This window comes from Leptodactylus fuscus, chromosome 2 (genome assembly GCF_031893055.1).
Source record: "Leptodactylus fuscus isolate aLepFus1 chromosome 2, aLepFus1.hap2, whole genome shotgun sequence".
Lineage (NCBI taxonomy): Eukaryota > Metazoa > Chordata > Amphibia > Anura > Leptodactylidae > Leptodactylus > Leptodactylus fuscus.
In genome coordinates this window covers 253,133,030-253,277,208 of record NC_134266.1, presented here as the reverse complement: position 1 = coordinate 253,277,208, position 144,179 = coordinate 253,133,030, and the positions used below count along the sequence as shown (strand labels likewise).

General features: G+C 42.7%; 2 protein-coding genes across 9 annotated transcripts in view; one reads left to right on the top strand and one right to left on the bottom strand.

Moving 5' to 3' along the window:
- PSPC1 (paraspeckle component 1) overlaps nt 1-17,836 on the bottom strand; it is a 65,976-nt gene extending 48,140 nt beyond the window's left edge. For all 5 annotated transcript variants that reach the window (XR_012715117.1, XR_012715118.1, XM_075266066.1 and 2 more), the window contains exons 1-6: nt 17,368-17,836; nt 15,479-15,780; nt 11,531-11,626; nt 10,105-10,301; nt 9,032-9,116; nt 6,945-7,047 (exon numbers count right to left, since the gene is read on the bottom strand). Coding sequence is in view for 3 of the 5 variants with exons in the window: in XM_075266066.1 (XP_075122167.1) it covers nt 6,945-7,047; nt 9,032-9,116; nt 10,105-10,301; nt 11,531-11,626; nt 15,479-15,780; nt 17,368-17,751 (1,167 nt within the window). In the remaining 2 variants the exon portion in view is untranslated. The remainder of the gene's footprint in view (nt 1-6,944; nt 7,048-9,031; nt 9,117-10,104; nt 10,302-11,530; nt 11,627-15,478; nt 15,781-17,367) is intronic.
- Nucleotides 17,837-53,522: 35,686 nt separating this feature from the next.
- On the top strand, nt 53,523-115,111 carry ZMYM2 (zinc finger MYM-type containing 2). Of its 4 annotated transcripts, none has more exons than XM_075266055.1 (23): nt 53,523-53,630; nt 74,034-74,868; nt 78,194-78,476; nt 80,380-80,542; nt 82,435-82,647; nt 92,130-92,325; nt 92,828-92,943; nt 93,901-94,014; nt 99,043-99,193; nt 100,430-100,602; nt 102,394-102,559; nt 103,761-103,795; nt 103,903-104,032; nt 104,410-104,528; nt 106,226-106,664; nt 106,776-106,883; nt 107,778-107,872; nt 108,827-108,965; nt 109,811-109,962; nt 110,916-111,030; nt 111,314-111,565; nt 112,834-112,954; nt 114,216-115,111. In XM_075266055.1, the coding sequence occupies exons 2-23, from the start codon at nt 74,109-74,111 to the stop codon at nt 114,403-114,405; spliced, it is 4,230 nt and encodes a 1,409-aa protein (XP_075122156.1). In that variant the 5' UTR covers nt 53,523-53,630; nt 74,034-74,108; the 3' UTR covers nt 114,406-115,111. The 4 variants fall into 4 exon arrangements, with proteins under 4 accessions (XP_075122156.1, XP_075122155.1, XP_075122153.1 ...); XM_075266054.1 differs by having other exon boundaries at nt 106,773-106,883; XM_075266052.1 differs by having other exon boundaries at nt 106,764-106,883.
- Nucleotides 115,112-144,179: the final 29,068 nt, after the last annotated feature.

The window sequence follows — 144,179 nt, the reverse complement described above, 5'->3', positions numbered from 1 at the left end:
TTACACTTTTTGCCATTTTGTAGAAGGAATTACTCTGTAAAATCCTTTTTTAAAAAGAAAAAAAAAGTTGCACTGGCCACTATTGCTTTTTTTTTTTTTTTTGCAGGTTTTATCTTATGCAGCACAATGCGATCCAATGGAACATGATAGGTGTGAGGTCCAAAAGCCAGTTCTACACACACAACATACAAAAAGGCACAACTGCTCAATTACCATTTTGCCTGCACCCTACAGGACATTGTTAGTATTGTGAAATTGACCTCAAAGCTCACAAAATTAAACCCCTCCAGGTATTCGGACACACCTAGGAATTAGGTATGCAGTATGGGCAAAGCGAACATAATAAATGTAATATATAAATTCTGGGTGCGCCACAATCCCAATATCTGGATGGCACTTACTGGAATTCTACTCCAAAGAGTCTAAGGCTAGGTTCACGTCTGCACTCGTGTTTTCATTCGGAAGGTCCACTTGGGGACCCACCTGAAAAGAAAACTAATCCGCATTAAAAAAAAAGCAGTTACCTTAGGAAACCCGCGGACTCCATAGACTATAATGGGGTCCGCGTAGTTTCTGTTCGGTGAGAAAATGCGGGGAAAAGGGAACGAAATCCCTGAACGGAGAGCCAAGCCAAGATGTGAACCAAGCCTTAGAACAAAAAATCAGGCCTGTGTTGAAGAGTCGGGACCAATTTTGAAAAAAAGAGGTTGGAAATAAAGTTACTGACCCCAAATTCAAAATAAAATGTTAAGTCCTTTTAATTATACAAAATTCTATCAATTTTATAATTATAAATATAGTTTATTACATATTTACTTTCACAGGAAACCCATAACTTGCTTTTTAATGAATTAAAAAGTTTTAATGCTGACTGACTATTTATGAAGGAGTCTGAGTAGGAGCAGTACACAGAATCTGAGAAGGGCTGTGGAAAAATAGGAACCAGGGGTTTGTCCTACAGACTGCATCCGTGAATGAAATCATGCCCAAAAAAAAAAAAAAAAAAGCAACAAGTTTGCTCCAAATGATTCTTTTGCACATCTTTTGCTAGCCCCTAGATGTTAGAGATATACCCAAAGGGCTGCTCGAAAACAAGTCATAGAATGCCCAATAAAGGTTTGGCCTATAGGAGAGGATTTCTGCCAATCGCTAACCTTAGAAATGGAGCACCTCTTTTCCTAAAACATGTGTACCTTTCGTGGACAGTGAAAGCTAAAAGCTTTACAACACTGCTAGATACTGTACATGAGAATTGATGAGAACCTTTGTGGAGAAGTGAAGGTGCAGCCAGATCCCGATCACAGCCTATAATCCTGCTAGCTTGCTTTCCTATTCCTCCTCGCTCTACCATACTGGCGAGAGCCTGCCAAGCTGAATCAGTGGCCGCGCTGCTGTGTACACAGGACTTAAACGCTAACACACTTTCTTTAAGTTATTCCATGTTTAGTTAATATAAAACATTACGTCGACTAAAGAAACTCAAGTCTCATCCAAATGACACATACTAAATGAATGGCGTGTGCAGCCTGTACATGAAGCATAATGAATCATGATTTACATAAGAAACTTGAATTTACACACAGAGGGGGTTTTTTTGGAAGATCACTAGAAGTACATGCCAAGTACTAAGCTAAAACAGTATTTTTCAAGGATTTAACAAAAATGGTATGGGAACAAATACAAATTAATCATATTTTTCAATTTGTACGCATTGACTTTAAACACCACTGTAGTTCGTCTATTTTCTAAGGCATCAAAAGAATTAAAAGTTCAGACAATTCCGATGAGGAATTATTTATAAAAAGTTGGAAGGAAACGCTCAAAGATAAATGCATAAAATATGAAAGTTGTAGCGTGATGCTACATAAGCACCAATGTAACAAGAACATTATGAACCCCGGCTTAATATACCCAAATTTACAGCATTAAATATATTCAAGGAACCCTAAAAAGACTCCCCCCGTACAAATAACAGAAGGTCAACATGTTCATACCTGAAATCAGAAAGTAGATTAGGACTGAAAACATCTGACACACACTCACATCCATCTTTCCCAACAGACCTTACTTTTCTTGGTTCAAAAATAGGCAGAGTATATGCAGAATTGCATGAAGGGTTATTTAGGTGTTAGGCCTTAAAGTCCTGCAGATGAGTGGGAGTTAAAATGCTGGGAGATATGGAAAAGGGTGTATTAACCTCCATTAATATAATTCTGAATTTAGTTATTACATTAGTCTAATGATCTAGAAAGAAGATATACATCATCTACATTTTACAAACTCATTGGGATAGTTACAATCTGATCAAGCTACTGAAATAAATATCTAAAAAAAATTCAAATTCACATTTTCAGTTTCCATGTGTAAAGTCACTGGACAAATCTTCAGCTATGTTAACAACAATGTTATTTCACACTTATGACAGATGAACATGGTTACCTGTCCTACCTTTTGTGAAAACCTGCACATGCAGACTAAATCAAGAGCTAAACATATTTCATTGAGATTACAGAGAACACTAATTCAAGGGTGTACACTGGTACTAAGTGACCCCCTTTCCACAAGAGAGAGAATTGCTAGATCAGTGGGCGCCTCAGTCATGGACAAGAAAGGAGTCACACAAGAGCTCCATTTGCTGTAGATGGGACTGGCTGAGATACAATGTCAATCATTGAAAGCAGTGGTACTGCACCACCAATCTACAGAAGCTCCAGACCCTGTCTGAGGACCACCATTCTCATGATTCTGGAGCATGGTCCAGGGGATAGATCCCCACCAAATTAGTAGTTTCCTAGTAGTTAGTTTGTTTACTTTTTTAAAGGAGAGGCATGGTTCTCAACACGGTCATAAATAGGCAGGTAGCAGTCACAAGAAGATGGAGCTAGAGCTTTAATCAGCCCTCTTCTCACAGACACAACCAAACGAAATTACAACAGATCCCACTGACACTGGGTTTGCCTAAGTTAGATTTTTTTTTCCCCTCCCAGTAAGAAGCGTGCGGTGAAGTCAAAGAGAAATATAGATCCCCTGAGGATGAAGCAAATAATGGCAACTGTGAGCACAGCCTTAACGTGTCTAAATATATTTAGTGCAATTACTTTTTCGGAAGAAACCACAATCATAACTTGCAATTTGTATCACATATCCCAGTTGCCCAGGAAGGAGAATCAGAGAGCTAAGACTCATAATAAAGCCATTATAAAAGCAGTGTAAGCCATGAAGGGTCTGTACACCATATTCAGAAGGTTCCTTGGGAGAGTAATCAAATGTATGAAGTAATGGTGTGTTACAGAATATGCTCAGAGACACAAATGGAAAATCCAGCACTTAAACATAATTGCAATAACTCAATAATTCAATTTCATCACGTTGCAGATATTAATTTTTTTTGTTTGTTGACTATTTAAATTTTTCAATTATATTACAAAAAACTCAGATCTAACAGAGATGTCCCATGAAAGGGAAGCAGAGTCCCCACAAAGTGAGGAAGGAAGGGGAGGGGTTAACAGTGCCAAAACAACAATTCATATTAAAACAAACATGTTACATATTAATGGATGACATAAATAGTATAAGTTTAATATATAGTATCAGTCTTGTTTAACTTGGTCTCTTTAATTCCTGTCCACTCTGTAGATGATGTCCAGTCAGCAGCTAAATAGGATATGCAAGATACATCCTATATATGGAGTTTAGATTCCTGAGAGCTGTGATCTGGGAATACAATATGGCTACAGTACCTGGAGAGAAAGGGAGTTAGGCCCCATACACATGACCATGTGCACAGTCACATTTGCTGGCCGTGTTTTTCAGAGCTAGCACACTGGTCCATTATATTCTATGTCCCCTGGCCTCATACATACGCCCATCTATGAAGCAATGAGTCAGGGGTAAAGATTAGGACAGGTCCCATTCCTGTCGATTTTGTGGCTCAGGCTCACTTAAAGTAAATTAAGTGGTCTGTAGAGGAACAGGCAGCCCACAGATATTCATGTGACGTTCAAACACGGACCCATGAATGTAACCTTAATCTCAGAGACACCTCTCTCATCATTGGTTCAGGTTTCTGCTCTCTTGCACCTCCTCAGACTGGCTGTTGTATATGAACACTAACCCATACTTACACCAGAGACAGCGGATTAATATTATGGCATGGACAGAATGATTATAAAGCCACAGATTACTAATACAAGAGTGAGAAAATAGTGGTTAAATCAGGTTTTATATTACAAAAAAGCAAAATTTAAAAAAAAAAAAAAAATAAAATAAAAAAAAAAACGCACAAAATACACTTCATGTGCCAGAAACGTATCCTCCTCCACCTTACGCTGGGTGCACATCTGCGCTCGGTCTCCGTTCTGCAGGTTTCCGTTTCCTGCACGAAACAGGACATGAGACGGAAACCTGCAGACATTTTTCAAACCCATTCATTTGAATGGGCTTGGAAACTGCCGGCTGTGAGCGCCGGGGAGCGTTTTGTGCTCTCCGCAGCGAAACCAGTTTTTTTTTTTTTTTAACTAGACACAGAGTCGGACATGCAGGATTTTGTGTCCAGTTAAAAAAAAAAAAAAAAAAAAAAAAAAAAAACACGTTTCGCCGAGGAGAGCACAAAACGCTCCCCGGCACTCACAGCCAGACACGGTCTGTCGGGTTTCCATCTTCTGTCTGCAGAAGACGGAAACCCGACAGACGGAGATTGGGTGCAGATGTGAATGAGCCCTTAGGAGTCGGCATAGATTTGATGTAAAATTTACATTTGAACTTGTCCCTCTACACCAAAAGAAAACATTTCATCTTTCTGTCTCATCCAACTAAAGATTCCTACAAGGATTGAAGGAAGCGAAGGCTATAACATGACTTAATAGGAAAATATTCAGATATAGCTAAGGAAACACTCACAGAATTATATACATTTTTGGGAAATGCATACATAAATTGTTGAAGAAAAAAAACAAAACAAAAAAAAGAAGGAACTTCTTGAAATTATCTTTCATTTCTGCGCAACCTAGAGATGTCTAACATTGCATTAGGCAAGGTGCCAATTACTGAGAACACCCCCTGCTTACTATAACAAAGGGGCACAAGCACCTTCCACTCACACTGGCCACCCTTGACAATAAGGAGAAGCCAGGTTAAAAGCTTGTATAAATGACCTGAACGCCGAGATAAAACAATGGAAGATGGCTGGCATTAAAAAGCAAACTCATCTGCTGGTCCTAAAAAATTACACAAAGCTATAAAGCCACCCACAATTTATATTGTATTTCATGAAATGATAACTGTGTATCATATAAGCGCATAAACAATAACATTTCCAGAACAAACTGATGCACAAGTTTAGCAGCTAGGGAATACAATTATTTCAGAGAAATCTGTTACTGTGAGATACCTAAGTCAAACTTGGTCGACTTTACAATACACAAGTGTGAAAATCTGTATCAAAAAGAGAATTCCAATAATAATATTGAGCTTATTAGGATTCTCAGCATATGTGTGTCTACGTCTGTAATATATTACTGTGTATTATCCTGTACCTGTATTACTATGCTGCTGTAACACACTGAAATTTCCCCAGTGTGGGACTATTAAAGAATTATCTTATCTCTTATTTTATTAATTCCTTAAACATGACAATTCTTGCCTAAGCTTATGCTTAAAGAAGTTGTCCAGGCAAATATTTTATATTTTAAATAGGATAGGGGGACGGGGAATTATTTATCTGTCTACATATATCTATTATGATACTCTTTCTGTGCTCCGGGGTTCTCCCAGCATGGTTCGGGCCCTCTTTTGGGCTGTCTTCTCAAACTGAAACTGCCAGTGACATCTGGGACTCCTTCCGCTAAAGCCAATCGGCGTCCTCAGGAAGACGACATTACATGCCTGATCTGTCTCAGTTGTCTCATGGGGTGGGGACTCCCACCGCAAAGTAATGGACGTGGAGGAACGGACCATGCTGGGAGGGAGGCATCATAGCATGGATAGCATCAATTCCCTCCCAACCTCTCCCCCCCCCCCTCCCAACAGCCCCAGCCAATTTACAAAATAATATATTGGTCCATTATTGCGTGGACAACCCCTTTATGCTACATGCTTGTGCATACATAAACACACACTCACATATACACAGAGCGTATGAATGTAGGTGTAGTGTGTGTGTTATATAACACACATTCCTGCAGGAGCATCAGGACCTGTTGAACGACGTGAACAATGTTACCGACTAATATCATACAATTATAGATATTAAATGCAGATGCAATCACTGGCTTCTTTCCTGAATTAAAGGATTTTATTCTTTACCTCTTTTGTCTGTCCTTGGCTATTAGCCATTTATTTTAAAACATTGAGCCCAATTGTAAGTGTAAGTCCTTTCATTTAAAAAATTTTCAGCAAATTAATTTAACATATCAGTAAATGGATGGCTGAAAGATCTGAACCAACCTTACACCATCTATTATAAAATGACAAGACATTTTCCCTAGGGTAAGGTAAAGTAATTAAATTCATAAACTATTACATTTACATCTTTTAGAAACAGACACTATACTTGCTTTGCTTTCACAAAAATAAAAATTGTTTGAGTAATAAGTCATTACACTTATCCCCTATTCCCATAATCACAGCCACTGGAAGCCCGAGTTGGCAAGAAAAAAGATTTTAAGTTCATTTGCCTATTCAATAAATAAGGTTTTGTGAAAGGCTGGAGAAGGTTATTCTTTATCTTGGTTTTGGCACCTGCTTACACAGGGATTGCAGTGAGGTGTGAAAAAAAATATATGTATAGAAAAAGAACAAACAAAAACAATACAGCAAGTTTACAAAATAAAGTGATGCCTAGAAGCACAAGGACAATTACAACAATTAGCAGGATGAGGACGATCATTTTACATAGTGTAGACTTGTTCTGTGAAAAGTGTATTGAATTTGGAAACAGTACTTACAGTGTCCATGTAATTCGGCTTGAAACCTTCCTGACGTCTTAGATCATCTTGCTCCCTCTGACGAATCATCTCTTCCTCACGCCGTCTCTGCTCTTCTTCATGTCTATAATAAATGTCATTTAAAGACAATTAGACAAACGGTATAGATAAGGAGGAGTTGCAACAGAAGGAGGGACCAAAACAGCCCTTCCAAAATCTGTGTAATTGAATGATTCCTCTCAGCAAGTAACAAAAGGGTTATTTAGTAGTATTGATGGCAGGAACCATATCAGCTTATCCAGTCAGATCATCAACCAGCTGGAAAAGAAAGCTGACAGTGTGCTCAACTTTGCCGGTAAGCATCCAGCAACGATATCCCTCCACTATCAGGAGGGCAGGCACTACAACCTAGCGTCACTGTGAGGAACAAACAACCCCTCTAGAAAAATGGCACAATGAGTTATAAAACACAAATTTTTTTTTATTATTATTTATTTTTAGGAGGGGGGGGGGGGGTCTATGACCAGCCACAATATTAATGTATAGAATCTCCCATAAAATAGTGCAAAAAAAATAAATAAATAAAATTAAAGTTCTAAATCCCTCCTTTCCCTAGAATACATACAAAAGTAGAAAATTACTGGGAAACACATTAGGTATCCTGTTGTCTGAAAGTGCCCGGTCAGCCAGACTGAATTCCAAGTGGGGGAAGAAAAAGAACAGTCCTCAAAGCTCAGGGAAGGGGCAGACAGACAACCAAAACACCCCCTCCCCTTCCCCAGCATCTACTGCACCCAAAAACGTCGACCATTTTAATTTTTGAAATTTTCCAGTAGCTGCTGCATTTCCCCCCTAGGCTTATACTCAAGTCAATAAGTTTTCCCAGTTTTTTTGTGGAAAAATTAGGGGCCTCGGCTTATATTCGGGTCAGCTTGTACTCTAGTATATACGGTACTTTAGTGACTCCCAAAAGGGACAGATTCACAAATTTTATTTTCATTAATTAAACTTAATCATGTGGGGGAAAAAAAATGTATATATTATAAAAAACTATAAAATAAATATAATTTATAAAGAGAACCTTTCACCAATTTAGCCAAATCCAACCGCTTGCATCATTCAACAGGCACTGCTGCACCGATTCTGGCAGAGATAGAATTGAAGTGCTGTTGGTGCCTCATGTGCTATTTAGGCTCTGTACAGACAGGTGGGAGGAGCACGCTATGGGGTGCAATTCTGAGCTCTCCCCTTGCCTGCTCCTTCCTGACACTGCACACCTGGCTATACACATTACATTTTAGACTGCCATTGCTCCTCTAAAACGGTGGTTGGTTGGTCATAAAGCCACATGAACAGCCACAACCCTTTCAACAAGCCTTCAACCATTTCAGACACTCATAAAATTTAAAGATAAAAGTCACTCAATGCTAATGAAGTGCTGAAAACAGGAAATGAGGGGAACTTTGTAGGTGTATGTTAGTAGTACAAATACTTGCCTGTAATAAAAATAAATAAAAAAAATATATATAAATCTCCCACAGGTCAGCCTATACACAACAGATCATAGACAGACAACAGATAAAAAGTATATATCAGATTTTAGCTTTGACCAACTTGAAATGATGGTTGGCCGCATGGCACAGTCATAGGTTTATGTACAACCAAACAAACAGTCCAAAATGTGCCACTTCAGCAGTCTAAAATCTAATGTGTGTTGCCGGCTTACACAGCACAGAAGAGAACAAAACCAACTGCCGGGACAATGTGGGAGATAGAAAAAAAAATTCCTGGAATCAGTGAAGCAGCCTCTATAAAAATGGTTTCCTCCGCAAAATCAAATTTTCATATTTGGGGCTTATCCACAGATCTGTTGGGCTTTGCTAATTTAGTGGTCTGTCTGTTTTTGTGGTCCTCCAACGGACCGGAACAATGGACACTCCAACGTTAGAGTGAAGGTGCAAATGCAAATCCTCTTCTAGTGTGCTCTTGAATGCAGCTCAATGAAGGAAAGTAACTGACTTGTGAGGGGCTGCATTCTCTTTTTACAAGTTTATACACTGAACAAGTCATTCGAGAAAAAAAAAAAAAAAAAAAGTCTAAAAAGTTACCTCATATGAAACTGCTTTCTCTTTTGAAGCTCCTGATTCCTTAGCTCCTCTAGCCTTCGCAGCTCCTCCTGGCGTCGCATTAGATCTGTGCAAATATATCAAGTTATTTTATTTATTTTACTATTAAGTAAACCCGATGATCCAAAAGCCTGAACCCAAGCACTGGTGCTACATGGTAGCAAAACTCACATTTAGTACATCCTAGTCTTATCCTTGTCATCTCTGGGCATTAAGAAACACCCCCTCAGACAGTACAAGGCTATGTTAGAGTACAGTTGGAGGGTGGGGGCTTCCTCACAGCACAGTGATGACGCTGAGCTGTAAGGCCTGCCCTTAGCTTTGAAATGCGCAGGATTTTGTAAGTAAGAACTTCAGGATGAATTTTATCTCAGGAATAAATGTTATATTTATTAAAGACATTTTATTTTTTGAGTGGTGCTAGATTTTATATTTTTTTGGATTATAATTAGCAGAGGCCCACGTGAGATGAGCAAACTCACACAACGTTACTTGCCTGCCCTGTCTTCTTCAGGCCTCCTGAATGACGTCAAGGACTGCGGAGGTCTATGATTGGCCCTCAGTTCACATGACATTGCGATGCTTGCGCCTTGTGTGACATCACCATGTGATCACTGAGGCTCAAAAAAAAAAAAAAAAAAAAAAAAAAAAAAAAAAAGCCTAAGCAGAACACTGTGTGACTCAGTAGGCCTGAAGAGGATGAAGACAAGCGCTGGAGCCCAGGAGATGCGAGTTTGCTCACCTACCATGGACCTTTGCAATTTATACTTCAGTGTGTATAGAAACCCCAGAGTATTAAAGCAGTCCTCGTTCGGATGATTAATTACAGGATTATTAATGCTGTATACGTTGTGGTTTACTGTATTGAATGGTATAGTAATACCATTCAAGTTGTCGATTTTCACAATACATGGAAGAAAATTACCCCCCCCCCCAACAAAAAAAAAAAAAAAAAAAAAACAACGTATTATATGTGTATGTACAGTCTTTAATAAAGCACTTATAAATCTCAAAGATGAGGATAAAAAATTTTTAAAAAAATTGGGAATTCTTACCTTGTCTCATAAGCATCAGCTGATGCTCATGGCGAGCTGCTTCCATTTCTGCCTCTAATTTTTCCTTAGCTTCTCTTATGTTCCTGTCCACTTGCTCTCTCTGTTGTTTCTCCATTTCATACAGAGCTTTCCATCTAGAAGAGTATTCAAACTCAAATGTTCCCGGCTGAGCAAACCTTGGGGGCTCCTCCCTTTCCCTGAAAGCAAACAGTTAAATTTTATTTATTTTGGTAATATAAATCAATTTTGTAATTTAAAAAAAAAAAAAAAAAAGTTATACAAGGTTCGCCTGGCGGTTTCATTCTGACTGAACAGAAACTACTATTATTGTACTGTAGTGTCCCTTTAGACCCCAGAGTATAAGCAGTGGAGGGTCAGGGGAGGTGAAGAAATAAAAACAAACTACACCTTACCTCTCCTGCCCTCTAGTGTGATCCCTCAGGGACCCTCCACTTATTATACTCTGGGATCTAGGGGAACCCACAGTATAATAGCAGTTTCGGCTGGGCCTAAACGAAACAGCAAATATCATAACAGCTGAACAAAAATTAATGAACATGAACAACATCACGTCAGTTTACCCAGGTTGACAAAGTTTCAGTTATTTTTCGATTATTCGCCCAGACCTATTACGCACGCACACAAATATTACATAAGAAAGTCATTTTACAAATTGCGCTATTTTCCAGCTGTACACCCTTCACCAAATATTGCTGCTATGAGTCAGAAAATAATATATACAGCACTCCATGTATACAGCACTCCATACAATGAACTCCATTTAATGCTCATAAACCATTTTCCAGAAGGTCTGGTGTGGGACTGGTGATGTTTTTTTGCCACACATTCTACTGACTGGCCAAACAGAATTATGTGGCTTTATTAACAGTAATTTAGTTTATACTTTGTAGTGGATGGTAAAAGCTTCAGCTGGCTTGTTCTTCCAACATCCAGTAAGATATAAAATAGTATGTTACACAATGCCTATTGCCATACATATTTTAAGACCCATTACACGCCACCATATGGTAAATGCTAATAATACCGTTGTATCAGATTCTAGCGAATCAAAACGTCATCAAATGAGCAAACCGAATGACGCCACAGGCTCCATCCAGACCCTGCACAGATCAGCTACTCTAGCAGCCTCCAGGTGCTAGAAGTAATAGGAGCCGTGGCACAGATCACAGGAATCACCACTATACAGTGGATGGGGCTGCCATGCCACTTCTATTACTATGTGTCACCCGTCCACTACAAGTTTCCAGAGCACAGAGGCTGCTACAACAGAACTATGCAGGGTCCAGGCGACGACCTAAAGAGAAAGTGATATTAAGGATGGAGAAATTGTCAACCTTAGAAACACAACACTTCACCATAAGGTCTGTAACAACCTTATCTGTAATGATACAATGCATTAACTTACTTGAGATACTGCTGAGTCTTCTGCATAAATTTTTCTGGCAAGCCATCTTCATCATCAAATTGTTCCATTGGTTCTACAATAACTGGTCGAGGTGTCCTAAAAATAATCGATACAGAACAACTGAGATAATAATTCTGCATCAGACCCTAAATAGTCTTGTTTGGCTACAAACTAGACCCGAATATTGAGCTTGCAGTCAGCTGCTAAGGCAAATTATAAACAGAAAAATATGACACTCGCTGTATCACTATTCTGCTGCTTCCATTCAGACACTGCTGGGCTCTTTACTTCTTACTTTGACAGCGACATGTGACTTTGCAGCCATGGTTATTATAGAGGGTCACCACTGTGATCAGTGACTGGTTACAGCAATCACATGGCCGTGTTGGTACATCAAAGGGATGTGCAAAGACTGTCACAAGAATTGATGGATCAATAAGAAGAGGAGGTCTTTGGCTTGCTTTGTAATTTTATAATCTATAAAGTGTTGCCAATATATAAATTTGTGCCAATGGAGTAATCAAAAAAACTCCAGTAAAACTGAACCTATAGCGCTGCATATGATTCACAAAACCAATTCAAAAAAAGTTGGGACACTATAATATGTAAAGAAAACAAAAATACAATGATTTAGAAATCTCATCTACACATTTTATTAACAATAGAACATAGGAGTTAGACATTTTACAATTTCATTTGAAAAAAAATCATTTAAAAAAAAAAAAACATTCTAATACAACATATTGAAAAAGTTGGGCAGGGTCATGTCTACCACTGTGTAGCATCATCCCTCCTCTTTTGACAAGAGACTGCAAACATCTAGCAAGTCAGGAGACCAATGGCTGAAGTTCTGGAAGAGCAAAGGTTGTCCCATACTTGTACTATATGATACTATATACAGTGCTAACTGGGCAACAGCACTGGGTCTTTACTGGATTTTTCATTTCATAAAGCGTTTTCTGCTGGTGAAAGGTCTGGACTGGCAGTTCAGCACCAAGACTCTTATTCTGTGAAGCCATATTGGTGCAATGGATATAGCATGTCATTAAATGTTGAAATATGCAAGACCTTCCCAGAAAAATATCTGTGAACAGGAGCAAATGTTGTTCTATGGTCAAGGGAACAACTATTCGTACTCCATCAAAGATGCCACCAGGACCATTTGTAATTTCATCATTTTCTATTGTACTGTTCTTTGTGATCTCCTCTGGCTTGGTAGACATGTTGTGTTTCTTTATTGTTACAAATTTTCATAAATAAACAATTTAAAAAAAAAAGATGCCACCAGGAGGAGGGCAGACAGAGCACAGGAGTGGAGGGGCGGTATTAAAGGTATGTCGTAGGGGTGCTCTGAGGCCTTGGGGAACGCCCAGTTAGCTCCATGGGGTTAATTAGCATAAAGAAAGTGGTTTCAAAAGTAACGGTGGGACAACAAAAAAAGAAGTAAAGGTAGTAGTAGAATCGCCTTTTTAAAGGCTATTCAGACGTGTTTAGCTCAAAAGCACTTTTTGCAATGATAGACTCCCTTTAAGCATAACCCTGAGGAAGCGGGCACAAAGCCTAGGAGTTATCAGTTAGGTCTGTTAGATGCTGGAAACAACAGTAGTTTAGTCTTTGAGATATTCAGTTACAGATAAAAAGACAACATAATATTTGAGACACAAGAGAGGCAGTCATCAGCATAAAGATGGTACTGGTAGCAAAATCTGGTGATTGTTTGTCCAAAAGGGGCCGTATAGAAGAGAAAGGGGCCTAAGACCGAGTGGTATCCATGAGGCCAACACAGCGGAGCACAGTGAGGAGGAGTTCGTGGTCTACAGCGTCAAATGCTGCTGAGAGATCCAGATGAATAAGAGGAGAATAATCACCATTAGATTTGGTCCTCAGGAAATCATTGGAGACGTTTGTGAGGGCCATTTCAGATGAGTGCAGAGTGCGGAAGCCAGATTGTAAGGGGTCAGGAAGAGAGCAGAAATAAAGATTAAACAAGAATAGACCAAGGGTTCCAAGATTTTAGAGGGGGAAGAGGAGATTAGATACTGGTCGATAGTTAGCAGCACAGGACAGGTCAAGGGAGGATTTCTTCTTCAACTATTACAGCATATTTGAAAGAGGAGAGAAAGATTCCAGAAGAAAGACAGGGGTCAAATATTTTAGTAAGTTAAATAGTGATGGCAGGCGACAGAGACTGGAGAATGTGTGAGGCAAACGGGTCATTATTGCAGGTCGTAGAGTGAGAAGAAGAAAGGAGCTGGGAGATTCCTCTTTAGTAACTGGTTCAAAAGAGGAGAATGAATAAGATGAAGTACGGTAGGTGAGAGGATCAATACTGGCCGGGGATTGGGTAGCTACTCCCTGACAGATCTTTTCAAGTTTGCCCTGGAAATAAGTGGAAAGGTCTTCTGCAGTGAAAAGTTTCAAAGGGTCTTTTAGAGTTACTGGAGAGAGAAAAGAGATGAGAGCAGTGAAATCCGCTTGTTTGGAGGGGTGAAGGACAGAGCTATAGGTAATCAGCATAAACTTGTAGTGGAGGAAGTCTGCAGGTGTACACGGTTTTCTCCACAAATGTTCGGCACACCAAGAGCACCGCTAAAGAACACAAGTCTGAAGCATTTGCCAGGGTTGCTGATTCCTGTGTCGAAATTTTTTTTTTTAATCAGATAATTTTTATTAAAAAAAAATTTCTTTACATGAAATCAAACAATCAATAAAACAACAGCAACACAACAATTCAAAGTAAATATGGAGACACAATCCGACATATAAAGAGGGGGGGGGGAATCCATTAGGACCCCCCCCCCCCCCCCGCTAAATCTCCCGAACCTCCTTTGATTTCCATGTAAAGAATAGCACTCAGTGGATCAAGGAAACAGAGAAAGTTGAAGTGAGAGATCTGTTCCTAATCAGAGACGGGGAGGGAAGGCCAGGTGTGTCCAACCATGCTCCCCAAATTTTTTTAAATTTAGTTTGGGCCTTTCTCTGTATATATACGCCCCTCTCCAACCTAATAGTATTATTAACTCTAGAGATCAATTCCACTAGAGAAGGAGGGCTCGGGTCCAACCAATGATAAGCAATCAATTTTCTTGCCTGGTATAATACCCTAGACAACCCTATAAAATCCGGGCTTTCCGTGTCCACACCCTCCCCCAAAAGACCTAGGAGGCAAACTAATGGTGATCGCAGAAGTGCAATAGAGTACACCCGGCCAAGCAAGGACAGTACCTGACTCCAGTAATTGGCTAACTCCTGACACTCCCACATCATATGCAGGAGATGTGCGGGTTCCATACTACAGCGGGGGCATTTGGCATCAGAACGGATATGCATACGGAACAGTCTCTGTGGAGTCCTATAGACCCTATGCAAGAGATAAATATGAGACAGTCTCTGTGCTTCACTAGGGGACAGTGTTGGGGTTAGGGCTAACATCTCCCCAGGTTTCCTCGTGTCGAAATTTTTGAGTTGAGAGGGGAGCCGCTTCATCCAGGGTACTATTAAGAGTTTCATCATAGTGACTGGTGGCCATATTGGCACAGGAGAGTGAAGAGATGGGGGGGATAGTGAGGACTGTAGAGCATCTGAGAGGTGTTGGGTGTTAATAAGTAAATTCCTATATGTATGATAGGTAGGTGTGTACTGTGAAAGAGAGAAAGTACTGATGGTGAGACACAGAAGGTTATGATCAGAGAGGGGCAGAGAAAGATTAGTAAATTTAGAAACTGCACGGAGCCAAAGGAAGACCAATTCTGTTACTATCTTCGTGTGTGGCGGAAGATGAAAGTTATGGAAGATCAAAAGAAGTAGTTAAGTAAATTACAAAAATGTTCCAACACAATACCAAAAAAACATAAAGGACTATCACTTTACACTCAATCCCAAACAAGTAGACAATCATACATAAGAATAAAAAAACTTCAAGTCCAGAATTAGATTAAAACCACTTACGTTGTCAGTATGAAGGCTCCCTCGGTGCACCTCTCAAGAGCTTTTCGTGCTGGGGGCTTTGCTGCAAATTCCACAAATCCCTTTCCTGTTGCTCTGCCACGATCATCCACAATGACTACTGCTCTCTCAACTGGGCCAAACATGGAGAAGGCTTCTTCAAGGAGCTCATTTGAAACCACAGGAGACAAGTTTTTAACAGTCAATGCTGCGCCATGAGTTGCAAAACGGATACGCAGCGGTCGGTTTTTGAGCACCATGCCATCGAGTTCTGCTTTTGCTATTTCAGCAAGCGTTCTGGATTCCTAAAAATAAAATAAAATAAATAAAATTATGTGGTGTCCGCATATTTAATAACCATTTAAAGAGGACCTTTCACGTCCTTGGGCACATGTGGTGTAATACACCGCTAGAAAGCCGACCGTGCACTGAATTCAGCGCACTATCGACTTTCCCGTTTCCATGCCCCCGCTGAAGAACCATCAGTGCCGGTACTGTAGCTCTTCAGTGTTAGAAGGGTGTTTCTCACAGTCTATCAGGAACACCCCTCCTCAAAAGTAGCATCTATTGCTCTGTACTGAGAGAGGGAGTTCCTTAAACCTGCTTGTGGCGTTGCCTGGCAGCACTGTCTACCACATGCACTGCCTACAACAGGCTATACTCTTCTTGTAAGTCCACCTTTGGTTGATGAAGAAGAGACAGATGGGATCCCATTGATTTCAATGGGCAGTCTCTTTGTATACAATTGTTATACAACAGTGTATCTATGAAGTCACAGAGTATTAATGCTCAAACCACCCAGTGTCATTAAACAGTTAATGCCACAGAAGTGATGCAGGTGACTAATAAGTCTCCCCCAGTCTATAGAAAACAGCTGACATAGAAACAGCAGGAATATCCTGGAATACACAAAAAAATAGCCACCATAACTAAGTATATTATTGCTTTAGGCTAGGTTTACCACCAGGTAAGCCAAGTGATGGAGAACCAGTCTGCAAAAACAGCGGTTACATGCTGACACCATAGACTATAACGGGGTCTGTCAAGTTTATGCAGTTCTTATACCAAAACTGGCGGAGAGAAAAATTCACCGTGCAGCACTTTTCTCTTTGCCAATTTTCACTGGATTTTGCGGTGGAGTCTCCGATACAGATGTGCGCCAGCCTTAAGCTATGTTCACACTACTGTTATTAGAGTCTGTTGCTCTCATCTGTCATAAGGTTGATGTGTCCAATCCCACTGACACTTATGTAAACACGACTAATGTTTTCTTCCATCAGAAAAGCAATACAGCATGACTGAACATTGAATGAATGTAGACGGACACCTGAAGAAGTAAACCTAGATGTAGATTCATACTAACGTTGCATAAAATAGTGGCCTGATGGACCCAGTGACGGTAACACGGTGCATCGTTTTAAAACAAACAATAAAGGAAAAATTCCCCATGCAAGACTTTATCCTCTGCCGATTTTCAGAAAGACACTGCGAAGGAGTCAACTTCAGCACACATGTGAACATAGCCTTAAAACATGCTTGTGGCGTTGCCCGGTAACACTGTCTACCACATGCACTGCCTGCTCTGACCACAACAGGCTATACTCTTCTTGTAAGTCCACCTTTTGTTGATGAAGAAGAGACAGATGGGATCCCATTGATTTCAATGGGCAGTCTCTTTGTATACAATTATTTACAGTGTATCTATCCTCATTGCGATGACAGGTTATAAGTAACAAACACTGCATGGAAGAAGTTACATTTTGATACACTGTCAATAGGACCAGAGAAACCTAAGCAGCTATAAATCATCTGACTGACTTGTATGTAATTTGCAGCCTGCTCTCCCTGTACTAGCAGCACACTACAGGCATGGCGCACACAGAAATACATACCAGGCGGATGAAGCCGAAGCCCCGGTCCCGGTTGATGAACACCTCGCTGGGTTCTCCATACTTCTCGAAGAGCTTCTTGAAATCCTCCTCGGTGATGTCGGTCGGCAGGTTGCCCACGAATAAGCGGCACCGCTGGGTATAGCTCTTCTCCCCCGGCTTCAGAAAGCTCTTGATGTCAATGGTCACCCCCCGTTCTTCTTCCCCTTCTTCCATCTTAGGAGGCATTAGCGCCGGGTCCCCCTCAGACAGGTCCAGGCTGCGTTTGTTATTCTTCCCCGGCGGTACCATTTGCTGCTGTGGAGGGGAGACCATTTCATTGCTGTTGCTTCCGTTGTTATTCTTCTCAATGCGCACCTGCTTCAGGTTTCTGTTCGCCATTGCCATCTTATAACAGAGGCGACTATGGGGAATCTACCGTGAAGAGCTATCAAACACGCAGGTCCGAGCAGTAGCTCCAAAATGGCGCCGTGAAAATTTCCAGCGGGTCATGACGTCACGCATCCAGACTCCTTTCCCTGCCTTTACTATTACAAGAGGCCACACGATTATGAAAGCCGTTGTCTCCACCCAGGGACACAATAGTGGACGAGGCGTCGGCCATTTTTTAGTAGACCAAAACCTATTTTCCCCCTTTTAAAGGTCTCAGGTAAGATGACTCAGGGGGGACGACACATGAAAAATACTGACTCCAACCTAACGAAAGGGAGACGGCGTGCTGTCCTATTACATAAGAGCCGTACTGCAGTAACCAGCGTCCTATTATTGGATTGTGTGTTGCTAGGGCACGTGCAATGCTATCGAATAACGTGCGGTGTTCTCAGTACTGTACACTACAGTGTATGAAGACTAGAGCAGGGTACAAAGCTCCACAGCAACACTCCAACAGTAATGCATGGGACACACTGTGTATTACTGAGGGGGATTTATTAACCCTGGTGTTCCCTATGCCAGTCTTAGGCTAAGGCCCCATGTAGAAGCGGCATCGCATAGTGTTTTTTTTTCCACAGAGTTTTTCCCCTGGCTTCAGTTTTTGAAATCACATCTTATCCCCTGCAGATTTTTTTGTGCAATATGTGGATGGGATTGGTCAGAAACCTATACACTTTGCAGGTTCTGTAAAACATTTATTGCAGCGGCACAATGATGGTTCTACGCTACATGGGGCCCAGCCTTAAAGGAATTATCCAGGATGTTTAAAGGGGCTCTATCAGCAAAATCATGCTGATAGAGCCCCACATATGCGTGAATAGGCTATTCAGGCACCGTAAAATTTATATTAAACTACCCCCCCCCCCCCCCATTTTAAAATAAAACCCTAAAAAATAATGTTATTTACTTACGGATCGTGCACGCTGGGCGGGCATTCAGGGTGAGCCGTCTTCTTCATCCGACGTCCTCCGGTCCTGTCCTCCTCCAGCGCTCACGAGCGGACACTGATATAAAAAAAATGGCCTGGGTGCATGCGCAGTAGCATGCAGCTGCTACTTCGGCTACTGCGTAGGCGCCCAGAACATTTTTTTTTTATCAGCGTTAGTTCGTGAGCACCGGAGGAAGAAGAGGCGTGGATGAAGAAGACGGCTCACCCTGAATGCCCGCCCAGCGTGCACGATCCGTAAGTAAATAACATTATTTTTTAGGGCTTTATTTTAAAATGGGGGGGGTAGTTTAATATAAATTTTACGGTGCCTGAATAGCCGTTTTAAAGGCTATTCATGCATATGTGGGGCTCTATCAGCATGATTTTGCTGATAGAGCCCCTTTAAGTATGGTGGCAGGACAAAAAAACACCCTAAAAATACTCATCTGTCCCCAGTGCTCCAGGGTCCCATGCTGCTGTCCAATCCCACACACCCCCTCCCCCAGGGCTTTTCTGGTGGACGTTTCCTCCGTACGTGACCACCGAGGCCAATCAGCAGCCTAAGTAAAGGATAAAGGACATCACTCACAGACATCATGGGGAAGGCGTTGTGTATTCCCTCTGGGGGGAGTCTGCATGAGGACCCCCCGATTGGAATACCGAACGCAACTGCATGCGCTGTGCAGTCAAAGCACATGGACTCCATAGACTATAATGGGGTCCGTGTGCTTGCCGCCAGATCTCCGCAGGGATCATGCGGACAGGAAAGTTGTTCACAATCTACTTTCCTCTTCCCATAGTCTATGGGGTCCATGTGCTTTTACTGCACACCGCTTGCAGTTGCGTTCGGTATTCCACTTGGGGGGGGGGTCCCCATATGGACTTCCCAAACGGAATACCGAACGCAGATATGAACGAAGGGTTACACTCTTCTGTGTTATGGTTTGTGGTATATGGCTTTAGTACCGGGTCGTCAGTCTTAGGGTGCATTCAGACTACGTAACGCCGGGCGTGTATGAGAGCCGTACACGCCGGCATTACAGCAGACTGCCGAACACTTCCCATTCACTTCAATGGGAGCGCTCGTAAACGCCGCTGTTACGAGCGCTCCCATTGAAGTGAATGGGAAGTGTTCGGCAGTCTGCCGTAATGCCGGCGTGTACGGCTCTCATACACGCCCGGCGTTACGTAGTCTGAATGCACCCTTAGGGTGAGTTCACACAGAAGTTTTTTGGTCAGGATTTTGATGCAGAATCCACATCAACAATCTGCTCAAAAAAACCGCCTCCCATTCACTTCGATGGGAGCTGGTCATTTCCTTTTTCCGTGAGCGTTTTTTTCCCGCTCACGGACAAAGAATCAACATGCCCTTTCTTCAGGCTGATTATGCCTCGCAACACTACCTCCCAACTAGGCCCATTGGGCCTAATCCGGAGCGGAATGCCGCGACTGGATGCCAGTGCACTGTATGCACTGTACCGGCATCCAGTTGCGGCTAGCCATTTTTGGACCAGATTATCCGGTCCAACAAACTCCTGTGTGAACCCGGCCTTACAATTATTGTCGGCACTCAAAGTATCTCATCTTTGATTTTTTAATTTAAATCAGTATTCTGTACAAAAAAGCTACAACCAAACCTGCTATATAGTGTGTAAAGACACAAGAACACAAGTGGTTAAAGATTTTATAGCCAGCAAAGTACTAAACCGGGAGATGGATGGAAGATAATTCTGGTCAAATGGAGTATAGAGTAATTTGTGTTCCTTAATGTATATTGTTACCTTTAATTAAAGGGATTGTATAATCACTTACACAAAATCACTTGCAGTGTGTGTTTTGCATGTAGATTGTGTTAACGGTTTTGTTGTTTGTGATTAGCGACTAGTTAAGGCTGAAGCCCCATGTTGTGGAAACGCAGTGTTTGGGAGCATTCACACGGCGTAACGTCCCGCGAGATTTGGCACGTGTACGCCGCGTGACCCTTTGCGTGCCGTACACGCTCCCATTCATTTCAATGGGAGCGGGGAGCATATGCGCCGCGCTAGTTTGCGGCCGTGAATAAATGCACGGCCGCAAACTAGCGCGGCGCATACGCTCCCCGCTCCCATTGAAATGAATGGGAGCGTGTACGGCACGCAAAGGGTCACGCGGCGTACACGTGCCAAATCTCGCGGGACATTACGCCGTGTGAATGCTCCCTTTGGGGGTTTTTTTCAGAGAAAACACAGCATTTAACAATATCAGCAACGTGATGAGATTCTGGTTAATTCCATCCACACACGGCAGAAAAAAACACTGCGGAAAAGCTGCGTATTCAGAAATGTTTGCCATAAAACAAATGTTGTGCAATGTAGCCAGTGACGGGGTCACAGCATTCGTATAAACACAGCTGCCAATTCAGACAGCAGATTATTTTTATCGATGATCTAACCTGATGATGACTGCACCATTCCTCACCATTTTTCTGTCCTGTACTGTACATAGTACAGGCAGGGAGTCCAGGCACCATAAATCACGATGATACTTGGATTCTTGGTATCTGGACCAAATTAGGTCCAGGAAATGTGGCCATTATACAGTCTGGATTTTTAAGATTAAAATTGATCACTCGCCTTAGGCTTTGTTGATATCACATTTTTCCTACATGTTTGGAATATACACCCAGGGCCGCTTTTTAACTTTAGGGCAAACAGTGCATTGTTGCAGGGCCCCCAGGTCTAGGCATCAGATTTTCTGCCCGGTATAGCTCTACTTACAAAGGAACACTAATACAGTTGAAGCCTATGACAGAGCAGGGAGCTGAAAAGTCCTTGCTCTACCATAGAAGACTAAGGGCTCGTTCACACGTGAACAAAGGGGCGGATTTTGACAGCGGATTTCGCTTCAAAATCCGCCCCTTTACAATGGTGGTCTATGCAGACCGCCGGGTTTCTTTTTTCCACTAGCGGCGGGCTGCTGCTAGCAGAGAAAAGAAGCAACATGTCCTTTCTTCAGGCGGAAGCTGTGGCGTGCTGGACCGCGGCTTCCGCCTAGCGGCAGCACCCTCCTATGTCGGCTCATTCATTTGAGCCAACAAAGTAGGGGAAAGCCACGACTGCGATGGTCGCGGCAGGCGGGTTTTGACCTAGAGAGAGACGCGGCTCGCCGCGTCTCTCTCTGTGTCAAAACCCGCGCGGGCGCCCCACATGTGAACTAGCCCTTACAGTGATGTGCAGGATGTCCTGGTACAGGTCATTACATCACTGAATCTCACGTCACTTACGCCGCACCTGAGTGCTTCAACAGGAGAAGGTGTATAGAGAAGAATTGATGAAAGGCAATTCACTTTGAATTTTGTTCATTGTTCATTGACAAAAAAATAAACTATTAATCCTTCTATTTCTAACAGCATTCTTACTTTACAACATTTTTTTCTCACCTGCCTTAAACCTGTTTTCAGTACTGTATACATTAGTAACTACACATATCTGCACATACATTAATGTGCCCAATAGTGGGAGGATAACCTTAACGTCACTTCATAGTTCATATATGGATATAATCTACATACATAGTCGGTCCACATTGTAACTATTACAGTACTTACTCCTGCCCGGAGCCGCATCCACCACTCTGCAGGTTGCTGCTGGAAGCAGTAAGCAAGCTTGTCTTCAGACAGGCTTCCATCAGTTCAGCTGAGCTCCTAGAATATTATGCTATAGTTAGTATTCTTATTTCTACAGTGTCTAGTGCAACAAGGACACTTCCTAATAGGCAGACACCAAAAGACGCTAAATATAGTTTACAGTCCTATGAAAAAGTTTGGGCACCCCTATTAATCTTAATCATTTTTTGTTCTAAATATTTTGGTGTTTGCAACAGCCATTTCAGTTTGATATATCTAATAACTGATGGACACAGTAATATTTCAGGATTGAAATGAGGTTTATTGTACTAACAGAAAATGTGCAATATGCATTAAACCAAAATTTGACCGGTGCAAAAGTATGGGTACCCTTATCATTTTATTGATTTGAATTCCCCTAACTACTTTTTACTGACTTACTGAAGCACAAAATTGGTTTTGTAACCTCAGTGAGCTTTGAACTTCATAGCCAGATGTATCCAATCATAAGAAAAGGTATTTAAGGTGGCCAATTGCAAGTTGATCTCCTATTTGAATCTCCTCTGAAGAGTGGCATCATGGGCTACTCAAAACAACTCTCAAATGATCTGAAAACAAAGATTGTTCAACATAGTTGTTCAGGGGAAGGATACAAAAAGTTGTCTCAGAGATTTAACCTGTCAGTTTCCACTGTGAGGAACATAGTAAGGAAATGGAAGACCACAGGGACAGTTCTTGTTAAGCCCAGAAGTGGCAGGCCAAGAAAAATATCAGAAAGGCAGAGAAGAAGAATGGTGAGAACAGTCAAGGACAATCCACAGACCACCTCCAAAGAGCTGCAGCATCATCTTGCTGCAGATGGTGTCACTGTGCATCGGTCAACTATACAGTGCACTTTGCACAAATAGAAGCTGTATGGGAGAGTGATGAGAAAGAAGCCGTTTCTGCACGTACACCACAAATAGAGTTGCCTGAGGTATGAAAAAGCACATTTGGACAAGGCAGCTTCATTTTGGAAACAAAAATTGAGTTGTTTGGTTATAAAAAAAAGGCGTTATGCATGGCGTCCAAAAAGAAACAGCATTCCAAGAAAAACACATGCTACCCACTGTAAAATTTGGTGGAGGTTCCATCATGCTTTGGGGCTGTGTGGCCAATGCCGGCATCGGGAATCTTGTTAAAGTTGAGAGTCGCATGGATTCCACTCAGTATCAGCAGATTCTTGAGAATAATGTTCAAGAATCAGTGACGAAGTTGAAGTTACGCCGGGGATGGATATTTCAGCAAGACAATGATCCAAAACACCGCTCCAAATCCTCAGGCATTCATGCAGAGGAACAATTACAATGTTCTGGAATGGCCATCCCAGTCCCCAGACCTGAATATCATTGAACATCTGTGGGATGATTTGAAGCGGGCTGTCCATGCTCGGCGACCATCAAACTTAACTGAACTTGAATTGTTTGTCCAAAATACCTTTATCCAGGATCCAGGAACTGATTAAAAGCTACAGGAAGCGACTAGAGGCTGTTATCTTTGCAAAAGGAGGATCTACTAAATATTAATGTCACTTTTCTGTTGAGGTGCCCATACTTTTGCATCGGTCAAATTTTGGTTTAATGCATATTGCACATTTTCTGTTAGTACAATAAACCTCATTTCAATCCTGAAATATTACTGTGTCCATCAGTTATTAGATATATCAAACTGAAATGGCTGTTATAAACACCAAAATGTTTAGAACTAAAAATGATTAAGATTAATAGGGGTGCCCAAACTTTTTCATAGGACTGTATGTTGTTGTTTTTTTCCAACAAAAAAACAAACAAACAGGAATTAATTCTATTGTAATCTATAAAGAAAAATAACGTTTTTTCTCTTTTGGATCTATAATATAACAATATTTTTGGTTAATATTTCTTTATGTTGCATACATCGAACTTCTCAAAACATTGTCAATCTCTTTTACAGGACCTTTTGGCCTAAGTAAAAACTTAAATCCTATTAATATTATAAATGTGAAAGTTTGTGAGTTTGGATGTTTGTGGGTTTGTGTGTTCGGATGTTTGTTAGTCAATCACACAAAACCTGCTCGACCGATTTGGCTGAAATTTTCCACAAACATAGTCACTACACTGCATTGCGCAATAGGCTACTTTTCGTCACAATAGCGCACATACGTTTGTGCCAGGAACCCCACAAACCCCAAACTCACATCACCATCTCTGCAATCTCACACACTTTGGACCATAGCAAGCCACAAAATTCATATTACCCTCTTCAGCCTCGCCCCTCACCCCACACAATCACATATACATATACTTTACCACTTTGCCCCTCACCTTAGCGATACTCCAGGAGGCTCTCTTTAACGCTCCGGAGCAGCCATGTTTGCCGACCCCCACCACTCTGACAATCCGCGACACCACCCACCCATGTCAATACCCCTAGGAGGTCTAATAAATGCAAAAAAAAAAAGTTTAAAAAAAAAGTAAAAAAAATATAAAAACAAATAAAAAGGATTACAAATTCAAATCACCCCCCTTTCCCTAGAACACATATAAAAGTAGTTAAAAACTGTGAAACACATACATGTTAGATATCCCCGCGTCCGAAATCGCCCGCTCTACAAAGCTATACAAATATTTTTCCTGTTCGCTAAACGCCGTAGCTAGAAAAATGGTCAAAAGTGCCAAACCGCCGTTTTTTCACTGTTTTGATTCAGATAAAAATTTGAATAAAAAGTGATCAAAGCAATAACATTTCCCAAAAATGGTAGAGCTAAAAAGTACACCCGGTCCCGCAAAAAAAGACGCCCTATACATCCCCGTACACAGACGTATAAAAAAGTTACGGCTGTCAGAATATGGCGACTTTTCAAAAAAAAAATTTTTAACACAGTTTCGGATTTTTTTAAGGGGTCAAAATGTAAATAAAACCATATTAATTTGGTATCCCCGGAATCGTAACGAAACACAGAATACAGGGGACATGTCATTTTGGTTGCACAGTGAACGCCGTAAAACCAAAGCCCGTAAGAAAGTCGCAGAAATGCATTTTTTTCTTCAAATCCAACCCATTCTGAATTTGTTCCCTGCTTCCCAGTACATTATATAGAATAATTAATGGTGCCATCATGAAGAAAAATTTGCCCCAGGAAAAATTAAGACCTCATATGGCTCTGGGAGCGGAGAAATAAAAAAGTTATGGGGCTTAGAAGGAGGGGAGTCAAAAACGAAAATCAAAAAATGCCATCGGCAGGAAAGGGTTAACTTTAAATACTTCTGTCCCAAAGTCACGATGTAAAGTTTCTCACAACACCGTATAGCAGCTCAAATACAAAGTAACTTCAACACAAACGTCTCACGTATTCTCTGAATTATAGCAAAAACAAGATACAAACTTACATTTCATATCCCATACCTTATACACACTACGAAAACCTTACCCGCGCCTGTATATACCCACTTCTACAATCACCGCAGACGAAGTCGCGGGTACCAGCTAGTGGTCCTATAAAATTACACCTAAAATGTATCAGCTATGGAGTTTATGATCTGACAGAAAATATACTTGAACTAAAGCTCTCCCTTGTGGATAGTGAAGGTATTGCATCCAATATCATTAGTTCTACAGGTCCACAAGTTGCTCTTGGTTATCTAACCATATTAAAAAGTGAAAAACGTAAACCTTGCACTTTAAATGCTTCCAGTAAGCCAATAAACTAGAACATGTTAATGACAAACTTTTAATTACTATTTGCACCTCCAGTTCACCCCAATTTAGAGGGGGTTTGGTGAGAAATCTTATAGATGATACATCAGAATCAGATTGATGTTGGTCAGACACCCATCACCTCCACTGATCAGTTTTCTCAGCAGCTGATACACAAAGAATGGGGCAGGAAGCAGACAGCTGCATTCCCTCCCATTTAAAGGGTTTTCACCTCAACCCCACTGTGTGAATTGACTAGTTCTCTGTAATGGATCTTTTTGTCTGTATTTTAACTCTACAAATTGTAAAGTGCTGTGGAATATCTTGGCGCTATATAAATGAAAGATATTATTATTTAGCAATCATGCAGATAAACCATTTCCACAGTAGATGCCCATGTCCGCCATGATTCTGCCTCCCTTTGTATTGAGTGGGTGGCAGAGATTGGAGCAGGGAGTTGTAGAGAGTCTGCGGCTAGTGACATCTGCTTCATTTGACTGGTGGACTAATGTGCAGAAGAAATGTATTGGGAGCTCAATGAAAACTTTGTTCTGGTCCTAGAAATAGAGGTGTAAGGGGGTGGGTAATGCTGGCAGCCTCCTTCCTCTCCACTAGTTCTAGGCTATTCTCTTAGGGTGTGCACCAACCCATCTAGCCAATACACATCGGTCAAAGCAAACCACAGGCAGGCCTCCTCTTTATATCCTTGATTCTCTCCTTTGTCCTGCCTGAGCAAAGGTTTCAAGTCTGTTAGTGTCCTGCCCAAGGTGCTCTTGTTATTGCTGATCCATTACCTTTGTACTGACCCCAGCTTGTTATCTAAAGGGTGCATTCACACTGAGTAAACGCTAGCTTATTCTGAACGTAAAACACGTTCAGAATAAGCGGCGTCTAAAGCAGCTCCATTCATTTCTATGGGAGCGGGGATACGAGCGCTGCCCATAGAAATGAATGGGCTGCTTCTTTCACTCCGTGCAGTCCCATTGAAGTGAATGGGGAGTGCCGGCGTGTACGCTCCGGCATGAGCAGAGCTTGCCGTATACGCCGGCACTCCCCATTCACTTCAATGGGACTGCACGGAGTGAAAGAAGCAGCCCATTCATTTCTATGGGGAGCGCTCGTATCCCCGCTCCCATAGAAATGAATGGAGCTGCTTTAGACGCCGCTTATTCTGAACGTGTTTTACGTTCAGAATAAGCTAGCGTTTACTCAGTGTGAATGCACCCTTAAGGGTGCATTCACACAATGTAATGCGGCGTTGATTCTGACACATTAACTCATTTAAAGGGATTCTACCACTAAAACACATTTTTTTCTAGTTACCACGTCGGAATAGCCTTTAAAAAGGCTATTCGTCTCTTACCTGTGGAAGTGCTCTCCGCCGCGCCGTTCGTTCAAAATACCGGTTTGTACCGGTATGCTAATTAGTTCTCTCGCAGCGATGGGGGCGTCCCCATCGCAGGAGCAGCGATGGGGGCGTCCCCATTGCAGCTCGAAAACCGACCGCAGCGCCGCCTCTCTGGTCTTCGGTGTCCTCCCCTTGCTTCTTCAGAGTACTGTCGGACGCCTGCGCAGTACGCTCTGTTCGGCGAAGATTGCCGAACGTACTGCGCATGCGCGAAATTGCGGTCCCAGCCATAGTGCGGGCACCGCAATTTCGCGCATGCGCAGTACGTTCGGCAATCTTCGCCGAACAGAGCATACTGCGCAGGCGTCCGACAGACGCTGAAGAAGCAAGGGGAGGACACCGAAGACCAGAGAGGCGGCGCTGCGGTCGGTTTTCAAGCTGCAATGGGGACGCCCCCATCGCTGCGAGAGAACTAATTAGCATACGGGTACAAACCGGTATTTTGAACGAACGGCGCGGCGGAGAGCACTTCCACAGGTAAGAGACAAATAGCCTTTTTAAAGGCTATTCCGACGTGGTAACTAGAAAAAAATGTGTTTTAGTGGTAGAATCCCTTTAAGATTCAGCACTGCAAAACAGAATCCCATTGACTTCAATGGATTCCATTTAGCGCGCGTGACAAATTGAAATCAATGGGTTAAAAAGCCTCCCATTGATTTCAATGTCTTAAGCGTGCTAAACGGAACCCATTGAAGTCAATGGGATTCTGTTTTGCAGCGCTGATTCTGACATGAGTTAATTGTGTCAGAATGAACACTGCGTTACATCGTGTGAATGCCCTCTAACTTTGCTCCTACTACCTTACACAATCTCTGCCCACCCTAACCTTTGATCTTATCCCTGGTGCATCACTCTAGCATCACTTATGCGGTGTGAAACCATTTCTTTTGCATGGACACAAAATCAGACATGCTGGACTTTGTGTCCGTGTAAAAAGAAAAATGGTTTCATGGCGGAGAGTCTGCATACGGACACATACAGATTTGATTTAAAAACCGTCTCCATGCAGTTTTTCTAGGGATTTAGGCAGAATCATGGCAGACAGGTCAAGGCACAAGTGTGAACACCACGTGGCCTGCTTGGCCAAATGCCACTAACATTGGGACCACTCCAGGAGGTAACAACCTGTTGGTTTCCTTCAAGCGAAGTCCAAATTCCTGTACAGAAGTTAAAGCATGAATACTGGGGAGGTTAGTTAGACAACACCCTTAGGAGTGGCCCAAAGTCAAACTGGTTTGGTAGCATAGTGGGTTCACATCCACTGGCTCTTAGACATACTTACCTACTCCACATTTCCGTGGCAACCTCAGAAGGAAATTAAGATGTTAACATCTGCTAATGATGTATTCACCTGTTCGTTTTACGCACTGCACAATCCTGTGTATGAATAATCTACTATATACATATTGGGCTGGATTCACATGTGCGCTATAGAGTCTTCGTTGGAGACTCTGTCACTGTAACCGTTAAAAAGTGGCAGAGAGAAAAGTTCTGCATGGTTTCAGTTATGAAATGGCAGACACCCAACTGACCCCATTATAGTCAATGGAGTCCGCTGATGTCTGTGTGTAACCACTGAAACAGAACTCCGGCTCTCTTGTGTGAAACTAGTCTTAACTCTATCTGAATTAAAGGCAGTGTGGTCCTGGATCCTACAGCAGACAGTCGCCAGGTCAGAGACAGGTTTGTGAGAAGGAAAGGTGGGTATGTGTAGACGACCTCTGGGAAACCTCCAGGAGGATTTTTTATATATCTCTTACTGATTTATTTGCAACTAGTCTGTCCAGATGTTGTCTTTACAAAAATGCAAAAGGAACAATAAGGGCTCGTTCACACGTAAATTATGTGTGGCTTAATTTGGTCCTGAAAAAAAACACTTCCTAATTAGGAAGCGGTTTTTGGACCTTGACGCGTTTTCTGGAGCAGTTTTTGGTAAAAAAACAAAACGCTTCAGAAAACGCTAGATGGTTTTCACCTCCCCTAAAGTGAATGGACCGTAAAAAAACGCGTTGCGTTTTTGGCAAAGAAAAGTGCCAAAATGTGATGTATTTTTTTGCAAAAAAAAAAAACGTGACACATTTTCTGCTTGCCATTCACTTCTATTGCTTTCCTCAGGCAGATTCCGCCTGAAGAAAGGTCATGTCGCTTCTTTTTTCCACTAGAAGTAAAAGACTGCTAGCGGAAAAACAAACGCTAGCATAGACGTAGTCCACCATTGTCTGGAGGCGGATTTTGAGGCAAAATCCGCAGTCAAAATCCGCCTCATTGCCCTTGTGTAAACTAGTCCTAAAGACTATTAAATGGTGTTTAGGTTACAGTTTTAACATAAAAGAGTATGGGAATACTTTGATCTTCCTGTAATCTTGGTGGTATTTATCCCAAATTTAGTGATTTTTGGTACATGTAAGCATGAAGATAAATCCAATGATAGCAAATAATAATAGGTTCAGACATAAGAATGATGAAATCAGTGGTGAACAAGCATTGGTGTAGGGCAGGCATTTTCTGTATATAACTGTGAGGCTGGATAGGATCAGGACTTTAATATCAATGGCCTGTTTAATCAGTAACAATCTATCCTCCTGGACCCCTACTAATCAGCGCAATGGCCCAGACTTACTATTGTGGATATGACTAAACATTGACGTCAACATGGCATCTGTGGTGCATCTAGTTTGGACCAGAATTTTTCAACACGCTAGACATCGGTGTGGATTGTTAAAAAAAAGGGGACATGGCTTAAATGTACTACAATGCTTCAAAATGTGCCAAAATAGTGTAAAAAAAATCTGGTACAAAGTAAGCCAAATAAAGGTGATATAAATGCAGACTAGATATTCTGACGATATGGCAGCTGTATCATCCAGCATCAGTCACTGTGATGAATCTGCTGTATTTTTATTGTCTATGTTCGTTACCTATATCTGGGTCAATGAGGTTCTTTTCATTCTACAGTTGGTCATCTGTTGTTCTTACCTGTTAGAGGATCAGAACAATGGACATTCAAATTTGAACAATTTACAAATACTAACAGAAGATTTTCCCTTTGTATCTGTCATGATTGACTTCAATAATACAAAAACAGAAGGCCTATTTTGCTGGCTTTCTGTTTTCTTTATAGATGGAAGAAAGTGTCACATGCTGAGATTTTTTTTTGGAAAAAAAAAAAAAAAAAAGGAAAACTGACAGAAGTGACTCTTTTGCTTGTAATTGTAGATCTAGCGTCTATTATTCTGACTCTCTGATGGATCAGAACAACAGTTGAACAACCAAAGAGTGAACCTATTCAGAATTAGTCATGCCTCCATCCCTGTTTACATCTGAATGTGATGAGTTAAAAGAACAAGACAAATCACTTGTACAATAAGTCACAAGGTCCTAGAGTTTAGATAGACTAATGTAAAAGTTCTTGAGATTCTCCTTTAACTCAAGAATAAACTCCCTGGAATCATTTCTGGTTCCAGAATTCACATTTACATATATCTGCAAATATTACAATTTTTTTTTTCTTTTTTGCAGTTTGAACATGTGTAGAGAAATGTGCCTACAAGTTTAGGCACGTGTGGTATTTATGACTTCTGTACAGCTTATTTTTGTATCAAGCTAACATTTCAGATAAACTTAAAGTATAACTCCCATTTTATTTTTTTCTTCTCTTGGGTAAAGGGGTGTTTGGTGACCATTAGAGATGAGTGAGTACTAATCGAAACAACCGTTTCGAATAGCTCGCACCCATAGGAATGAATGGAAGCGGCCGGCATGCAGACTTTGCCGGCGGCTGGCCGCTTAACCCCCTGCGTGCTGGCTGCGTCCATTCATTCCTATGGGTGCGTGCTATTCGAAACGGGAGTTTCAAATAGTACTTGCTCATCTCTAGTGACCATCTTGAATGTCAAGTGAATATGCAGAGCTGAAGCATTTACCAAAGTGGGGATGAGGGTCCATCTTCACTCCATAGGGAGAGACTACCATATAGGTGTGTGGAGTCTTATTAAGCCAGGAGCGCTCGACTGCAAAGGAACATGGGAAGAATATGCAAATCTGACTTCCATGATGTAATTAGGATGCCAGTGCCTCAAGTATGCACACCAATAGAGGGCGCTGACTGAGAATGTGCAAGTCTGTCTTCCATGATGTAATTAGGAAGACAGAGTCTCAGTCAAGCAAAACCTATAGAGGGAATGGTCACTTCAACAGCTGTATCTCTGGTTTTATGCAACCTAGAAAAATGGTTCTCAACATTAAAAATGGTTCTTAGCTTTCATATGCTGCCAAGATTAAAAAGCACAGTCAGGAATTTGACCTTAATATGTAGCAGTTCTTGCTGCATAGAAAATCACATTCCCGATTGTGTTTTTAGCTGGTGATATCTGTAATTCTGTTATAATTAGTAAAAATGTTGCTTTCTTGAGATACCAGAACCATTTTTCTAGGTGGTATAAAACTGGAGAAACAGCTATTTAAACTGATCATCCCCCTGTTTGGTAAATGTTTTACTTCTACATGCTGCATTGAGAACATAAGTATAGACAGAGTCTTCCTGGCTATGCCTAGTTACAGCATTGCTACAGAATTTTACAGCCTGTTTGCTTTTAAAATTAAGTTTGGTAGGTTAATAAAGTATATTACAAACATGTTCACCACACACCCCTGATAAAATAGAAAATAAAATAAAATGGGAGTAACACTTTAACATTATAAATTTTTAAAGATGTGCAAGGGTTTATAAAAATACAGGGATATAGCTATATAAGCTGGTTAGATTCCTGGGCCCTGGTGCTCAAGAAGGGCCTAAAGAATCCTCTGCCACAAAGGATGACACCAAAATCATAAATGTCACAAACAAGAGAGAGACAGTAGGATGGTAGAACGTACTGGATGCTGACTCTGGTGTGTGGAGTAAAAGACTAATAATCTAAGGGCTAGTTCACACGTGAACTGCCCGCGCGGGTTTTGACACAGAGAGAGACGCGGCGAGTCGCGTCTCTCTCTTGTCAAAACCCGCCCGCCGCGACCATCGCTGTCGCGGCTTAACCCTCTGCTGTCGGCTCAAATGAATGAGCCGACATAGGAAGGAGCTGCTGGGGGCGGAAGCTGTGCGGCTTCCGCCTGAAGAAAGGACATGTCCTTTCTTTTCTCCGCTAGCAGCAGCTCGCCGCTAGCGGAGAACAGAAGCCCGGCGGTCTCCATAGACCACCATTATAAGGGGAGGTTTTGGACGCGAAATCCGCTGTCAAAAACCTCCCCTTATACTCACGTGTGAACTAGCCCTAAGTTATAAACTATAGGTCAGTCAGAAACAAAAATGGTATCTGATGGTGGAAATATATACCGTATATACTCGAGTATAAGCCGAGTTTCTCAGCACAGTTTTTGTGCTGATAAATCCCCCCTCGGCTTTTACTTGAGTCAATAAGTTTTCCCAGTTTTTTGTGGTAAAATTAGGGGCCTCGGCTTATATTCGGGTCAGCTTATACTCGAGTATATACAGTAATCTCAAATTTAGTATTCAAGGGTTATTCCCATCTTTTCAAATTGTTGCTGAGATTGGAATAAATTCTCTCCGTCCCATCTCCTAGAGCAAGACTTACAGGAACAACCAAGCAGCGCTGCACTACACTTTTTCAGCTTCTCAAAAAACAAAAAAAAAGTTTTAAAAAAGTTGTATATCACTCCAAATAGTACCAATAAAAGCTATATATATATACACACCCAAAAAAATTTGTTAAAGGGGTTGTCCGTGATTAAATACAAATTCCTACACTAATCTAAACACCCTCCTCCACCTACTTTCTAAATTACATAATTCAGCAAAAATGTATAGTTACCTGTATCCCTGGAATGGCCACGTGCCTGCCCCAGGGACAGTTTCTGATTATTTTCTGGGCTTCTCAATCCCTCACCTTACTTCAATTACTGCACACACAAGAAAGAGAGTTAATGCAAAATTTGGAGTCCCAAGTCACCTCTGCAGCAGTCCTCCATCTAACAAACTCCACCAAACCTCTCTTCCTCTTCTCCCTCTTCTTCTATGGTTGTGTTGCAGTCCTCTTAAAGAAAGAGCTAAGAGAAAGGCTTTATCTGGTGGTTTCTTTTGAAAGGCTTGCTCTCCCATGGAGAAGAATCACAAATCTGAGCACTATGGGCCAGATTTACTAATACTGCCAAAAAGCTAGACAGTGCAAAGTCAGACTAGACAATCTTAAACTGTACCAGATTTATTAAAGTGTTTGATGCTGTTTGATAAATCTGATGTATTCTGAACTCTAAGTTTGCAATTATTGATTTACTATTGATTTAAACCTTTTTGGAGCATTTTTGCTGCACAGGGAGGTGCAAGTTAGGCCGTGTCCCTTTCTGCTAAAAATCTCCCCTTTCCATGAGGCCACACGTCCCTTTTTGAGAAATAAAAAAAAAAAAAAAACCTACAAAGTGTCTAAAACACTTGATGAATGTAACACACGGTATGCTTGACAGTATATGAAGCAATATACACTAGAATTCTGGAACATTTTGCTTAATACGTCAACCTCTATGAGCTACTGGCTATTAAACTGGCCTTGGACAAGTGGAGACACCTGTTTGAAGGAGCTCATCCTGTGACTATCCACAGAAACTACAAAAAAAACTTTAGCCCACTTCAGTATTGTTTCCCCTAATTCTACAGATAGGGGGTCATTCCTGCAAACTTGCTGGTCAGCTGGGGTGCAGTATGCTTTAGCCATTAGCACAATTAAACTAAAATATCTAACTCGTACACAGTGTAAAATTAGACAGTCTTAAACTGCACCAGATTTTCTGAGGTGTCTAATGCTGTTTGAAAATCTGGCTCACTTTTAGATTATCTTGTCTAACGTTATACCATTTAATAGTTAGCTTAGTTTATAACAGAACTAGCTGGTACCCGCGACTTCGTCTGCGGTGATTGTAGCAGTGGGTATATACAGGCGCGGGTAAGGTTTTCGTACTGTGTATAAGGGACGGGATATGAAATGTAACTTTGTATCTTGTTGTTGCTGTAATTCAGAGAATACGTGAGACTTTTGTGTTGAAGTTACTTTGTATTTGAGCTGCTATATGGTGTTGTGAGAAACTTTACATAGTGACTTTGGGACAGAAGTATTTGAAGTTAACCCTTTCCCGCTGATGGCACTTTTTGATTTTCGTTTTTGACTCCTCTCCTTCTAAACCCCATAACTTTTTTATTTCTCCGCTCCCAGAGCCATATGAGGTCTTAATTTTTCCTGGGAGAAATTTTTCTTCATGATGCCACCATTAATTATTCTATATAATGTACTGGGAAGCAGGGAAAAAATTCAGAATGGGGTGGATTTGAAGAAAAAATTCATTTCTGCGACTTTCTTACGGGCTTTGGTTTTACGGCGTTCACTGTGCAACCAAAATGACATGTCCCCTGTATTCTGTGCTTCGTTACGATTCCGGGGATACCAAATTTATATGGTTTTATTTACATTTTGACCCCTTAAAAAAAATCCCAAACTGTGTTAAAAAATTATTTTTTGAAAAGTCGCCATATTCTGACAGCCGTAACTTTTTTATACGTGCGTGTACGGGGATGTATAGGGCGTCTTTTTTTTGCGGGGTCGGGTATACTTTGTAGTTCTACCATTTTCGGGAGATGTTATTGCTTTGATCACTTTTTATTCAAATTTTTATCAGAATCAAAACAGTGAAAAAATGGCGGTTTGGCACTTTTGATCATTTTTCCCGCTACGGCGTTTACCGAACAGGAAAAATATTTGTATATCTTTGTAGAGCGGGCGATTTTGGACGTGGGGATACCTAACATGTATGTGTTTCACAGTTTTTAACTACTTTTATATGTGTTCTAGGAAAAGGGGGGTGATTTGAATTTTTAATCCTTTTTATTTTTGTTTTTATATTTTTTTAACTTTTTTAAAACTTTTTTTCTGCATTTATTAGACCGCCTAGGGGTATTGACATGGGTGGGCGGTGTCGCAGATTGTCAGAGTGGTGGGGGTCGGCAAACATGGCTGCTCCGGAGCGTTAAAGAGCGCCTCCTGGAGTATCGTTAAGGTGAGGGGCAAAGTGGTAACGTATATGTATATGTGATTGTGTGGGGTTAGGGGCGAGGCTGTAGAGGGCAATATGAATTTTGTGGCTTGCTATGGTCCAAAGTGTGTGAGATTGCAGTGAGTGAGTGAGTGAGGTGGTGTGAGTTTGGGTTTTGTGGGGGTCCTGGCACAAACGTATGTGCGCTATTGTGACGAAACGTAGCCTATTGTTTAATCGGGTGTATTAACTATGTTTGTGGAAAATTTCAGCCAAATCGGTCGAGCGGTTTTTGCGTGATTGAGGAACAAACATCCGAACATGCAAACATCCAAACACACAAACCCACAAACTTTCACATTTATAATATTAATAGGATTTTGGTGCAATGTCTAAAATTCTGGCCCAACTTCTTACATTTTTGGCCCAAATTCTGGCTTACAAATTAGCATATCTAAGCAGTCTAAGTAAGACCTTAAAAGTCAAAGTAAATATACCTTTTTTTTTTTTTGCAGATTTTGATTCTATGGCTGAATATTACTGATACTTAATCCTAGTCACTTATGTACATTTTAACCCTTTAGCGATTTAACACACTTTAGCCTTAAACCAGTAACATTTTATCCCTCTCTGCATTCCCACTTTCATAACTTTATGTATTTTATTTCAATGTACGTTTACTAGACATCATATTTTGCTGGGTACATAAGACTTTTTGATCAGCTTTTATTACTTTTTGTGTTTGAGAGGTGAGAGGAACAGAAAACATAAATTCTGACACCTTATTTTTAAGGACTGTGTCATTTATCATGTAGAATAAAAACTATAATACCGGTAATTTTATTTTAGGGGTTGTTACAGATGTGGTGATACCAATTCTGCGGGCCCCCTCCCCCCCAGAAAACAACTTATGTGCGATATCTAAGGGGTTAAATGGCAAGTATTTTTTCTGATTGATAATGGGGGGGGGGGGGTTATATCATGAACCCATGCTTGAGTTCTCCTACACAATGGTTAAAGTGAAAGCTGCACGTATGTGCAGCCCTGCTTTAACCAGTGGTATTACAAAATCTAGGTGGGTTAAAAACATGATCTTGGTCTTATTTTATAGCCCCTGCGACTCCGAAGTTAGAGCAGTTTAAAGTGACATCACACTCTTTTTTTTCTTCAACAAGCTCCCCCTTGTTGTATGAGGTGCACAAACTGTTAGAAAGTTTCTAATACATATAGAAAAATTAGGGTTATGTACATCAGTTTTTCAGTGCAAATTACACGAGATTTCCTGTGCATATTTATGAGCTTATCTGCCCCATTATCTACAACTGTTACCTGCTTTAGATGTTTAGAACTTTAGAAAGACAACCTATCATTGCTGTACCCATAAATATGGCCCACACCAGCATACGAATTACCACCGTTACCAGTTCCAGACTGTCCATGGACTAGCTATCTGACTTACCAAGTTTCTGAACCAGGAGGAGCTCTTTAGATTGATACATAGTTTTATAGGAAAATATTCATTAGTACTTGTTTGTCAAGTGATTGGTCTTCCTTGAGCAATCCTACAGATATACAGTGTTGGCCAAAAGTATTGACACCCCTGCAATTCTGTCAGATGCTTCTCTAATTTGTGTAATTAACAGCACCTGTTACTTACCTGAGGCACCTAACAGGTGGTGGCAATAACTAAATCACACTTGCAGCCAGTTGAAATGGATTAAAGTTGACTCAACCGCTGTCCTGTGTCCTTGTGTGTACCACATTGAACATGGAGAAAAGAAAGAAGACCAAAGAACTGTCTGAGGACTTGAGAAGAAAAATTGTGAGGAAGCATGAGCAATCTCAAGGCTACAAGTCCATCTCCAAAGACATGAATGTTCCTGTGTCTACCGTGCGCAGTGTCATCAAGAACTTTAAAGCCCATGGCACTGTGGCTAACCTCCCTAGATGTGGACGGAAAAGAAAAATTGACGAGAGATTTCAACGCAAGATTGTGCGGATGGTGGATAAAGAACCTCGACTAACATCCAAACAAGTTCAAGCTGCCCTGCAGTCCGAGGGTACAACAGTGTCACCCCGTACTATCCGTCAGCATCTGAATGAAAAGGGACTGTATGGTAGAATACCCAGGAAGACCCCACTTCTTACCCAGAGACATAAAAAAGCCAGGCTGGAGTTTGCCAAAACTTACCTGAGAAAGACAAAAAATGTTTTGGAAGAATGTTCTCTGGTCAGATGAGACAAAAGTAGAGCTTTTTGGGAAAAGGCATCAACATAGAGTTTACAGGAAAAAAAAAAAAAAAAAAAGAGGCCTTCAAAGAAAATAACACGGTCCCTACAGTCAGACATGGCGGAGGTTCCCTGATGTTTTGGGGTTGCTTTGCTGCCTCTGGCATTGGACTGTTTGACCATGTGCATGGCATTATGAATTCTGAAGACGACCAACACATTGTGCAGCATAATGTAGGGCCCAGTGTGAGAAAGCTGGGTCTCCCTCAGAGGTCATGGGTTTTCCAGCAGGACAATGACCCAAAATACACTTCAGGTCAGCACTAGAAAATGGTTTGAGAGAAAGCACTGGAGACTTGTAGAGTGGCAGCAATGATTCCAGACCTGAATCCCATAGAACACCTGTGGGGGGAGAGATCTCTTGGTGGCAGTTTGGAGAAGGCCCCCTTCACATCTCAGGGACCTGGAGCAGTTTGCCAAAGAAGAATGGTCTAAAATTCCAGCAGAGCATTGTAAGAAACTCATTGATGGTTACCGGAAGCGGTTGTTCGCAGTTATTTTGTCTAAAGGTTGTGCTACCAAGTATTAAGCTGAGGGTGCCAATACTTTTGTCTGGCCCATTTTTGGAGTTTTGTGTAAAATGATCAATGATTTGGCTTTTTTTCATTCTCTTTTGTGTTTTTTCATTGCAAGCAAAATAAATGAAGATATTAATACCAAAGAGTTTGTGCTTGCAATCATTTTCTGGATGAAACTGAGTATTATCTGACAGAATTGCAGGGGTGCTAATACTTTTGGCCAACACTGTACCTGCAATTACTGAATCGGACTGACAATTTGACAACCAAATTCAGAAGGAGCAGAGATGTAAAGAGTAACTATTATTTAATGTTCTTGTAAATGGATAGTTCAAGTAAATATATGAAATGCTGCAATACCTTATCACAGGAAAATGCTTTTAACTATTTACTTCCCTGCCTGCTAAACTGCTTTAGTGAAGAAAGACTGCAGATCATAGAGTTTTTTTTGGGAGGGGGTTGAAACGAGTAGCAAAGAGAAAAACTTTTTGGAGTAGATTACAGTAGGGGTATATTCACAAGGAGGAATTTGCAGCTGTAATCAGGCAGACTTTTTTCCACTTGCTGATTTTTCAACTAGAAAAAAAGCATCCTGCTCCTTCTTTAGCTGGATTCGGCCTGAAACTCCCATTGAACTGAATGAAAGACATATTTTAGAACAGTTTCTTGAAGTACCGTAGATTTTGGAGTAGATTTTCAGAAAACGGATCAAAATTAGCTTCCAAAATTCCTGAATTCCATCTTTCAAGTTACTGAAACATATTTGTTGCTTGATCATATTGCTCTCTACATAAAAACTTTAATATTTCCACTTTACTGACACTTCAGGGGCTCTGTAGAAGCAGCATGCCATCCAAAACCCAGTCTAAATCTCTGCTCCAAAAGACAAGTAGCGCTCCTTCCCTTATGACTACATATATGGAGATAAAAATTTGACCATGGTCATGTGATTTAGGAGGCGTTCACAGTACGGTTGGTGTCCGCGGCTATTGTCCATACAAGAATTTAGCAACGGACACTAGCTGGTCTGTTTGCAATTTCCATTCATTACAAAGATGTCTGACTTTTCAAGTGGACAGCAAAACCCGACATGTAGGTTTTTGCTGTCCGCTTAAAAAGTCGGACATCTTTGGGAATGGACACTTAAGGACAGACACAGACTGTAAAAGAACGCACCAGATGTCCATTTAAATTAATGCAAAATGTAACGGACAAAGCCAGTGTCCGCTGCTAATGTCCGCACAAGATTATGCACGGACATTAGCAGTGGACACTCGCTGTCGGACACCGACACTAGTGTAAACGCTGCCTTAGCGTCAGTTAATGTCGTTTTTTTTTCTTTTAAACGGACACCTTCATAATGGAATCCAATGGTAGTGTGAACCTTGCCTTATCGTCCATGGTCATGTGATGAGCACACAGGTGCACAGCTGATTACCAGGCAGATACCTGATTACTGTGCTGTGACTATAATGAGCGGCATCTGTGTACATCACTTGATAATGGGCCGTAAATCACATGACCATGGTCAGAGTTTTATCCACTAGAAGTAACAGAATGAATGACAACAAGCAGAGATCTAGGAAACCGTGAGGAATAGATACAGAAAGTATATTGGAAAATTGTACAACGTTTTATTATACAAATCATAACATTTGTCTTTCAATATTGGTCTGAAAGTGGCCAACCCCTTTAAGGTAGAACTTATACTTCTCCCTTCTGCTAAGTCCACTCTTGGCTTTAGCTCAAAAACCTGTAACAAAATATGTAAGGTTTTTTTGACAAGGAAGAAATCCGCATCAGGGATTAAGAAAGTTTTTTTTATCCTCCAGCACAGTGTATGGACCTTTTAAAAACTGCTAGTAGTTTTTCCATGCGGTTTATGCCAATTCCAAGTGGATTTTCCGCCTCCCATTGACTGTGTTGGTTTTTGCAGGTGGAATCCGCCTGAAGGAAGCTTTTTTTTCCACTACCGGAAAAAAAAGCTAGCAGAACTCATAGAATTCTATGGGGAGGCGTTTTTTTCCCATGAGGATTCTGACACGGATTCAGCGCCAAAATCCTTGCCAAAAAATTCAGTGTGAATGGACCCTAACAGAAAAAACACTGCATGTCTCCAGTCTCCATCCATGTTGTCTCTAGGTACTCTCGGTAACTGTCCTGTCATGATCTAAAATGCTTGCTTCATGCCTTTGACCACATGACACTGGTTAACCTACAACCAGCACAGACATGTTTTTCAAGGAGATCCGCATTTGCAGACAAACTTGTGAAAACTTATGGCATATGACCATCAAAATAAACTGATCACAACGGCTACTGTGGGCCAAATTTGCTCACAATCACATATCAGCATCCTCTTCCTTGTGTATTGCAACCTCAGTGTCAGCAGTCAGGAGTACAGCTAGGAATTTTCAGGACTTCCAGAAAGAACTCCATAGTAAATCATGTCTCTGAGCTACTAATAGACAAAAAAAGTGCTGGCAGGCATTGACGCCCTAGACTCTTATGTTCTGGGGATAAAGATTTGTTCTCCATATGAAATATTAAAGTACCATCCCATGAACAGCACTCACAACCCATTTACTTAATCAAATCATGTTACCTATCATCTCAAGTTGTCTCCTCTTCAATTTTTTACATTTCTCTTCTCTGAACCTTAGTAATCAATGACACTTCTCCACTCTCAAATGCTCTGATGACTTTGACTTCAAGCAGATTATTGACTGCCAGAAGACATTGCTACTTAAAGAGGAACTTTCCCCACCTCCACCAATTCAAATTCTTAGCATCTGTTATTAGGTGCTGGGTTACTGATTCCTGCACAGTTAGATTTTTACTCTATGACCCACGATTCCTGAGCAACAAGTACAGTTGGTTTTGTTGCCAAATGTGCTATATAAGCTCTGTAATGTCAGGTGGGCGGTGTCAGGCAGGGGGTGTGATACAGAGCTCCAATCAGAGGCAGCCAGTGTCAGAGCTCAGAATCACACTCCATTGTCTGATCCTGCCTGACACTGCTCTTCTGACAGTACAGAGTCTAAATAGTATATCAGGAACAGCGGCAGCTAGAGAAAAAAACTCCAGCTGTGCCAGAACCAGTGGAGCAGCAGCTATTAATTTATGTAAAGTGCTGGACTTGTTGGAGGTAGTGAAATATCCTCTATAAAAGAGGTATATCCATTACATTTACTTAGAAGTGTCTAATTCAAGACTCAAGTCCCAGCTCTAGAACCCACACCTATACCTGGATTGTGGTTTGGTTTCGCTGTTTCAGTAATCCTTATTGCAATGAAGTAAGAGCAACACATACATGTGCAACCACCACATACATGCAGAATTCACTTGGATTTGGTGGTCAACTCACCAGGCAGGGCAGCTTTCAGAGAACCTCTATTATACACACTGATGTGAATCCTTCACGTGTGACTAATATCTATTAGATTTTTATGGCATATCCTGTAGAAAAAAAAATGCCTTTAGTCTATGTCAGTGCAATAAGGTGATACCATGACATATCACGTAGAAACAACATTCATTTTTTCTATATGTCCGTACAATATATTGCTATGAAATATATGTAATTTTTTTCAGATTTCTGCACATTAAATGCATGTTAAAAAATAGATTTTTGTGTTACTGACAATTATTTTCTGTCAATATACCTGTACGCGACCTTGCTTTTGCTTGCTTGTATTTTCAGATAATATTTGGAAGCTGGATAACCTCTGTAAGTTTTAATAATTTTCTTTTAGAAGGGTCAATGAAAAAAAAAATTGTTTGTTGAATTTTTTGGCATTCACTGAATATTTAAATAACATGTTGAGGCCAGGGCCCTAGGGACGCTGCAGGAAAAATCACGGCGTTGTACAGTGCAGGCAAAGTGGATGGCATTCATGCAAATCCCATCCACACTTTGCGGAAAAGATCGCAGTGCGGACACGCTGCAATTTACAAAGCCTTTGCAGCTTTGCAAATCGCAGCATGTCAATTATATCTACAGAAACGCTGGCGGCTTTCCCATAGATATAATGTTAAGAGAAAGTCTGCAGAGGAAAACTCTGTGAACGTTCTCTTAAAAGCGCTGCAGAAAGAACTGCAATGGGTTCATGCAGCGGTTCTTCCCACAGTTGCTTTAGTGCTGCGGATACGGCCCGTGGGGCCTTAGCCTAACTTTGGATAGTTGAGTTGTTGTTACATTTTACATTTTTATAATTTAACACATTAACTAACACTACTTTTCATGTGAAATCTTTTTTTTTTTTTTTTTTTTTTTTTTTATTAACTTTATTTCACTTTTACTTTTTCTTAGTCCCACTAGGGGATATCACCTTGTGATCGTTTGATATAATACTTTGGTATACTGAGTATACTAAAGACTTAGGCAGATTTAACACAACCATTATTAGGCATGGAAACAAACTAAAGTGTGTATGGCCCTATTCAGCTGAATGGATCCTTATGCAGAAACTGAACTCGGTCATTGCACAAAAGCTGAGAGAATGTTCTATTCTGGTGCATTTTCCTAGACCAGAATAGCACATTTCAATGTGTTGTCTATGATCTTTTTTTTTTTCTTTTCATTTTTATTTCCTGTGGTTTCTGGAAGCACTGCATAGGATCAAAACCATTGGCTGTGTGAATGTGGCTTGAGGCCATCCATATTCAGATGGTTGTTGTCTGTGAAACGTGGACTGTGGCTCAACTCAACCAAACTCACTGCATCATAGTGATCTATGATGCTAGGAGCTCCACTACAGCTGTGAGTCCACTGGCCCATACTCACATGATGATCCTAGATCACTATGATGCAGTGAGTTTGGTTCAGCAGAGCTACTGTTGGTCCAGGAAGTGACAATGCCTCTGGTGGCTTGTGGCACATCAGGCTTGTGTTTACCCCCCAACTGTCCTGAGAAACCTTGTGATCACATAAGTTCTGATGGAACAACAGAAGATATCTCTACCTCTTCACGCTTCTCAGACACCTTGGTCATCATTGACAGTGGTATCTAAGAGGTTAAATGATGTTATCATAATCTCTGCTATTATAATATATTCATGGCTGTCCACACAGCTTTTAATTTGCATAGAATAAAGAAATAAGTATTTTAAGAGGTACCGGTGACTGCTGCCCATTTTTTTGTTTTATTTTCATGGATCCTTTGAGCCCATGTGTTCCCTGTAATGAGGCTATATGTAAGGATGTTCAAATTACTGCTACACACTACATCTGAATATACTGTTACATTAAGGTGCAGGAAGGGGTTTTACCATCTCAGGGTTTCACCTATCTCCTTGTCTCCTCTCCGCTCTACTTCCTAGTTATCAGCTCAGGACATTAGTGTGCTCTGCGCTTGTTCCAAGTTGCACTTTTATCTCTGGATTTACATCCAGAATTAACAAAGGTACTAATTGAGACATTATTAGGGCTTGTTCACACAGAGTTTTTCGGCAGCGGATTTTGACGCGGAATCCGCCTCAAAATCCGCTGCCAAAAACGGCTCCCATTGACTTCAATGTAAGCCGTTCACTTCCGTAGTAGCGGAAAAAAGAAGCGACATGTCCCTTCTTCCATGGCGCGAAGCTCCCTCCTTATTAGGCCCATTCATTCGGGCCTAATCCGGAGAGGAATGCTGCGATTGGATACTGGTGCACTGCATCGGCATTCCGTTGCGGCTAGCCGCATGGTATGTTCACACCTGGAATCCATTTTCCGCCATGTGAACATACCCTTACAGGGCTTAGCTGCTGAAAGGACTTTGCAAAAAAAAAGAGAAGGGAATATAAGTGGCCGAGAACAGGGACCGAGTCATTGGCCTGAGCAAAGAGGTGGCCTGAAACCTAGACATTCAAGTTAACTCCCAGTGTGCATTACTATGGAGTGCTGTGTTGGTTACACCATTTTTTAGACTGTAACTTATTATACTAAAATAAGAAAGTATGTAAGCAGAATTTTAAATACATGTATGCTAGAAAACAGAATGATTTCCTAGTATATGAATAAATTTAAACCATACAAACTAAGCAAGTGTTTTAAAGCTTAAGAAATGGGAGATCCCTTAAACTTACTAAGAGGGTAAAGAGAAGTTTTGAATTGTAATGCTCCGTTCCCACAGAGTAACGCGCCGCTCATTTAGACATGTAAACACGTGTCAGAGCAAGGTGCTTCAAAACAGATCCCATTGACTTGAATGGGTGCCAGCTTATGCGCGCTACACATTGAAATCAAAGCCTAAGCCTAATCAATCAAAGCCTAAGCCTAAGAAACAATACACCCCCAACCCAAACCAGCAGCAATTCCAAGTCAAGGAAGAGGTGCAAATCTTTCAATTATAGCTTTTCTCTGTGTTTCTTCCTAGATTTGTGTTTTTTTTTTTTTTTAAATCATTTATACCATTATCAGTAAACCAAATCAAGGTACGGTATTTTTAGAACCCCTTTAATTATTGGTCATTTGTAGGGTGTCCATAGGTCAGCTATTTAGTCACTCACTAACTACAATTAATCAGCAGACGTATTTTACATATTTTAAGCTTTAATATTATATAGATGGCTTGTTGTTTGCTTTCCCAAATAATTTAGATTTTATCAGTCCTGTAGGTGTCCAATATATATCTTTGAGAAGTCTCACCCCTGCTGTTTCTTCATCTTTGTGAGCAGACGCTTTTGTGCTGTTGACGTGTGGTATATACACACTTTGCACACCTGAAGGGAACCTACTTACTGTCAGCTGATTGTTAAGTATACATATACAGGGCAATGTTCGGGAATGTGTACTTGTAGGAACCTTTGTAGAGCTGATTACTGACCTGTGTAAAAGTCCTTTATGAGTTCAAAGATCCAGAGTCGGTCTAATGAGGGGTTGAAGTATCTCTATTTAAGGGATTCCGGGTTGGAAAATCCAGTCCATACATCGGCAAGATTTCCCAGCTGAAACCCAAACAGAAGACAGGAACTTCTTGCAACATAGTGATCTACAATACTTTGAATCCTTGCCTGCAGCTTGGATGTCTTGTATTGTATATAGTAAGGACAGTGGAGCCCTAAGGGTCTGTTTACACTAAGGGTTTTTTGCCAGAGAATTTTGATGCAGAATCCGTCTCATAATCTTCCTGCAAAAATGCCTCTCATTAATTTCAATGGGAGCTGCTAGCTTTTTTTTTCCGCTAGCTTTTTTTTTAGCTAGTGGAAAAAAAGCAACATGACCTATCTTCAGGCAGATTCCGCCTGGAAATCCCATTGAAGTCAATGGAAGGTGGAAAAACCGTGATGTGGTTTTGTGGCGCGGTTTTTTCAAAAACTGCTAGTATTTTTCAAAGAGAAGCTTCCAGGTCCATACACATTACTGGAGCAAAAAAAAAAAAAAAAACCCAAAAAATAAAAACGCCTCAAAAAACACCTTATGTAAAAAAAAAAAAAAAAAACACATCAAAAAAACATTTCCTAATTCCTCAAGCAGATTTTTTCCACTGCCAAAAAACTCTGTATGAACATACCCTAAAGCAGCAAGGACTCCTAGCATCATAGGTCCCTAGTGAGGGCTAGCAATAGCAAATCCAGCGGAAGTATGGACCAGATTTTCTGAGCCACATTCCATTCCATTACCATACTGTTGACATGCATGGTAACATGTGCTACTCTTTGTTGCAAGTAAAAAAAACACATGTATGTCTTCCATCAAAAAAGTGCAGTATAAACCCAAGCTTGAGGCTGGATTTACACATTGCGTTTTTGCTGAAGAAAACTGCGTCCAGTTTTTAACTGCAGTAATGAGTAGCACATTGAAAAGGGTTGTTTAGGATATAAAGTTTTCTGCAGGGAGGCCAGGGAAGGTGTAAAGTAAAAAAAAAACCAAAACAACCCCAAAACATACTGACCTGTTATCAGTAATCTAGTGCCCCCCACTGCTGTCCAGTCCAGTGACGCCCAGATGTTTCTCCTCAGGGTGCAGCTGGGAACACTGACCTTTGCCTCCATAAGCCTTAGGAAGCCACTGTTCAGCAGCACTATAAAAACACTGTGCTGCCATAAAAACACTGTGCTACAGCAATCATGAAGGAGGTATTTATCAGTTTAAAGTTCTTTGCTTGTAGAAGGGCCAATCCAAAGACTCCAACTCTCTATGTGACATACCAACTCTGACTTCTGCACAAATGACAGCCATGGTTAGTGAGAAGCCATGAAAAATCCAGTGGTTGATTCTTAAGAAAGTAAATATCTAAAAAAAAAAACCTATACATCTAAGAAATTATACAATATTAAGAGTTAATAACATTCACTTCATTAAAAATAATTATTCATTTTATCGTCAACCAGGAGTTAGGTCATATTTTTACAACTCCGACTTCAGCCAAACTTGGTCAGACTCCAACTCCACAGCCCTGGCTTTTAGTCAGGGAATAGAAGAAGCTGAAAACTCACTGTGATATTTTGCTACTCAAACAGATGCCTTATTGCAGAATAACTTAATATCTGTACTGGATCATCCTGTGTTTCTCTCTGGAGGACCTAACCTTTTCTGATAGGATCGGGTGGCAGGTGAAGGTGGGTTTCCAACCACAGGATATAGAGGTTTCCATTCAGTAATAGCGAAGATGATTATGAAAAAAAAAATCAGGAAGGAAAATGAACACAAAATTATATTTAGACGTTTACAGAACATTTCATTATATAATTTTATTTACAAATTTCGAGACCAAACAACCCTTTAAGCTAAAGGAAACTGAATTTTGATGTTCATTCACATCTGCTTTTTTAGTTCCACATGAGCAGAACAACAAAAATAACAGCAGTAACATCATATGATGGACACCATCAGACTGACCCCACTGATTATACTGGGGCCGATTGGGATAACATCACGGTGTCTTGCTCAGTACTATTTTGTGCACAATTTCTTTACAGAATATTCTTCAATCAAAACCTGCATGTTGTAATCACAATAAAAAAACACAATGTGAAGCCAAGCTAAGTGATGTCATGGCGGAACATATTGGCTCCATATTTCAGTCTCCGCATCCTGGACCACCAGTGAATCTACTAACCGGAACTTAGAGCATGATACTGATCTATGAAGCTCTAGGTCTGAGTCAGTAGACCCACGGACAGCCTGGACTACAAAGACACTCTGTATGGCAGTTTCAAAAGGGTTTATGCCATGAAAAATATTTATCCTCCATCCATATGATGAAGGATAAATACCTGATTGGTGGGATCTGACAAATTTTGGTGAATTGCTGTGCACTGCAATGGATATCTAATTCATTAAGGAGATGGAATAGATTTCCTATATAACTTGCACCAGTATGACGCTGGGTTCACACCAGCATCTGGACTCCGTTATCAGGTTTCCGTCTTCTGCATGCACCCCCTATTCACGTGTGAACTAAGCCTTACATTACCACTGGGTGTCCGTTCCTTTGGTCTGCTGGAGAACCAGAAGAATGGTCAAACAGACCGCTAATAGCGGACACCAAGGGAGCTGAGGGACCCTAATGACTATAAGGAGCTCAGTCTGGTATCTGTTCTTTTTAATGGAAAACACCAGACAAAAAAGTTAGGTTTGCAGATTATTTGAAAAAGAAAATTGTCCACATTAATTCCACTAATTCCCTTGGAGAATGACTGTTTTGTATTTTAATCATTTATGTGCAGCAAACCATATAACTAAACAAAGATCACCACATAATAGGGGGAATTTGTTAAGACTGGCATTTCCTGTACCAGTCTAAAAGGGAGTCTGTCATCAGGGTGAAGCATTGTGAACCAGCAACACAGTTATCAGGGTAAGTTCACATGGGTTTTTTTGGTCAGGGTTTTGAGGTCGTATCCGCTCAGGTCTTTTTTCTGGGAGCCGTTTCTTCCGGCTCCCGGAAAAAAAAAGCAAGATGCTCATTCTTCAGGCCGAGTCACCTCGCGATTCAGCCTGAAGACCCTCCCTCCTCCAGACTAGGCCCATTCATTGGTCCTAATCCGGAGCGGAGTGTGCAGCTACCTGGTTTTTGGATCGGAACCTGAGGCGACCTCCTCCTCAGGTTCCGAACTGAAGAAACTTTGTGTGAGATTACCCTTATATAGGTCAGGCTCATCTGAATATAACGCTATAATACACACCCCGATCTTTTAGTGACAGGACTAGGAAGCTGAGCTGTAATCTCGGCTGACTCTTTGCTCACATTCACCGAGGCATATTAGAGCAGTGTGGGGCAATAGAGCTGCCTGCTAATGTAAATTATTATCTCGACAACGGAGGCACAAATTCACAGGGGTAAAGGTGTTACATTTAGGTGAAAGCACCAACTAAGTATCAATGTATAAATAACACAAAAAAATTCTTTTGATTTTAAATCTAAATTTATTGTTACAAAAATGTTTTTAATTGTAAAAAATTTTGGTATCAGGAAAACAAACACATAAAAACATTTAAAAACACACAACAAGAGTGGAGGTCGCACTGGACTGAGCAGCTCCAGCAGGTGTATAATCTGCTAGTGGTGTAGGGGATGAGAACAGCCACAATAAAGGTGTGTATAGAGAGGCCCAGTACCGTATTTTGCGGACTATAAGGCGCACCGGACTATAAGGCGCATTACCCATGAGCGCCTTATAGTCCTGCCTAGGTCCATATATAAGGCGCACCGGACTACAAGGCGCAGCGCTGTCCGGTGCGCCTTATATGATTGAAAGCGGCGGCCGGCAGACTTTGCCGGCGGCCGCTTCTATTCATTTCAATGGTACGCTTCCATTGAAATGAATGGAAGCGCTCGGCACACGAGGAGTTAAAGAACTTCCTTCTTGATCACGTCGGAATAATCTCCTTACCTTTTTACCATAGCCAGCGCCGCCTTCTTCCGCAGCTCCGTCTCTGTCTTCTTTGGGCCTCATGGATGACGCATGCGCAGTCGGCTCTAACAGGCTCTCGCAGCCAGAGCCGACTGCGCATGCGTCATCCATGAGGCCCAAAGAAGACGACACAGAAGGCGCGAACACAGCTCAGGGAGAAGGCGGCGCTGGCTATGGGAAAGGTAAGAGACGAATAGTCTTTTAAGGCTATTCCGACGTGGTTAGGGGGAAGAGGTTCTTTTAATGGTAGAATCTAGAGTTGAGCGAGTACTGTTCGGATCGGCTGATCCGAACAGTACTCGCTCATCTCTAGTAGAATCTCTTTAAGCAGCGGCCGCCGGCAAAGTCTGCATGCCGCTTCCATACATTACAATGAGAGCGCGCTATTCAAATAGTTAGAGATGAACGAATACTATTTGAATAGCGCGCTCCCATTGCAATGTATGGAAGCGGCATGCAGACTTTGTCGGCGGCCGCCGCTTAACTCCTCGCGTGCCGCCGCTTAACTCCTCGCGTGCCGCCGCTTCAAGCCTTATATAAGGCGCACCGGACTATAAGGCGCACTTTCGATTTCTGAGGAAATCGAAGTATTTTATGTGCGCCTTATAGTCCGGAAAATACGGTATTTTGTATATATAAATGTAAATAGGCTCCTATTGCCCACAATATCACAAGATTAGGGCACTTAATTGAAAAATATCTGTAGCATTGCAAAGATCATACCCCCATCACCACTATATAGTAAAAGCATATCAGGTAACAGAACCAATGTAAAGTTACACACACATGCCAGTATTACATAAGCCAACCTACATAGGACAAAATGTGAAGCATATATATATAAACCACTGCTCACCAGCTGCGACCTCCACTCTGAGCCCCGACGGACCGTTTCGCCCCTGAAGAAGCAGGGGCGAAACGGTCCGTCGGGGCTCAGAGTGGAGGTCGCAGCTGGTGAGCAGTGATTTATGTATATGCTTCACATTTTGTCCTATGTAGGTTGGATATGTAATACTGGCATGTGTGTGTAACTTTACATTGGTTCTGTTACCTGATATGCTTTTACTATATAGTGGTGATGGGGGTATGATCTTTGCAATGCTACAGATATTTTTCAATTAAGTGCCCTAATCTTGTGATATTGTGGGCAATAGGAGCCTATTTACATTTATATATACAAAATACTGGGCCTCTCTATACACACCTTTATTGTGGCTGTTCTCATCCCCTACACCACTAGCAGATTATACACCTGCTGGAGCTGCTCAGTCCAGTGCGACCTCCACTCTTGTTGTGTGTTTTTAAATGTTTTTATGTGTTTGTTTTCCTGATACCAATATTTTTTACAATTAAAAACATTTTTGTAACAATAAATTTAGATTTAAAATCAAAAGAATTTTTTTGTGTTATTTATACATTGATACTTAGTTGGTGCTTTGAGTTTTTTGCAGGTATCTTTGTTTTTTATCTAGTATTGAGATTGCTTTGGGTTACATTTAGGTGAGCCTGACCTACCTACCTGATTTAGGCTAAGGCCTCACGTTGCGGAAACGCAGCTTTTTTTGTTGCAGATTTTGCTGTGGTTTTTTGAGCCAAAGCCAGGAGTGGATTGAGCAGAAGTATAAGAACTTCCTATATATTTCCCATTCCTTTTGTAGCCAATCTTGGCTTTGGCTCAAAAATCCGCAGCAAAATCTGCGACAAAAGAAGCTGTGTTTTCGCAACGTGGGGCCTCAGCCTTAATATGTTTTAACCTGGTAACAGACTCTTTTTAAGGCTGAGGCCACAAGTTACTGAAACGCAGGTTGTTTTTTTTTTTTTTAAGCCAAAGCTAAGAACAGCTACATAAGGAATGGGAACTATATATAGGAAGTTCTACTTTCTGTTCAATTCACTCCTGGCTTTGGTTAAAAAAAAAAAAAAAAACGTAGCAAAATCTGCAACAAAAAAACCTGCATTTCCGCAACGTGGGGCCTCAGCCTAATGAAGTTCTTGACTGGTGAAAGGCGTGTCTGAATTATTAAAGGGCTCCAGCCCATTCCATGCGCCTAAATTGAAATGTACGCCAGTCAGGAACTTGAATAAATTTTAGGTATATCTCATGCCAGTTTTCTGTCGTGTGCTATAGTAAATTTGTCAGGCTGGCCATTTTCACAAAAAGTGGTGAACGGGATGCAGAACGAACAAGGTGGCATATCTCTGCTGGAAAAAATGGCCGAGAGCCAAGATGTGCCACAAAACTTGTACTGATGGGCTACTAAATTATACCTATTATTTATAATATAACTCCAAAAAAGCAGGCGGCACACCAAAAATAGTGAAAAAAAAAAGTGAAGGAGGTTTATTGCCTCATACTACGACGTTTCGGCTCAAACAGCCTGTTTCAAGGAAACGTTGCAGTATGAGGCAATAAACCTTCACTTTTTTGCACTATGTTTGGTGTGGCGCCTGCTTTTTTGGGAGTCTTCACATGGAGTAAACGCGCATGTATTTTTGCACGTGTAAAAATAAGACTCCCATTGACTTCAATTACATTTTACAGGCGTATTTTTACACGTGTAAAAAATTATCATTGAAGTCAATGGGAGTCTTATTTTTACACGTGCAAAAATACACGCGCGTTTACTCCATGTGAAGGCTCCCTTTGGGGTTATAGTGAACGAGACAAATCCTTTTCCCATTGGTGAGCACCCTATCTAATATTTGTAATGTATGTGTGTGTGTGTGTGTGTGTGTGTATATATATATATATATATATATATATATATATATACCCCCACAACCAAAAATTAGGTGGCACTCCAAAAGTAGTGAAAATGTGTGGGTAGTATATTCACCCAAATAAAGAACCTACACTTTTCATTACTTTCTGTATGTTATTGGGACTAAGGTCATTACCCTAAGGCTGGTACCTGATATTTGATACCTTGTGTGATATTTACTTGAGTATATACAATTTTTTTTCCACACAATATATAAGTAAAATTTTATATATATACATATATATATATATATATATATATATATATATATATATATATATATATACATAGCTATCTAGAAAAAAAAATCTTGTATCAGCACAGTATATTATCTATATTGCCTAGCCAAGCCACCAAAGTACATGTTCTCCTCACGGTTTTCAAGAAATCGTCAAATGAAGTTCCCTATGTTGTAGCTGCGAGGCTGAGACGTGGAGCCCGCGCGCCCGCCATTTTGTTTCTGTCAGAGCCCGCTCTCTCCCTCTCCCCGTCCTTCCCTGTCAGACACGGCTTAGATTATTACACGGCTCCTCAGCTAGCACTTGTCTGCTGACGGAAGATACGCCCAAACGTGACTGAAATAACTGGCATAGTTCTCTGTGAGTGGAGGTAACACGTACATCACGTCGTGTGGTGACTCCCCAGTGACAAAATGGTGGACGGCACCGCATTGACACAGCCAAGGACGGGACGTGGTGGAGACCACTAATGGGAGTGGGGGGAGGGGAGAGTCACTGAACGTGTCATTTACACCAGGCTTGTGATTAGTGCGCTACGTATACGAGCAGGGAGCAGGAGAATACGCTTGTGTCGCACCAAGAGGTGAAGCGTGGCCGCTGGGGGAGGGGTGGGACGAGTAGTCCTCTGCCTGAGAGACTTGTGTGCGCCACTGCAGCCGCCATACAGCGCGCCTACATTAGCCCTGCCGCACGACTTGCATTAAAACCACACTTTCACGATGCGTTTAGCTAGAAAGCCGCCATAACGCAGCCTCCGTGTCCACTATTTACATTGGGCGCTTTGAGCCCGCAGCGTTCTCATTTCAGTCAGAGAATAATTAGTGGCGCCGCTTCCCTGCACTCCCTCAGATACGTAATGTGCGTAATTGCAGCGTTATAATTGTTACTGCGCAGCGGAGAAATACAACGCTGCACGCTGCTTATTCTGCCGGCACCGAAAGGGTGTGTGAGGCTATATGGCGAGACGGAGCAGCCTCGCCATAAACATAGCGCAGCTTGCAGCATAGCTCTGTGACACGCCCATCCCCAGGCGAAGCTCCTCCCCCGTATACTGCCGTCAATATGGGATGGAAACAGCCACTTCGCCAGTACAGCGCCAGGCTAATAACTGGTCCGATTCCACATCTAACCCTCCCCCCACCTTCATAGACTAACTGCAACGCATGGGCGGTGCTTCGCCTTCATCAAGTTTCTCAGGGACCGCCCTTCTCCCTCACACTAGAGCGGGAGGCGGGAAAACCTGTGGATGATTGACGGCTCTCTCTACCAATCAGCTCCGCCCTCCATTGCTCTGGTGCTGAACGGCTCAGCCAATCGGAGAGGTTGAGGGGGCGGGACATTTGGTAGCACAGGCCTCGCCTTCTCCACTTTGCTGCTTTTGACTCCGCCCCCCTTATGCTCCGGGACTGGACGGGAGAGTTGGGTTACGGGGGGAAGGATCGCTGTGAGGGGAAACTGCGGCTGGGGCCTGTTCTCGCCATCATCTCCCGCTACCGGTAAGTGAACGGGCGATGAGGGGAGGATAGAACGGCGGCCAGCTTCTATATTATTCGTCCTGCCCCTCATTTACCCCGCTCCCTTCACGTGTGGTGGCGCTCTCTGACGCCACCTGGCGGGGGTATCTATTATTTACCCCCTGTCTTGTCTATGGCGGTTATTTCTCGGGGTCTGTCACCGGGTTGCTCGGGAATGGCGCTGCCTCCGTTTACCTCACACCGTGTTGTGAGGGGAGAAGATGCAGAATGTGCCCGCCGGGTGTTATTGTGTTACCCGGAGGGGGGTTCGTGCCGTGCTCGGGTCACCTCGGGGTGTGCCGGGGCTGCCTGCTCGGTATTGTTCGCCTGCTCGCTAATGGCGGACGGGAGGCAGCGCCACCGGCAGAGCAGAGTGGGAGTAACAGCGCTGGGGTAGAATAATTCCCACAGGGCAATAACCCCCCCCCCAGCGTTAACCCTTTGTATCGTGTGTCCCGCCATACAAAGACCCCGGCATGAGGGGGCTATAGCGCTGCCGGGGCCCTGGGGACAGAGGAGAGGCACGGGCACTGTATACATAGTACGATATATGTGCAGCTGCACTGCTCCTCTCCTGCCCCCAGGGGTAACAGATTCACTGCGTGTGCTGCTATATAGGGAGGGGGGCGCACAATGAGGCCTCTCCGCAGTAGTGCAGCCGCTCTATTCACTAGGCCCGGCTCACATTTGCAGCCTGTTGTATTGTGTGAGGCAGAGGGAAATCCTTGTCTGCTCAGTGAGTGTGGCGATTGGAACATGATGGCAGTGAGGCTGCTGGTGGGAGGGAGGAGGGGGCAGCCTGCACTATCCGCTCCTGCCGCTAGGTGTCTCCGTGCCGAGTGTTGTCACAATGCAGCGCAAGGGGCAGAATGCAAATGTTATTTATTACAGCTCCATCTGCCACATGATCGTGGTCTCTTTTATTCCTGAACTGTATTGTGGAGGTTATCGCTGTGGATATGAAATTGAAACCATGTCAGCCTGATTTAACCATAGCATTACCGCTCCCCTTCCACTTTAACCCCTTCCGCCCCACAAGCCATTCAATTTAGGTTGGTTTTATGCTTTGTGAGATGTTTGATGGCTTTGGCTACAAAGTGCCAACCTATCAGAAGATACAGCTTATGGCTAGAAAGTCCGTTTGCACGCTACCTAACGGTTGCACGGTTCAGCCTAACCGTGTTCCGATTTTTATAGGAAGTTGCGTTGATGATTAGGCGAGTGACTTCCATCTTATATTGATTTCATTGGGTGGTTCCGATCAGTTTTTACCGATCTGGATAGGATATGCTTTTGGAACGGAGCATAAGAACCCCCCCTCGGATTGCAAACTTGACCGGGTGTATGAAGCCTTATATTATAAACGGGGTCCAAATGAATATACTATGCTATATACAAGAGGGATCCAAAGCACCGACCAATGTATTTTTTGCATTTTGGACACGTTATCTATTTTCTAGTATTGATGGCTATGCTGCTCAGTTGCCATACAACCTCTAGTGGCGAGTGTAGGTACTGCAGCCCTGTCCCATTGAAGTCTATGGGATAGGCCATCGATGATGCAAACTGGATAACCGCCCCCATCCCCCACTAGGTTGCAATCCAACTCCATTTACTCTCATTAGTGAAGGAGTGACCAGGCAACAGCAAAAGTCACTGTTTCTAAGGCCCAGTTCACATCTGCATTTGGGCCATTCCGTTCACCTATCTGTATGAAATATGCAGAGAGAAAAGTCATGCAAGCGGCACTTTCTCTCTCTGCATTTTTCTTATGGAAACTGAGCGGACCCCATTATAGTCTATGGGGTCTCAGGGTTTCAGATAGTCATCACAATCAGGCATGTCTAACGCTACCATATTAGTGATAATCATCATTCCTTTATGTAGTCCCTTTTCAGTAGATTTGGAAGCAGCTCATAAATCTTATAAAAATGAGGCAGTTGGTGCACTGGGGGCGGGCCTTCAGCTCGTTGGAGCACTGCCCTTGCCATTCAATTTCCTGCCATCTCCTGCCTGCACCAGCACATACAGTGGGAATTGATCTTTTCATCACTCCTCTTAGGCCCGGTTCAGATTTCTGTTTGGAGAGTCTGCTTAGGAACCCCCTGAACAGAAACCTAATCTTCATAAAAAAAGCGGTTACCTTAGAAAACCGGCGGACCCCATAGACTGCAATGGGGTCATGTGGTTTCCGCACGAGAAATGCAGAGAGAAAAGCGCTACTTGCAGGACTTTACTCTCAGCATTTTTCATGTGGAGAGGGAACAGAATGGTCCAAACACAGATGTGAACCAGACCTGACTTGAGAAGCAAGAGCATTGCTCCAGGCAGCTGATGGCGCTTCATTTGCACTTTAAAGGGAATCTATCCCCTCCCTGAGCATGCTCAACAACTTTGAAGGGAACCGGTCAGGGTTGTTTGGGACTCTTAACACTAAACCATCCACCCATGAGTTCGAGTTTTGGGGGCCATTCACACAACGGAAAATGAAGAGCAATTTGGGCACAGCACGGTGGCTCAGTGGTTAGCACAGCAGCCTTGGAGTACTGGGTTCGAATACTGCCAAGGACAACATCTGCAAGGAGTTTGTGTCTGCGTGGATTTCCTCCCACACTCCAAAGATATATCGATAGGGAAAAATGTAGATTGTGAGCTCTATATGGGCTTGCAATCTTAAAAAATAAAATAAAAATAAAGAACAATTCCTCTTCATTTTCTGTCTGTTTTGCATTGGCACTCCATTGGGGGAGTCTCAAACCATGGACTCTGTGAGAAGATCGAGCAGACCGCTTATTTTTTCAGCATCTAGCTATCATCTCTGCCTCCCATTGAAGACTATGGGAGGTAGAATCTGGTGCTGACTTGGGGGCAAAATCCACTCCCAAATCATCGTCAAATTCTCTCGTGTTAACATCACCTAAGTGTATCAAATAGGATTACAATCCATGTTTAAAAAAATATAAAAATTAGTAATCCCCTTTGTGTTGACGTGGCTCCTGTATTAGTGGTACCTGCACAGTGGTTCACTTTAGTGCAGTGAAACCAAAGCATACTTGACTGATCTTTGCAGGTGCTGGGAGCACCATAGATGAGGCTATTTGGATTCATCTCCGAACAAGAATAAATAATATATTTATTTTCCATAATGGCCACAGACAAACTTAGGTCAGGGTTGTTAAAGGGATCCTATCTTTTAAACACAATTTTTTTCTCCCTAACATGTTGGAATAGCCTTAAGAAAGGCTATTTGTCTCCTACCTTTCCTATTGTTCTCTGCACCGCTGTTCGCCTGCAATCCCGGGTTTTTCTTGGTATGCAAATGAGCTCCCTTGCTGCACTGGGGGCGGGCCCCAGCGCTTAAACAGTACTGGGGACGTCCCCAATGCTGCCAGAGATCTCTCCAGCGCCGCCTCCATCATCTTCTGCGACGATCTCTTCACCACGTCTTCTTCCGGTGGTGTCTTCTTACTTCTAGGCCTAGGGCAAGCCGACTGAGCATGCCCACAGCCACAAGAAAAATGGCCGCTTCCACAGTATTGTAAGCAGCCATTTTCCCGAGGCCTAGAAGTAAGAAGACGCCGCCGGAAGAAGACGTAGTGAAGACCTCATCGCAGAAGAAGATGGAGGCGGCGCTGGAGAGCTCTCTGGCAGCATTGGGGACGTCCCCAGTGCTATTTGAGCACTGGGGCCCGCCCCCAGTGCTGTGACAGAGCTAATTTGCATACCAAGAAAAACTGGGATTGCAGCCGTATGGCGGTGAGGAGAACAAAAGGAAAGGCAGGAGACAAATAGCCTTTCTTAAGGCTATTCCGAAGTGTTAGGGGAAAAAAATTGTGTTTAAAAGATAGGATCCCTTTAAAGATAAATCACTGTTCCGTTAGGACTTGTGTCTCAAATAAACTTGATAGATTCCCTTTAAGGTGAAACCGACCCCAAGTTAGCATGACTCGGCCTCACCTGGTGCACAATATACTTGGATAGCTGCACTGTAAATAGAGCATTTGGCCTCCCCACACAGTGAAAGCTCTCCAATAGACGAAATCTTGAAGACCACCTCCTTACCCAGACCACATCTTCTGTGATGGATTTTTCACTTTTCTACACTAGCCATATTCTTTGAGAAGACCCACCTCCTACAAGACCTCTTTATCATTCAGTTTTGGGTGGTTGTTTCAAAGAGGCTTCAATGTATAAATTGTCAAATTGTTGCATGTAAATGGTTTTCTACCTGTATTGGCAGTAGGAGCAGAATACAGCTCTGAGACTCTTAGGGCTAGTTCACATGGAGTTTTTGTAGGCAGATTTTGAAGCGGAGTCCACCTCAGAATGTGCCTGTAAAAAAGGCTCCAATTGACTTCAGTGGGAGCCGCTTGCCTTTTTTTTTTTTCTGCTTGCGGAAAAAAGAAGCGACATGCCCTATCTTGCCGTGAATTCTGCGGATGAGTCGGCCACGGCGTCCGCAGCTTGAGACACGCTCATGTTTAGGCCCAAGATGCCTGGGTGCATCGGCATCCCGTTGCAGCTAGCCGTGCCAAAAAAACACACTTCTGCATGGTTATTTCTGTTATAGGAACAGAATATCAGAAATAACAGTATAGTAAGATCATTCATATGATAAATGCCAGTGGTGCCAGATTTCCATTATGGAGTCCATCATTTTACTGGATAAATTAGCACAACATGCTGTACTATTTACTGTTACGGTTTTTTTTGTATTGGGATCTGTAATAAGACTCTGATGTTAATGTGAACCTTACAACATTACAACTATCAGACATATCAGGTAAATGTTAAAGAGGACCTTTCATGGTTTGGGGCAAAGGCAGTTCTATATACTGCTGGAAAGCCAACAGTGCGCTGAATTCAGCGCACTGTCGGTTTTCTCGATCTGTGCCCCGGGTGAAGAGCTTTCGGTCCCGGTACCGTAGCGCTTTACAGTCAGTCAGGAACGTCCTTCTCCACAGCAGAGCCAATAGCACTGTACAGTGTGAGCGGGGAGGAACGCCCCCCTCCCTCTGCTCACAGTGCTTGTCCATAGACAAGTATTATCAGGAGGGGAGGGGGCGTTCCTTCCCGCTCACACTGTACAGCGCTATAGGCGCTGCTGTGGAGAAGAACGTTCCTGACTGACTCTCAGAAACGCCCTTCTGACTGTAAAGAGCTACGTTACAGTCACCGCTAGTTCTTCACCCGGGGCACAGACCGGGAAAGCTGACAGTGCACTGAATTCAGCACACTGTCGGCTTTCCAGCAGTATATAGAACTGCCTGTGCCCAAACTATGAAAGGTCCTCTTTAACGTTTGTGAACATATAAATTACCATTTACGCTAGGTTCACACCTGCGTTCAGCCTTCCGTTCTGTGCTTTCCGTCTTCTGCATGCCAGAAGACGCAAAGCACAGACCGGGTCCGGCGGTGAGCGTTTTATGCTCTCCGCCGCGAAACCGGATTTTTTAATCCGGACACAGAGTACTGCATGTCCGACTCAGTGTCCGGATTATAAAACCCGGTTTCGCGGCGGAGAGCGCAAAACGCTCACGGCCAGACACCTTTCTCACCCATTCAAATGAATGGATGAGACAGAATCCTGCAGGTTTCCGTATCCTGCTCTGTTTTATGCAGGAAACGGAAACCTGCACAACGGAGAGGGCAATGCAGATGTGAACGAGCCCTTAGGCTGTGTTCACATGGAGGAATTTGCCACGGATTTGGCCCTGGAATCCACCTCTCATTGTTTTCTATGGGAGGCAGAGATCGCAGCTGGAAGTGGGGAAAAAAGTGTCCTGCTCTATCTTGCCCCAGACACCGCGGCTGGAGACTCCCTGCAGATTAGGCCCGTTCACCTGGCCCTAGTCAGTAGCCGGATGTGCATTGTATCAGCGTACCATCGTGGCTAGACCACAGTGAAAATGCCAGGGGCAGTAAATGAAGAGAATTCCTCTTTGTTTTCTACCATGTGAACATACCCTATCAGTTTAATATGTTTAGTCAACTCTTCAAATTTCTGGAATACTTAACATAAATACTCTGTGCTGCAGTAAGGATAAGATGATTGATCTATGCTTTGTGCACTCATGGGCTAGTTTGTTTACTAGTTGTGGCCATTTTGCTTTGTACTCCGCCTCCTTTCTGGAGATACCGACCTCTTTAGATCAGAAAATGTATGGTATTGCGGAAATTACTTTACTCATATTATATTATATATATATATATATATATATAATATAAATATAATATATATGTATTTATTTATTTGTATACCAGTTAAAGGGGGTTTTCTGGCCCCAACAGGTTTTTTTTTTCCCTCTATCAGTATGTCTTTGTATTGTGGGAGGAAAGCAAACATGGGGAGAACATACAGACTCCTTGCAGATGTTGTCCTTGGCAGGATTGGAACCCAGGACTCCAGCACTGCAAGGCTTCAGTGCTAACCACTGAACCACCGTGCTGCCCCCAACAGATTTTTTTTTTTTCCTCATACATATGACCTATCCACAGAATAGACCATTGGTAGGGTGTGAGAACCAGTAAGTGGACCTCCTCAGCCAGCTGGTCTGGCTCCCGGAAGCTACTGATGTGTTCAAAGCTTGACCTGTGTATAGGATATTGGTATGAAAATTCTATTTGGAAATCCCTTTAGGCTAAAGCCCTATGTAGCGAGCCACTGTGGAAATACATAGATGAATCTGTTATTCCAGAGTTTGGCAGATCTTCATTGGTGGCCCCCTCGCTGCTGGATAATAGTGGGCTACTCACCCCTGACAGCCTATTGGAAGAAGATGGCTTACTGAGACATAAGAGCCTTTTTGTTTTCTGGCTCCTACTAGAGGATACGGCAACTTTCTGGGGTTAAATCCACTTCTTGGGCACTTGCAGCTGTTTATGGCTGCCAATAACTAACTTGCATGTACAATGTGGCGGACTATGCACATGGCAGCTGTATGATATTGTACGTATGTGTTCATCTATAGGATCAAGGAAGCGTTAACATGATTTAGCCATTTACCCACTACATTAAATACACTTGGTCATAATATACCGTATTTTTCGGACTATTTCGGAGGAAAATGAGAGTGCGTCTTATAGTCCGAATGTGGGGGGAGGAGCGGATTTGCAGCATGGCCGCGCTACTGCCACCGCTGGTTTTCTGCAGCGGCAGGAGCGTGACAATACTGCAGGCCCCGGCAGCTAAGACAGTCCCCGGCATCCGCCGGTCTATTACAGCAGATGCCGGGGAGTGTCTTAGCTGCCGGGGCCTGCAGATTGCCACGCTCCTGCCGCTGAAGAAAACCAGCGGTGGCATGCTGTAAATCCGCTCCTCCTCCGCAGGTCCCGGCAGTTAGTTAGCCCCGGGGCCGGTCCCCACCGGCCCCATACCTTTAGTGATGCAGGCCGGCTCCTGCACGGCGAGGCCGCAGGAGCCAACCTGTTCCGATGACAGCTGGGAGCCTAATGAAGGCTCCCAGGCTTGTCATAGATATATATTACTATCGCGGCTGGTCTATGACACTCCGCGATAGTAATGTATAGAATCTCCCATAGACGGCAATACACTTGTATTGCCGTCTATGGGACTTGCAATCAAATGATTGCAGGTTCAAGCCCCCTAGGCGGGGGATAATAAAATAGTAAAAAAAAAAAAAAAACACTTAAAAAAAAATTATAATAAAAAATAAAATAAATAAAAGTTCACCTCCTTTCCCTAGAATACATATAAAAGTATAACATTACTGTGAAGCATACACATTAGGTCTACCTGTGTCTGAAAATGCCCGGTCTACTAATAGTTTTATGTACAGTGAACGTCAAAATCAAAAGTGCTAAACCGCTGGGTTTTTCTCTCTGTTTTGCCTCTGAATTAAATAATAGGTGATCTAAGCAATAAACATTTCCCAAAATGGTATAACTAAAAAGTACACCTGGCCTCACAAAAAAAAACGCCCTATACATCCCCGTACAGCTGCAGGGTCACCTGTCAATGTGGCCTTGCAGCTGTTCCAAAACTACAACTCCCATACATTAAATATTTTACCATTTTTTGCCTCTAAAACCTGGGTGCGTCTTATAGTCCGTACGGTAACTGCCCTAGAAATGAGAAAAAAAAAGTAAACCAAGAAAACTCAACACATATGATGTTTGGCAACTTTTAACCAATGATGTTTAACCAATAGATATTTTTCATCAGGGTAAAAAACACCCTTCTTCAAATTTTGAGTTCCATGCTCACCCATAGTCTGGTACCTCCTGGAGCGATGGATCGGTGCAGGTGTTGGACCTGTTCACTTGAATGGTGCAGTATTGGTATCCAGCCGCTAGCCAGGGAACATAGCCAACTGCTTCCGGTCCTATGTTGTGTATAGTACAAGTGAGCACTGAAGGCGGCTCCGTACATCTGATCTGTGTTCGCTCCCCTCCAATGATATTTATGGCCTATAGTAAGTATAGGCTGTGAGTACCAAATTTTTGGACAACTCCTTTAATCCTCAGGCACAACAGGAAGTACCTTAACGTCTTGTTGGATGTGACTAAGCAGAAGCAGAGTGGGCGCAGTAGACCCCGGTTCTTTGTCGTTTTGCAAAGCAGAGACCCAGCAGCAGTGCCAGTGATCAGAGATTCCTCCAATCACAGACATTTAACCACTCAGATGCCGTGGTCAAATATGATCACGGCATCAGGGTGGTTGCTTTCACTTTCCCTTTTACAATTGACAACAGGGCACCTTTCTCACGGTGCAATTGCAAGAGCTGCCCTGATACTATAGAAGCCTGGAGCCTTGTGATGGCACCCAGGCCTGTCATAGTAATGTAGCAGGTATCAATAATTATATAGGGAATACCCTGACTATCTATTGCACAAGAGATCTTAACATCGCATGTTCAAGTCCACGGGGAACTAAAAAAAGGTAAAAGCATAAAAAGTTTTCAAAAATATATACAAACCTAAAAGTTCTATTCAACCCTCGTTCCCTAAATTTAAAGGTTAATTACGTTTTTATTAATTTTTTTGTGAAAGAATTTAAAAAATGGAAAATAACTATATAAGGACCGGTTCCCATCTGCGTTCTGCAAGCCACACTTTTCTCTCCACATGTTTCGTGCGGAAACCACACGGACCCCATGGGGTCTATGGAGTCTGTGTGGTTTCTTAGCTAACCGCTTTTTAATATGTATAGTTTTCCGTTTTTGGGGATTTCTGAACGGAATACTGAACGCAAATGATCGTACCTCCCTTTAGAATAAATGTAATTTTTACTACATGGGGGAATCCTATGAAAAAGGGTAGGAAGAAAAAAAAAACAAAACTGAAAAACGGCTGACCTGTAGTGGGTTAGAGGCACACATTTTGCCTCCATGAATAGCACATTAAAAGAAATTTTGTAATGTTATGAGAGAGAAATGTTTTTCTGATCTTATCAAGCTTAAACTGACTTTCACTCTGCAATCTCTGCTATACCCATCTTGAGATGTATTACAGGTGGAATTGGCTTTTACCATGTCTAGAGAAGTCTGTAGAGGAGGAGGGAGCATGAAGTGAAGGAGATAAGAAAAGAAAAGCAAGATCAGTGATGGTTATTGAGCAGATTCTCCTCCAGTTACTGAGTGCAGTGTATAGAAGCTAATGTCCACCCACCAGCTCAGAGAGAAATGAAAGCTACAAATACAGCATTTAGAGGAGAAACTGTTAAAACCTGCAGAATATAAGTGCTAGAATAACCAATGATGGCTCTACCCCTCATGTACACGCACATAACCGCTTATCCTGAAAAGACAGGTACGCTTTAATATATCCATATAGATAGATATTATATTCAGATGATCGGTATAAAGTTAGAAGACCCTTCACCACCTCCACTATTTCTAGTTCTTAGTATCTTTTATTAGTTGTTGCTCCACTTATTCTAGTACAGACATTTTCTCTCTAGCCCTCACTTTTCCTAAGCAACAAGTGCAGTTATTTTTGGTGCCTGATGTGCCGTGTCATATGGGCGGTGTCAGGCAAGGGTGGGGATTCAGAGCTCCAATCAGAGGCAGCCAGTGTCTACATTAGGGAGGTGGGGAGGAGCGGCATTTTTTTCTTGATACCTTTTCCAGGCCTCATGCTGGGCATCTTTGATGCATGCCAGTCATAGGAGCCAATGCTTACTGGACATTTTCTGACCTGATATCCTATAGAACCCTCTCCAGCAGCCCTATATACTATAACTTATTATGTACTTGTTATAATGTATATACTGCACTAAAAGGGCTATTAAAACACAGTCCGCCTCATGCAGGAATAGGATTGCAGAGCGTGAAGGAGCCTCTGCTGGTGTCAGTGATGCCGATAGAGGAGTTACTGCAACCTCTGGTACTAAAAATCCCAATAGACTCCATACTGCAGTCTGCGTTGTATTATTTCCCTGGTACCTGATTCTGCAGTCACACAAAAAAGCTCAATTGTTCATGCTGAGAGGTGCGTCTGTTATTCCCAGGATACCAATATTTTTGTGCTGTTCAGCAAGTCCAAAAGCACCTGACATTATGGCAATTTCTGGCATTTGACATCATGTTCATCAGTCACATGGCCTGCTTGCAGTTCAGTCTCATTCAAATGAATGGGCCGGGCTGTAATATCAAGCACAGTATCTATGCAATGTATGGTACTGTGCTTGGTTTGCAGTAAAGAGGTCACAGTGCCAGGACCCCAGCTTACTTCAGTTTGAAGACCTGTCCTCAGTTCATAAGCCTAGAAAACCCTTTTAGGCTAAGGCCCCAGGTTGCAGAAACACACCCCTATAGGGCCACGTGTTAAAAAACTGCTTTTTTGCAGGGTTTTTTGAGCCAAAGCCAAGAGTGGATGCAATAGGAATGGGAAATAATATACTGTATAGGAAGCTTTTATGCTTCTCCCTTCTGCTCAGTCCACGCCTGGCTTTAGCTCAAAAGACCACAGCAAAATCTGCAGCAAAAAAGCTGTGGTTCTGCAACGTGGGGCCTCAGTCTTAAGGGTAGGAACACAAAGGACTGAACCTGCAGCAAATGCTGTAAACCTTCCTCAGATTTCCATGGAAATCCTCAGTGAAAGCCTAAATTAAGATGCTTCAGATTTTATATCGGTACCTCAGGTCAGTTTTTGCTGTGAATTTTTTTTCCGCGCGTTTGTAGCTGGGAGTTACTAAAATTTCATCCACTTTGCACAGACCATAAAATGCTTTTTTGTTTGTTGTGTTTAATGCCGCAAGCGTTTGTGACATCCAGAAGTTCAGCATTTTTGCGGTGTCTCCCTGGCCTTATGCCACATGTTGCAGAAATGCAGCAATAAAAATGGCTGTTTTACATTTCTTGCAAAGTGAAGGAGACTTTGTGGAAGCTCATCTACATGTTGTGGGGAAAAAAAAACCACTGTGGAAAATCTGCTTTTTGTAAAACTCATGTGCTCTTAAATAATGCAGCATGTTAATTTTACCTATGGAATATATATTTTCTACATTTTTTAGCTGTGTTTTGCTACTTGTAGCTTTAGCCTAAATGAGTTTTGCAGGATTAAAATATTCATCCATAGTAAATCTGCAGGGGTACTAATAGAAACAGCCGATCTCTTATGTTTGGATCCCACCAATTTATCACGTGGATAGTTGATGTCAGAATACCGCTGTACTTATGGGCTGCAAGGCTGGGCCCCACGTAAACATTTTATAGTCCATATGAAGAGAATCCCCAAAGAGGAAATGCTGCGATCTCCAAAATTGTAGCGTTTTTGCAAATTACAGCATGTCGATAAAACGTTCAAAAACATTGGCGGTTTCCCTATAGGTATAATTGAAGCAGAAAACGCCGCAGGAAAAAAATGCAATTCGCTTTTTTGGCTGCGGCCTTCGCCGAAAGGTTTCTTTTTTTCAACATTTAAATTTGGCTGTCCACAAGATAGCTGATAAGTTTTGCTGAGATTTAGAAGCCATCAATAATTGATATAAAAGAGTCACCGTGGGAAGAATTGTGATCTGTCCCCAATGGGTAGCTTAGTTATAATTGTGACCCAGGTCGCCATGTCTGTCTGCTATGCGGTCCTCTGCTTGGACACCTGACCTGTCGATTCACAGAGCCTTTGCAAGTCTCAAGCTTCATTGAGAGTGTATGTTGTGGTTCACACAGGCAGATGATGTGATAACTGACTTATTTCCATTGGTTTAGTATTTTATATAATGCAAATTTTCTGCGGGAGATGTAGCTAGGCCAAGACTAAGCATACATGAAGTGTTCTATAGCAGGGGTAGGGAACCTTCGGCACTACAGCTGTTGTAAAACTACAACTCCCAGCTTGCACACTTGCTCTGCTGTTCTTGGAAGTGAATGGAGCATGCTGGGAGTTGTAGTTTTACGGCAGCTGGGAAAAGTTTCCGAGCCCTGCTCTATAGCCTATGGTATGTGTATCCTAGGGAATACATGTCATGCCTAGTTGAGTTGTCATTCTGGGCTGTTAAAGGGGCTCTATCAGCAAAATCATGCTGCTAGAGCCCCACATATGCGTGAATAGCCTTTAAAAAGGCTATTCAGGCATCGGTAATGTTATATTAAACTACCCCCCCCCCCCCCCCCCCCCCGTTTTAAAAAAGAAACCTAAAAAAGAATGTGCTCTACTTACAGATCGTGCACGCTGGGCGGGCATTCAGGGTGTGTCTTCATCTTCTTCCCCGCCTCTTCTTCCTCCGATGTCCTCCGGTCCCTTCTTCTTCAAGCGCTCGTGGACACTGATATGAAAAAACGGCCTGGGCGCTTGCGCAGTAGCATGCGGCTTCTACTACGGCTACTGCGCATGCGCCCCGGCTATCACTGTCCGTTCGCGAGCGCTGGAGGAAGACGGGACCGGAGGAAGAAGAGGCGGGGATGAAGATGAAGACACACCCTGAATGCCCGCCCAGCGTGCGCGATCCGTAAGTAGAGCACATTCTTTTTTAGGTTATTATTTTAAAACGGCGGGGTAGTGTAATATAACTTTACCGGTGCCTGAATAGCCTTTTTAAAGGCTATGCATGCATATGTGGGGCTCTAGCAGCATGATTTTGCTGATAGAGCCCCTGTAATAGGTGCGGTGTATAATAAAGCATTAGGGCCCTTCTATGTAATTTAATAGAGAAGACTAATGTTTAAGACGAAATCTGTTTGCATCCGTGCACCTTAAAGACAACTTGCAGGTTGAGTAAATTAACAGGATAACCAAGACTGCCTAAATCTAACCAGTGGTGAAAAAGCCATAAAACTCAATAGACCCAATGACTGATATGATGGTCCTCCCCGCTGGACTATGTATATTTGGCTGCCGCCGGTGGTCACATTTCGTAGTCTTGATGTCATCAAGCAGCCCCTAAAGGCCCCTCTGCCACATAAAATTCACCATTATTCTAAATGGCACAAGATAGGGCCCCATTAAGGATTTTGCTTTGGGTCTCAGGAGCTTCTACTCGCGCCTCTGGTTGTATTGGGGCACTTATCAGGCAAACAATGACTCATTTTTATTTTTTAATGCATTTTTCCTCATTGGCTAGGAGTTAGCCAGTCTCAGACAAGCCCTTTAATGCTGCGACCATCTGACACCCATGTATGTTCCTTGTCTCTGGCTATGTGACTATTTCTGCCCGAGCAGATGGAGCCTGATGCTTTCATTTGACAGTAAATGGCGGCCCCCAGCTGCTGGATGCACATCGGGCTCACAGGGAGACTTGGTTGCAGGGGCTGATTTTTCTAGTCGCCATGGAGACGGGGATCGCTCAGCCCTGTCTTAGACTACATATGTTTTTATAGACTGTTATCTGATGGCCAATGTATATTCTGCAGCAGCGCATGAAGACTGTAATGGTTCAGTCTAGTTTTCCTGAATTAGATAGGCAGAGGAAAATCTGCACTCCAGGTTTTTACCGTCAAAAATAGGGATTTTTCAGCTTAGGCCCCATTTCTGCCGAAGTTTTGTGACTTTTTAACACTGCTCACTCCACATGTGAGAAGTGGACATGGTTAGACTGTCACCAAATATATCAGAGGCAGTGTTTCAAAAAGTTGCTGAAAAATTGTTGCAGTCTCACTCCATTAGGGGTGTAGAGCTGGTGTACAAAATGGAGTAACTGTTAAAGTTAAAGGGGTCGTTTGGGTTTAAGGGATTTATGGCCTATCCCCGTCTCTGATCAGTGAGGGGGGGGTTGAGGAGATGTCAGCGGGAGCCGCCTCTTGTACCCACCCTATACACGACACAGAACCGGGAGCAGAAAGCTGTTTCCATCATTTAGCGGCTGGCCATCGTCACAGCAGCTCCCACTGAAGGCATTAAAGGGATCCTATCATTAGAATCGCTTTTTTTCTAACGAACATGTAGGAATAGCCTTAAGAAAGGCTATTCTTCTCCTACCTTTAGATGTCTTCTCTGCACCGCCGTTTGGTAGATATTCAGTTCTCCGTCGTTATGCAAATGAGTTCTCTCGCAGCACTGGGGGCAGACCGCAGCGCTCAAACAGCACTAGGGGCGTCCCCAGTGCTGCCAGAGAACTCTCCAGCGCCGCCTCCATCTTCTTCAGGACCCGGCCTCTACGTGTCGTCTTCCGGCCTGACTTTCAATCTTCTATGCATACGCTGTCGGCTCTGACATCAGCCAACTGCACCTGTGTGCGGCTATTTTTTTTTTTGTGGCCGCTTACAACAAGAGCTCGCATAAGCGGCCACAAAAAAATGGCTGCGCGCAGGTGCCGTCAAAGTTCTCCCGGTGCCTGTGCAGTTCTTCGGTGAAGCTGAGGTGTACTCTTCTGGCTTCGGTGAAGAACTGCACGAGGAACACAGCTGCAGGATGGGTATAAAGCTTTTCTTATTTTTATTACAAGCATTGATGGCTTTATAACAAGGCGATTTGGGACATTAACCTCCCCCTGTACATAAGAACCTATGTGTGGTTTAGTGTCCCAAATCACCCTGACACAAATCAATCGTCCTCAGACAACCCCTTGTACAACATTGGTTAAACTTTGTGACACACGGGCTCAGCATATTTGTCTGGATTTCAATTGTTCTCATCCAGAATAATGCAGTTTATAAACTACCTAATCTCACAGATAAGTCTTCAGTATAAATTGTCTTATGGCTACATAGCAAATGACACTATTTTTGTCCATTATGCGACTTGCATTTTGGTATTTTATGTTTTCTCCTTGGGATTATATGTATTTATTTTGCTTGCTCATACAGTGCCGTAACGTATAACCTATTCTGTAGTGAATCATAGATATTGTTACCATCCACTGCCCTAAGTCATTTATAATTGTATAATATCATTTTACTTTGTCGGAAACTTTTTTTTTTCTCTCTGACTCCACCCAACTCCGACTCTACAACACTGATGTACCAGTGAAAAGTTCATATCACCCCACTAAAAGAACACTCAGATCTGTAGATGGAAGTATGAAAGCACTATGGGTGTCAGAATATGGTGGTGCAAAGCAAAATTATTATATCTCAAACTTCTAAGGCAGCATTCACACTGCCGCTGCTGTCCACCCCCGGGGTGTCCGCTGCAAACCCCGGGGAAAGCAGACGGCTTGCAAGTGGTCAGCTTTAAAAGCCATTCACAGGTGTCCGTCTGTGCAAGTTTTCAGCCTCTCCGCCTGGAAACGTTTTTTTTTTTTTCATGGACACTGGAGTCTGTAACTTCCCCTGTCCGCCCCCCTGCCCCCAACAATGAACTCGCCCAATATTGGTCCCAACTCAGACTCCACATCTCTTCTTCATAAATGTAAGAGAAAAGTTGGCCAAACAAACTGGTGACCTCCTGATTGATCCAACTGGATATAACATTTAGAATTTCAACACCCAGGTTAGAAATACAATATACATAAGCTGATAAAATAAGGGGGAAATTCAAGCGAATAAGGACTAAGGGAGATACTAAAAAATACAGAAATACCTGCTCAGCTTGATAAAGTAGGAACACCCAGTGGAAGAAAACTTAGAGATAAAGGTAGTATGAACTATAACCTTCCAATATCAATACAACCCTCATGAATCAAGAAATGACCAAAAGGTAAAAGTAAATAAGTTCCAACTTTATTCCCAAATGGTTACACATAAGTAAAGTGTATGACCAGAAGGAATATCCCCAATAAGTAAAAAACCATCAATCACTAAAAAGTATATAATGTCCGATTTGATTTTTAAAGATGGTCACAGATATATGTAACCAGCACACTAAATAAAGAGCCTACAAAATACTATTTCAGCCCCGATAAGTACCTTTAAGGAGTTTATATTAATAAAGTGCAAACAGTACCTGACATTTGCACAAATACAGATAGATCCAGCAGCTAAGAGTAGGATCACACTACTATTGAAGTCCATTGCTTTTATCTATCATAGGATCAGAGCACCAGACTTACACACCAGTAGAGTGACTGATGCAGACTGTCCTTTGTCTACAGCCCTTCTCATTCACTGTAACACTCCGGCCGCTCTCTTCCATCATGCTGGTTTACTTTCGTCCTGCATGTACGACTTTCTCTTCTGTTAGTTGGTAAGCTAACGCATCTAAAGAAAACCTCCCTTCATGTTATTTTACATTACAGTGAATAGGAATTGATGCAGGTGAGATGGTTCTGTTTTTTGCCAGTTTATCATGTTTAAGTCCATTGCTCTGATCCTGTGTCAGTTGAAAGCAAATTACTTCACCATAACCTGCAACCATAATGGCAATGCTCCTACAGTACCCCTGAGTAAGAATAGCTGTTGGCTGAACAAGTGTGTTGAAATTGTATGGGCACTTTAAGACCCCACAAAGGAGAAGACTTGTCATTCCTCCTTTACCCTAAGGTGCTGTGATGGTCGGTTCCATTAGCACTTGGCTTCCATCCGGAAGGAGTCCGCATGAGGTTGTGCAGGAAGTGAGCGACAAGCACACGGACCCCATTATAGTCTGTGGGGTCCGTGTGCTTAACTGTACAGCGCTTACAGTTGCGTTGGTATTTCGTTTGAGGGGGTCCTCACGTGGACTCCTTCCGGATGGAAGCCAAGCGCTAATATTAACCGACCCTTAGCTGAGGAGTTGGGAGATACTTGTATATATTTGTGCGATTATCACATTGGCAATCATAAGAAAAAAGTGCCTATAACAATTGGAGTGTCATTATAATCCAGCCGTATGGTGACTCCTTCTGCAAGGATTTCTGTATGGAAAACCCCAAACAGCTGCTTTGCTACTAAAAGAGATACTCATAGGAAATAACACAATATGTCACCTGTAAAATGCAGCTGCACAATTTACAGTCAATCCACTGTAAGACAATAAAGATATGTATTGTAAAAAAAAAAAATCTATTTACGGTAAGATGTGAGCTTATATATACCATGTGTCTCTGTTTACTGTGGCCTATAAGGGCTGGAATGATTCTCTTCAAGGCTAAGGCCACACATAGCAGACCCTCAGACCTGAAAAAAGGCTTTTTTTAAATTGTATTTATTTTTTTGCGCGGCGTGTTTTACCCCTGCAGCTGGGCCAGTTTACTATCTTCACAAAGGTTGAAAAAAAACAACCCCATCTGTCCCCAGTGCTCAATGTCCTCCCAGTATGGTCTGGTCCTTTCGTCTTTTGTGGAAGTCCAACGTCACAGGTAGTGAAGTTGTGTCCTCTGCTAAAGCCGCGGTCACGTGTGGTGGGGATTTACACTGGAAGAAAACAATGGCGCTGCAGGGTTGTCCACGTTAACAAGAATGCCCACTGACGGCTGAGAGTTGTGTACAATCTTAAAAAATTCTTTGAAGTGGAATATCTGGATAGTTAAATAAGGTGTTTTTTTTGTTTTTTTTTTTTTTTTTTTTAAATATAAAACTTAAATCTTCCCCAATGGCTTTTCTGGTTAGTTCTGTAAATACCCCTATAGGGCCAAAGCCAGGAGTGAATTTACCGGAAGAGAGAAGCGCAAGAGCTCCTTCTATATTTCGATTTACTTTTGGTTTTGGCTGCAGAAACCACAACAAAAACAGCAACAAGAAAAAAGAAAACCTACACAGCTTTTCAGCTTTACCCTGTCCCCTCATGGCACTCCCTTTTCCTTATTGGATACCTGCTTTTTGGGTTAGAAGATTCTTGTACATGTTAGATGATTGGTTTTTTGTACCAAAATTTTCTATCTTAAAAGATAAAGTAGCTACATGGATCTCGTATCCTTAGAAATTTGCATGAGTTTTACCTTCCTGTTTGTTTTAGGGCCACGTGTACATCCATTAGATTCGGACAGCACACAGTCTGTAGTGAATGGGGTCATATACACGTCATTTTTTTCCATGTGACTTCTCTCCCTCAGATCAGTGGATTTTGTATTAATATCTAAAATGAGCGATCTCGCTTTCTTAGATCTTCATTAGGCTACAGAACATATAAGATCTGGAGAAATAATGTATTTGTATGTTTTCCGTTGCTACATTATACTTAAAGAAGAACCTCCTCCTCATCAGTGTGCGGTATTAGGCTGGTTTCACACGGAGTTATGCTCCGCTCATTCAGACACGGAAACACGTGTCAAAGTGACCGCTGTAAAACAGAATCCCATAGACTTCAGTGTGTGCTGGTTTTACACGCACTACACATTGAAATCAATGGGAGGCTTTTAAACCCATTGATTTCAATGTGTAGCACGCGTAAGGCTCACCTTTATTATAGTGGGGTGATGTCAGTGCTGAAACTAGCGGCACAGATATCTCCAGGTCCGGGCACATACTGGGAAAGCCGACAGTTCTCTTTCTTGTGATATATAATGCCTCACATAGATGATGACATGACAGATCCTTTTTAAGAGTTTTTCAGGTTCAGGCCAGTTTCTCAACACCCCCACTGATCAGCTGTTTGGATTATAAAGGGGTACCCAAGTGAGGATTGCAGCATCTTCCTTGTTTGTACAAGGTCCACCTGCTGCCCCGTAGCAGCTTTGCAAACTTTTACAACTTTTAACCATTCACTTGAATGGGACAAACACCATGCACAACTGCTACTAGAAGGCAATATGTCTGTAGGCTGGCCTATGGATTTATTTCTAGTAAAATGTTCCAGCTGCCTCTCTAGTACCACATGTAAAAACACAAGCGCAGGTTTCATTGCTGACGATTTTTCCATTAACCTTTTTCAGCATGTGAATGTGATTTCCTAAGCTCCTGTACTCTACTGTGTATTATCTGACTGTAAAGCCTTTGTCTCATTTAGGATGCTAGGGCACTTGAATGTCATAAAGGGAGTCCCCTCCCCCAAGCCAAAATGGAGAGCTGCTAACAGAGCTGCTGATAAGCTTGTCTTGTCAGTGTATTGCTTGGTTGGCTTTGAAAGAAGACCTTTCACCACCTCCACCAAGTCCAGCTCTTTACATAAGTGAATAGCTGCTGTTCTACTGATTCTGGCACAGCTGGATTTTTTTTCTCTAGCCCCCACCGTTCCTGAGCAGTCAATGCTATTCATTTTGATGTGGGATATGCTATTTGGGCTCTGTACTGTCAGGAGTGCGGAGTCAGGCAGGAGCAGACGAAGTGCTGGAGCTGCTGATAGGTCCTGTAAGTTAACCCTACCCATAAGATGTCTGAATGCTGGTAAACCTGTATCACACCTGACTGCCCCAAAACAAGAGGATTAGAGAGAAGTAATTCATCTACCAGTTATCTGGAGGACCGAAAGACACCCCCCCCCCCTCCCCCATAAAGCCTCCTTGTGAATGGAGCGCCATTGCGTGTGCATGACCAGCACGCCATTCACTTCTTTTGGGGCTGTTAGTGGTACCTAAAATTACAGTCTTGCAGCTCCATAACATAGAAAGGAGCGGCGGTCATGTGAGCACACTGGTGCTTCATTCTCAAGGAGTCTTTATGGGGGACTTTCGGTTTCCCCCCCCCATCATCCTGATCAGCAGGTGACCCAGCAAACGTACACTTATACCCTGCCGTGTGGTTAAGGAACAAGTTTCCATAACGGAACAACCTATTTAAATGACAGGGAACACAGAGCCCACTCCATGGGGGGTCCATCTGCATTCATCCCAATGTTAAAAACACGACTTATGGTTTCTTCTGTCAAGTTTACCCATGATTGGGGGGGAAGGGGGTCACCTTAGACCCTCCTCTCCGTGTTCAGTAGCATTGCATGTAGTATAGGAGCAGGCAGACTAAATCCTTGTAAGAGTAAACCAGCCCCATAATACATGTAATAACACACAACTCGAATCCCTTGTGCTGGCTCCAATAACATGAAACTGGTGTTGGAACCAGCCTGGAAAATTGAGGTTTGGCACATAAAGATCCCCAGAGGGAGGGAGTAAAAATCCCTGGATAACCCCTTTTAATTGTTACTTTTAGTAAAAATCTCTTCTGTTTTCTAACCATCTCTATTTTTTTGTTCTTGTAGGTAACCTGGAATATACATGTGTCCTTTTAAAAGGGGCTGAAAATTGACACAAACTCTGGTTCTCAAGCTCATGCAATGGCTACAGGACTAAAAAATGTGGGCAATGCTTTTGGTAGCCCGGCTTCCTCTAAAAGCTTCCAGACCACGTCCGTCGTAGTTGATGATGATGACGATGTGGTCTTCATCGAACCAGTGCAGGTGCCTCAGAACGCACCGCCTGCCGCTCCAAGAAGTGCAGGGTTTTCTACAACAACTAAAGAAAACCACAGGGCAGACTTGAAATCACATTCTTCCAGCAAGGATTTAGATACTAGCAAGGGAGCAATAAGCGAGACAATCATCATCGATGATGAGGAAGAACCTGAGCCCACTCGTGTCCATGACAAAAATGCTTCCACTTTTTCCAGTCGCAGACTTATGGACTCCAACAGACCTATTAATGTGGATTATCCATCTTCATCCAGCTTCTCAAGAAACAAACCAAATGCCGGCTTAATGAGTTCTGGTATTACTACTGAGCCTGACTCTGAGATCCAGATCGCAAACGTCACCACTTTAGATTCAGGAATGAACTCTGTAGGCGATGGACACCATCAAACCTCTGAGAGTAGAGATATGAATCTGATGATCACACATGTCACATCCCTGCAGAATCCCGGTATGGGAGATGTACCTAATGGATTGCAGTCAGCTAATTTTGGTGGCCATGTACCGACGTTTCCACCCCCACTTACCTCACAGACCAAGTCTACATCGGGACCTTACAATCCAGGAAGAATTAGTGTTGGTGGGGATGTCTTTCAGAATGGAGAATCTACAACACATCATACTTCTGGTTAGTATCAAGTAAAAGAGTTAAAATGCGCATAAGCCATTGGTATCAGATTGGTGGGGGTCTAATTCTCGCCTCTTCCCTCCATTTACTTGTTTTAAGGGGCCCTAGTGCTTAGGAGAATGCTGTGGCTTCTTGATCAACAAGAACACTGCCATCTATTCTGTAGAGGCCTATACTATACGCACACTGTCCCATTTACTTGAATAGGGCGGAACTGTAATAAGTTGCAGTACCAAGCATAGCTGCTACAAACAGTATGACACTGTGCTTGATAAAAATAGTGACTGTAACAGCCGTTGCATGAGTACTACAAGCAGATAATTGGAGGGAGGGGGGGGGCACTGGCAGTAATTTTTGATATTTTGTAATTTTTGTAATTTGATATTGATGATGTACCCTTAAGGAAAGAAACTCTGTATCAAGCCCTTGAAAGCACTTAAAAATAACTTTACTTCTACCTTTACAGAATGAGATATTACTATTATATATATAATATATATATTATAATCATAATATTTACAGGGTGTCCCAATTCACACGGAGTAACATTGTGCTGATTCTGGCACAATAACTCGCGTAAGAATCAGCGCTGCAAAACAGAATCCCATTGAGTTCAATTGGTCCCGTAACACATTGAAGTGAATGGGATTCTGTTTTGCAGCGCTGATTCTTACACGAGTTATCGTGCCAGAATCAGCGTTGCGTTACTCCGTGTGAATGCCCCCCCTAAGAGCGTCATGGCTCCTATTTAGCTGATGCAGCCATAGCGTCCTAGTATTTCAATGGCTGGTGTGATCCCATTCAACACCTGCACAAGGAAGACCTAACCCACCTTGTCTTTCAAGTATATGGATGCCAATGTTCATTTACAAGCATTAACCATGGGCCTCAGAGAGCTTCACTATGTGGGCTTATGTAAGCGGAGGAGTCTGTAAGCATTTCTAATGCCATTAACATTAACGTGTGGCATTTCTGAGACGTAAGCATCAAGCAAACCACTTTGCGCTCATTCAGAGTTGTGTAGAACAGCTATATACACCAAACACATTAACATTCCTAGATCGGCTTACTCATCATAGTTACATAGTTGATGAGGTTGGATAAAGACATCAGTCCATCAAGTCCAACCCATAACCCTACAATCCCTATAGTGTTGATCAAGGGGAAGGCATAAAACCCCATTAGGGTCATGCCAATTGCCCTATAATTCTGACATAATAAGTCTTGGCCTCTGACAGTGTAAATTCAGTGTCAAAACCTGAAGCCCTTTATAAGTATAATAATAAGTCTGTTATGGCTACACAAATGAAAGTTGGCAAAACCTGAACTAGTGTTTTTATTCACTACACAGAGACAGTAGTAAGAGTGACTGGACTGTGTTATCTTTAATTTTTTTTAAAATTATTTTTTACTATACTTCTTTGAGGATTGGTTATGACTAGTTAGAACCTGCTGTCCCTATCTAATGTCTAAAGCCCGGCTCTCTTCTATGGCTATGGCTCTCGTCTTTGTAGCTATTAATGCTCGGTTGACTATAAGGTGCCAGAAAGAAAGATTTTACTCCGCACTGCAAGGGTTTAAGGGATAACCCAGCCTGCTTCCATAACCATCTCCTCCCCATGGGACCAGTGGCCAGAATAGAAGATATTAAGGTCACGATTTGCATGTTGACATTATGGATGCACAAAACACCCTTTTATTTCTAAAGCCTACCTCTGTCCAAAAATGAGAACTTCCCAGTGCTCCCAAATCCCCACGCACATCAACGGTGTAAAGGCCCTTTCACATTAGTGTATTTGGAGCCAGAAATCTAGTCTGTGTCAGCCATAATTCCTTGTCGTGTAAGCTGGACATACAGCAGCCTATGATTTATGACGCTGTGAGCTTCAGGACTGCTGCGGCTCTATTGTCCTGCCATTGCAGCTTCATACGAGTATGGCACAGAAGAGCTGCAGCGGCTCCGAAGCTCCCAGCGTCATAAATCACTGTTGTAAGCTCAGACAGACTGCGCATGGACCCACAGCAGTACATGCTACAAGTCACATGACTATTTGTCCATGTGGAAAAAAATCAAAGCATGAAATATTTCAAGTCATGTTGCAGTGGACTTGGAAACTGTTGTAGACTTTTGTCTCCAAATCTCATCTTCACCATCTGACCTCCACACAGATGTAAATTTGGCTGGTGATGCGGATGCAACACAGACGATTTTTACGTACATGTGAATGCAGACTAGGTCTCTATGTACAAAGCTCAGATGGATGGTATACCGTGTCTCCTAACTCCTAAGTGGTTTCATGTTGAAGATCTTGGTGAGGGGTCTGCATGGTCGCTCAGTTCCCGGTAGTAGGTCTTGTGTCCTCCTCCTGGCTTTCTTCTTATCTCTCTATTCACACAACCAAGCCAAGACTCCTCATGTGTTTAATGGATCTCTGTGGGATCCATCTTTTTCACATGATCTTTTTTTTTTTTTTTTTTTTTCAAAAAGTGACATGACCCATCTTCAGCCAGATTGCGCCTTGAAAAACCCATTGAAATCAATGGGAGGCGGAAAAAATGTGACACAGGGAAGTTTCCAAATCCATGCAGTGTGCTTGAGAAAAACCTCGCAGCTAAAACCATATCATGTAAAAAGAAAAAAAAAAAAAGAAAAAACATTTCCTATTTCATGAAGCAGATTGTTTCCAGACCTTTTGAAAACTGCAAGTAGAGAAAAATTCTGAGAAAATACTACTGCCTTCTGCTCTATTTTGTGCAGTATGGGTTCTTCATTTAACTCATCCTGTGCCCTGGTTTTTTTTTTTACAACTAGCGAATGCACCGCCTCCATTCTGCAAACATCGGCACCTGTGCACATTGGTTCAGTTCATAGATTGGCAGCTAGGGAGAACCATGGGACTGAACCAACCTGTGCAGGTACTGGATGCTTGCAGAATGGAGGAGGCACAATCATTAGTTATCAAGTTCGTAGCATAAAGGAAGCGGGGCGTATCAGGGAGCCTTGGCTTGCGTGTTACTCTTGGCATATGTGCCCCTGGGTTAGACCTTGAGCAATCCGGGTTAGATGGTACCTTAAAAGTCCAATAGCTTTTGGATATTGGGCTCAAATTCCTCTTGCTTTCGGTCATGTGACTGTTATTCCTGTTACTTCCTGGTTATTCTATTCTTTTTTTTTTTTTTTTTTTTTATATAATTTCATGCGTGTTTGACTATACATGGATGCTCGGTACCTCTTGGTCAACACGTAGATACAACCTGAATACCACCAGTATTGACTTCTATGCCTTATATAAACCTATTTAATCATCATTTTTCTTCATTGTAGATGCCTGGATCTCACAATCTGCATCTTTTCCTCGGAATCAGCAGCCTGGTGTGGATACCATGTCACCAGTGGCCTCCCTTCCAAAACAAGTCTTGCAACCTCCTCCACCGCAGCAGCCTTCAAAAGCTGTTAAAGTCACTTGTGCTAACTGTAAGAAGCCGCTCCAGAAAGGCCAGACCGCATATCAGCGAAAAGGATCCACTCATTTGTTTTGCTCCACTACTTGCTTATCATCCTTTTCTCAAAAACCAGCTCCAAAGAAGCTCTGCACTATGTGCAAAAAGTAAGCAGCGCTATACTGAACATATTGTATAGAAACCACAACTTGTTATATGCCGGGTCCCTAATGGGATGATTCCACCTCCAAATGGGTTGTGCTAAATATGGCAATATTTCTCAGAATTTAAGGTGCCCTGGTGAGCAAAAATTGAAGTAGCATTTATTGTTCATGGCACCCGAAATGAATAGTCATTGTGTTGTTACTTTTTCTATCAGTTCTGTTCTTTCTATCTCACGTAGTCAGATCCTGATAGAGAGAATAGACTTGGTCACATGCGCTAATAAGGAATTAGAACTGTGGTGGATTTGCCCAACGTCTTACTTACTCCCGCAGCTAGAAATAATCAGTCATAAAAAATAAATTGCATGGGGTTTATTGTCATATGAACACGACGTCCATTTGCCCTGTTAGGCTGAGGCCCCACGTTGTGGAAATGCAGCTTTTTTTGTTGCAGTTTTTTGAGCCAAAGCCAAGAATGGCTACAAAAGGAATGAGAACTCTATAAAAAGTTCTTATATTTCTCCCTTCTGCTCATTGCACTTCCTGACTTTATCTCAAAAAACCGCAACAAAATCTGCAACAAAAAAAGCTGCGTTTCCGCAATGTGAGGCCTCATCCTTAGGGTATGTGGACATTATACTGGGAGGTCTGCTCTCTATGAGCCCGAGTGGATAGTCTCTCTGTAGAAACCTCCCCTGTCTTGATGGGCTTGATGTGAACTTGTATTATATGGTTGGATATTTTTATTGGAAGACAAAAGCACATTATCCCTGCAGTGAGAACTGTCCGACTTGTCACCCTGATAAGTTGTTTAGTATGAATGCCAGGAGTTTTGATGGGAAAACCCCATTAAAGGAAACCTGCCACTTGGATATAGAGAAGGGGGAACTGGGCTGATTGATATAGAGGGAAAGTATTCCGTGTATATATTTAGTGATCATATGAAGTCATGGAAAGAGCCTAATGATTGTCCGCCTTCCTGTATGGCTGCATATGGCGCTTTTCTCACCAAGGGACTCGGAACACAAGGAGAGTTGCTGACTGTTGTACAGACGCTCATCCCCAACACCCAGAAGGGTCACTTTTACAGGAAGCGAACGTACATATCAATATTTTTTTTAGGTTACCTGAATATCACCAATATACAATCTCCATGCAGATGTTGCCCTTGGTTGGGTTCAAACCCAGGACCCCAGTGCTACCCCCCCCCCCCCCCTCCAAAAAAAAAAGGCAGCCCTGCTAACCACCGAGCCACCATTCTGCTTATAGGAATTCTCAGTATAAAAGAGCAAAGATTTCAATCAATAAACCCCAATCCATACTATACCTTTGCTCTCAGACCTGTATATGAATCTTCTCCGTTCCTCCTGCTCTATAACATGCAGCCTGAAGATGACTCCTCTTTCTGCACGTGACCGGTTCCCATTAAGTTATAGTTTACATTGTAAATCATCCTAATTGAAGCCTTACCCTTTACACAGATGTAAACCATATTCACCACAACATTTCACGATCCACACTTCCATAATCTGTGACATGAATTACTGTCTTTACTGGCAGGGACTGTGGATAGTAAGAAGAGACCAACAGGGTGGAATTCACGTTTGTCAGCTGCCCCTTCATTGCTGTAAGCAGAATACAGGCGGCTACAACGTTGACGTGACGCCCTCCAGCACATTCCACAGACCCTCTACATTTTCATTATTATAAAAAAAAACCACCAAACACTCCAGGTGTCATAAAGCGCTGCGTATTTTCCAATAAGATAATTAAGTGATTGCCTAATTATTCAGCTTAAGATATCTTGAGAAATTAGCCTTGCTTTGGCATCTTTCCCAATGCATAGCAGCTTTGTGAGTAATGTCTGCTTGTTAAGATGCTTTTCTGTTTGTTTGTTTTTTTTCAGAGATATCACAACAATGAAAGGTACAATTGTTGCCCAAGTAGATTCAAGTGAATCCTTCCAGGAATTCTGCAGTACGTACTGCTTATCATTGTATGAGGACAAGCAGAACTCTGCCAAAAATCAAAACAAGTCGAGGTGCACTATTTGCGGCAAATTAACTGAGGTATATCGCCCTATCATCAGTGTATAAATCAGAGTACACTGTAAATTGTAGACAATTTTTAATTTTTATTTATATTTTAAGTAAAAGAGTTGAAAAATGTGATGTAAACCCTTTTCAGCATCCTCTGTAATGTACACACTATATCCTATCATCAGTAGATTCCGGCACCTGGAACCTGCACAGATCAGCGTCCGGGTGGGCAGCACATGCATTGCCTCTCCTATTCAAGTAAATAGAAGCAACATGGCAGTGCCATCCATTGTATAGTCGTGCTTCTGAGGAACTGCAGTGCTGCTCAGATTACTTGAATAGGTGCAGCTCTGTGCTTGATCCTCAGTTTGGGAATAGAAAACCCATTTCAGGGCGGGTTCACACCTGCACTCAGTCTCTGCTTTCAGGTTTCTGTATTCTGCCCGAGAAACTGGACAGGAGACGGAAACCGGCAGCCAGATTTCAAACCTATTCATTTAAATGGGTTTGCAAAGTGTCCGCACAGGAGCGTCTTCTGGTCTCCCCGGCGATACCGGGTTTTTTTTTTTTTTTTAACCGGACACAAAGTCGGACATACAGGACTACAGAGACTACAAGACTGTCACAGCCAGACCCTGACTGATGGATTTCCGTCTCCTGTTGGCAGAAGACGCAAATCCACAAAGCGGCAACCAGGCGCAGAAGTGAACCCGCCCTAAGTCTGCATCATTCTGTTGAGTTCTCCATTTATAATGCATAGAGTTAAATCAATTACAAAACCGCAGCATTTTTGCAATGAAATCCACACCATATCTAGTACCTGTGAACATTTTCCGCTTGATATTCATGTGAATTGTGTTGCAGATTATACTGTGGATTTTACCCTATGCATTGCCTCGGGGTTTTACACTTTTTACATTGACATGTTGCAAGCACATCGCTTGCGATTTCATTCCATCCTGGAGGAGGTCTCCTTGCGGACGGAATACAAGCGCTAGTGTGAACCAACCCTTACTTTCTGCAGCATGTGGATGAGATTTCAGACGTCTTCCATTTGCTGCTACTGTAAGTGCTGAGGTTTTTCTGACATACTTTTCTAGTTATTCTTAAAACCACGGAATAGTTCTCCAAACTCATCTGCTTAAATTTGGTGTTGTTTCAGCCAGTTGGCAGCACTTGCAGAGCTTCAGTATTCAGCATGTTCATCTCTGTTCATGTTCATCTCTGACTTGTAGCATCTTTCCTACGCTAGGTTCACACCTGTGTTGGAGTTTCTGGTTGGGAATCCAATCCACTTTAAGGCTGAGGCTCCACGTTGCAGAAACGCTGATTTGTTTTGTTGTTGCAGATTTTGTTGCGGTTTTTTGAGCCAAAGCCAAGAATGGCTACATAAGGAATGGGAGATAAATGGGAAGTTCTTATATCTCTCCCTTCTGCTCAATCCACTCCTGGCTTTGGCTCAAAAAAAACCGCAACAAAAAAAAGCTGCGTTTCCCAGCCTAAAAGCGTTTACCAGTGGAAACTTGCAAACTCCATAGACCCCATAATAGGGTCCGTTGGGTTTCTGTCTGAAAAATGCGGAGACTGAAGTCCTGCTTCCACATTTTTCAAGCGGAATGGGGGACAGAATCCCTGGTCACCCAACGCAGGTATGGCCGTAGCCTTAGAAGTCAGACTTGTGTTTCCCCCCCAAACCTCCACAACTGCACTAACATGAGGATTCCCCTGTACCAGGGATAGGAAACATGGAAGCAATTAAAATGGCCCCTTCTCGTACCTGCTCTGGTTTCTTCCTGTCCCTCTGTTCTATTTCAGTATGTGACTTGTACAGAGAATAAAGCATGATGGGTATTTTGGTGATTCTGGCTGTAATCTTATTGTCCTCTAACTAGGTTTCTATGTTGTTTTTTTTATACTTTTAGATCCGTCATGAAGTTAGCTTTAAAAACATGACACACAAGCTGTGCAGCGACCATTGCTTCAATCGCTACAGGATGGCCAACGGCTTGATCATGAATTGCTGTGAGCATTGCGGTGAATACCTGCCAAGCAAAGGAGCTGGAGACAATATACTGATGGTTGATGGCCAGTGGAAGAGGTTCTGCAGTCCAGCCTGCCTCAATGAATTTAAGCTGGTAAACTACTTTTCAAGTGTTCCCAACCTATACTACTAGAAAGGAAAGAAAGTTCTTCATTGTAATAGTCTGCACACACTGCTATGCAATTTGTACCAGGCGCCTTTCATACTGAACATGTGAAACAATGAGTGGGAACCTGCATTAACTGTTTCCAAACCACGTGGGGCATGGTACTGCCTGTCCACCAGCCCCACTGCATTCATGACTCTCAGGTCTATCAAAAAAAAAAAAAACTAAAACAAACAAAAAAACACCTTAAGATGTTTTCAAGAAGAGTGACTACTAAAACAATCTATATCTCGAATGCCTACTCTTCATTTGTTACCCTGCTTGTAGATTTAACCTCAATATCTATGGGACATAGAGGCAATGACCTACCATCTTTGTCTTACCAATGCCTTTCTATACTCTGATGTTCTCGGCAAAAACATTTGTAAGAATATCCTATCTGCTTCATGTTCATTGGAAATCTTTTATTATTTTTTTGGTTTTTGCAGTGCTACCCTTTGTTGCATGTTACAGTTAGGCCTGGTCACTAAGGTTTCAGTAGACGGGAGCATTTCACAGTGGTCCCAAAGCATCGATGTCACTTAATACAGTTAATATTAGCTTTAACATTAAAAGCAACTATGAGAATTGCTTTTGTGACTGTTGATGGAAAAAAAAATTGTTTGCTTAAAGGGGTTTTCTGGGACTTGCCTAGGCATGACGTATCCATAGGTAATCAATGAATGATCGGTGGGGGTCTGAAACTTGGGACCCCTGCCGCTCAGCTGTTTTGCAGAGGCCACGGTGCTCACGAGCGTGGTGCGGGTGACATAAGTGAATCGGGCTGAGCTGCAATACGAAGCAAAGGCCCTACAATGTGTACAGTCCTGTGAAGTCTCCATATTATATGTCCCAGAGAATCCTTTTATCTCTCTATATAGATTTATTGTTAATGTTTTAATTTTTTTTATTTTATTTTTTGCATTTGGGTTAATATTGACTAATACAGGGAAACAATGTTTCTGTATTGAGCACCAAGCCTCCATTAACAGAGTTGTAGTGTTATGTTAGTGGGGTTGGAGTTGTTTCACTTGTTTTCGTATACCGATCCTAGAAGTGAAGGGCAGCTTTGGCTGAGTTGAATTTGCGCATGAAGACCCCAATTGAAAACAATCAGATCTGGTAAACAAATCGCCTCAGGTACGACATCTGAAACCCCCGCTCATTCCCACGGGCAGGGGGTAGGTGCCGCCAGCCATACATGTCCTCTTTAGCGGCCATTGCAGGGGAAACTTAGTTTGTCATGGTGACTCTTCAAATGAATGGCTGCCCATCTAATATGTGGATGGGCCGGGACCACCAGAGTGCCAACCCAGGATATGCAGTGGCTGCTTATTCTGGTTACGAGACCCTTGCCAGGCCATGTAGAAAAGTAATTGTCGGCAGCCTGTTTATTGGAGGGAGACTCAAGAGTGCCAACTAGTGGCTGAACTGTGTACTGGCAGTTCTTGAATGACTTTGGTCATCTTTACAGTAGTAAATGAATTCAGTCTGCTTAAAAATATGAGAATAATTTTGCGAAATAAAATGTTGTATTTAGCATAAGCTCTATGGAGACGCTATCCTATATCCAGTGTGTGTTCAGGTTATAATGACCACTTTATTTTCTCTACACCATTTATCATAACCGTGCACTAGCTTTTTATGTTTTGCGTAGACCAAAAATAGTGATGGGTTTTGGGGTAGTTTTATGTTGATTTTCTGGTTTGTAAGTTGTTTGATTAATCATATATATATATATATATTTTACATATTAATATTAGATACACTTGTAGGGTTGAGGTTAATGTAGAACACGTTTAGCTGTTCAACTTCTGTAACTTATATTGTCCTATCTCTTGTGTGGATTCACATTGCCATCCAAACCAGTATCCACATGACTGCCTAGAAGACTGGCTTGGATCCATACGGTGAACCCGTGACAAAGCCGAGCTAGGCCAAAGCATTGGGCAGGAAGAGTTGTCAGGGGCTGCAGACGTAGGGCAGCCTTAGGCTTCAGGGCTCTATCTCCATGCACTGGTAATAGCATATAAGCAAGCTCATTCCCTTCCTTATATACGTAATGTATCCCTTCCCCCATATTGTGTGTATTCATTGTAGTAGCGGGGCAAGTAAACATGGACAACTAATTAATTTCGGAAATAAGCAAGGTATTTTTTTTTTTCTCTCTCCTGGTGATTCTTATAATTCTGTATTTTGAATGATTTCTACTTGTATCGAGCACTTTTGTGGTCATTCACATAAGATTAACATTGGCTGATTTTGGCAGCCGACCGTCTAATAGAATGGTAGTGTCACCAAGAGTCTGCCCTGACAGCAAAGGTCACGCGAAAGAAAGATTGGCCATGTAGGATTTTAGCAAGTCCTTTGTTCTCATGTAGGATGAGCTACTGATGATGGCAAGGGGCATATTCTCTGCAGAGTTACTCACGCAGAGCAAGCCTTTGTAAAGAGGGGTAGGAAGGGACGGAGAGGAATAGCTGTTAGCAGAACAAGGTGTGTGATTACCTTAAGACACTCTTTACTGACCTACTTTTCTGTTAAGACACGCAGCGCCAGTCAGTACTCTAGCATGGCACAGGTTATTATGTTGCATTGTACAATCCTTAAACCTTAATCTATAAGACACTGGTGAATGTGCTGTCCATATACTATGATTGTTTGTCCCTTTGATTTCTTTATGTCACTATGTAATCCAGGGAACACAGTATCTGAAAAAATACAGTTTTCGGCAAGGAGGCTGAAGAATATGGGGAGAAAGGGAAAAAAAAAAGTCACCAGTGGCAGCCAAAGGGCTAGTTCACACAGGGCAAGTTGACAGCAGATTTTGACACAGAATCCGCCTTAAAATCCGCTGACTTCAATGGGAGCTGCTCACTTCTTTTTTCTTCTAGCTTTTAGCGGGAAAAAAAGAAGCGAGCTGCCCTATCTTGCGGCGGAATCAGCCGCGGCGTGTGGCTCGGCCCATTCATTTGGGCCTAATCCATCAAGGAATGGTGTGACAGAATGTGTACACGCGGCGCCCCGTGTAAACTAGCCCTAAGGAAAGTACTCGGGACGTCGCAGGTGACGTATGTAAGTGCTGTCCCGCTCTCTTCTCTGAGGCCGCTGACTGGTCTCAGTGGACGAGGAGGCGAGGACTTCCACTGGAATAAGCCCTGTAGTGCCATGGCATGGGGCAACTGTGGGGTACACCAGGGACTGGTGAGCGCGGCTTTTTTTTTTTTTTTTTTCTTCTTCTCACCTTTCTTGTCTCCATGCTGAAAACTGTATTTCCTGGGCAATCCTTTTAAATTAGTCAAAGATTTAATGTTTATCATTTCCAACCTAAGCAGTTTTTTGGGGAAGAACATAGTCAAAATCTCTCCAAGCTAGTGACCATTGACTGCATCATCTTAAGGCTGAGGCCCCACTTTGTGGGAACACAGATTTATTTTATTTTATTTTTTTGCAGTTTTTTGACCCAAAGCCAGGAGTGCCTTGAGCAGAGGATAGAAGTACAAGCACTTCCTATATTTTTGCTCATTCCTTTTGTTACCATTCTTGGCTTTGGGTCAAAAAACTGCAACAAAATCTGCAACAAAAAAAAAGCTGCATTTCCCCAACGGGGGGGGGCCTCAGCCTAAAGGTAAGATCTCCATTTTACCTTCAAAAGTTTGCTACTTTTGGATGAGATTTCAAGCACATGCATCAGCTGGACTCCGTGTCCTCATCTTTCTGTCCAATGGACATCTGCTCCACTGGGTCATTGTAATGCTTGTCTGATCGATGGCGGTCTGACCACTGGGACTAAAACGGATCACGAGCACAGGGGTTCCTTGTCCCCGACTTGCTGGAATGGTTATCTAGCATGTACACTGTAGCACCGTATATTCTCTGTGGAGGGGTACAGCGCCTGACTGTCTTCTGCAAGCACATAGGCTTTGATTGGAGCAGCAGCGTCAATTCTAGGCTGCCAAAATAGAAGGAATCCCCATTCTCACGGCCATCGAGCGGTCACAGACACATCACCGATGTAACTGTAACATTAAATCTTGGTAAAGTCCTATAGTCGGCACGTTTGACATTATTTGCCTTAACTTGGAGCACAGTTTTATCTGAAGGACAATGAATCACTACACCATGTACTTTGTCAGTAGACTAAATAATTTAGTATTAAAACAAATTCCAGCCTTAGCCACATTCCACTGTAAAGACCCTTTCATGTCTGCCATCACCGGCCATGCCAGCGTAGTCATGGTAAGTAACGTGCCCTGTGTTAGAGGTCACGGCAGGAACTCCTTAAATTAGTTATCTAGTCGTATTTTATCTTTACTGTTTTCTACACATTTTGATATATTTCATGTTTTAGGAATCCACCTATAAAATGTTGCTGGTTGCTCTCAGAATAAGACACCAGCTCGTCTCCGCTTTGCTTTGGGACTTCTGAGAGGTAGCCACGACTTTCTGTAGCCATTTATAGTCCATAGACATCCATTGCATCACTTGTAAATACAACACTCATGAGATTTTTATGCGTCGTACAGCAAATATATTTGTAAAAAAAAATTATAATTGAAACCATCCGAGGCTACACTCAGACTTTGGACAGTGGCTGCTTCATATTTTAGTGCATATCTTGCTTTCATGAAATTTCTAAAGGAAATGCACAGAGTTTAGAATTTTAGCTTTGGATAGGAAATAAGAAAAACATATAAAGTGAGAGATTAATATTTTATGTAGATATTAATAATTGAAATTTTGAAAATTGTCGAGGGGATTTATTCAACTTTTCAAAATTTGTCCTCTTCATAATACAGGACGTCACTTTTAGATTGCTGGGACCCGGGCGGATCAACTGTTACCCTGTGTATGGGACAATCGGTGCATTACTTCTAGCGGACCCTATTAAAGGTGCAGATCGCGCAGATAGGATGGACCATTCATATTAGATTGCTGGGGTTCAGCTGCTGAGACCCCACTAATCCAAAATTGATGTCCTATCCTATAGATGAGAATTTTGAAAAGCTGGATGATCGCATTTAGTTAGGGGACCTCTCACCACCCCCACCCAGATTGAATAGTCAATGCCCCACTGATTCCAGAATTTTTTTTCTCTAGCCCCCATCTTTACTGAGTAAAAAGTGCTGGTAGTTTTGGTGCCTGATATACTATTTAGGCTCTGTACTGTCAGGAGGGCGGTGTCATGCCGGATCAGACAAGGGGGTGTGGTTCTGAGCCTTGCAGTGCTGGGGTCAATATCCGCATGGGATTTGTAGATTTTTCCACTTTTGTGTGGGTTTCCTCCCGTATGACAAAAAAAATATACTAATACTGTAAAACAAGTGACCCTTTTGGGTGTTGAAGATGAGCTCCTATATGGCAGCCACCCCCAAACACACACACTCCAGTGCGTCTTTGTGTGAGGGAAGTGTATAACAAATGGTTGTCATACTTAAGAGGTAAGAAGCTGGTGACGGTGGTGAAAAGTCCTAATTATTTATCGTATTCCCTGGTGTAACCATTGTGGAGCTTCGTATAACTCTGCCTCGAGGTATTCCTCTGTTGTTTTTCCTAGAAATCTCTGAATTAATTGTATACTGGGTATTGCCATGACAGGGGGAGTATTGCCACACGTTCGGACCCTGTCAGGGGTCATGTTGTGTAGGGATTCGCCCCTTTGTCACGGTTACACCCAGTTGTTGATCAGAAAAAGGAAAATCTGCCCCGCGCAGAATTATAAGGTAAGATGCTCCAGAATTATTGCATTAGGAGGAATATAATAACTAGCGCTCTCTAAGCTGAGACCGCACGTTGCGAAAAGCTGCATGTCGCCCCAACCTTCTCCCCTCGCCTCCCAGATTTTGCTGCAGATTTTGAGTTGAAGTCAAGAGTGAATTTGGCAGAATGGAGAAGTATAAGATCTTCCTTTATAGTACATGTTCAGTTTGAAGCCACTTTTGGCTAGGTTCCCCAAAAAATGCAACAAAATCAGCAACCAAAAAGCAGCTTTTCTGCAACATGCAGCCTCAGCCTAAAGGTATGAATGAACAGCAATATCCTAAAATAAAGCACTTCTGATATCTCAAGGGGCTACAAGTCTAGATGAGAAGCGAAGCTCTGGAGAAAAGTTGAGATCCGGCCTAGTACTTGTATCCTACCGTTTACCCGGAGTTTTCCTTTACATCCCTCTGCAGTTATTCTCTCTCCTTTTATTGCCCCCACTAAACTCGCCTCCTCCTTAGGGTTACTGATTTTGTAGATGACTTACTCTCTATGAATACTATACTATATGTGTAAGCTGTGTAACACCTCCTTAGAAGATACAATACTATACTTACTATGTTGGGTGTCCAGGGTTGCATTTATACTGTTGGCAAGCAAATATAGCATTGTAAATGTCTGTTAATCTCTGTTCTGTTTTATTAAAAATCTGTTTATTTAAAAAGTGTTGATGTAGTTTATTTTGGTTCCTATTTAGTTATATCATGACAACGGTTTACTATACGATTACTGTGCAGATCAATCCTAAAATAGTGGAGACTTGTCTCGCCCGTAGTTACACATCCCACCCCTCTTCAACACCCCCATATAGTCGGATCTCAAACTGCTGGTCTCCTTGGGTCACAGTTGACAGTCTGGCCACCTATAAATGATGAGTAAATCCGCACATAGACATATGACATACACCGCTGGACATTTTCCTACTTGACTGGTCACATTTTTTTAATGTAGATTGTGAGCCCCATATAGGGATCACAATGTACAATTTTCCCTATCAGTATGTCTTTGGAGTATGGGAGGAAATCCACGCAAACATGGGGAGAACATACAAACTCCTTGCAGATGTTCTTCCTGGCGGGATCCAAACCCAGGACTCCAGCGCTGCAAGGCTGCAGTGCTAACCACTGAGCCACCGTTTTTCTCCAACTGGACACATTTTTGGCAGAAATCGCCCCTTTCACTTTCAGTATGGGCTACTTGTAAATGTGTTCACATCTTGAAAAGAGATTGAATTATTCTTCAAAATTGAATTTACACCTGCAGGTTCTTTTGCTTTTATCAGAAACATTTTGTAATAGTCCTTAAATACCACTTTTTTTTTCCCCCCCAAATCTAAATCTGATGCATTTCCGAATGTCTTTATAATACATATAATCCTAATGTTTTCCTAATATATGCTTCTAGTTCTCGGTGGTTTGTCTTTCTCATACAGGGCTCCATATACCCAGTATAGACAGACATAAAACATATTAGTCTGAGGTTGCTTTTAGCAGGAACTTAGTAGAAGGGCGAGACATACTGCTTTATGTTATGGCCTCACATAGGGAGCCGTAGCCAAAAAGCACTGCGGGAAACATCGTGGCAGAAACGCATTGTGGTTTTTCCTGCAGCACTTTTCAAAAAGTCTACAGAGGTTTCCTCTGTGGACTTTATGCTTCCATTATACCTATAGGGAAAACGCCGTTTCCGTAGGTATAGTTGACATGCTGCAATTTAAGATAATAGTAAGGGACCTTTAATAGTCCCACAGTGGGGATATTTCAGGATCACAATAGTTTTTTTTTGAAAACACAGCATGTCCGCTGCGCATATTTTTCTGCAATGTGTAGATGGTATTACAACACTGGAAAACCCCTTAAAATAACAAGACTGTATGCAATAAGGTCCCTCCGTTTATGGCTGCAGGAAGCCAAAATTAGAGAAACGTGGCCACATTCCACTTAAGAAGTACAAGTACGTATCGCAAAGAGCACAAGAATTTTGGACTTTAAATTCCCTCCTTTTTCCATTTAATTGTGACTTAACATCTCGGGGAAATGATCTGCACACATGGAAGGGGACTGGACTGAAGAAAGTGTGCCCGCAGAACCCTGGAGCATGTGTACAACACAAGGGAATCCTGCATAGATCTTATAATCCAGACACAAATTATGTCATTGGTGAACGTTCATGTATAAAGCAGACCTGCACTCATCTGACGTTACTACTTTTATATATGGAGTTGAGAGAGTCCAAGTGTTAAACGTGTTGTGAACGGACTGCAGACCTATCAGGTAAGTTCAGAGCTAGCCTGGTCATACACTTGTGCTTTCAGATGCCTGGGGTAAAGCTGGGTATAGACTTTCAGTAGCCATGGACCTAATGCTTGGCATGTTTTGTCAGTGGGAGAGGGGCCCGGGTGAATGGGACTGATAAGAGGGGAGCCTCGAGCTGCGGAGTCCATGGCAAGACCAAGTAGGGCGCGTCCTGCTCCGATCTCTGATAGGGGGCAGGATCCATTGCAACATCAACGGCCATTTGGGTGCTAACTGTGCTGTTTTATGGGGTTTAGGAGAGTGTGACCGTGCCATAGCTAGGGCTTCATGTGCCAACCATTAGTCGTAAGGCTCCAGCATTACCTCAAGGTGACTCTTACTAAATTTGCTGGGACTTTTGCTAAACAAAGTTGTTGTCATTCCATAATATTACGTGCAATAGCGGTGACTCCCTGTCTAACAGGCATTCGATCAAGTATATTTCTAAGCATCTAGTAGCACCAAGTAACCTGTAATCTTTCAGGCTGCAAAAACTATTGTTCCTATAGTTTCTATACTGTGATGTCTTATTGAAGTGGCACATAAAAGTAATGACTTACCTAGTACTTAAAATAAAGCAAGGTATTACCATGGGTGTCTCACATCTAGCAGTCCAGATTATGGCCATGCCACATAGGTAGTAGTATTGGGTTTAATGTCCTTCCTTCTATTTTTTTTGTGAAGCTGGCTACTGACAAATTTAGCAAAATTGTCCATGTTTTTGAGACCCTGTTAAATGCTCCATTCCTAGTGTTTGACCAAAGGCTTTGTGCATGTTCCATGTCGTATCTAATGTAAACGCCGCAAGCTTCCCTTACAGACGTGCAACATGCACTAAGCCTTTACAATATTCTTCTTATGTCTTGGCCGCAGTAAGTCACTATGGCCAGCAACACTTTTGCTAGAGAAGAATGCAGAAGGTATGTGACTTATATTTCAAACTTTTCTAAATGTTCAAGCCTTTCCCATCCGGTCTATAAAACCTTTACTCTGTAGCCGGTTAGTTAAGGCATGTGCTGTAAAGTATAACCCCACTGCTATAGCGCAGGTGCCCTTCACAATCCTCCCTTATACTCCAGCCACCTTCCAATCTTATTATTCCCAATGACATCACAAGACTTGTATTTTTTCCTTCTACATTGCTCATGATTTGTCTTTCTCTTGACCTGTTATTACAGATGATTACTGATACCATTTCTTATAACCTTCCCTCCATGCGGAAATTGTCCCATCTGACAATATTACATGGGCACGTGACCATTTTGTTATGGAGCTTACCCCTTCTCTATAGACAGTCCAGGTTCATAAGGCTGTACCAATGATGCAATTTTCCATGACTAAAATGATCTCATTTGTCTTGTTTTTTATTTTTAGAAACACGGAAAACTAACCAGCTGCACCGGATGCAAAGCTCAATGTAGAATTTTCGATATGACTCAGTGCATTGGATCAAATGGACACATGGAGCCATACTGCTCAACAACGTGTATGAATACTCACAAAGCAAAATATGCAAAGCCGCCGCCTCCTCCGCCGCCGCCACCAGTACAGAATATCATTCCCACCCAAAGTAAGAGACGATGTTCACATGTTCCTGAGTTTTTTTCCTATCCGGTTTCCATTGCTTATTTAGACTATCACTCTAACTTTAGGCCAATTCATTTTAACGTAAGAGTCATTGAAAATAACAGATGACGCACTGATGCCAATCCGTGTATCATCTATGCCGTTCTCACTGACCTGTATGCTGCTTGTGGCCTTACTCCACCTGAGTTCAGCTGGCGTCTGCTCGGTATCTGGAGTTCACACTAGTGTTCGGATCTGTCCTATGGGGACCCGAAAGACAGAGACCCTGTCCATTTAAAATGCGGTTACTTGCGGAAACCCATGGACCCCATAGACTATAATGTGGTCCGCTGGCCTCAGAATAAAAGTCCTTGCAGGACATCCTCTCTGCTGATTTTAAGCGGAGTCTCCTATTGAAACTCCAACGCTGGTGTGTATACGGCCTTGGTAAGAAACTAAACTCTTCTTGTTTTTTTTTGTTTTTTTTCCTCTTTTGTCCCTTTTAGATGCGGGAATAATTTGTCATTTTTGTAAAAGAAACTCCTTACCTCAGTATCAAGCCACAATGCCTGATGGAAAACTGTATAACTTCTGCAGCTCTGGATGTGTAGCTAAGTTCCAGGTTTGTCCATTTTATTCTTGTACACTTGGCGTATCTTGTCATAATGGTGACGTCTTGTAAATGTTTGTTATGTAAGCATAAGGGATCTGTCTAGTCTGCTGTAATATAGCAGATACTATAGCACCAGATTCGTTGCACGTAGATGCCCTTGAGTATTGGGCTAATGTAGCCCTATTGTAATGCAGTCTGCACATTCACCAGCAGAGGGCGCTTACAGCTGAAGTAACCTAGTTAAATTTAAATGCAAATAGAACGTGTCCCTTTATGTTAGATGCTAACTACTATAGAGACACCATTTTGAATGATAGTTTTAAGGGTAAGTGTAAATATATTTAACAAAATCACTTGCATAAGTCTATAGTTTTGGATGGGGAAAAAAAATTGTGCTTTTTCTCCTCTTTACTAGATAACATTTGTGGAACCTTTTTAGCAGTATTGTTCAAGAACTGCCTTAGAAGTTACATATAGTTACATAGTAGATGAGGTTGGATAAAGACATCAGTCCATCAAGTCCAACCTATAATCCTACAATCCCTACAGTGTTGATCCAAGGGAAGGCAAAAAACGTAGAGTATTTTGTATTAATATTTTTTCCAGAATCAGAGAAGTATAACCAACTATGACCAAAGTTGCCCTCTGTGCATGAGGCCTTATGGTTTTGCTCAGTATCTCCAACCGGATCCTGCGCATTTGGTTTCAGTTGATTCATGAAGTGCTCCAGCAGTCGCATAGTTCCCAACCCAAACTAGTGGTTGTCCAAAACTGACAGAATAGATATATGTTTGGTGTAGGATTATATTTGGGGGGGGGGGGGGGGGGGTACAGGTTGTGGTCTATCCCAGGTCCAGGAGCTTTAGAGGGCCCATAAGGTGTATTTCTCAAAATGAGGAGACCCTGAGCTTTATATTAACCTGTAGAGATACGCGGTTCTAATGTCATTTTTTTGTGTGTTTTTAGACTCTCAGCATGCAGTCTTCTACTAATGGCCAGCACGTCGCCAGTGACATTCAGTTAAAATGCAATTACTGTAAAAACATGTTTTCCAATAAACCAGTAACACTGGAGTGGGAGGTAAGACGCCGGCAACTTCTCCAACACTGTCTTGGGTTAGAAGGGATTCAAAAGCCATGTACTCATAAGAAGTGTTTGTGTCGTTGAGTTCCTCTTTATGCCTATGATCCTATTAATATTATAAATGTGAAAGTTTGTGAGTTTGGATGTTTGTGGGTTTGTGTGTTTGGATGTTTGTTAGTCAATCACACAAAACCCGCTCGACCGATTTGGCTGAAATTTTCCACAAACAGTCACTACACTGCATTGCGCAATTGGCTACTTTTCGTCACAATAGCGCACATACGTTTGTGCCAGGACCCCCACAAAACCCAAACTCACACCACCATCTCTGCAATCTCACACACTTTGGACCATAGCAAGCCACAAAATTCATATTGCCCTCTACAGCCTCGCCCCTAACCCCACACAATCTCATATACAGTGGAGCAAAAAAGTATTTAGTCAGTCACCAATAGTGCAAGTTCCACCACTTAAAAAGATGAGAGGCGTCTGTAATTGACATCATAGGTAGACCTCAACTATGAAGACAAAATGAGAAAACAAATCCAGAAAATCACATTGTCTGACTTTGTAAGAATTTATTTGAAAATTATGGTGGAAAACAAGTATTTGGTCAGTAACAAAATTTCATCTCAATACTTTGTTATATATCCTTTGTTGGCAATGACAGAGGTCAAACGTTTTCTGTAAGTCTTCACAAGGTTGGCACACGCTGTTGTTGGTATGTTGGCCCATTCCTCCATGCAGATCTCCTCTAGAGCAGTGATGTTTTGGGGCTGTCGCTTGGCAACACGGACTTTCAACTCCCTCCAAAGGTTTTCTATAGGGTTGAGATCTGGAGACTGGCTAGGCCACTCCAGGACCTTGAAATGCTTCTTACAAAGCCACTCCTTCATTGCCCTGGCGGTGTGCTTTGGATCATTGTCATGTTGAAAGACCCAGCCACGTTTCATCTTCAATGCCCTTGCTGATGGAAGGAGGTTTGCACTCAAAATCTCACGATACATGGCCCCATTCATTCTTTCATGTACCCGGATCAGTCGTCCTGGCCCCTTTGCAGAGAAACAGCCCCAAAGCATGATGTTTCCACCCCATGCTTTACAGTAGGTATGGTGTTTGATGGATGCAACTCAGTATTCTTTTTCCTCCAAACACGAAAAGTTGTGTTTCTACCAAACAGTTCCAGTTTGGTTTCATCAGACCATAGGACATTCTCCCAATACTCTTCTGGATCATCCAAATGCTCTCTAGCAAACTTCAGACGGGCCCGGACATGTACTGGCTTAAGCAGTGGGACACGTCTGGCACTGCAGGATCTGAGTCCCTGGCGGCTTAGTGTGTTACTGATGGTAGGCTTTGTTACATTGGTCCCAGCTCTCTGCAGTTCATTCACTAGGTCCCCCCGCGTGGTTCTGGGATTTTTGCTCACCGTTCTTGTGATCATTTTGACCCCACGGGGTGAGATTTTGCATGGAGCCCCAGAGCGAGGGAGATTATCAGTGGTCTTGTATGTCTTCCATTTTCTAATTATTGCTCCCACAGTTGATTTCTTCAATCCAAGCTGGTTGCCTATTGCAGATTCAGTCTTCCCAGCCTGGTGCAGGGCTACAATTTTGTTTCTGGTGTCCTTTGACAGCTCTTTGGTCTTCACCATAGTGGAGTTTGGAGTCTGACTGTTTGAGGGTGTGCACAGGTGTCTTTTTATACTGATAAGTTTAAACAGGTGCCATTACTACAGGTAATGAGTGGAGGAAAGAGGAGATATAAAAGAAGAAGTTACAGGTCTGTGAGAGCCAGAAATCTTGATTGTTTGTAGGTGACCAAATACTTATTTTCCACCATAATTTGCAAATAAATTCTTACAAAATCAGACAATGTGATTTTCTGGATTTGTTTTCTCATTTTGTCTCTCATAGTTGAGGTCTACCTATGATGTAAATTACAGACGCCTCTCATCTTTTTAAGTGGTGGAACTTGCACTATTGGTGACTGACTAAATACTTTTTTGCCCCACTGTACATATACTTTACCACTTTGCCCCTCACCTTAGCGATACTCCAGGAGGCTCTCTTTAACGCTCTGGAGCAGCCATGTTTGCCAACCCCCACCGCTCTGACAATCCGCGACACCGCCCACCCATGTCAATACCCCTAGGCGGTCTAATAAATGCAAAAAAAAAAAAGTTTTAAAAAAAAAGTAAAAAAAATATAAAAACAAATAAAAAGGATTGAAAATTCAAATCACCCCCCTTTCCCTAGAACACATATAAAAGTAGTTAAAAACTGTGAAACACATACATGTTAGGTATCCCCGCATCCGAAAGCGCCCGCTCTACAAAGCTATACAAATATTTTTCCTGTTCGCTAAATGCCGTAGCTAGAAAAATGGTCAAAAGTGCCAAACCGCCGTTTTTTCACTGTTTTGATTCAGATAAAAATTTGAATAAAAAGTGATCAAAGCAATAACATTTCCCAAAAATGGTAGAACTAAAAAGTACACCCGGTCCCGCAAAAAAAGACGCCCTATACATCCTCGTACACAGACGTATAAAAAAGTTACGGCTGTCAGAATATGGCGACTTTTCAAAAAAAAATTTTTTAACACAGTTTCGGATTTTTTTGAGGGGTCAAAATGTAAATAAAACCATATAAATTTGGTATCCCCGGAATCCTAACCAAACACAGAATACAGGGGACATGTCATTTTGGTTGCACAGTGAACGCCGTAAAACCAAAGCCCATAAGAAAGTCGCAGAAATGCATTTTTTCTTCAAATCCACCCCATTCTGAATATTTTCCCTGCTTCCCAGTACATTATATAGAATAATTAATGGTGGCATCATGAAGAAAAATTTGCCCCAGGAAAAATTAAGACCTCATATGGCTCTGGGAGCAGAGAAATAAAAAAGATATGGGGCTTAGAAGGAGGGGAGTCAAAAACGAAAATCAAAAAATGCCATCGGCGGGAAAGGGTTAACTTCAAATACTTCTGTCCCAAAGTCACTATGTAAAGTTTCTCACAACACCGTATATATAGCAGCTCAAATACAAAGTAACTTCAACACAAAAGTCTCACGTATTCTCTGAATTATAGCAAAAACAAGATACAAACTTACATTTCATATCCCATACCTTATACACACTACGAAAACCTTACCCACACCTGTATATACCCACTTCTACAATCACCGCAGACGAAGTCGCGGGTACCAGCTAGTGGTCTATAAAGGATTAGTATCTGCATTTAAATAAAGAGGTTTGGCTTTGTATGATGGTAAATCAAAGACCACAGACATGGCAGTCGCCAAAGGTAATTTTCGGACTATAAGACGCACTTTTTTTCCTCCCAATATGGGAGGAAAATGTGTGTGCGTCTTATAGTCCGAATGCAGCGTGTGTAGCGTCTGTGTCCTGTCTATGAGAATCAAAAGGAGAGCGGTGCTGTGCCTGCCTGCTCTGCCCCTCCTTCCCTGTCTGTGTCGCGTGTTTGCAGGAGCGAGATATGAGAGGCAGGGAAGTAGGGGCGGGCCAGACAGGTGAAGGAAGCGTGGTTTCAAGCTTGCCGAGAAAACCACGCCTCCTTCTCCCGTCTGGCCCGCCCCTCCTTCACTGCCTCTCAGATCTGGCTCCTGCAATGATGCCACACAGACAGGGAAGTAGGGGCGGGCCAAACGGGAGGAGGAGGCGTGGTTTTCTCGGCAAGCTTGAAACCACGCCTCCTTCACCCGTCTGGCCCGCCCCTACTTCCCTGCCTGTGTGGCTTCATTGCCGGAGCAAGATGTGAGAGGCAGTGAAGGAGGGGCGGGCCAGACGGGTGAAAGAGGCGTGGTTTCAAGTTTGCTTAGAAAACCACACCTCCTTCACACCACTGCAGGGTGTCTCTTTCCATCCATGGATGAGGATAGATAGATAGATAGATAGATAGATAGATAGATAGATAGATAGATAGATAGATAGATAGATAGATAGATAGATAGATAGATTGAATAGATAAACAGACAGACAGAGATAGATAGATAGATTAGATAGATATGTTCAAATCACCCCCATATCCCTAGAATACATGTAAAACAAAAACATTACTGTGAAACACATACACATTTGGTATCCCTGTGTCCGAAAGCCCCCAGTTCTATTTACATTGGTGAAATATTATATTATTAGGTTATTAAATATTTCACCAATTTTTTTTTCCTTAAAATTTTTTTTCCCCTATTTTCCTCCTCTAAAACCTTAGTGCGTCTTATGGTCCGGTGCGTCTCATAGTCCGAAAAATACGGTATATATTTAAAAAAAAAAAATGTAGATCAGGTATCAAAGATACCCAGATAGTAAAACTAACATCTCGTTTTTACCGCACAGTGGAAGCCATGAAAACAAAACCTGTCAGACTGCGGTCACACTAGCATGACCCAGGACTTTTCTCTCCACTGATTTCGGTGAACCCCACTACAGTCTATGCCGTTCACAGGATTGGGTTTCCATTTTCCGGGACCCAAAGAACAGAAACCCAAACACTAGTCTGAACCTAGCGTAAGAAAATGGCAGTACTGCTCTTTTCTTTCTCCCAGATTTCCAGTACATTGTGTAGGATATTGAAGTCTACCATCTGAAGAACAATTTGTCTTGCAAAAAACCAAGCCTGCTTACATGCACATAAAGGGAACAAAATAATAGTTATGACTCTTGCAAGGCAGGGATTAAAAAAAACCAAAATTCTAAAAAGGAAAAACGTCTGCGTCCTGTAAGGGTTAACCTCAGGATCTATGGGGTTGAGCAGCTGGATCTGTGTTATCTCAGATTCCAGCCATTGCTGGCAGGTGTCAGTTTTATAAGACACTGGTGGCCTCCAATGGTTTGGTCTGGGCTCATAATCTGAGCCCACTCCGTACACTTCCTCCCAACTTCTGAGTCACACAGACAGTGAATATTATGGTACCGAGAGCTTAATATAAAGTTTGATGGTTATAGATATGTTTGTATAACACGGTGCAACACAATAAGGCTTTTTCTCCTTTTCTTACAGAAAAAAGTGCACCAGTTCTGCAGCACCCTTTGCTGTGAGGACTACAAGAAGCTGCACTGCATTGTCACCTTCTGTGAATACTGTCAGGAAGAGAAAACCTTGCACGACACAATGAAGTTCTCTGGTGTGAAGAAACCGTTCTGCAGCGAAGGTTTGTTAGGTTATGAAGATGCAAAGTGAATGTGAGCTTCCATGTGTGCGCTTATGTTTGGATACAGGCGGCTGCATTCACATGTGCGTCACTGTATCCGCTCCTCTGGTCCATTGCAGAACCAGAACTGAAAAACTGCCTATGAAATTATGGATGGCAATAGTTCCCAAGCAACCCCATTGCATTTAATAGGGCACATCGAGTGTCCTATATTGTTCAACAGACTTCACTGGATGGAAAAGTTGGTCTTGGGACTTTTTTTCATTCTGAATTTCTGCTGTACACTCCAAACAGAGACTCCAATGCAGATGTGAATGTAGCCTTCATGTTCCTAACTGTATACAATCTCCTGGCTCCCAAATATTGCATTCTGTCTCTCCCTTTGCTTAGCTAGTCTCCAGTAAAATGATGCTTAATCTGAGTTTATTAAGTTTTTCAAATACAACAGAAAAGACAAAAAACAAAACAAAGGCGCAATGGCACACAGGCCTCGCCTGGGAACAAGAGGGCAGGAGGTGAGACCCCGGCCAGTATCATAAAACATGCTAAGACAATATGGAACAGAAGGCCCATGAGAACGGGGCCGTAAAAACAACGTAACAAGGAAATAAGGGGCAAACAAACAGATGAGGGAAACACACAAGAGGAGCTGTATTCAGGAAAATGCATAAGAAAAAAGGGAGGGGATGCAACAGAGGAAGGGAAGGGTAACCAGCATCCTCATCCAGGGGAGGGGGAGAAAGGGAAAAGAGGTAGCACTATGTCCTGGAACACCACCCAAGGCCGCCAGAGAACTTCAAACTTGGAGGGGTCAGGGAAACCCTCTGCCACCAGGTCCTCCATTCTCTTTATTAGGAGAAGCTCCTGTAGAAATTCCACCAGAGAGGGCACAACAGTGCCAATGTCTAGGGCTGACGGTTCTGGCAGCCGTGAGAAAGTGTTGCAGGAGGTCCTTCTCCACCACCGAAATCCTGCAAGGAATGACTGAAAGAAGGACCGGTTGGGGAGTTACTGCAACGGAGCGACCACACACCTTAGCGTAGAGGGCAAACACGGCATCCCAGAAGGTCCTGAGAACGTCACCCTCCCACCAAATAGGATATAAAGTTATATTATATATTATTATATTATGACACAGCTGACAGGATACCTTGGCACGGTTTTGTTGCAGCATATTGGTATACAAAGACCATGATGAGTAGAAGTGAGTTATGTTCAGATGTTCGTTCTTCGCAGGTTGTAAGCTGCTTTATAAACAGGAATTTGCAAAGCGGCTGGGATTGAAATGTGTCACCTGCAACTACTGCTTTCAGATGTGCAGAAGAGGAGCCACAAGAGACTTTGATGGCAAAATAAGAGATTTCTGCACAGAAGATTGCAGCAGAAAGTTTCACGATTGGTATTACAAGGTAACATGAGCTGAGGGTGTATATTGGCTTTAGGCGAGGCCTAAATTTCAGGGGGTGTTCACACATAGGAATTTGAGACTGAATCTGCCTGAAGTCTGCCTCCCATTCATTTCAGTGGGCTGCATTAGATAATTTTCTTTTAATTTTTTTTTTTTCCTGCTTGTTTTGCTCCCGGGTTCCACTTGAGAACTCCTATTGAAATTAATGTGAGGCGGAAAATACACCTTTACTATTGGCACGGAAATCCGCCTGCCCAATAAAGGCAAAATACAGATTCAGTGTCTTAATTCCTTGACAGTTTTTGACAAGCAAAAAAAATCTGCTTCAGATTTGTGAAGCAAAAATTTTCACCTTGACATGTACAGCCTCTATTTCTACCTGTGAGCACCCCCTTATTGTGTGAAGATTATTGAATGCTGTAAAAAGATTTGCAAAAATCTATAAAGATTTGTTTCGTAACAGACGTAAGTAATATAAAGCAGAAATAATGGTGGCCGACATTTTACTGTGTCCCATTTCTCCCTCTTTCCAGCCTCCAATGGCTGCCTATGGGTTGCAATCCGCTTTAGGTTCAACTTGTAGGCAAGGACTACACAACAAAATGTCGCAGACAAATCGCGAACAATGCATCTGTGCGACTTGTCTGCAGCCTTCTGTTTCGTGATATTTTTTTTATTGCCTACGACGACTGGTTGCAGTGCAGACATGTTGCGTGCAAGTATGGAATTGGCTATAATGGAGTAATGGAAAGCTGCTCCTATAGTGCCACCTGCTGAAATGTGACCCTTAAGTCAGGGCTTGGAACACAACTAGGATGTAAGCCAAACCAAATGCTCCTCTCCAGACTTTTCCCATGAGGTTGCTTTTCATCCATGCAGAGTAGAGCACTGGATTGGCCGGGTGAGGGGCAGCTATGGGGATCTGGGGGATATGGTGTCCATATGAAGGTATACAGAGTCTTATGGGTGCTGATGGGAAGTCAAATCTGCAATAGCTGTCTGCAGGTGAGCGACTGGTTTGCTTTACATTCCTGTTGTATCACATAACTTATTTACAGGGTCAGGCACTAACTCACTAGATTGCTGCCTCCTTCCAACAGGTGGTGCTAGAGGCGCAGCTTTTGTATTACACTGTGTTACAGGTATATTCTGGTAAAATCCGTTTTAATGAGTTACTTTTTAAATTATTTATTATATAATGTATAATAATATTATCATTATTAGTAGTAAGCAGTAGAATGATTATATATATATATATTATATACAAATTATCTATTATAATAATTTATTATTATTAATAACAAACAATATTATTCTAGAAATGTAAAATGGTTCAGTAGCCCTGTAGTGTTTACCGTACTTAAATCCTGAGCAAGTAGTTTTGCACAAGTCACATGACACAAAGTGGTGTGGCATAGATTTTTGTTGAAATGGCGATCTCAGCCAGCTATGAGGGGGAGGTTGAGTCCTGAAAAAACTCAGTGAGTGCGCAATCCGCTCTATCACCGTATTGAAAGAGTTAGTTTAAATACATTGTATAGACAAAGAACAGGATGGACTAGTATTATTAGCATAACACGATTGGTGGTAGAGCTGTAAAATACTTATGGCACATGGCTATTGGATAAGAAACTGGAGAGACATCGCATCCCATTAAAGGATGAAGGGGGGATGTGAGCTCTCACATGGCCCTGGAATCCAAAATGGAGGTTACACAAGCTGACATCCTCCACATCTGCTTGTAGTCGGTGTTCCCAACAATTGACATGAATGATCTTTTTATATATTTCAGGCAGCAAGATGTGACTGCTGCAGAACTCAAGGAGCTCTTAAAGAGAAAGTACAGTGGCGAGGAATTATAAAGAACTTCTGTGACCAGCAGTGCTTACTGCGTTTTTACAGCCAGCAAAATGAGCCCAATATGACGACACAGAAGGGCCCAGAGAACATGTATCTTGGTGCGTTGTTATATTTATATACACACACTGGTCTGATGGATGGTGATGTGATATTTTAAAATATATAGTTCTTTTTAGGCTGGAGCTGCATTGACCAAAGATCGCAGTGTCACCCTGAAACTCATTTACATTTACTAGGCTAATGCCCCATGGGACAATCCACATCGCTAAAGCACTTCGGGAAAAACCGCGGCAGTAACTCATTGCAGTTCTTCCTGCAGCGCTTTGAACAGAAAGGTCACAGAGTTTTCCTCCATGGACTTTCTGTTACCATTATATCTGCGGGGAAGCCGCTGAAACTTCTGTAGATATAGTTGACATGCTGCGATTTCCACAACCGCGCTGGTTTTGGAATTTGCAGTGTGTCTGCGCTGCGGTTTTAAACGCAAAGTGAGCATGGGATTCGCATAAATCCCATCCACTTTGCAGTTACTGTAAAACACCACGATATTTCCTGCAGCGTTTCCAGCCCGTGAATGGATTCTTATAGTGACCCAAGGATGTTGCAACCACTATGAAAAGTTAACCCACACAGCCATTCACTAACATGAGTGAAGGATTTGCAGGGCAAGTCACTGTGTAGCCATAACCTTAAAGCAGGGGTGCTCACACTTGTACAGGGGTTGAGCTACTTATAAATTGACCAAGTCAAAATGATCTGCTGTGTGGGCGGGGCCCACAAGTCTAACAAGACTGGGCGGGGCTTAAGTGTAAGGGGCGCGGCCTGTTCTGATGCAGACATTCTGATTGGCTCAAAGCTCACATGGCACTGCCCGGGCACCCAGCACAGAGATGACACCACTGTCAGTAATGCTGGTTCCCACAGCACAGACCCCCAGCCTGGAAGGCTCCTGCCCGCGTCCGACTGGAGAGCGGGGAGCGCGTCATCCCCCGGAGCTGCTGCTGCTTCTTACCTGTGTGTCTCAGCAGCGGAGCGGAGGAAAGCCTTCCCTCCGCCGCCGAGACACACGGGACAGAAGCAGCAGCTCCGGGGCATGACGCGCTCCCCACTCTCCAGTCTGACACGGACACTAGGCGGGGCTGCGGCCCAGGCCCCGCCCACACAACAGACCATGCCTGCAATGAACGCTTCTGGCTGCGCCACGCGATCGACCCATACTTCCTTCGCGACCTAAAAGTATTACGTACATTGGGCGTGATTTCCCTAGATTCTTCATGAATATCTTATGCTTCTTTACAGACCAGGGTGTTCAAGCCTCACGGCCAAGAGCTACGGTAATTATACGTATAAACTAATACACATTATATGTGTGCACATATATATAGACTGCTCTTTAGATTTTATTTCAATACATATATACCATATTTTTTTTCTATTTCAGGGTCCAAATTCTTCCTGTTCTCCTGCAGCACCTAAAGACATGAAGAACAAGGCTGTTCTGTGCAAGCCTTTGTCAATGACAAAGGCCACCTTCTGTAAACCTCATATGCAGACCAAGGTTTGCCAGACAGGTATTGTACTATTTGTAAATTCTGTAACCATTTTAAGGACTATATTATGCACAAGGTGATGATATGTGAGATAATACAGCGCATAGGATGAAATCGCAAAATCTTCATGTTGCTCATGTGATTTTTGCTACAGTTTATGTTCTATTGGAACTTAATGAAAGCCTAATATTACTGACCTGGAGGCTATTTTCAGGAGACTCTGTATAAGCAATAAATATAACCTCTGCTTAAGGTTTAGTAAAACTTGAGTAAAAGTTTTTTCTGCCATGTGGAATGGATATTTACAGCAATTAAAAAAAAAAATATATCTAAAAAAAATATTTAAATAATAGTAATTAATTATTTAAAAAAAATATATATATATTTTCCCTTCTTAGAGGAAGACGACTCAAATACAAAGTATGTTCCAGTGCCTATTCCTGTCCCTGTATTTATTCCGGTGCCTATGAACCTCTACAGTCAGAAAGTACCGGCTCCAGCTCCTTTTCCTATCCCAGTAAGTAATACGATTGACAATAGTTTGTGGCATTTCACAAATGCCAATTGTCTATTTTATTCTAGAATTCCTCATTGCGGATGAGGCTTGTCTTTATGTAAATACTTTGTCAACATGTCATAGTGATGTGTCACTTTTGATCAGTTGATGCTGAGACCCCCACAAAGGGGCAGAAGAGCTGAACAGAGTGGCTCTGTTTACTAATCTTTGGAGAGCCGAGGGAGAGTGTTGTATGGGTTTATTACAAAGAAAGCCCTGGAATTCATCTATTATCAGCTCTGTTTAAGACGGAGTTCACACATTGCTGAAAAACTGCACTTGCGGTTGCAGATTTTGCTGTGGTTTTTAAACCAAAGCCGAGAGTGTCTTCAGAAGAAATGGGAATAGATAAAAAGTACTTCTACTTCTCCCTTTATGCTAAATCCATTTTGCTGCATTTTCGAACCAGAGTCTTGAGTGGATTTAGCAGAAGGGAGAAGTAGAAGAGTTTCTTTTATATTTACTATTACCATCTGTAAGCCCATCTTGACATTGTCTTAAAAAAAAAAACAGCAAAATTTTCACCAAAAAAGCCGCCGTTTTGCAGCGTGACCTCATGCACAACACAGAGTGTCAAGGCTAATGGGGTGTAAGTGTTATAGCAGAAGTCTCTAAGATGATATGCTGTTATGTTGGGTGCCAATATCACAGACCAGGATAGGACCTGCACTATAGTCATCAGAACAAACATTGGATGGTGCACTCGCTCATGTGCATGAAGCCTTGTGACAGCCTCGGATTGCTCCAGTGTAGAGAGATGTAGTCAGAGAAATATAGAGCGCTATCAGGCAGTGCAAGTGTCTTATTCTCGCCTCTCTGGGGAAGTCCATTTGGCCCCCAAACTTTGCGAATGCAAAAATCGGTCTTCCCTGTAATAAAAACTGCAATAGTCACCAAAGATATAGCTTGTATCCACTTGTATTTATTATAAATGATCCAGCCACAGTAAGGGTCCATTCACACGGAGTAAAGTGGCGCTGATTCTGGCACGATAATTCATGTAAGAATCAGCGCGGAAAAAAAGACTCCCATTGACTTCATTGGATTCCGTTTTCTGCGCGGAACACGTTGAAGTCAATGGGAGTCTTTTTTTCAGCGCTGATTCTTACGTGAGTTATCGTGCCAGAATCAGCGCCACTTTACTCCGTGTGAACGGACCCGTATAACCGCACTATAAAATATAAACTACTCGGCATGTTTCTGCAAGACTAACCTCCCTTCCTCAGAAACATAAATGACTTCTAGTTCTGTGGTGGTTCTATACATAACATCTCCATGATGTTCCCCCTACATGCCACTTCAGCTAGGGATGAAATTGGCACATCATGTCCAGTCCTTCTGTAGAATTGCATGCTTTCCAAGGACTAGAAGGGACATCGATCAGAACTTACACTTAGGGTTAATATTACGGCAGTACTTCAGCTCTGACAATGGGACGTGTGTTAGCACCCTGGAAGGTTTCCTAATGATATAATCTTATTTAGGTTTCATCCTGTCATCTACTTATTTACCATTACACACCAGGTGAATTCTCTCTTTAGTAGGTACAGTAATATAAATAGTGGCCTATCAGAGAAATCACGTTGACCATTTTTCTTATCGATAACTCCATTGCTGTGCGTGAGTCTTGAGATATGTGACATCTTATGTTTGTGCAGGTACCGGTTCCAGTTTTGGTGCCCAGCGATTTGGAAAAAATTAAAGAACTTAATGGAGAGCTTTTCTCTGAAGATTTAAAGTTAAAGGTAGAAGAAGACTTAAAGGCGGAACCTGTTAAAGAGGAAGAAAACGATGATTCCTTATTACTGATAGAAGATACTCAGGAGGACAAGAAGATTAAGGATGAACACAAACTGGACTGTGAAGAGTTAAAGGAAGAAGACTGGCAAGACGAAATTAAAGATGAAGATGAAGAAGAACTGGAAAAAGAATCATTAAAAGAAGAAGCAAAGGAAGAGGAAGAAGAAGAACAAGAAGAAGAAGTGAAAGAGGAGGCCAGTAAAGAGGATTTCCTATTAAATGACAGTCCATTACAGTCTGAGGAATCTGAGGTGCTGGAAACAGTGATTACTGAAGATAGAATCATGTCTGACCCAGGTAGGATATAATGGCTCACTGTTTATGCCTTTGGCGTGTTTTTTTTTTTTTTTTCTTTAATTCTGATCTATACTTTTATTTTATTTTTCTTTGTTTCAGAAGAAGAAGAAGATAGCTTAACTAAAGAGGAATCTCCAAACTGTACTGCAGAGTCTCCAGCGGACCTGTTAGATTTGCCATATGAGCCTGAACTCGATATAGAAATTGACTTCCCAAGGGGTAAGGCTGAGTTTAGATTTCATGTATGTATTACCGTATATACTCGAGTATAAGCCGACCCAAATATAAGCCGAGGCCCCTAATTTTACCCCAAAAAACTGGAAAAACTTATTGACTAGAGTATAAACCGAGGGGGGGGGGAATGCAGCAGCTACTGGAAAATTTCAAAAATTAAAATGGTCGGAGTTTTTGGGTGCAGTAGATGCTGGGAAAGGTGAGGGGGTGTTTTGGTTGTCTGTCTGCCCCTTCCCTGAGCTTGAGGACTGGTTTTTTTTCCCCCTAATTGGAGCTCAGTCTGGCTGAATATAGGGCATCTGCAGTGCTCCTATTAACCACTTCCTGACGGAACAGGAGCACTGCAGATCCCCTATATTCAGTAGACCGGGCACTGTCAGACACAGGGATACCTAATGTGTTTTTGTTTCACAGTCATTTTCTACTTTTATATGTATTCTAGGGAAAGGAGGGATTTACAACTTTTATTTATTTATTTTATATTTATTTTTTTAAAGCTTTTTTATTTTTTTCACTATTTTATGGGAGATTCTGTACATTACTATTGCGGCTGGTCATAGACACCCCCCCCCCCCCCAAAAAAAAAAAAAAAAAAAAAAAAGTCGGCTTATACTGAAGTATATACGGCAGTTCAGGAAGTATCTTCTTACATTTCCAACTATCATCTCACACAGTTTCACCAGCTACAGCTTGTAATAATTTCCCAGCATCATTGTCTGCAAAGCCATCTGAAATGTCATGTTTTTTTTTGCGATTGTGTATTGAGATCATGTTTTTATTTTGGCAGAGGTGTGCAGGTCATTGTTTGTATTGTTCTGGCATGGTTTAACATGAACACAGGCCACATTAGTGATCTCTAACTATATAACTTGTTTGCAGCCGCCGAGGAATTTGATACAGAAAACGAGTTTTTCTTGCCCCCTGTATTCGATGAAGAGTATGAGGAGCAGCCCAAACCTAAACCATTGAAAAAGGTACGTTCAGTTAAAGGGGATTTCCACCGGGCAAAAGTAATGTTTTATAAAAGGTCTGCTAGGGTTATTAATGGGTTAGTAAGTGCACCCATATAACTCATATAACTTTAGCAGTGTTTTGAGTGATTTCTGGGATCCTCTGGGAAGGCCTAGCATCTTCTGCATTTGTTTATGGGTGAAAGTTTCCCCATTGGTGGTCGTATCCACTGGCAACCGATCAAGATAACAGACTGTCACCACTAAGAAAGTTAGAGAAAATCTTTAAAACTCTGCAGATTTTTTAATTACTTATATTTGCAAACATGTTTAACTTTTAATTATCTACAGATTTAAAAATATTATGTAGATGGGAATACCCTTTTAACTCCCATAGAGGTGAATGAGAAGTACAGAAAAAGTATAGCACTGCTTATGTACAATGATTCCATAACGCCATAGTTTATGGAAACAGAATAGCGAAATGCACTTCGCTGCTTCAGTTTATGTCTATTGGAGTTATGGAAATGGTGTAAAGCAATGTCACTTAGCTGTTTGCATATAAGCTCCATCCCTGTGATCTAGCTTGTGGCCGACAATTCATAGAAATAGCCTAAAGCTGCACTTTACAAAACAAAAACTGAGAGTTATGTTCACCTCTGCGCTAGAATCTCCATTGGAGACTTCGTCACGTTCTCCGCCTTGAGACTGACTGAGGAAAAAGTCTCGCCCAGAGTACTTTCTCCTTCGCTGGTTTCACTTTTAAAACAATAGACCCCTTTATAGACAGTGGAGACTGTCGGACTCCATGTGATACTGCTATTTTAGTGGTCCGCCTAGCCATTGTTACGGAGAGGTGATGTCAGTGTGAACATAATGTGATTACTTTAATATTGTTTTCCAGTGTGATGCAGGTTTTCCGGTACATTTTTGCCAGTTTATTTGTAATAATATATGAATATACACTTTCTATTAAAGGGAGCTAAGAGGAAAGCAGTCTGCGACCAGTCATCTAGTGAAAGCCCTGAATCTTTGTTCCCATTGAAGTATTCCTATGGCCTTAATGCTTGGAGGCACTGGGTAAAAGGACGAATAGCTGCGGATGAGCTCACAGAATGTAAGTGTCCCTAATACTTCTGCCCTTCTATGAAAATGGTCTTAGGCTTGCTTTTTAAATCTAACACTTATATTTAGGTAGTGAAGAAAAATTGTTTTTTGTTTTTTTTTTGGAAAAAAATCTATTATGGGGTCCACTGAGTTTCTACCCGAAGAATGCAGAGAGATAAATCCTGCTTGCAGAACTTTTCTCTCCACAATTTTCGAGCAGATTGGGGATGGAATCCCTGAACGGAAAGCGAGCGCTGACCAAAACCCAGCCTGACACTAACAAATCCATCAAAAATCCCTTTAATTTCAATGGGATCTGATTTGTTGTCCATTAGGCTTCGTTTTCACCAAATCTGTCTCAGGTCCGTTCTTTTGGCAGACGTAATAATGCAGGACTTTGACGGATGTCATGTCCTCCATTATACTGTCCATTATTTGGTTTTGTTTCTGCACATGCTCAGAAAGAACAAAAAAATAAAGTGTAAAAATGGACCCTGATGTTAATGTGTAAGTTTTTTTTAATCTGATCTAATTTAATGCCCTTATCTTATGACCATTTCATCTTGAGATAGATATGTTTATATCCCAGGCATGTAAATTCACTTACTGTTCATCTCCCAATCTCATCGGCTGAAGTTTGTTCCAAGTCTCAAACACTTTTAGTGAAATAAATCCTGTTGTTGGTTCTGATCTTCTTCTTTCCATCTAATTTCAGATTGTGCTGCCTTGTGTGTTGTTTTATTATTAAAATCCCCTTCCCTCCTGATCCTATTTATACCTTTCATATAGTGTCTATAGTAGGAAAACCACTTCATTGATGCCATTCCCTTCACAGCTGTCCTTTTTCTCTTTCAGATAAATCTGTGAGGTTAAAAGAAGATCTTCTGTTGCTCCCCCCAGATGTGCTCAGTTATTTTCTGTCCTGCTTTATTAAGGAGGTGCGAAGACCAAATGGAGATCGCTATGCACCAGACAGCACGTATTATCTGTGTCTCGGCATCCAGGAGGTCAGTAGTTCAACCATACAAGGATATCTCAACATAATTGTAAACTGAGGTTTTAGTCTCGCTCTTAAAGGGTATCTGAGATTTCATTGACTTGTTGGGCAACCTGTACTGACTGTATAAATCTTCCTACATGGGGGCAACACGGTGGCTCAGTGGTTGGCACTGAAGTTCTGGGTTCGGATCCCGCCAGGAACAACATCTGCAAGGAGTTTGTATGTTCTCCCTGTGTTTGTGTGGATTTCCTCCCATTCTACAAAGACATACTGATAGGAAAAAAAAAAATGTACATGGTGATCCCTGTATGGGGCTCACAATCTACGTAAAAATAAAAAAAGCAAAAAACTTCATACACGATGCTCCCTCCTAATCCTATTGTGAACAGTACACATGTAGGCTGTCAGCAGATGTATCAAGAAAGTATATGGCCAGCCTAAAGTTTCTTATAAGGTCACCAACTTTACAAGTTCTGGTTAGGTTAATGAATGTTGTTGTTGCGTTGGCTATACTCTGGTAAGGGCGAGTTCACATCTGCGCCCGTTGTCCGGTTTAGCCAATCCGGCGGGTTTCCACCTTCTGCCCCGAGAAACGGGCCGGAAACCCGGTGGTCAGTTTTCACTTGAATAGGTTTGCAAAGTGACCGCCCGTGAGCATCTTCTGCCTCTCCGTGGAGAAACTGTTGTTTTGGTTTTTTTACCGGACACAAAGTCCTGCATGTCTGACTTTGTGTCCGATTAAAAAAAAAACTATTTCGCCGTGGAGAGGTACAAGACACTCACGGGCGGTCTCTTTTGAAACCCATTGAAATGAATGGGCTTGAAAACTGACCGCTGTGTTTCCGTCTCCTGTCCAGTTTCTCGGGCAGAAGACGGAAACTGTCAGGATTGCCCAAAGTGGGCGCAGGTGTGAACCCGCTCTGAGTGGACTGAGGATTTAACACGTTGTTTTTTTCTTAGTTTTTGTCTACCAACCAGAAGACAGAAAACATATTTCATGATCAGGAGTATAAGACGTTTGGACAGACGCTAAATAATATTCTTAGAAGTTGGCAACCCAGTATTCTACCAGATGGTAAGCAGTAAAGCAAGTACAATATACATATGCTAATCTGTATTGTCAACTAACACTATTTAATTACCCATTGACTATATGTATTGAATACATAGCTGTATATGGCAGAATATTTGCTGTAATAACATAAGACGTTGCACACATTTCTCTATAAATTCAATGTGTGGCTATTTTGTCGGCTTCGCTGTTTCATTTTTCTTTTACAAGTCATTTACCATTCTACGATAGCCTAAGTGTAGCCTTAGGAATGATTTTAACTTGATTTTTTATTTTTTATTTCTAGGTTCAATTTTTTCACGCGTTGAAGAGCATTATTTGTGGCAGGCGAATCAGCTTGGAACCCAGTCTTCAACGTCCCTGCTTTTTACGCTATTCTACTTTAATACCAAGTATTTTAATTTGCGGACAGTAGATCAGCACTTAAGACTTTCTTTTGGTAGCGTCTTAAAACAGTGGAAAAGGAATCCCCTTACACAAGAGAAAAGGGCTTGTCTTCAATACCAGGAATCATCATTGTTTGAGAGTGACAGCGAAGGTAAGCAAGTTAAGTTTTATTCAGACAACATGGCGCCGATCAAACTAAGGCCATTTTCTCACAGCAGTAGTCATTGAATTTTAACAATGTATGGATGGAAGTCTGTCACCAGGGTGAAGCACGTTGGGCCCCATGAACAGTTTTCAGCAGAGTGCACTCGAGGACGCCCAAGTCTGAGTGTATTCCATGATGCATTCACATGTATGGGGACTTTCCGATCCATTCTGTTCCAATGACATGGATGATTATAGAGCAGGTCCTATCCTACTCCTCGTCATCAGAACAGATCGGACACCCCCGTAGATGTGAATGCATCATGGAATGTACCTGGACGATACTCCGCTGCAAACCCCCCACATCACATGCACAAAGCCTTAAACCAGCAAAAGAGTTAGGCTGGGTTCGCACTAGCATTGGTGTCCAACAGCTAGTGTCCGATGCTGATGTCCGCGCAAGATTTTAGCATCGGACACTAGCTGTACATGTAGGATTTAGCTGTCCGCTTGAAAAATCAGACGTCTTTGTAAACGGGCACTTAAGGACACTACATAATATCCCATTTAAAATAATGCAAATTGTAAACGGACACAGCTAGTGTCCGATGCTAAAATCTTGCGCGGACATTAGCATCGGACACCGACGCTAGTGTGAACCCTGCTTTAGATAGATAGGGTTCACACTACTGTTGGTTTCCGCTCAGAAGGTGTCCGTTTAAAAAAAAAAAAAAAAAAAAAAAAAAAAAAAAACCACAAAAAACTGACACCTATCATAACGGACACATACGGACAAGTAACTGATGGCTATCAATTACTGTCCGTTATATGTCCATTGCCCATAGACCTCAATGTTAAAAAAAAAAAACAAACAAAAAAACAAAAAAAAAACCTGACACCTACTGTCTGTTTTTTCAACAGCTTTTTTATGCCATTTCTTAAGCCATGTCTATGATTGAATCCTAAATCAAAGAAAAAATAATGCGGAAACTCATCACGTTTTTTTTTCAGCAGTGCTTTTCATAGAAAGTCTGCAGAGTTTTCCTCTGTGGACTTGGTCACGATTATACCTATATGGACAACACCTGGGTATAATTGTCCTGCTGCGATTGATTGTAGAAAGAAAAAAAATTGATTCATTCCCCCCCCCCCCCCCCCCCCCCCCCCTCAGTCTATTGCTCGATATTCATCCATGTAGTTTAATCCTAAACTGTCTGGATGTTACTTAAAATTCTTCTTGTGCAGATGATTCAGTAAGTTATGCCTCTCTTGTAGATAAAGTTACACCTGGGAAAAGGAAACATGAGGATGACGACACAATATTGGAACAGATTGAAAATACAGCTGACCCTTCGCGTTGCCCTGTGAAAATTTTTGAATATTATCTATCTAAAAGGTAATTTTAGAAGTTTTGTACAATTGTCTGATTTTATAAATGCCACGCAGTAGGTCATCTGTCAGGGTTCAACACCCAGAGCCACGCACAGATCAGATGTTACAGCAATCTCCAGGTGCAGGAGCTCCTAGTGGGAAGGTAGCGCAGGCAAGTAATAGGCGTGGTCCTGCAGCTCTGTCCACTGCATAACTGTTCCTCCAGGGTATTGTAGTTCCCCTACTATTACTTGACTAGGAGTGTTGCTCTGTGCACTGCCTGTCCTTTAGCAGCTTCCAGTGCCTGGATGCTTCAATTCATGGTCCGGGTGTCAAACCCTGACATTGCATACTGAGGAACTATCCTGTGGCTAGGTCATAAGTAGATAAAATTTAGTTTGGGGCCAGAAAAATACACTTGGGATGAGGCCCCACATTATAGAAATGCAGCTTTTTTTTTTTTGTTGCAGATTTTGCTGCCATTTTTTGAGCCTAAGCAAGAATGGCTACAGAAATAATAAGAAATATATAGGAAGCTTCATATACTTCTACCTTCTGTTCTATCTACTCCAGACCTTGGCTAAAAAAAAATAAAAAATGCAGCAAGAAAAGCTGTGTTTCTGCAACATGGGCCCTTAACCTTAAAGAGGACCTTTCTTGTCCTTTAGTGGTTTATATAGCGCCGGAAAGCGGACAGTGCACTGAATTCAGCACGGTGTCAGCTTTACCAATGTTTGCCTTTGTGTCGAATATAAATAGCTCTTCTCACTGTGGAGAGATATCTGTGCTCAATCTGACAGCACCAGGGCGCACATCAGTAAATCTGACCATACATGTCAGCTTTCTAGCGGTATATAATATTGTGGGTACTAGAGATGAGCGAGCACTATTCAAAATGGCCGTTTCGAATAGCACGCACCCATAAGAATGAATGGATGCGGCCGGCACGCAGACTTTGCCGGCGACCGGTTGCTTAACCACCTGCATGCCGGCTGTGTCCATTCATTCCTATGGGTGCGTGCTATTCGAAACGGGAGTTTGGAATAGTACTCGCTCATCTCTAGTGGGTACCAAAGGACGTGAAAGGCTCCTCTATTAAAAGAATTTCCTAATTTAGGGCATGTATGGCCGCCATATGCCATAGATTTTTGATAGCTATAGTCTCCACTCCAATCTCAAATGTGGGATAAACCTTCAGAACAGATCAGATCAATGGACTCACAGCTGTATAGTGAAAGTGACCTTGTATTTAGTAAAATATCTGTTTGTTTCTTCCCTTTTTGCAGCCCACAGAATCTCAACCAGAGAATGGACGTGTTTTATTTGACTCCTGAAAGCCTTTCTCCAGATTCCTCTCTGTGGTTCACGTCAACTCCCCTGGATCGCAACACTTTGGAAAACATGCTAATACGGGTTTTACTAGTAAAGGATATTTATGACAAAAACAGTTATGAACTGGATGAAGACACAGACTAAATCTTGCTGATAAGCCGTGACCAGAATGAAAGTCATGTTCTAGATAGACAAGCTGCTGGCGTGAATAACAGAACGAAGAGTAAAAACATTTCACGTTTACTCCACCTGTATTTTATGAGTTTTGTAGCGGTGTACCCGGCCAGGGTATGACCATGTAAATATTTGTGTGACATTTTGCCATTTTCCTTGTAGTGAATTTTAGGAACCATAAAACACAACACATACGACTCATATGTTTGTTTTTTTTTATTATTATTTATTTGAATTAGGGAAGTTTGTAACTTTTTACATGAGATCTGAATGAGAATGTGCCATGTGTATTTGCTTTCTCTCCATATTGCACAATTCTGCTGATGAAAAGCTTTCTGTAAAAAGAAGGTTTTTAATCCGGATTCTTTACTTCACTAGTTCCGTCTCCGCTAGAATTAACAAGATTTAGGTTTCTCAAAATTTTAAATTGAACTGTAAAGTAATAGGAATTGTTTTTATTTTGCGTTTGGGGATAATAGAGCAAATCCTATTGGCTGATGTAGAAAAACAAATCCTTGTCTGTACCAAAAATTAGACAATTTTGAAAATGTCAATATTTGTGTACTGTAACGTGAACATTTGGTTCATTTTGATTAATTCCCCCCCCCCCTTTTTTTTTTCTTTTTTTTAATTTTATTTTAGCCCCCCCCTCCGAATTAAAATATTACCATGGATTTTCTTTTTGTGATTCTTATATTGCCACATAAATAAAATTACTGTCTACGTTTGAGTAGCTTAAAAAGTTAGAATCTTCTCTGGGGGAGAAGTTTTATTTTTTGTTTTTCTTTTTAAGTTAGTTTTGTTTGTTTTTTTATTATTTTTATTTAGTACAAATGTGTCCTAAAGCATTAAAGTGACCTTCTGGAAATTTCTCCCTTTTTTTTCCCCCCTGCCATGACTGGTAAAACAAAACCATTTGTGGGGTTGAGTATGGATTTGTTAAGATACTGTAATGTCGTAAACCCCCTTGGTTTAAGAAAGGTTATTCTTCTCCTACCTTTAAATGTCTTCTCCACGCCGCCGTTCGATAGATATTTAAAGGGATCCTATCATTAAAATCACATTTTTTTTGTGATCACACGTAGGAATAGCCTTAAGAAAGGCTATTCTTCTCCTACCTTTAGATGTCTTCTCTGCTCCGCCATTTGGTAGAAATCCTGGTTTCCATCTTTATACAAATGAGTTCTCTCGCAGCACTGGGGGCGTCCCCAATGCTGCCAGAGAACTCTCCAGCACCGCCTCCATCTTCTTCAGGAACGGCCTCTTCATGCGTCTTCTTCCGGAGCTGGGTTCAAGCTTCTAGGCCTTCGGCAGAGCAGACTGCGCATGCCCGCGGCCACAAGAAAAATGGCCGCTTACACAGTAAGCTGGTGTAAGCGACCACTTTCTTGTGGCCGCTTACACAGTAAGCTGATGTAAGTGGCCATTTTCTTGTGGCCTGTGGGCGGACCCCAGTGCTGTTTGAGCGCTGGGGGCCGCCCCCAGTGCTGCAAGATAACTCATTTGCGTACAGAGAAAAACCAGGATTTCTACCGAATGGCGGCGCAGAGAAGACATCTAAAGGTAGGAGAAGAATAGCCTTTCTTAAGGCTATTCCTACGTGTGATCAAGAAAAAATGTGATTTTAATGATAGGATCCCTTTAAGTTTTGGATTGACCGTTTCTGAAATCTAAGGTGCAGGCTGTGTTGTCTTATGCTGTTTCAATTCCTTCTAAGAGCTGAAGGTGCGAATGTCTGACCGGTTTGGCCATTTGTTTTAGAATCCTTTTGTAGCGGCGATTGCATGTTACTTTTATCCAGCATTAGGAGCTTCTTACCATAACTGGCAATGAAGTTAAAATTGACTTCGTGGAAGTAGATGGAAACTGATATGGCCGTTAATGCTAAGTCCACAATAGTGTCAGTTGTCCGTCGGAGTAACAGAACAATGTACACACGGACTGTTAAAATAGCAGTTACATACGGAGCCCGACAGACCCTAATAGCTATAATAGGGTCCATCTGTTGTGTTGCTTTCAAACTGAAACAAAAGCTGCACATGCAGGATGTATTTGCATCTTGGAAAACAGATTTGCATATTTCTCCCATAATCCCCCAGTAGAGTCAAAAAGGCTTGTAAGTCTCCATACGCCTGCAAAGGTGCCCACTCCATAAGGAGTGTTGTTATCCCTTGTTACAAGGCCTAGTCTAAGCTCAGCAGAAGCAGTTTCATTTACAAGCTAGAGTTGAATTCTTCTAAACCCCTTCCCTACAGTGCCACATATTGTTAAAAAGTCAGACAAAGATGGCCACCCTGTTTCTTTACGGTGGTTTTGGCATCCGAACTAGAAAATAAAACTTGTATACCTCTCATGCAGTTATTTGTAGAGACATTCTCATCCCAATCTGTTCGCTTTATAAGGCTTCAATATACAGTGGGGCTGGTAACTGAATTATGACTTAGGCCGGATTCACACCTGCACACGGTCTCCCATTTGTGGGTTTCCATCTTCTGCCTGAGAAACTGGACAGGAGACAGAAACCCAGCAGTCAGTGTCCGCCCGTGAGAGTCTTCTGGTCTCCGTGGCAAAACCGTTTTGTTTTTTTATGTTAACCAGACACAAAGTCCTGCATATTTGACTTTGTCTGGTTAAAGAAACCGGTTTTGCTGCAGAGAGGCAGAAGACGCTCACGGGCAGACACTGACTTCTGGGTTTCCGTCTCCTGTCCAGTTTCTCGGGCAGCAGACGGAAACCTACAACGCGGAGACCGGGCGCAGGTGTGAACCCGCCCTCAGTCTGCAGGGTTTTCTAAATTGTTCCTGAAACAAACGTGTCTCGTAGTAATCCCGAAGAGACAATGAAGGATAATTTCCTGCCGATCTGCTCCATTTTCTGTTGAGAAATCGTTAAAAGGGGGAGGGGCTCAGTCTTTGTCCTGTTGCAGACAAGATGCAGATGGATGTTCCTGCTCCAGCTAGTTGTCTTACACCCGGACACAAGACAGCATAGAACAAGGTGGTCTGACATGACCGATCCCCCTAGGGTCCATTTCATATTTCTTTATACACTCTTCAACATTGAATTGCAAAACCATGAATGAAAAGTCTTGGAATTGTGGAAATCACAGGATGGATAAATATGGTAATGAGATGCAAATGATAAAACAAACACCATTTTCAAAACATCTGGAAGTACACGCATCGGCACACATTGCCTGCCATAGGGTTATGGTTGTCTGTGCAATGTTCTCTCACACTTGGGTACACATATAGTCACGATTGACTGCTCAAGGTAGTAGAAGCAACATGTGGCCTGGCCTTGTCCAAAATACCAAAAAATTATTTTAAAAATCTGATCCTGGGACGCTTTGGAGAAATTGCTGCACCACTGGTTTTATGACCATATCACTACACCTAAATCCTAGGAGTACATCTGGTGTGACTTTTCCCTTGTGAAGAGCCGGTATTGGTCATGTGATCTGCAGACCAATCTCTAGTTATCATTCCATCAAAGACAAAAGCTGAACTCATCGCTGAAGAGGATAGACCTCCATTGCTGTCTCACTGTGCACCATGATGGCTTTGAAGAGCTGTGGCCAACGGGAATCTGGCTCGTAGCTCACTGTTGTGCAAACACTTTGTGATGGTTTGCCCTGTGTCATTTTTCCCAATCAGATGATCCATCCGTGTGCAAGGACATGCAGGCTCCATCTTGGCCTAGACATATACACTCACCGGCCACTTTATTAGGTACACCATGCTAGTAACGGGTTGGACCCCCTTTTGCCTTCAGAACTGCCTCAATTCTTTGTGGCATAGATTCAACAAGGTGCTGGAAGCATTCCTCAGAGATTTTGGTCCATATTGACATGATGGCATCACACAGTTGCCGCAGATTTGTCGGCTGCACATCCATGATGCGAATCTCCCGTTCCACCACATCCCAAAGATGCTCTATTGGATTGAGATCTGGTGACTGTGGAGGCCATTGGAGTACAGTGAACTCATTGTCATGTTCAAGAAACCAGTCTGAGATGATTCCAGCTTTATGACATGGCGCATTATCCTGCTGAAAGTAGCCATCAGATGTTGGGTACATTGTGGTCATAAAGGGATGGACATGGTCAGCAACAATACTCAGGTAGGCTTTGGCATTGCAACGATGCTCAATTGGTACCAAGGGGCCCAAAGAGTGCCAAGAAAATATTCCCCACACCATGACACCACCACCACCAGCCTGAACCGTTGATACAAGGCAGGATGGATCCATGCTTTCATGTTGTTGACGCCAAATTCTGACCCTACCATCCGAATGTCGCAGCAGAAATCGAGACTCATCAGACCAGGCAACGTTTTTCCAATCTTCAATTGTCCAATTTCGATGAGCTTGTGCAAATTGTAGCCTCAGTTTCCTGTTCTTAGCTGAAAGGAGTGGCACCCGGTGTGGTCTTCTGCTGCTGTAGCCCATCTGCCTCAAAGTTCGACGTACTGTGCGTTCAGAGATGCTCTTCTGGCTACCTTGGTTGTAACGGGTGGCTATTTGAGTCACTGTTGCCTTTCTATTAGCTCGAACCAGTCTGGCCATTCTCCTCTGACCTCTGGCATCAACAACGCATTTCCGCCCACAGAACTGCCGCTCACTGGATGTTTTTTCTTTTTCGGACGATTCTCTGTAAACCCTAGAGATGGTTGTGCGTGAAAATCCCAGTAGATCAGCAGTTTCTGAAATACTCAGACCAGCCCTTCTGGCACCAACAACCATGCCACGTTCAAAGGCACTCAAATCACCTTTCTTCCCCATACTGATGCTCGGTTTGAACTGCAGGAGATTGTCTTGACCATGTCTACATGCCTAAATGCACTGAGTTGCCGCCATGTGATTGGCTGATTAGAAATTAAGTGTTAACGAGCAGTTGGATAGGTGTACCTAATAAAGTGGCCGGTGAGTGTAGTGTCCTGTTGGACTCATAAACAAAGTTCTCTCTGTTCAAGGACCCTGTCCCTCTCAATGTGTGACCACTGGCACGTTAATTTATGGAAGACATTGCACAATTATTCCACATCACTTGATGGAACTTTTGATGTTTCATGTGGCTTAGGCTTGGTTCACATCTGTGCACAGGTTTCCATTTGGGGGGGTTTGTTTGTGGACACCTAATCCACATTTTAAAAAAAAAAAAAAGCGGTTCACCTTAAGGAGACATACGGACGCCATAGACTATAATGGGGTCCATGTGGTTTCTGTTCGGTTTCCACTCGAAAGAGTGAAAAATGCAGAGAGAAAAACGCGGCTTGCAACATTTTTCACGTGGAAAGGGGAACGGACATCCCATACAGAGTGGCAAGCACAGATGTGAACAGAGTGTAAGACCCTTACTTTTAAAAAATAAAAAAATAAAAATGGCTTTTTTACCCCTCCGACATGTCACAGATTGGAGCTAGGGGCTTGAAAATGTCATTATTTGCTGTTCTTGGAGACAGCGGCAGAACTTTTCCTCCTTGGGGCTGCAGTATCAGTGTTGTGGAGTGTAGATTTCTCAATTCTAATTGTATGACGAGACTTGACCAAAAGAAGGCAGGAAAGAAGTATCCGCAGACTGTATCGCTAGTAGCAACCGGAAGAATATCGCTACATTAGCTGCATGGGTGGTAAGTATTATACGTGTGCGCAGAAATCCGCATTGCAGTAAAGGCAGTCTATGTAGTGTAACTTTAGAGCACCATTGAAGTCATCCATTTACCCTTTCATCTGTCTCCTCAAAGTTACTCATTTGTTAAAAACCTTGACAAGACGGGGCGACACGGTGGCTCAGTGGTTAGCACTGCACCCTTGCAGCTCTGGAGTCCTGGGTTTGAATCCCGCCAGGAATAACATCTGCAAGGAGTTTGTATGTTCTCCCCGTGTTTGCGCGGATTTCCTCCCATTCTACAAAGACATACTGATAGGAAAAAATGTACATTGTGATCCCTATATGGGGCTCACAATCTACATTAACAAAAAAGCCTTGACAAAACATCCTGCTTTATTTGTTAGCTGACTTATCTTCATGAATGCTCCCCCCCTCCCCCATAGTAGATGTGCAGTTATTACAATACAGTTTTCGGAGTGGAGAGGTTGGCGTGTGCACTAAAGTTTACTGTATGGATTATATTGGAACCGTCCAAGCCAAGAATTGCTTATCGTATTTTATTAATTTTTTTTTCTTACATTTTGGTCTAGGTAATGTCCAATGAATCTGGATAGTAACGTGTTATTACCCACAATACTAATCGCATTTTCTAACATTTTATTGCAATTGACATTGTTACATGTTAGTGCTTTTTCTTCTATGGTTTCAAAACTTAAGACTATGCAAAAGCAATAAAGTTATGCTTCAATGTTAATACGGCAACATACACTTTATTGGTAGGACAAGGTGCTGAAATCTGTGATCCGATTTTATAATTGTACTTTTTGGATATTGTCATCTGGGTTGTGTGATATCAGAAACTCCCTCGCTATAAATAATACCGCTCTCTCATTTGGTATTCCAGCTTTGTAGCATATAACGGTAGTATTACAGGACACAATCCATGGACAAGAGTGACTCCGTTTTTATGGGTAAAACATACCACCTTTATTATAACCAATCTAGCAACATATTTTAGGATCAATATAGCAGTAAGGTCCTGGGCAGTCCATGGCATTGGAGTAGTTTTCGTGACACTGTTTGTAAGCTAAATGTTTCCCAAAAGTTAATCGTGTAGATTTTTTAGGATTTGGACTGTATTTCCGAATCTCACAATTTGTAACTTGTAAGTTTAATGTCTTTCATCTTAATTTTTTAGTATTTATGGAGTTAATATCTCTATGTTGACTTTTGTATGCATTTGCTACTGTTCCTATTATACCTCTTCTGCCTTGGGGGAATTAAGGAGGATCTTTCACTAACGCTAACAGCTCTGAAGATCTATAAATACAGTGTTGGCCAAAAGTATTGGCACCTCTGTAATTCTGTCAGATAATACTCATTTTCTTCCAGAAAATGATTGCAATCACAAATTCTTTGGTATTATTATCTTCATTTAATTTGTCTTCAATGGAAAACCACAAAAAGAATTGTCAAGAAGCCAAATTGGATATAATTCCACACCAAACATAAAATGGAGGTGGACAAAAGTATTGGCACTGTTTGAAAAATCATGTGATGCTTCTCTAATTTGTGAAATTAACAGGACCTGTTACTTAACTGAGGCACCTAACAGGTGGTGGCAATAACTAAATCACACTTGCAGCCAGTTGAAATGGATTAAAGTTGACTCAACCTCTGTCCTGTGTGTACCACATTGAGCATGGAGAAAAGAAAGAAGACCAAAGAACTGTCTGAGGACTTGAGAAGCAAAATTGTGAGGAAGCATGAGCAATCTCAAGGCTACAAGTCCATCTCCAAAGACCTGAATGTTCCTGTGTCTACCGTGCGCAGTGTCATCAAGAAGTTTAAAGCCCATGGCACTGTGGCTAACCTCCCTAGATGTGGACGGAAAAGAAAAATTGACAAGAGATTTCAACGCAAGATTGTGCGGATGGTGGATAAAGAACCTCGACTAACATCCAAACAAGTTCAAGCTGCCCTGTAGTCCGAGGGTACAACAGTGTCACCCCGTACTATCCATCGGCGTCTGAATGAAAAGGGACTGTATGGTAGGAGACCCAGGAAGACCCCACTTCTTACCCAGAGACATAAAAAAGCCAGGCTGGAGTTTGCCAAAACTTACCTGAGAAAGCCAAAAACTTTTTGGAAGAATGTTCTCTGGTCAGATGAAACAACAGTAGAGCTTTTTAGGAAAAGGCATCAACATAGAGTTTACAGGAAAAAAAAGGCCTTCAAAGAAAAGAACACGGTCCCTACAGTCAAACATGGCGGAGGTTCCCTGATGTTTTGGGGTTGCCTTGCTGCCTCTGGCGCTGGACTGCTTGACCGTGTGCATGGCATTATGGAGTCTGAAGACTACCAACACATTGTGCAGCATAATGTAGGGCCCAGTGTGAGAAAACTGGGTCTCCCTCAGAGGTCAGGGGTCTTCCAGCAGGACAATGACCCAAAACACACCTCAAAAAGCACTAGAAAATGGTTTGAGAGAAAGCACTGGAGACTTCTAAAGTGGCAGCAATGAGTCCAGACCTGAATCCCATAGAACACCTGTGGAGAGATCTCTTGATGGCAGTTTGGAGAAGACCCCCTTCACATCTCAGGGACCTGGAGCAGTTTGCTAAAGAAGAATGGTCTAAAATTGCAGCAGAGCCTTGTAAGAAACTCATTGATGGTTACCAGGAGCAGTTGTGCGCAGTTATTGTGTCTAAAGGTTGTGCTACCAAGTATTAGGCTGAGGGTGCCAATACTTTTGTCTGGCCCATTTTTGGAGTTTTATGGAAAATGATCAATGATGTGACTTTTTTAAAATTCTCTTTTGTGTTTTTTTCATTGCAAGCAAAATAAATGAAGATATTAATACCAAAGAGTTAGTGCTTGCAATCATTTTCTGGAAGAAACTGAGTATTATCTGACAGAATTGCAGGGGTGCCAATACTTTTGGCCAACACTGTAGGTGCCCCCACCACCACCAATTCCAGCACCGTTGGAGTTTTCTCTCTAGCTCCCACCATTCCTGAGCAATCAGTATAGCTAGTTTTGGTGCCTGATGTGCTATTTAAGCTCTGTACTGTTAGGCAAGAGCAGGAAAGAGAATGTAATTCAGAGCACCAATCAGAGGCAGCCGGTGTCAGAGCACAGAATCACACCCCTTGTCTGCTCCTGCCTGATACCGCCCTCCTGACAGTACAGAGCCTAAAGAACATATCAAGCACCAAAACTAACTGTGTTGCAATCACTGGAGCAACGTCTATTAAGTTTGAGCCGGTTATTTCTTTTCTCCACAAGTGATCTGTTCCAGCTCCCAGAAGAAAGAAGCAACATGCTCATTCTTCAGGTGGATGCTGCGGCCGGTTCAGCCTCGGATGTCCGCCTGAAGCACTCCCTCCCGACTAGGCCCATTCATTTGGGCCTAATCCGGAGCGGACTGGCACTGGCATCCAGTCGCAGCTACTATTTTTTTGGTCTGGAATCTGAGGCCGCCTCCAGTTCAAATCCCGGACCAAAAAACTCCATTCGAACTCGGCCTCAGAGAGGACAATGGCAGGTGTGCTCACGCTGTGCCACCATTATGAATTTCTAAGCCACAACCATTCCTTTCACATCTCTTGGCTCTAGGATGTGTATGTTATATGGAACCTGAATTCACCTTTGAAGAGAATAGAGAACTGGTAATTGTATTCTCTGTTATTAGGTCAATCGACCTGCACGCTGCTGAGGTCCTACTACAGGATGTTGGGTGCTCATGGAGTTTCTTTCTGGTAGTTTGGTAACAAACTTTCTCACTTGTAGCCAGGGCCGACTCCAGGTTTTTTGGGGCCCCTGGGAGACAGAGGCTCAGTGGGGCCCCTTTTGGTTACTGAGTAACTTGAAACTATGCCCTATTCCTGCCACAAATAAAATGATGCAATGGAAGAATATCAGCAACATGGGCTTATTGCATCAACCAGGTTCCTGGTGTTTGTGATGGTAAACAGGTGAATGTTGGTCTGCAGTGTTAAAGGTATTAAAGTGTTATCATTTTATTACCTCTGTTTAACCCTATCCCACATCTTGACATAAATATATATCCAAGTGACAAGCTAGTAACGCACCTTGATGTTTACCTGACCGTTCCATCCTAGTAAAGGTTGTAAGCTATGCCGCGTGATCGATGTGGGATCCTGGCCGTGTGTGACATTTCTTGTTTCAATAAACTATATCTTGGCTCTGTTTAACAACTGCTGCAGCCAGTGCTGACCATGGCGGCTAAGGAGATTATGGAGTGGGGATTCCTTCATGGGGTGCCTTGCAAAGTCCTCCAGGGCTGTCATGGTTGAATGATAATGGGCCATAGCAGAGGATGACCTAACAGATTGCAGTTTAGGCTGTCAGACCATAAAGCTTTGGTATATTGATCATCGCATTGTGACGTGTACTACTGGAAGTCATAAAGATCTGGTGACTAGAGGCTGCCGGGACTGTCCGTGCGTCAGAACCCCACAGATTACATACTGAATATGTATCCTGAAGACAGGAAATCAGTATGAAAAATCCATTTGGGACCAGAAAACACATTGGATCTGACTGATTCAAGTTCAAAATCCTTACTGATCTATATTGTGAATTTCTATGAGAACAGAATGGTGTATCAAGAATAATGAAAAGATTTCTGGATTTCAGATCACCTGGAAAATCAATGTCAAAAAATGAAATCACAGATAGATTCAATGCATAAACTTCATCATGACAACACCAACAACATGTGGACATGCTCTTTATGAGATGGCAGATGGAGTCTTACAATCTCTTTCCAGACCTGGATCACACCAAGCTTTTGGACAGTCTGACACACTACTTGGACGTATGGATTCCTAATGTACCAGAGGGTTGTCAGATTGAGGTCTTGGGGAATGAGAAGGCCAGTCAATGTTGTCAAAGCCAGGGGACTCTTGTCTATCACATGGAGGTTTGTGCGACTTTCTATGCCACTTATGCAGTGCCAAACCAGTCAAGCTCGATGGTGCTGCAGTCAGCATTTGGTTAACCACAGTGTCTCCAAACGTTCATCTCTGTTACATGTGCTTAGTGGGAACCTGCATTCACCTTTGAAGAGAATGGAGACCTGCTAATTGTATTCTCTGGTATTAGGTCAATCGACCTGCACGCTGCTGAGGTCCTACTACAGGATATTGAGTTGCTTTGTGGGTTAATGCCTTAGTATGCCTTTGCCTCTAAAAAGGGGTTAATTCCTCTGCAGTGCTGAGAACTTATTACAGGCTGTGGGCGGTTCTGAGTGCTGCTTCCAATCCTCTCTCTGGTTTCTCCTGCTACTTACTATTTGAATCCGCCTTGCATGCTGTCAGATTTCTGATAAGTAATGAGCACATATTTCCAAGCATAGTTGTTCCAGGTGCAGTGAACTCAAGTCTTTTTAATGCTTGAAAGTTTGGACTTTTTGTAGGGTTTTTGGTGTGTGATACTAAGTTCTGTTTTTCCTATGCCTTTGCATAGTGTCAATATTGCTGTGTTTCTCGTTTATTTTCTCCTCCATACTTTGTGTTTCCTCATATTCACCGTTAGTCCAGCTGGACACTTGTCAGGGCTTTTTCTGTATCTTACCTCTCCTTCATAAATGTGAAACGAAACAGGTTTTCTGCTTCTCTTGTAGGACAGTTATTTCTCCGGCTGTGTTCATGCCCACTTAGGTTAGCTAGTCGGGCCCACAGATACCTCTAAAGTGCAAGGCAGGGATTAGGAGTGTCACACACAAGATATTTAAAACTGCTCATTAATTTTCTTTTTCTTTTTCTTTTGTGTTTTTCCTTCTCTTGGCTGAGAGTTTCTCAAAGTTGAAAAGCTTATTTTCAAAGCCACAAGAACATATCGTATATGGGTACAGCGCCTTAAGAAGCAGTGGCAGGGTAGCAAACACAGCAGCTGTTATGGGGCCCCACACCTGTGTCCAGTGTTTTTCACTGTTGTTGCCTTAAAGGGGTTGGCCACTTTCAGACCAGTATTGATAAACAAATGTACAATAAAAAGATATACAATGTTGCAATATACTTTCTGTATCTATTCCTCACGGTTTTCTAGATCTCTGCTTGCTGTCATTCATTCTGTTACTTCTAGAGGATAAAACGTTGACCATGGTCATGTGATTTACGGTCCATTATCAAGTGATGTACACAGATGCCGCTTGTTACAGTCACAGCGCAGTAATCAGATATCTGCCTGGTAATCAGATGTTCACCTGTGTGTACATCACATGACCATGGACTGTAAATCACATGACCATGGACTGCAAATCACATGACCATGGTCAGAGTTTTATCCTCTAGAAGTAACAGAATGAATGACAGCAAGCAGAGATCTAGGAAACCGTGAGGAATTGATACAGAAAGAATATTGGAAAATTGTATATTTTTTTATTGTACATTTGTTTGTAAATATTGGTCTAAAAATTTCAATTTTCACTTTGTACATTAATTTTTGGGAAGCATTTTTGGGCTCAAAATGATAATACCCCTTGATTCATTCCTTAACGGGTGCAGTTTCTAAGATGGGGTCACTTTTGAGGGATTTCCATTGTATTGGTACTTTAGGGGCTCTGCAAATGCGATATGGCACCAGAAAACTGCCCTCAAAAGCCAAATAGCTCTCTTTCCATTCTGAGCCCCGCCATGTACCCATACAGAAGATTAAGGTCACATATGGGGTATTGCCATGTTCAGGAGAAATTGTGTAACAAACTGTGGGGGGCTTTTAATTCCTTAACTACTTGCAAAAATTAAAAATATGGCGCTAAATGGACGATTTATTGGAGAAAAAAAAGTAATTTTTCATTTTTACGTCCCAGTGTTAATAAAATCTGTGAAACAGCTGTGAGGTCAAAATGCTCACTCTACCCCTAGATAAATTCTATGAGGGGTGTAGTTTCCAAAATGGGGTCACTTTTAGGGGGTTTCCATGGTATTGGTACTCTAGGGGCTCTGCAAATGATACATGGCATCTGAAAATTATTCCAGCAAAATCTGCCCTTTAAAAGCCAAATAGCGCTCTTTCCATTCTGAGCCCCACCATGTTCCCATACAGCAGATTATGGCCACATATGGGGTATTGCCGTGTTCAGGAGAAATTGTTTAACAGACTGTGGGGGGCTTTTTATCCTTTAACCCCTTGTGAAAATGAAAACTTTGGGGATAAAGTGACATTTTAGTCATTTTTCATGTACACATCCCAATGTTAGTAAAATCTGTGAAACAGCTGTAGGGTCAAAAAGGTCACTATACCCCTTGATGAATTCTGTGAGGGGTGTAGTTTTTAAAATGGGGTCACTTTTATGAGATTTCCATTGTTTTGGTACTCTAGGGGCTCTGCAAATGAGACATGGTGCCTGAAAATTATTCCAGCAAAATCTGCTGTTCAAACACCCAGTGTCGCTCCTTCCCTTCCATGCGCTGCCGTGTGCCCTAAAATCAGTTTACACCCACATGTGGGGTATTTCTGTGCATGGGAGAAATTGCATGATAAACTGTCAGATGCATTTTCTCCTTTAACCCTTTGTGATTGTGTTAATTTTAGGTCTAAATGAATGTATTAGTGAAAAAAAAAAAAATGAAATTTCTAAATTTCACCTCCATATTATTTTTATTCATATGAAATGCTTAAAGGGTTAACAAACATCCCAAATGTTGTTTTGAATGATTTGAGGGGTGCAGTTTTGAAAATGGGGTGATTTATGAGGGTTTCTATTATAGAGGCCTTTATAATTCCTTTCAGAACTGAAGTCGTCCCTAAAAAATTAGTTTGGGGAATTTTCTTGTAAAACTGGAAAATCGCTGTTACACTTGTAAGCCTTGTAACGTCCTAAATAAATTAAAAGACAATCAAAAGATGATGCCGATATAAAGCAGAGATATGGGAGATAATATTTATTCATGTATTTGGGTGGTATGAATTTCACATTTTGAAAACTGCAATTGTTTTCCAAATTTCCATCAAATTTCCTATTTTTTTTATAAATAAATACAAAAATATTGATTAGTGTTTTCCACTAACATGAAGTATAATGTGTTACGAGAAAACAATCTCAAAATCACTTGTGTAACTTAAAGCGTCCCAAAGTTATTGCCATTTAAAGTGACATGTCAGATTTGAAAAAAGAGGCCTGGTCCTTAACGCACTTTTGGGCTGTGTCCTTAAGGGGTTAAGGTTGCTATACCAACATATGAAGCAATCGGGGCTCTGAGTTGGCGTAACAATCAGCAGCTGAGGACGGGGCTTTAAAATCTCCTCTCAACTCCACAGATGCCCACTATAGGTTAAAGCTTGCTAGTGACGCTCCTGTGTTCTGAACATAACAGTTTGTTTGCTTTACTTCTGATCTTGGCTTGTTTACTGGATTTCCATTTGCTTACTGATGACATTCGTGGCACCCACCGGGAATTGACCTTTGACATCATCAAAACATGATAAATGATAGTAGAAACCTTTTTATTAAGTTAATAAACTAAAAGAAAAAAACATTCATTTGGTTCTTAAACACTTAGGTTACCAAAGGGTTAACAAAGCAACAACGCTTATATGGCTAAATGTGTAAGGAATGAATGCGCAGTTTGAAGTTTTACCACTAGGTGGTGCATTTTCAGTTTCTGGACTCAATGCTTCTTTAAGGCCGTGTACAATAAAGAAATGAATGTGCCAATAAAAAAAAAACCCCTTGAGTAATCCTTTATGGAGAGGCAGCGAACTCCTTGGTTTTCCATATGACACCATTCTTTACTGGGTAAAAACAGATAACTCATTAAAGGTAATCTATTATTATATGTGTGTGGATAAGCTAATGTCATGGGCAAACCTTATTACGTAAAGGGAAGCTATCACCATGATACCACCCTGCGAACTATGAACTCACATTTAAGCGCCAGGTAACAGGACGCAGCAAAAAAAGCACTGCAGGAAAAAAATACAGCGACAACGGACTTTCTGCTTCCATTACAGTATACCTATAGGGAAAATGCCTGTATTTCTGCACGTATAATTGACATGGTGCCAATTTCAATGTTTTTGGAAATCATAGCGTGTCCGCTGTGTGTATCTTCCCACAATGTGTGGATGGGATTTGCTGGAAACACCACCGCGGTGTTTATGTCACGTGGGGCTCTGGCCTTAAACTTTCACAATATCACTTGCAAATACCCGCCTCACACCTGCGCCCGGTCTCCACTTTCTGGGTTTCCGTCTCCTGCCCGAGAAGCTGGACAGGAGAAGGAAACCTGGCACAAAGTCCTGCATGTCTGACTTTGTGTCCGGTTAAAAAAAAACAAAACGTTTTTTGCCGCGGAGAGGCAGAAAACGCTCACAGGCAGACACTTTGCAAACCCATTCAAGTGAATGGGTTTGAAAACTGACTGCCGGATTCCGTCTCCTGTCCAGTTTCTTGGACAGAAGATGGAAACCTGCAAAGTGGAGACCAAGCATAGGTGTGAACCCGCCTTATGCTGATGAAGTATTCAGGAACCCTGCGCTACCATTAAGAAGTTGCATTACAATGATCAGATTGCAAGGCTTACTGTACAGGAATAAAAGTAATATCGGGTATAATAATACGTTCATTGCAATCTTTGTCTCTTCTTCTGTCCTTACATTGTTGTTCAGAGGTGCGGAGGGGGTTTAGGATGACAGAACAAAAGGACAAAGATCTATTCACTTAGGATCAATAAATATTGGTACACTCCATAAGACATGATACAGGGCTGAATCCTTTGCATGCTCTGCACTTGCTCGGGGCTGCTGACAAGAGGCGGCCTATGTACTATTGTTCTATGTGTCTGAGACAGTCATGTGACTTTGTTTCCAGTCACTACCTTGACAATGACTGCAGCCCTATAATTGACACGCTATACAATGAAAGGTTGATGTAACCACATTTTTGCTACTAGAGTGAAAAGTCAGGAATCCCGCTCAAAGGAGATAGACAACATAAACTGAATCAAGGGACAATGCCACCTATCTATCTAGATACCAAAGAACTTTATGTAATATTTTTTTGCCATTTTTAAATACTTTATAGGATCTAACAATATTGTCTATGAACGGAGTTTTCGCTGCTCACAGCTCAGTATGGGGAGTTTAGTAGGTAAAATGGTTAACCCACAAATTAATAAAGAAAACCTTATATAGGACCTTGACCTGCCAATATTTTCTGACCACGCACCTTTGACAGTTCTATATCACAGTCAAAGATAAATTGTACCCCAAATCCTCTAAAGATGGTGTCTAGACTCTCCTGCGTATACTCTGACTCTTGTTTCAAAAACCGTGGTGGAATTGGAACTATGACGCACATATGTGGCGCAAAACACATTGGCGGTACCTGTATGTCCTTGCAGTTTTAAGAACAGGGTTGCAAGCTGTAACTACAGCCGGAGCTTCTATAGAGAAGGCAGCAATATTTTATTACTGTCCCTGCCTTTCTGATCGCTGTATACACAGAGCTCAATGAGCGCTATGGAGGCTGCCATGATGTGGCTCCCCTCTGCCCTGGTGATCATGTGATCCGCCGGGGATTAGAGACTGTTAGAGCTGCTCGGTCTAACCCAGGTCAGCTCTGTAGTTATGGGCAGGAGGCTGTATTCCTCCTATAACTGGGGCAAATATTACTGAGAAAATCAAACCCCCCCCCAAACAATAATTGGTAAAATTCCCCCAAAGGTCAAAGATCAAAGGTTATGAGGACACAATGTAAAAAGAAGCAGAGTGGATGCATAACTACTATGTCTTCTCCAAAAGTTGCAGCATAAGATAATCCTTTAATAGTCCCACAGTGGGGAAATTTCAGCATGTTACAGCAGCATAGTAATACAGATAAAGGATAATACACAGTAATATATTACAGATGTAGACATGTAAGCTGAGAAGAGAAGATATACTAGGAGCCCATAGCAGCTAAGGAAAAACGGAAGAGAAAGAGGAAGACTTCATGGTCATCGTCATAATCATTAGTTCTCTGTGCGGAGTGATCTTCGCTTGGTCTGATGTAGATTATACAGCCTGGTCGCGGTTGGAAGGAAGGACTTGCGATAGCTCCTTCTCACACTTGGGGTGAAGCAGGCGGTCACTTACAGTGCTGCCAAGTCCCATCAAGGTCTCATACATGGGGTGGGATTTGTTCTCCCGCATGGAGGTCACCACAGACAGTATCCTTCTGTCACCCACCACCTGTACTGTGTACAGGGGGCTCCCCAGGACAGAGTTGGCCCTCCTGATCAGCCTGTCAAGTCTATTTCTGTCCATGCCGATCCAAATCTCCTCCCTCGCCTGCCCACCTTAGCTTTTGGAAGTCCTGGCAGTCCCATAGAAGTGAATGGAGGTCACACAAGTGCACTGGCGCTCCATTCACAAAGAAGCTTTGTGAATGAAGAACTTTTGGTTCTTCGTTCTCCTGATCGCTGGGGGACCTGGTGATTGGACCCCTAGTGATCCGAAATTTATGCCCTATGCTCTGAATAGGAGACAACTGTCCTTAATGGCACAACCCCCTACAAATAAACAAGTAAGTGCTGAGCGGTAGGCAATGTTACTGGGGGCACTGTGTAACTGGCATTACTATAGGTTGGCAATGTTGTGGGGCACAGTGTGTGGCTGGCACTGCTATTCTATAGGGTAGTGACATATGAGACATTTGTAGTATATCTATGAGGTCAGCACATGGTTGAGGAGTATCTTGTACATCCTTACGTCACTGCAGTCGATAGTACTTCAGCTGCTTCTACCACTCCCATGAACTATCATGGAGATGGCTCTGTTCATCTATGGACACCATTAGAGATGATCGAGTACTGTTTGGATCAGTCAATCTGAACAGCACGCTCCATAGAAATGAATGGATGCACCTGGTACTTCTGCTTTGACGGCGGCCGGCCGCTTAACCCCCCTGCATGCCGGCTACGTCCATTCATTTCTATGAGAGCGTGCTGTTCGGATCGGCTGATCCGAACAGTACTCACTCATCTCTAGACACCATGCCTTCTATAATTTGGAATCCTGAACAGGGTAGAAGGAGAAACTCATTTCCCTGATACAATGTTTGACTTCATTGCAACTCTAGGTTGTGGTCACGGCACACTAGAGGTTTCAATATTCACTAATGTGAGCAAAGGAGTTGTAGGGTGCCCTAGTGATCTTTGGTTACATAACTGGAGTAGACCTAGCCTTAGACAGTAGTGGTATATACTGTATGCTGGGAATATTGCTACAACCCGTGGGAATGATACAATCTGACAATGTAACCTGCATCCATCCACGCTCTAGAAGATTTGAGGCATAAATTGTCTACAATGTCTGTCATTTGTATGTGCATTGTAATCCCTGAGTGTAATAAATTGGTTCTATATCAAGAAGAATAAGAATAAGAAAGGATTCAGGCGTGAATTCATTGCTAAATTTTATCGAATGGACGAGTTGCTGACTCTGCAGTCTTTGTGAAGACATATGAGAGTTTGCACGTGCATCGGTCATGTCTTTCCTCCAGGGCTTCAGCTACAAAAATAAAGTCCAAAATCTTAATCCCCTAAACATTCCAGTGTAGACGCTCTGTGGGACCAGGAGATCTTTAGTTTTCAGACTGCGGACGTTATGCATGAAGGATGGGAGTATATAGGAGTATGAGCTGATGTCTACTAACAATTTATAAGTGACTATTCTATATGTATATTTTAGCTGCTGGATAGAAAGCTTGTAAACTCTGCTGGCCTCTAAAAATGTGAACACATTTTTCATATAACTAGTGTATACTGACATGTACATCCCGATTATAACCTCCTCTATATATCACCTTCACCATTCTTACCTATGCCTCAACATGTTTTACTTTTAAAGCCCCGCTCTGGTGATTTTTTTTTACTATTTAACCCTGTAGTGTACTCACTCACCGGGCGCATTGTTCACCTTATTCAGCTGTAGAATGGGTGCCCTGTCTGGTCATGTGATTGGCATATGGCTAGAAAGGCTATGGGAGCCTGACTTTTATGTTCTCTTAGGCTGAGTTCACACATAGTTTTTTTGGTCAGGATTTTGAGGCCAAATTTGAAATCAATGGGTCGGTCAGTTCTTTTTTCTGGGAGCGGTTTGTTCCGGCTCCTGGAAAAAAGTAGTGACATGCTCATTCTTCAGGCGGATTCAGGGTGAATTCACACGGAGTAAAGTGGAGTGCGATCTAGCACGTATACAGAGTGTCAGAGTTTGCGAGTTTGCCGCAAAATTACACGCTCGCAACGACACATTGAAATGAATGTGATCTGTTTTGAGCACTCACATTCTAACACGTGTATACGTGCCAGAATGTGCACACGTTAACTCCGTGTAAACTAGCCCTAAGCCCGCATTCACTCAACCGAGTTTTACCTGTGAAATTGAAATGAGAGCAACTGACCTTTATAACGATAGTGTGAACATCCTCTTAGTAGAAGCTATTGGTTTGCAGTTCTCTTAATAGTCTTTGATTGGAATACAAACTATGAAAAAAATTTGTGTTACATACAACAAAACTTAGGGTCCATTCTCACGGAGGAAAATGGTGAAGAGTTTGGTGAGGTGAGGAATTTTTTTTTCCCACTAGTGGAATTTTTTAAATCAATGGGAGGATTTTTTTTTCTCAGCGTGGTAATAGAATACTACGGTATTCGAAATACTCGTACTCGATCGAGTACCACTCGCTATTCGAATGTAAAAGTTTGATGCAGAACCAGCATTGATTGGCTGAATGCTATACAGTCGGCCAATCAACGCTGGTTCTTCTCCTACCTTTAGAAGTCTTCTCCGTGCAGCTTCCCCGCGGCGTCTTTCAGCTCTTCATTCACTCTGCCAGGCATCAGGCCTGGGCAGAGCCGACAGCGCATGTCTGCTTGTAGTGCGGACATGCGCAGTCGGCTCTGCCCAGGCCCGATGCCTGGCGGAGTGAATTCAGAGCCGGAAGATGCCGCGAGGACGCTGCAAGGAGAAGACTTCTCGGAGGATCCAGCCCAACCCTCACTCGTGGACTTGGTAAGGATAATTTGATCAAACGTTGCCTACCCCTGAAACGAGCATTTTCCCCCTATAGACTATAATAGGGTTCGATATTCGATTCGAGTAGTCGAATATTGAGGGGCTACTCGAAACAAATATCGAACCTCGAACATTTTACTGTTCGCTCATCTCTAGTGTCTACCATACACCCACTCAAAAACCTGTGAAGGACTGAGGTACCTCCCGGACCGCAAACATTAAATAGGGCAGTAGCCAATCCCAATCTTTGCCATCCTTGCTAACCACCCTCTTTAACATGCCCTTAAGGGTTTTCATGATCCTCTCCATTAGGCCATCTGTCTGGGGGTGATATACAGAGGTTCGCATGTGTTTAATTTTCAGGCGCTTACACATTTCTTTCATTGCTCCTTTGCAATTAACCTAGCTGAAATATGTCTCAAGGGTACGGCCTCAGGGTGCCGCGTAGTATAGTCTATCACCACTAGTATATACTCATGACCCCTAGCCAATTTCACAGCAGGACCTACCAAGTGTTCACTCTTTTAATGGCACCTCTATAATAAAGAGGGGTATAAAAAGACTCCTGAAATGTGACACAGGAGCGGGTAGTTTGACACTCTGGGCAGGAGTTACAATACTCTTGATATTTCTTGTCAATTCCTGGCCTATATCGCTGTAGAATGCGCTCTTTGGTCTTTTCATACCCCAGGTGTCCACCTAACACATGCTTATGTACCAAATCTAAAACCACTCTGATAGCGCCGGGGCACTACCAATTGCTCAACAATTTCTCCCCATATTTGGTTTACCCTATACAGTAGGTCCTGGTTCATGGACATATAGGGGATCTCCTTGTCAGCCTCTGAATACTGGGGTTCTCCATTTATCACCTTTAAATTTTCCTAGGCATGAGACACATTAGGGTCTGTAATTTGAGCAGTCCGAAAATTGTCATGGGACACCTCGAACTAAGGCATCTCAGGAACCCCCTCCTGACTTTCAGCATCACCAGCTAACCCAGACAAGGGAAAATTATTGAAGCGAAAGAGGGACCGTCCTCCTTGTGGAAGATGAAAGGAAAACCGCGCTCGCCCAGGTACAGTGAAAAGACTTTATTTTGCACAACGCGTTTCGAGCATACTGCTCTTTCTCAAGTGCATATGATCAACCTTAAAATTAACAACAACATCCAGAACAGCAATAAATACTTCAAAATTTAGATAAATAGTTAAAATATCCAGTTATACAAAGGCTAAGGATATCCTGATAAGGTCCAGTAAGTTGCTACACTTATGGACTAAGCTAAGAGAATTCTAACAGTCTCATTAGATGTGTGAATAATTACATAAAATAGAACTGCTAAATGAAATAAACCTTACTAACACAACACAAATAGGAGAGATGATAATCATTGCAATCTAAAACATTATTCAACTTGTAGGTGAACATAAATAGCTCACTATAGATAAAACATACAGATCAGGCCATGTTGTAAAAAATCCCTCAAGCACTAGATAAAGTGCCAGGGGAGTCACTCAAATCATACTTTACCATAAACCCTAATGGTTCTGATGGGAGGATATAAACACATAAGAATACATGACAAGTAAGTGGGAAAACCAGCCTCTGTGCTTACCTTCCCAAGTTGAGGGTTAGTGCTTGAAGTAAACAACAGAGGAAAGCAACAGTAGGTCAACTATTTATACAATAAGCGGCAGGAAGTGACATCACACGGCAGGAAGCCCATGCCCACGTTGCCAGTGTAACACATCCCGGCGTCAGGTATCAGGCAACTGCGCATGCGCGGGCTTATGAGTCCGATACATAGTGCGGTCAGTTAGGAACACAGTTATCGGGTCGCATAGGATACCAGCGACCCGAGTTCAATTCCCATCATACTCCCTAGGACGGGTGACGTCTATATTTAACAACTTAAAACCTGCATCTTAAAAACATAAGAAAAAAATTTCCCCATAGGCAAAAACACTGAGCAAAAACAATAATACATAAAACACTCCTGTGCAAGCCTCAACAGGAAATATCCTATTAGAGATGATAGCAGTAGTCAGAACCTGTTGGGAGCAGCTAGGAGACCCATATCTAATTGGTGCTATTAACATGATTATAAAACTATATAAGATTAAATAAACCAAGCTAAAAATTAGCTGAAAAGTGACTAAGAATGAACTAAAAATAATTAGAAAAGTCTAAAAATTTAAAATTAACCTCAACCCGAGAGATGGTAGGGGCTGGATTATGGAAATGCTGAACTTTATCTAGTAACATCCTCCAGCATTTCATTTAACCCCTTAGGCACCAGGCAATCAAACTTATAAATCCAAAAGATTTCCCTCTTTTTAAGAACCCCAAATCTGTCATTGACATAAGTAGGAATAAAGTCTATAGGGGTAACTTTGAAGCCAATAAAGCTACTATTATTTGTTTCGATACGCTGTGTTTCATATAGCCATTTGCCACATTTGAACGGTGTTTGTTCAACCTATTTCTTAGGGGCATAGTGGTGCGGCCAATATACTGGAGCCCACAAGGGCATTCTAAAAGATATACTATATAAGAGGATGCACAGTTCAGATGGTTAGGGATAGTAAAGGTTTCTTTTGTAACTCTACTTGTAACTTGTTTTACCCCATTAGAGATAGATGAACAGCATTTACACCGTCTCTTGTTACAATGGTAGCTGCCCGTCTGTGTGTGCGAATTGGCCAAGGTAGAGCGTGATTGTTTTCTAAAGGACCTCAACCTACTTGGAGCTAATATACTTTTAAGCGTTCTGGCTCTCCTGAAGGTAAACTTCGGTGCTGGAGGTATAGAGCTTTGTAGGTTGGGATCATTCAAAAGGATCAAGGGAAAATTATTAACATCTTGGGTCACCCCTACAGCTGGTGTTTCCCTGTCAGGATCCAAGGGTTCAGTGTTAACCTTAGGTAATGTGAGATATATACAGGGAAAGATCCACCACACAAAAATTTAATGTTACCTAGTGTCAGGATAGCAGTATACAGGTCCTGTAATATGGCACTAGAGTGGGACCATCTATCTCAGAGGCTTGCTTATTGTAGTGCACCTCAGATAGCAAGAAGAAGGGAGGTCCTACTCTCCATTTTGATGCATGTCCCTTATGATTACAGATAAGAGTTAATAAAGAATATAACCCCCCCCCCAACCACACCAGTATCAACTCATTAGGTGTGCAACAGTAAGACATCACTGATATTAACATATTTAGGACATGGTAGCTTCTGCTCTTTCCACATATCCCAAAACATAGGAAAATCCGTTCCTATTATCACACTATGGTACAGGGACTTAACCAGGGCCACTTTGTGAGAGGCGGTGCCAGAGGTCATTGTTATGGAGACCTCTGCAACAAGGTACGCTTTAGTTTCTCCATGTATGCACAAGACCCCAATAGTTAGTCCACTGTACAGTGCAAGGTCGACCAGATCATGGTGCACCAAGGTTACCAGGCTCCCAGAATCTAGAAGAGCAAGTACGGCACACCCCGCTACAGTCACAGAACATTTTTGAGGTTCAGTCACAATTTCTGCAGAACAAGCGGGATGAGCAAACAGGGACACTCACCTTGAACTGCCGCAGTCCATGGGCTCAGTAATGAGGGGAAAGTATGCTGCAACATGACCCAGTTCATGGCACCACTAACATCTGAAATTGGTATGGGTCTCCATTTTCAGACCTTGGTTTAAAGCTCACAGTCCTAGCCGCCTGTTCTCCCTCTGAGTGTCCTTCCCTCATAACTCACCTCCTTACCCCCATAGTAGGTAATACAATCTTACTTACATTGGAGGTAGCAGATCTTTGAAGATGTAGCTCCTCGGTGGCTCGGCATCGTTCCACCAAACATACCAGCTGGTCCCACTTGTCCAACCCAGCGCTGAACTTTAGCTGGAAGTGATCTGGTGTATTTGTCTAGTGCCACTCTCTACATCATCTGTGCTGGAGTGGTCTCCTCAAGCAGAAGCCATTTCTTGACCAGATATACCAGGCCATGCATCTGGGATCAGGGTGAGAGACTCTCTGAGAAGGTTCAGTGGTGCCCTTTTCCAGCACATACTTGCATGTTCACACCAAGACGTGCCAAGGTCTCACTTCTTGGTTTATGGTAGTCCTTTGCCTCCTGTTCACACAGGTCATAGTAAGCCTTCTGAGGTTCCCCAGTGATAAAAGGTGCCATTATATCAGCCCTCTGATCTTATGACAGTTTCTCTTGCTCAGCAACTCGCTCAAAAACCTGAAGATATGCCTCCATGTTGTCTGAGGATTTCATCTTTTGTAGGGTACTCTGTACAATAGCTTGGGCAGCGGTCAGTACGCTCTGGGTCTCTCATGCACCATCTGGTCAACCCAGGGCCGCCGATAGGCCAGTACTACTGCTACTGGCGTCAGGGGCCCGGCCAAATTTAAAAATGGGGGGGGCCCGGTTTTGGCCCGCCACCGTGTGCCGGCCCCCTGGCGCCCGCAGCAGTCATTCTATGTCTGCTGTTTCAACTCAGATCTGCGTCCAGAGGACGCAGATCTGAGTTGCAGACATACGCGGCTGAAGCAAGGAGCTGACCTGTGTCAGCTCCTCTCTTCGCTGCTGCCGCCTCTCTCGCTGGCACATATGCGGCTGAAGCGAGGAGCTGACACAGGTCAGCTCCTCGCTTCAGCCGCATATGTGTCAGCGAGACCGGCGGCAGCAGCGAAGAGAGGAGGTCAGCTCCTCGCTTCAGCGCTGCCGCCGGCTACCCGGCAGTGTAGACGCGATGTGATGACGTCACATCGCGTCTACAACTGTGCGCCAGTAAGAGAGAGAGGCGCCGAGAGAGCAGCGGGGGAACGAAGGAGAAGGTAAGTCTAATGTGGAACGTGAAACTGGGGGCAGATGAAGGAGAGGATGGCATGACACTGGGGGCAGAGATGGAGGGACATGAATCTGGGGGCAGAGATGGGGGGCATGAATCTCGGGGCAGAGATGGGGGGCATGAATCTGGGGGCAGAGCTGTGGAGACATGAATCTGGGGGCAGATGAATCTGGGGGCAGAGATGTGGGGACATGAATCTGGGGGCAGAGATGGGGGACATGAATCTGGGGGCAGAGCTGTGGAGACATAAATCTGGGGGCAGAGATGGAGGGGACATGAATCTGGGGGCAGAGATGGGGGGACATGAATCTGGGGGCAGAGATGGGGGGACATGAATCTGGGGGCAGAGATGGGGGGCATGAATCTGGGGGAAGAGATGGGGGGCATGAATCTGGGGGCAGAGCTGTGGAGACATGAATCTGGGGGCAGAGATGGGGGGCATGAATCTGGGGGCAGAGCTGTGGAGACATGAATCTGGGGGCAGAGATGGGGGGACATGACACTGGGGGCAGAGATGGGGGGGGACATGAATCTGGGGGCAGAGATGGGGGGACATGAATCTGGGGGCAGAGATGGGGGGCATGAATCTGGGGGCAGAGATGGAGGGACATGAATCTGGGGGCAGAGATGGAGGGGGGACATGAATCTGGGGGCAGAGATGGAGGGGGGACATGAATCTGGGGGCAGAGATGGAGGGGGGACATGAATCTGGGGGCAGAGATGGAAGGGGGACATGAATCTGGGGGCAGAGATGGAGGGGACATGAATCTGGAGGCAGATGAAGGGTGTATATGAAGCTGGGGGAGAGACGGAGGGGGGACATATAGTTTACAGGTGACTGTAGGAGGATTATACAGTGTGCGGGCACATGAAAAATTAATGAGTTGTCGGAGTCAACATAACAGTGGGTGGGGCTAAATTTCCCGCGGCGCGCAAAGCGCACCACACATTTTGTCCCTCTTTTGGTTCTTCAAAAGTTGGGAGATATGGGTACTGGGGGCAGTGGAAAGATGTTAGAGGGTGGACGGGGGGGGGGGGAGGGGGATTGTTGGGGCATCGGGTGTGCGGCAATGTGAATAAGCCCTGAGGATTTATTAGGAGGCTCTTATAGATGGTGTTGGCTCTCTATAGGCACTGTCACACGGAGCAGATTATATCTGCAAATAGAATCTGATTAAGCCTTGTAATGCTGCTAAATAAAGGGAAATGTAATACAGAATGGGTATGTCGCAAAATAAGGTAGTTTTAAAATGGCGGCGGGGGGGGGGGGGGGGGCAGACACTTAGGCTGTATGGGGCCCCAAAATTCCTGATGGCGGCCCTGGGTCAACCAACGCTTTGATGAGCACCGTCAGCTTCTCCATAAGCAGCAAGTTTAGTTCCTGCTGCTGTGTCTGGGCTTGCTGCTGTCATCTCTCAGCTTCCATCTGGGCTTGCTGCTGCTGTGACATTTGCTGCTGCTGTAAGATGACCTGCCTAAACTGCTTCACAAAGTCTTTTATGCTGCTTTTTAATCTCTCCTTCAACCTTCACCCAGGACATAGAAGGAGAGAGAAAATAAAAATGTTTTTTTGTCTCTTTAAGGCTGTTTAAACTGGGTTGCCCGCATCCTCTGCCATATGTGGAGCATACCTCCCAACCGTCCCGATTTCCGTGGGACATTCACGATTCCAGTGACATGTCCCGCGGTCCCAGTTGGAGGGAGGTATGTCCCGATTTGAACTCAGATCTGCGTCCAGAGGATGCAGATCTGAGTTGAACACATACGCGGCTGAAGCAAGGAGCTGACACAGGTCAGCTCCTCGCTTCGCCGCTGCCGCCGGCTACTGGCTTGTAGACGCGATGTGATGACGTCACATCGCGTCTACAACTGTGCGCCAGTGAGAGAGAGAGAGGCGCGCAGAGTGCAGCAGGGGAACGAGGAGAAGGTAAGTTTAATGTGGAGGTGGAACGTGAAACGGGGCAGATGAAGGAGAGGACGGCATGACACTGGGGGCAGAGATGTGGGGACATGAATCTGGGGGCAGAGATGGGGGGACATGAATCTGGGGGCAGAGATGGGGGGACATGAATCTGGGGGCAGAGATGGGGGGACATGAATCTGGGGAAGAGATGTGGGGACATGAATCTGGGGGCAGAGATGGGGGGACATGAATCTGGGGGCAGAGATTGAGGGGACATGAAACTGGGGGCAGAGATGGAGGGGGGACATGAAACTGGGGGCAGATGAAGGGTGTATATGAAACTGGGGGAGAGATAGAGGGGGAATATATAATTTACGGGTGACTGTAGGAGGATTATACTGTGTACGGGCACATGAAAAATTAATGAGAATGGGCAGAGTCAACACAAAAGTGGGTGGGGCTAAATTTGCCGTGGCGCGCTACACGCGTCACACATTTTGTCCCTCTTTCGGTTCTTCAAAAGTTGGGAGGTATGTGTGGAGTAGGTAGCTCAGTAGCAGCAATGGTATGGACCCAACCAGTCAGAGACAGGGACACAATGTCTGGTGCAAACAGGTGGTTTATTTGAAAAATAGCAAAATAAATAAACCTTTACTTTAGGTACAAAAAACGTCAAACAAAAACCTGCTTGTCCAAGCACTAACTAAACAGGGTAAGGCAAACTATATGTGTGGCTTACTACCAGCCACAAGAGAAACAAATACCACACTTTGGTCTCACCGCGCTCTCATTATTTCAGGACAGACCCAGGCATTTCTTCTCGCTCCCAGGATCTGCCCTGAAGTGCAGACGCTGCTGCCTTTTATGGCCCAGTAACAAGCTCAGGACCCGCACCTGGGCTGAGGCCTACTCAAGACCCGCACTGGACCACACATGTCAGAAACCTGAGGGAGATATACCGCAACTTCAGCACCTTCCCTGTCAACTACACACATATTAAATTTAATCTTTTGTGGTGGTGAAATTGAGTAGAAGGGGAATTTCACTAATGGGTATTCTAAGGAAGATAAAAGAGGTTATTAGCTAATAGTTAAGGTGGACATACACAAAGCCCCATTAGTAGCCTCCACAACACATAATGTCCAAGTGGTGTCTCTACTCAATATAACTGGGCATTATACTGTATGTGAGGCATTATTAGGGCATTATACTACGTGGGGAGCATTATACTGTGTGGAGGGCACTAATGTGATATTATACTATATAGTGGGCTCTAAGGGGCATTATATAATATAGAGGGGAACGAATATGGCATTATTCTGTATGAGGGCATTAAGGAGTATTATACTATGTGGGGGCACTAATGGGGGGACATACTGATATGTACACTTATCCACAGGACAGGGAATAAGTGTCCTATCAATGGACCAGGTCCCCACTGGTCAGAAGGACAGGGGACTGAAAGGGCGGTCGGAGATTACAATCCTGGCAGCCCCATAGAAGTGAATGGAGCACCAGTCACATAAGTGTACTGCATTCACAAAGAGGTGTTCAGGCCCACACCAATCTGATACATATCCCCTGTTCAATGGATAGGAAATAAGTGTCCATTATGATACAATCCCTTTAAGGAGCATTATTCTGTGAGGGGGCACTAATTGTACATTATACTGTGTGGGGCACTAACAGGGCCGGCTCCAGGTTTTTATGGGCCCTTGGGCGACAGAGCCTCAGTGGGCCCCCTTGTAAAGGAGGTGGGGGAGTCGAGACACTGTGCGTTGCAGATGAAGCGAGTGATGTCATGCAGGAGTGTGGCGTCACCAACGCCATACCTCCCAATCTTTTAAAGAGTAGAAAGAGGGGCAAAATGTGCGACGCGCTCTGCGCGCCGCTGCAAATTTAGCTCCACCCACTTTTATGTTGATTCCACCCATTCTCATTCATTATGTGCTCCCACACAGTATAATCCTCCTACAGTCACCCGTAAATTATATGCCCCCCCTCCATCTCTCCCCCAGTTTCATATACACCCTTCCTCTGCCCCCAGTTTCATGTCCCCCCTCCATCTCTGTCCCCAGTTTCATCAAGTTCTCCCCCTTCATCTGCCCACAGTTTCATGTCCCCCGTCTCTGCCCCAGTGTCATGCCGTTCCCCCCCTCCCCTTCATTTGCCCCTTCAGTTTCATTGGGCCCCCTCCATCTCTGTCCCCAGTTCCATGCCGTTCTCTCCCCACCCCCTCCATCTGCCCCAGTGTCATGCTGTTCTCCCCCCTCCATCTGCCCCAGTGTCATGCTGTTCCCCCCTCCCCTTCATTTGCCCCCCAGTTTCTTTGGGCCCCCTCCATCTCTGTCCCCAGTTCCATGCCGTTCTCTCCCCACCCCCTCCATCTGCCCCAGTGTCATGCTGTTCTCCCCCCCTCCATCTGCCCCAGTGTCATGCTGTTCTCCCCCCCTCCATCTGCCCCAGTGTCATGCTGTTCCCCCCTCCCCTTCATTTGCCCCCCAGTTTCTTTGGGCCCCCTCCATCCCTGTCCCCAGTTTCATGCCGTTCTCTCCCCACCACCTTCATGTTCTCCAGTGTCATGCCGTTCCCCCCCTCCCCTTCATTTGCCCCCCAGTTTCATGGGCCCCCTTCATTATGTTTCACCTTAATATGTAATACAAAACAAACACTTACACTCACCTTCTATCACTCACCTTCCCTCGTTCCCCCGACGCTCCTCTCTCTCTCCCTCCAATCACATACGCGATGCAGGAGCTGTGAGATCAGCTCCTGCTTAGCTCCGGCCCGGCTTGCGTGTGTAGGCGTGACGCGATGACGTCATCGCGCCTACACACGCAAGCCGGGCCGGAGCTTTAAAGCAGGAGCTGATCTCACAGCTCCTGCATCGCGTATGTGTTCCAGCTCATCGGCGGACGGACGCCGATGAGCTGAAATTGTGACAGGCAAGTGCTGGGGGGCCCCCAGAGGCTCTGTGGGCCCCGGCACTTGCCCGACTATGCCGTGCGCTGACGCCGGCCCTGGGCACTAATGTGCATTAGTGCAACCATACAGCATAATGTTTCTTAATTGCCCCCCACACACTTAATTGCCGCCCAACCCCCCCCCCCCCAGACCCAGGCAGCAGTCAGGAGATACACTTACAGTACATTGGGTCCACTGTCCTTAACTATTAAGACATTGCTGCATCGGCAGCAGAGATAAGTAATCACTCCTGCTGTCTCCAATTGAGTTTTACGAACCCCTACTGTCGTGATAGTAAGGTATTCATGCTTAAGAATTTTTTAGCAAGGTTTTAATTGGTTTTAATTTAATTTTATTGAGTATGCCAGTATTA

What these genes read in the sequence shown, in the direction of transcription:
- ZMYM2 (XM_075266052.1), top strand. Translation starts at nt 74,109, where the DNA reads ATGGCTACAGGACTAAAAAATGTGGGCAATGCTTTTGGTAGCCCGGCT. An exon ending in TTCACGATTGGTATTACAAG is followed by an intron (nt 100,603 to 102,393) that starts GTAACATGAGCT and finishes TATATATTTCAG; the next exon opens with GCAGCAAGATGTGACTGCTG. An exon ending in CAGCTCCTTTTCCTATCCCA is followed by an intron (nt 104,529 to 106,225) that starts GTAAGTAATACG and finishes ATGTTTGTGCAG; the next exon opens with GTACCGGTTCCAGTTTTGGT.